The sequence below is a fragment of the Podarcis melisellensis genome (assembly GCF_964234715.1).
Source record: "Podarcis melisellensis genome assembly, chromosome: 8".
Classification (NCBI taxonomy): domain Eukaryota; kingdom Metazoa; phylum Chordata; class Lepidosauria; order Squamata; family Lacertidae; genus Podarcis; species Podarcis melisellensis.
In genome coordinates, this window is record NC_138540.1 from 6,698,922 (window position 1) to 6,842,521 (window position 143,600).

The window sequence follows — 143,600 nt, forward strand, 5'->3', positions numbered from 1 at the left end:
ACTACATGATAAGGACAACTGCGACTTTAAAAAAGAATGGGAACCTTTTACAAAGTACTTAAAGAAACAACAAAATGAATTGGACTCCTTGGCAGGTTTTGAATAAACATTCACAAACTTTTTATTGGTAATATAGATAGAAAGGGACGTGGGTGGTGCTGTGGGTTAAACCACAGAGCCTAGGAGTTGCCGATCAGAAGGTCAGCGGTTCAAATCCCCGCGACGGGGTGAGCTCCCGTTGCTCAGTCCCTGCTCCTGCCAACTTAGCAGTTCGAAAGCACATCAAAGTGCAAGTAGATAAATAGGTACCACTCCGGCGGGAAGGTAAACGGTGTTTCTGTGCGCTGCTCTGGTTTGCCAGAAGCGGCTTAGTCATGCTGGCCACATGACCCAGAAGCTGTACGCTGGCTCCCTCAGCCAGTAAAGCGAGATGAGCGCCGCAACCCCAGAGTTGGCCACGACTGGACCTAATGGTCAGGGGTCCATTTACCTTTACCTTTATAGATAGAAAAATGGGGGGGGGGGAATGAGGATGGTGTGTTCTTGATAAATTGTTATGTTGAAATTCCTAATAAAAAAATTTCAAAAGAAAAAAAAGAAGAATGTCAGATGAGGACCTGCGAGACCCGGGTTCAGATCCCTCCTCAGCCATGAAACTCACTGGGGGACCCTGGACCAGTTGCTGCCTCTCACCCTCATTTGCATCACAGGGTTGTTGTGGTGATTAAATAAGAAGCAGGAAAATAATGCACGCCATCTTGAGCTCATTGGAGGAACAGGTGGGATAAAAAGGACGTGGCTGTGGCAAAGCCCAGATGTGATGGATGGCCCAGATGTTCACCCACTTGCTAAATTGAGTCATCTAGTAGAAGACTAAAATCTTCCATTTTGTAACTAGTAGTTGTGGGTTGGGGGCAGTCAGCCCTGAGTCTCTTCTTGGGGTCCTGTACCCAGTGTAAATCAAAGAGAGGTTAACCCTTCCTGAAGAAACCAGAGGCCTTTCTCCTGGGCATGGTTGGCCAATTGGTGGCAAAGAAGGATAGAACTTTCTTTATGTATGCTACAACAGCAGCAAGAATACTCATTGCAAAGTACTGGAAGACACAGGATCTACCCACTCTGGAAGAATGGCAGATGAAGGTGATGGACTATATGGGATTGGCAGAAATGACTGGCAGAATCCGAGACCAGGGAGAAGAGTGGGCGGAAGAAGATTGGAAGAAATTTAAAGACTATTTACAGAAATATTGCAAAATTAATGAATGTTAGAACGATGTCGGATAGAAATTTAGTGGTTTCCAGCTGTAATGCTTTAAGAGAATATTGAAAAAAAAGGTTTAGAAACAGGTTAAAATTTATTGATAAGGATTTGCTGAACTAACAATTTGAATTGGAATACAAAAAAGGGAGGTACGAGGAGGTCTAGGAAATAAGTTAATGGAAAATAAGTAATGGAAACTGTGTGTTTTTAATTATTTTCATTTTTGTATTTTTGTTATTTTTTCTTTTTTCTTTTTGATTTTTATTGTATTAATATTGAAAACTTTAATAAATATCTTTAAAAAAACAAAAACAAAGAGAGGTTAACCCTAACCCTAACCCAGTTAGAATCAAAGAGAGGATTATATTGCTGAACTAGCCATGCAAGTTTCTTTATAGGACAATGAGCTTGGCCAGCCCGTTGAGGGTTCTCATCAGCATCTCAAAAGAATGTGATTGGTTGTGAGAGCTACAACTAAGTGATGGGGCGCTAGTCCCTCTGCTCTGCCTCTTTGCTCCAGTGTTATGTACTGAGTTGAACAGGATCCAAAATGCAGCAATCTGATTGGTCCTAGAACAATAGGATCCAGAATGCAGCAGTCTGATTGGTCCACAGGAGCCACCCAATCCAGCTCCAGGTGGAAGTGAGTCCGCAACCTGATTGGCCTACAGGAGAATCCTGGAATTAGCCAATCACGTGGGGCCCACTGTGTAAATAATGTATATACGGAAGACATTCTGGGGGAACTTCCATTCCTCCTCACCACTGTGAGCTGAATAAAGAACATGAAATCGACTCTCGACTCCGAGTATATTTCATCCAGGATCAGGTGATTCTCCACCCCTCCCTCCACCAGCTCCAAAGCCCTTTGGCCAGAGTAAAGAAATGTTGACCGGGGAAGATTTAACATTGTTTTCTGACACGAAGCCCAAGTCTGCCCATCCCTTTTCAACAAAGGGAGCTCCTAATCCACTTACATTGTCTCTGCTCCCAGTTGGAACCTTCTTGATTACATCCCCCTAATGGATGGCACACTCATTCCCCTCGGCCGCCCGGGCAGGATCGGGGGCAGGCCTCCCAGGCTTTTAGCGAAACTCAATTTGCTGCCTGGCCTGAGTGAGGCTGAGTGGATGAAAGCAGAGCTGGCCCAGATCAGCACCTTGCTTCCTCCATTCCCCAAAGCCATTTCCACAGGAGCGGCTCTCCAAAGACTCCATCAAATGCCCCCACACTTCCCCCCTTGAGTGCGAGGGGGGCAGAGGCAGAGTTTCCTTGCTCATCCTCAAAGTAAGCCTTTGCCAACCAAATGTGCCCTCTCCAGCTGTTTTGGGCTACTGCAGGGTACCAGGTTGGGGAAGAGGATGCTCAGAAGCAAGAAAGGATTTGAGGGACTTTATATGAAATAAGGAAGGGCAGAGCTGGGGAACTCCCTGCCACCAGAGTGAGGCAGTGTGGTGTAGTGGTTAGAGTTTAAGATCTGGGAGACTGGGTTTCTTGTCAGGCATGTAGCTCACTGGGTGGCCTTGGGCCAGTCACTGTCTTTCAGCCTAACCTACCTCTCAGCGTTGTTGTGAAGATTAGATGAGGACTAAGGCCTGGGAGGAGGGGTGTGGGTGGCGCTGTGGGTTAAACCACAGAGCCTAGGACTTGCCGATCAGAAGGTCAGCAGTTCGAATCCCCGCGATGAGGTAAGCTCCCGTTGCTCGGTCCCTGCTCCTGCCAACCTAGCAGTTTGAAAGCATGTCAAAGTGCAAGTAGATAAATAGGTACCACTCCAGCGGGAAGGTAAATGGCATTTCTGTGCGCTGCTCTGGTTCGCCAAAGCGGCTTAGTCATGCTGGCCACATGACCTGGAAGATGTACACCGGCTCCCTCATCCAATAAAGCGAGATGAGCGCTGCAACCCCAGAGTCGGCCACGACTGGACCTAACGGTCAGGGATCCCTTTACCTTTACCTTTTAAGGCCTGGGAGACCAGGGTTCAAATCCCCCCTCAGACACGGAGCTCACTGAATATAGACAAACAAACACACTTCCTGAACTGTCTTAGAGTGTGAGGGGCATATTTTTAATAGAGGATCCCGAAGGGGAATCTTGTAGACTGCCCTGAGAGCTGTGGGTATAGGTAAAGGTAAAGGGACCCCTGACCAGTAAGTCCAGTCGCGGACGACTCTGGGGTTGCAGCGCTCATCTCGCTTTATTGGCCGAGGGAGCCGACGTCTGTCCGCAGACAGTTTTTCTGGGTCATGTGGCCAACATGATTAAGCCGCTTCTGGCGAACCAGAGCAGCGCACGGAAACGCCGTTTACCTTCCCGCAGGAGTGGTACCTATTTATCTACTTGCACTTCGACATGCTTTCGAACTGCTAGGCTGGTATAGAGAGGTATGTGAATAAAATTAAAAATATATAAGCAAGCCTCCCCCCACCCCCTGGCCGCACTTTCAAAAATCTGAGCATTATTAGGGGTGGGAGATGAAAACAGTACCTGGATTCTTCTGTAACTACGACTCCCCCCCCCCCGTGGCCTTGCTTCAGTGCGCCAGCAAACACTTGGTGTCTAATTATGCAACAACAAATGGGAGCATTTTTGAAAGAGAGAAAGGAAGAGCGGCAGCGAGACATGATAATGGGAAGATGTTTTGCAGGAAAACAAACCAGAAAGAGCAGCTATGGCTTTGTTATGAAGAGGAATGTAAGAACATGAGCCGTTGGCCTGATCCACCAGCAGGCTCTTATGTCCTTTATGGTGATATAAGTAAAGCTCGCCAATTGTTATAAGTAAAAAAACTGCTCCTTTTCCCTTACGGGGACCCAAGAGCCCATATAGAGTCCTTTTGTAGGTTCTCTATCGGTAGGAGAAAATAACAGAGACCAACCAGAGAATATTGAGAAGCAAAGCAGCTAGTAAGCCTGATCTTTATTGATCTCTTGCAACAGGGTGCTCCCCTCACACGCAGGAGAGAGAAGGAGGACCCAGCCCTTATATAGACATTTTAAATTGCCTGCCCTGGAGTCCAAGACCACCCCCAAATACATCATACCTACATCACAGAAAAGGCGGTCTACAACAGAAATCTGAGTGCGTTGTTTATCTCCTGTCTGGCAAGTTACCTGATTGCATTATCTGGGTTTTGGCCACTCTTTTGTTATTATAACTACTTAATTCCTGAATCTAGGTCACAGGTCAAGGTCAAAGGCTCACACCCTGTTCATATCGTGAATGTGCCCTTAAGACAGGATTTGTGAGGAAAGAAACAACGGGGAGGTTTCCCACTTTGACCTTGCAGAGAAATATTTGAGATCAATTTGTTCAGGACCTTTTCTCTTGGGTTTCAGACATGTGGTTTATTTATACAGTTATGGACATTTTATATATACATATGACCTTAAAATTCTTATAACAATGGAAAGCCCAGAAGGGCAGAAGTGTCACGGTCCGGTTTACAGGTGATTTAAGTCCCGGCAGGGGACATCAGGATCGGGGGCAAGATGGCGGGGTGGGAGCAGGAATGGGGGTCCAGAAGCCAGGAGTCAGGAGCCAAAAGTCTGAGGGTCAGAGAGCCGGGAGTCAAGAAGCCAAGGGTCTGAGGGTCAGGAAGCAAGGAGTCACAAAGTCAAGGGGCCAAGGATCAAGAAGCAGGGAGCCAAGAAGCCAGGGGTCCGAGGATGAAGAAGCAAGGAGTCACAAAGTCAGGGGTCCGAGGATCAAGAAGCAAGGAGTCACGAAGTCAGGGGTCCGACGATAAAGAAGCAAGGAGTCACGAAGTCAGGGGTCCGAGGATCAAGAAGCAAGGCAAGGAACATGTTGCTGTGGCAAAGAGCCGAAGGGAAATGCTGACCTTGTATCTCTTCCTGGCTCTTGCCACCAGGTGCTGTGAGTTACCAATCGGCCTCACCTGTGTGGCCACACCTTGCCTCTTCAGAACAAACTTAGGAAGGCCCCAGTCCTGCAAAGTCCTACTGGCCACAGGGCCTGGCTCCTGCACACATTCCTGACAAGAGGGCTCTTGTGCTTGGGTCCTGCTTCTGGGTCTTCCATCATGGACATCTAGTGGGCCACTATGAGAACGGGAGGCTGGACCAGATGGGCCATTGGTCTGATCCAGCAGGCTCTGCTTAAGCTCGGGCAGCCTGAGCCACAAGCTCTGTGTCTGTGAGCCACCTTTCTCAGCCCTACAACCCAAGTGGGTGGGGGGGAGAGGCAGGCAGCTTCTGGGGGAGAAGGTGACGGGAGCCCCAGAGAACAGCGGATGAAGAGCTTTGCTCAATTTCAGAGGCAATCCTGGATTTGGTTGTCCTTCCCCCTCTGCACTTCGCCCCCATCTCCCTTTCTCATTAAGCAAGTCTCCCTAACGCCTCATGAAGCTGCTGGATTGCCGCTGATCAAAATGATAAGCAGGGACCGGAGTCAAACAAATCTGCTCCTTAGGAAGAAAATCCCCAGTCATCTTGCTTCCGAAGCCAGCACTCTTTGCTTAGGTGCCTGAGGGGGCTTAATTAAATGTCAAATATAATTTGGGGCTGTGGAAGCTGATGTGGCCGTGACCAGGACGCCTGACATCTTTCCCCTGCGCGGACCTAATGCAGAGCATTTGGGAGCTAATTGGCCCCTCGTTCAACCGAGGGGTTCGGGGAGAGCAGCTTGCACAGGTGGGCTTGCATCAGAAATGCAAAAGAAAGGAAGGGGCAGCTGGTTCCCAGGGAGGCAGCTTTGTGCAGTTCTGATCAGCCCAGTGGACTCTTCGGCTTGGAGGCATGTTGAATGGCTCTAGGTTCCAGAAAGAGTCCCTTTTGCATGTGCTATGGGCACCTCTGGGGGATGTGGGTGGCGCTGTGGGTTAAACCACAGAGCATAGGACTTGCCAATCAGAAGGTTGGCGGTTCGAATCCCCGCGATGGGGTGAGCGCCTGTTGTTTGGTCCCTGCTCCTGCCAACCTAGCAGTTCGAAAGCACATCATAGTGCAAGTAGATAAATAGGTACCACTCTGGCGGGAAGGTAAACGGCGTTTCCGTGCGCTGCTCTGGTTCGCCAGAAGCGGCTTAGTCATGCTGGCCACATGACCCGGAAGCTGTACGCCGGCTCCCTCGGCCAGTAAAGCAACCCCAGAATCGGCCACAACTGGACCTAATGGTCAGGGGTCCCTTTACCTATGGGCATCTCTAGCCTTCCATTCTACATCATAGTTGCAGCACCCCCTGCAGTGCCCCAGAGGCACCACACCTAGTGCAAACAAACTGGTCACGCTCCCCTAAATCCACCTCTTCTGGGATCATCAGGTGGGTGCCCAGCACTCCTTGGTCCAACCCACACGCAAATTGCTGGAGGAAAGCCTCCAGCTGCCTTATGCCAGTCCAAGATCTAAGCAGCTCGCTCCTTTCCCTGGCAGAGCCCTCTCAGCTTCCTAAAACCCAGGAACTCTGAGACCCATGGCAACCTTGTCAGTTACTCAGAGGGTATAGGCGATCCACACTCCCTGGGTCTCTCCCAGATCTCAGAAGAGCATGCTGGTCTCTTACAGCGCAGATCCTATGCTTCAAGCAGCATGAATTCCAGGTGTCTGGGTTCAACATTGGAGTCTGATGGTGTGAAGAAGGACCTCTGCCTGTCCATCTGAGAGGCATCCCCTGCCAGTCCTCTTCAGAAACAAAAAGGGTACTACCTGGGAAATGTGAGATACCTGATCAGAAAGAGCGAAGTGTGGTGTAGTGGTTAGCAGCGGTGGACTCGTAATCTGGTGAACCGGGTTCATGTCTCTGCTCCTCCACATGCAGCTGCTGGATACTGGAGCCTCCTGCCCTTGCTGGGACTCCTGGATCATGTTGTTGTTGTTGTTTAGTCGTTTAGTCGTGTCTGACTCTTTGTGACCCCATGGACCAGAGTACGCCAGGCACCTCTGTCCTCCACTGCCTCCTGCAGTTTGGCCAAACTCATGCTGGTAGCTTCGAGAGCACTGTCCAACCATCTCATCCTCTGTCGTCCCCTTCTCCTTGTGCCCTCCATCTTTCCCAACATCAGGGTCTTTTCCAGAGAGTCTTCTCTTCTCGTGAGGTGGCCAAAGTATTAGAGCCTCAGCTTCAGGATCTGTCCTTCCAGTGAGCACTCAGGGCTGATTTCCTTCAGAATGGATAGGTTTGATCTTCTTGCAGTCCACGGGACTCTCAAGGGTCTCCTCCAGCACCATAATTCAAAAGCATCAATTCTTTGGCGATCAGCCTTGTTTATGGTCCAGCTCTCATTTCCATACATCACTATACAAATACATACATACATACATACATACATACATACATACATACATACATACATATTTCAAATAAGCACATATATATGAAAAAAGGAACAAAAGAGAAAAAAAGAAGAAAAGAAGAAAAAATAAAGTGAGAAAAAAGAAGAAGAAAACTTAGAAGATATTCTAAAAATATCTCAATATGAAAATAATAATAAAATTTCATTAACTGACTTTCATCGCTTACGCTACACTTCCTATATACATTTTAAGCAAGGTTGCATCTGTTATTCTGTATTTTCCCCCATACAATCCCACACAAATATTCTAATCAATAGGTTTTCTAAATCTCTCATAAATCTATTATCTATATAGACAAGGATTAAATGTAAGGTATTGGTTGTGTTTAGAACAAGACTGACTTTCTATGAAGCTGACCAGCCTTGCTGAGTAAACCAGAACAACCAGTGCAGTGAGTGGATGAGGATTAGCTCAGTTTCAGAGCCACATGGCTCCGTTTTATTTTGTGTTCTGTTTTGACCTTCTGCCTGCCCCCCCCCTTAACTTTTATTCACGACAAAGGTAATTTGACTGCTGAAGTGTGTGTGTTTGCCACCCTCAGGGTTTTGGAATCCCTGCGTGCCCAGGTGCTTGGCATTCACGCTACTGGGAGTTTAGGATTGGAGTTGTAAGAGACCAAGGCAGCCATTTCAGGTCTCTGAGAAAGGGAGGGCTGCCTTTACACACAGCGTGAATCACACGGGTGTGAGTTGAACTGAGCAGTGCTGGGGCACTGACTCTGAACCTTTCTCAGAGTAATTGCCTTAGCGCATCCCAGGTCCACCTGGCTTGCAGAAGTACGTGGGATGGTTAGGGAACAATTACTGGAGAGTAAGACCCAGTGGCAAGGAAAGGGGTTTGAGAGGCTGCTCTTGGACTTCCCCACTTGGTCACAGATGGACCCTGATGGATTTTTGAGACCCTTCTGGGAGTTTCCCATTGGCATGGCTGGCTCACGGGGAACTGTTCAAGGAGCCCTTGATGGAATGCTGTGAAATTGCTAAACAGTTGGAAAGTGACACAGGTGGTGCTGTGGGTTAAACCACAGAGCCTAGGACTTGCTGATCAGAAGGTCGGTGGTTAAAATCCCCGCGATGGGGTGAGCTCCCGTTGCTCCTGCCAACCTAGCAGTTCGAAAGCATGTCAAAGTGCAAGTAGATAAATAGGTACTGCTCTGGCGGGAAGGTAAATGCCGTTTCCGTGAGCTGCTCTGGTTCGCCAGAAGCTGTACGCCGGCTCCCTCGGCCAATAAACGAGATGAGCACCGCAACCCCAGAGTCGGTCATGACTGGACCTAATGGTCAGGGGTCCCTTTACCTTAGACTGGATAATGGTGTAAATACAGAAAAGGGCCGTGGCATAAAATTAATGTGATTACCCTACTGTGGTGCCAACGAGACCACAGGAAAAGGGGGACTGGTATATTCAAATGACCTGGCCCAATTATCATCTCCAATACAGAGCCAATTCTCCCAACCCACAACCGCCGCCTCCCCACGCATAAGGTGCCATGTGCTACAGTTCCCCAAACTGGGGGCTCTGAATCTCCTAATCCCTTTGAAATGTCTCTAGACAGCACTGGTGGAACTGGGGATAGTTTGCCTCCTGGAGGAGACTCTTGAGAGTCCCATGGACTGCAAGAAGATCAAACGTATCCATTCTGAAGGAAATCAGCCCTGAGCGCTCACTGGAAGGACAGATCCTGAAGCTGAGGCTCCAGTACTTTGGCCACCTCATGAGAAGAGAAGCCTCCCTGGAAAAGACCCTGATGTTGGGAAAGATGGAGGGCACAAGGAGAAGAGGACGACAGAGGACTAGATGTTTGGATAGTGTTCTCGAAGCTACCAGCATGAGTTTGACCAAACTGCAGGAAGCAGTGAAAGACAGGAGTGCCTGGCATGCTCTGGTCCAGGGGGTCACGAAGAGTCGGACACAACTAAACGACTAAACAACAACAAATAAAAACAGCTCAGCACTCTTTTAAATCCCTTTCCTTAAAACACAGTCACTACTCAAAGGCCTCTTGGAATAAGGAGGACAGCAAGGAGGGAGCCAGTCTAGTTTCTCTAGAAGAGGCCTCATTGCTCCTGCCCATGCTTCCCCACTTACGTCGCCTGCACACCAGCCAGATTCCGCTCCTGTGGTTCTTGAGCCTCACAAGACAGCGGAGCTATGGAGAGAAGAGGAGGGTGACCTTCGGTGAGTGACGCCTCCTGCCTCGACAGTGAGCAAGTGACAGGTTCCTGCCTTGCATTGCAGAGGCACTGCCTGGCTTTAATTGCCATCTTCCCGAGAGGACACAAAGCAGCAGTGCTCTCTTAATGGGGACTTGTCCCGGTCAGATGTGTCCATGAGCAAATTCCCCAGGCAAGGACGCTGCTGAACTTGCGCACCGCGTTCCCTCCAAAGGAAGCTCTCTGGCTTGACAAACAGAGGTGTATTTATTCAGAGGGGTCACGGCTGTCAGGAGACTCTCTTTCTGCCAGGCCGACGGCTCACCTTCACTTCTGTAATCACAACAAGGCAGCTTCTCTGACAGCAACAATCCCGGAGCCTGTGAGAAGCTTCAATCAGCTGGAGGTGGTTGTGGCTTCCTGAGCAAGGTGACACAGGGGGGAGACCCTGGCAATCAGCCTCTAGGCCTTCATCAGGCTCGCATCAGGATTAATCAGGAGGATGAATACTGCGCCAACCAGGGTCCCCGCTGGGTGATCTAATTTCCCCAGGTGGGAACTTTTCGCATTTTGCTTCTGCCCTGGACTCAAACAATAAAATAAAACCCTGCGCTGCCAACAAAGTGGGCGGAAGAGAAATGCCCATTTCCCCAGAGCTGTGCTGGATCAGGCCAAACACTCATCCAGTCCAGCATCCTGTTTTCACAGTGACCACATGCTCCGGCACTGGGGTGCAGAGAGCAGGTGGGGCTGTGGCTGGCATGCACCCTGCCATGTGTCCTGGGGACATGACGTGCCACCCGCAGGGGCATGGCACCCAGCGTGGGCGGGGGGGCAGCCATGATAGCACCCCACCAGGATCATGCTGCCTGGGCGATGGACTCCCCCCCTGCCCCCTGCCTCTGCCAGTGCCACCCAGATGCCCTACTGGGAAACCTGCAAGCAGGATCAGAGCTGTGCTGGACCTGGGGGTTAACCCAAGCAACGTGGTCCAGGTCTGGACCCAAATACAAGGATTCCACAAGGAGTCAGTCCAACAGGGCCAAGGCAGGAAACCAGGCTAGGTCAGGCACATGGTAACAGGCAGATACCAGCAAGCAGCAATGTTGCTCCCGCAACCTGGGGCAGGGTCCGGTAGCCTTTTATCTCTGATGGGGTAGCGGCTGGTCCTGATCCACCAGTGACTCACCTCCCTGTCTCACCCGAAGGCGAGCACTCCTCCTGCAAGTACTCAGGTCTCTCCTTCTCTCAGACCTGAGTCTCTGCAGCTCGGGAGACGTCGGTGGGTTACTAGACCCAGAGGCCGTCTCTTCCTCTCCTGACCCAACTGGTAGTGGAGCAGCTGTAAGTGATGGTCCAGCTGGAGGCAACGAGGGAGCCAGGGCAGGCTCAGGCCCCTGACTCGGCCCAGCTGGTGCTTGTTGCAGGGGAACGTGTGCAGACTGGGGCTCTTCAGGATCAGGCCCCAGACTAGGTTCAGCTGCCGCCTGAGGCAGAGGACCTGGTGCAGACTGAGTCTCCTCTGGTTCCGAGTCCCAGCCCATCACAAGAGCAAACAAATGCAAGGATTTGAGAAGGGCCTGCTGGATCAGGGCATATCTGATCCCACATCCTGTTCTTATGCCTGTTATGGGAAACTGCAAGCAGGATCTGAGCACAAGAGCCTTCACCCCTCTGGTGGTTTCCAACAACTGGTATTAAGAAGCATTGCTGCTTCCAGTTGTGGAAGCAGAGAAGAGCCACCCTGGCTAATAGCCATCAATAGCACAATTTGTCTACAGTATTCCTCTTTTAAAGCCATCTAGGCTGGTGGCCATCTCTGCCACCTGTGGGAGAAAGTTCCATACTTTAACTATGTGCTGCATGAAGAAGTCCTTTCTTTTGTCTGCCCTGAATCCAGGGCTGGCCCAAGAAATTTTGACGCCTGAGGCAAATGACAAAACGGCACCCCCCTCCCTGCCAGGGAAGAACTGGTGAGTTAAGATCTACATCAGGAAGAAGGGTACATCAGGAACAAGGAATAAAGATCAATGTCCAGATCTGCTGTTCCTGTGGATCCTGCTATCCAAGGCTGTCTCCCCACCTTGCCTCATAGGTGGGCCGGCTCTGCCTGAATCTTCAAGTGTTCAGCTTCATTGGATATCTGTGAGTTCTAATGCAGAAAAACAACCTACAGGGCTGGTCCTCCAGCCAGAGGAGGTAGCATCATCATCATCATCATCATCATCATCAGAGTAACTTAATATTCCCTATCCTGTAGAATGCCTGGAGCTAAAATAATAGAATAATTGAAGGGTAATCTAGTTCAATTCTGCGCAATGTATGAATCGCAGCTATGGTAGCCTTCAGCAGCCTGGCAACCTCCCAAATATTTGAGCTGCAAATCCCCTCAGCCTCAACCAGCATGGGTCTGTCTTGCAGGGTGTGTGTGTTGGGCGCAGAACCATGCTGGCTGGGGTTGATGGGAAGAAGAGTTTGGATTTGATATCCCGCTTTATCACTACCCGAAGGAGTCTCAAAGTGGCTAACATTCTCCTTTCCCTTCCTCCCCCACAACAGACACTCTGTGAGGTGAGTGGGGTTGAGAGACTTCAGAGAAGTATGACTAGCCCAAGGTCACCCAGCAGCTGCAGGTGGAGGAGCGGGGAAGCGAACCCGGTTCACCAGATTACGAGTCCACTGCTCTTAACCACTACACCACACTGGCTCTCTGGCACACTGGAAGACTGGGAGTTGTGCATCAGGTTGCGGAAGGCTGCCTTAAGGAGCGGGGGAAGATAGAAAGCAGCCTGGAGCAGGGAACGAAGCTGGCTGGGTCTGAATGCATGTGTCATCCTGGCAGATTGAGGGGGGTGGGTGTGAGGGATGTGTCATTGACCAAAGTGTTTCTCAACTGTTGCAAGATTGTGCAGAGGCTGTTTGATACAAGGCACCAAATGCTCTCTCGGTATTTGGGGTCAGCGCACAGCACAACGCCTTGCAGGGGTCAGGACGGCCAAATTTGAGGAGGCCAAGAAATGTGGCACCTAGGCGTCAGCCTAAGGTCCAGCAAGGCCCTGCATGACAGAGGCAGACCAAGCACACCTTCTGAAGTTGGTGGCTGAAGAAGCAGGCCTGAGTCCCTGGTGCCATCACCTCCTCCACCCTGGGCTGGCCCTGAATATTTTCAGATCCTCCAAGTGACCCTATTTTCCAGATTTACAGAAGCCTTCCTGGTTTCCGATTTGATCCAGGAACGTCCCACTTTTCCTTAGGATGCCCCCATTTTCATTGGAGAAATGTTGGAGGGTATGGAGTTATCTGACCTTCTGAAGACAGCCCTGTATAGGAAAGGTTTTTTAATGTTTAATGTTTTATTATGTTTCTATATATGTTGGAAGCTGCCAAAAGTGGCTGGGGCAACCTAGTCAGATGGGTGGGGTATAATTAGTAAAATAATAATAATACTGTAATAATAATAATAATAATAATTGAATAAAGGTAAAGGGACCCCTGACCATTATGTCCAGTTGTGGCCGACTCTGGGTTTGCAGTGCTCATCTCGCTTTACTGGCCAAGGGAGCCGGAGTACAGCTTCCGGGTCATGTGGCCAGCATGACTAAGCCACTTCTGGTGAACCAGAGCAGCGCAGGGAAACACCGTTTACCTTCCCGCCGGAGCGGTACCTATTTATCTACTTGCACTTTGATGTGCTTTTGAACTGCTAGGTTGGCAGGAGCAGGGACCGAGCAACGGGAGCTCATCCCATTGCGGGGATTCGAACCGCCGACCTTCTGATCAGCAAGTCCTAGGCTCTGTGCTTTAACCCACAGCGCCACCCGCGTCCCTTAATAATTGAATAGGACGTCCCTATTTTAATCAGAGAAATGTTTAAGTGTGTGTATTTTGTGTCCCGAAAGGACAAAGCTGCTAAAATCCATGCACAGCTTTGTGCTAAGGGCTGGGAGTGCGGTGGCACCAATTCTCTTCCCCAGCACTGCATGGATGAAACTGACCAGGGATGGATGAGTCAGAGCCCTAAGGCATCTCGCCCCAAATTCTCTACTCAGACAGCAGCATCTCTCCTGGGTCTCCTACGGTGGTGGCAAAGGGGCTGTTTCCATCATCACTTCCTTGCTCCTTTTAATGGGACATGCTGGGGCTTGATTCTGTAGTTTTGGGCACAGCAAGCCTTCACTTTGCCACTGAGCTGTAGCACCTCTCCATTTGCCGTCCACAGTCCATCCGTGGGGGGGAAAACACAGATGATGAATCAAATACACCCACACATCTCCAGGTCACCTTCACTAAGGCTATTGCTTTAATGCAAGCTTTTGTATAATCTGCATTTATTCACTTTAATGGTATTTTGATTGTAGAAGATAACAGTCAAGCCTCCCCTCAACAAATTCAGATACAGAAAACTCAAAACATCTGCCTCGCAAACATCCAGAAATGTTTCTCAGCAGGGCTAATTGTTTAATATGAATCCTATTCACGGCAAACCATTGCAGTTCTTTGGTAAGTGGGGAGACCACAACCTTCCCACAGGAGGCCATGATGCCCACAAATTTGGAGGGCTCTAAAAGAGAACTAGACAAATTCATGGAGGAAGAGGAGGCTGCTAGCCATGATGGCTGTGCTTTGCCTTCACTGTTGGAGGCTGGAAACCACAGGAGGGAAGAAGGGCCCTTGTGCTTGCATGAATGCTTCCACAACAGGATGCTAGACTAGATGGGCCCCCATTTGCCTGATCCTGCAGGCTCCTCTCAAGTGCTTATGCTCCTTAAGTCCTCAAAGAGCCAGTGTGGTATAGTGGTAAAGAGCGGTGGACTCGTAATCTGATGAACTGGGTTCGCTTCCCTGCTCCTCCACATGCAGCTGCTGGGTGACCTTGGGCCAGTCACGCTTCTCTGAAGTCTCTCAGCCCCCCTCACCTCACAGAGTGTTTGTTGTGGGGGAGGAAGGGAAAGGATTGTTAGCCGCTTTGAGACGCCTTAGGTAGCGATGAGGACACGGGTTAAACCACAGAGCCTAGGACTTGCCAATCAGAAGGTCGGCAGTTCGAATCCCCGCAACGGGGTGAGCTCCCGTTGCTCGGTCCCTGCTCCTGCCCACCTAGCAGTTTGAAAGCATGTCAAAGTGCAAGTTGATAAATAGGTACCACTCCAGTGTCAGCATCGCCCTTGAGCCAGTGTACCAACTGGACTCATGCACTACAGCCCCGACTGGGCTGGGCGAGCTGGGTAGCACTGCCAGAGACCTCCGTTTCTCACAGGAACTGGTCACAGTGCTGTGGACTCACAGCTTGGAGCTGAGAGCACCGGATTCACTGTCTCAATAATGCAGTCGTTGCGCAGCAGCGTTTTGCAGAGTCTTGCAGAGTATAAACCACTCGGAGAGCAGCTCTGTAAAGTATCTTCTTTTATTCTATAACTACAGCTATAATACAAACTATATACAGAGCTAAGTATTCTGAGCATACATCAATGCTACCCTGAGTGCCTGCAGCTGCTCTTAGCAGCAATCTTATCTCCAAAAACTATCTCTTGCACTCACTCTCCGACAAACTGACTGACTCTCTCTCTCACACACACACACACACAGAGACTCACTCACTTGACTAATTAAGTAGAGAGCAGTACATTGCTCCTCCTCTCTGTAGAGTCAGCAGAGACCTCAGGAGATGATCAGGAGATTCTTGGGTATGGGAGGGGTGAAATCTCCTCATCCAGCAGGAAGGTAAACGGCGTTTCTGTGCACTACTCTGGTTCGCCAGAAGTGGCTTAGTCATGCTGGCCACATGACCCAAAAATTGTATTCCGGCTCCTTCGGCCAATAAAGCGAGATGAGCGCTGCAACCCCAGACTGGACCTAATGGTCAGGGGTCCCTTTACCTTTACTTAGGGTACTGATAAAGTGGGATATCAAATCCAAACTCTTCTTCCCATCAACCCCAGCCAGCATGGTTCTTCTTCAAAGACAAGCTATGGCAAAGCTATGAAATGCACAACTCTTCAGGCCCTTTTCTTACCAAGATCCTGTAGTTGTGAATCAGACACATACATGCCCCACACAGAGCAGCCTGGTCTCCGTTTCCCTTCCTAATCTGGTGCCCAAACTAATCACCATAAATGCAGCTTGCTCCTTTCCCAATTCTGAGCATTGAGGTTCCAGCTCAGATACTGGAGCCTCCCGGCCCTTGCTGGGACTCCTGGATCATGTTGTTTTTGTTGTTTAGTTGTTTAGTCATGTCTGACTCTCTGTGACCCCATGGACCAGAGCACGCCAGGCACTCCTGTCTTCCACTGCCTCCCGCAGTTTGGTCAAACTCATGTTGGTAGCTTTGAGAACACTGTCAAACTATCTCGCCCTCTGTCGTCCCCTTCTCCTTGTGCCCTCCATCTTTCCCAACATCAGGGTCTTTTCCAGGGAGTCTTCTCTTCTGATGAGGTAGCCAAAGTAGTGGAGCCTCAGCTTCAGGATATGTCCTTCCAGTGAGCTCTCAGGGCTGATTTCCTTCAGAATGGAGAGGTTTGATCTTCTTGCAGTCCATGGGACTCTCAAGAGTCTCCTCCAGCACCATAATTCAAAAGCATCCATTCTTCGGCGATCAACCTTCTTTATGGTCCAGCTCTCACTTCCATGCATCACTACTGGGAAAACCATAACTTTAACTATACGGACCTTCGTTGGCAAGGTGATGTCTCTGCTTTTTAAGATGCTGTCTAGCTTTGTCATTGCTGGATCATAGAATCATAGAATGGGGGGGGGGGACAGGGACCCACAAGGATCATCTAGTCCAACCCCCGGCAATGCAGGAATGACAGCTAAGGAATCACTGACAGGTGGGCCAGCTATCCTCTGTTTAAAAACCTCCAGTGAAGGAGAACCTACAGCATTCAGAGGATGGACTTTTCCTCTTGATTTCCACATGCTGAGTCTTGCTAGTGCCTGAACTTTGAAATTGCACTAATATTTGAGACAGATGGAGAATGCTGGCTAATTGCACATTAGCGATTAGCACACAATTAATTAGATGGCCAATGAACAAGTTATCACCCAGGCAAGGCATGCCCAGGATTTTGAGAGTAAAAGATGAGGCAGTTGGTAGGAGCTGGGGGTGAATCTGGTCTTCTGCCCTTCCAGGCTTGAAAAATACTTGGAATTGATCATCAATTTCATGCTCTTTATTCAGCTCTTAGTAGCAATGAATGAAAATTTCCCAAAAACGTCTAGCTATATATACATTATTTACACAATGGGCCCCGCGTGATTGGCTAATTCTGGGCTGCTCCTGTAGGCCAATCAGGTTGCAGATTCACTTCCTCCAGAAATCTGATTGATTGCTCCTGCAGGCAAATCAGGTTGCTGATTCACTTCATCCAGGAGCCTGATTGGCTGCTCCTGCAGGGGCCAATCAGGTCATTGATTCACTTCCACCTGGAGCTGGATTGGGTGGCTCCTGCGGACCAATCAGACTGCTGCATTCTGGATCCTATTGTTCTAGGATTCAGCTCAGTACATAACAAGGCTCCTAACCCACCAGCCAGTCTTCGCTGAGAAAAGCTGAACTGGTTTGCCTTCCTCCTTAGCCCTCTCTGCAAGACCCAAGAAGTCCATAGACATAAGTTTGGAAGGGAGCTCTGTGGTGATAATGCCGCTCTGTGATGTGGGCTCTATGATATGTGAGTTGTGCTGGCTGCCTTACTGTCATTCTCCTGGTCCCTTGGGTGCTCTCCCCGCTGCTTTCTTGACAGCTCTGTGTGATGGCCTGGGACTCGGACTCGGAACCAGAGGAGACGCAGTCTGCGCCAGATTCTTTGCGTCATCTGAACCAAGTCTGGGGCCTGACCCTGAAGAATGCCAGTCTGTACAGGTTCCCCTGCAACAAGCACCAGCTGGGCCGAGTCAGGGGCCTGAGTCTGCCCTGGCTCCAGATGTGGGGATTACCTTGTTGCCTTCAGCTGGGCCATCATTTACAGCTGCTCCACTACTGGTTTGGTCAGGAGAGGCTGAGGCAGCCCCTGGGTCTAGTAACCCACCGACGTCTCCCGAGCTGCAGAGACTAAGGTCAGAGAAGGAGAGACTTGAGTACTCACAGGAAGAGTGCTCACCTTCGGGCAAAACAGAGAGGTGAGTCGCCGGGGGATCAGGACCAGCCGCTACCCCGACAGAGATAAAAGGCTGCTGGACCCCATCCCAGGTTGTGGGAGCAATGTTGCTGTATGCCAAATCCTGCACCTGTCCTTGCCTGGTTTCCTGCCTTGGCCTTGTCAGACTGACTCCCAGTGGAACCTTCAGATTCTGGACTGGTTTCATGGGTTACCCCCAGGCCCAGCACACTAGTGACAAAGCCAAAACTAGGAGGCCCTGGATTTCCTTTGGGAACAGAAGCACATCTGAAAAGCCTGCTGGATCAGGCCAGTGACCCATCTAATCCAGCATCCTGCTCTCACAGGGGCCAAGCTGGTTGGTTGCTTCAGGCACCCATCAGACACACAAATCACACTCTGTGCACAAGGGAAAAAAGTGATGGTGTGTGTTTGTGTGCGAAGGGGTGTATGCTTCTGTCTCCCTGTGCCCCAAAAGACTCCTGCAAAGGCAGACAGAGCCCACTTTGTGGTGTCCAGACAGGATTTCCCTCTTGGGAATCGCGCCGTAATGAGTTATCCATCACTTTAACAACCTTGACGCTGGTTAATGTGGTAATTCTTTCCGAATTAGATTCAGAAAGTGGGAGAAGATCCAGCTTATTCTAATGAAGCTTAAATGGAAAGGAAAATCCTTTCGTCATAATTATCAATTTCGTGCAGATAATGAAGACAACTCTGTTTTGACCCGGTGCTGTGGTGCCCGGTGTGTGTGTGTGTGTGTGTGTTCTTGCTCTGGGATCGGATGTGTACAGAAGAGCTCAGTGTGGAAAATTCAAAAATGGCACCACACTCTTGGATAGGGGCCCTTTCCCTTGATGCCTAAAACCTCACAGGAAAATGAGAGCTTTCTATTTATTTAGAATATTTATATACCACCCTTCATTTTCGAAACCCTTGGTGGTTTACAATATATATTTACAATGGTATCTCAAAACACCAGCAAAATAACCACAATCGCAAAATATTAAAATATGAGGTGGGTTTGTGGGGGGTCAGTCTGGATGTCCCTTCCACTTTTGGGGGTCCTATACGCTGTGGGTTAAACCACAGAGCCTAGGACTTGCAGATCTGATGGCCGGTGGTTTGAATCCCCGCGACGGGGTGAGCTCCCGTTGCTCGGTCCCTGCTCCTGCCAACCTAGCAGTTCGAAAGCAGCTCAAAATGCAAGTAGATAAATAGGTACTGCTCCAGCTGGAAGGTAAATGGTGTTTCCGTGCGCTGCTCTGGTTCGCCAGAAGCGTCTTAGTCATGCTGGCCACATGACCCGGAAGCTGTACATCGGCTCCCTCAGCCAATAAAGCGAGATGAGCACCGCAACCCCAGAGTCGGTCATGACTGGACCTAATGGTCAGGCGTCCCTTTACCTTTACCCAGTGAAGGTTGGCATCTAATACAAGATTCTATTGCTGAACTGGTCGGACAAATTTCTTTATAAGACAATGACGTCATACCCCCCAACATTCCACAGATGAAAACAGGGACATTTCTCACTCCCTCACCAACTGACCCTCCTCAAGTCCTTCATTTCCCATCAGAAGTGTGAGTGCTGCAACTGTTATGTACTGAAGTTCTCACCCTGGGCCAGCAGGGGGATACTGTAGATAGTTATGCAAATGAAGGATCAAAAGTGACGTTCAGTGATTGGATAGTTTTAGAAAGTTGCTACAGTAACGTTGTACTGGAGCTCTATATAAGCAGGCTGACTGAGCCCTTCAGTTCAGTTCTGTTCTGGCCTCTGAATAAACAAGAGCTGTTTGAAGAATCGCTGTGTCGTCTGATATGTTCACCCACAACTTAACAGCCACCCCCATGATACCAACAGGCCACATGCTCTACACCAGGGGCCAGCAAATGTTTTCAGCACAGGGTTGGGAACCAGTGTGAGGGACTGGCTACAGTTTGGATCTCATTCCTGAGAGGCTGGGCTTCAGATCCCCAAGAAGATCACTGGGCAGTGGCGTAGCGTGGGGGGTGCAGGGGGGTCGGCCGCACCAGGTGCAACATCTGGGTGGGGGGGGGGGCGCTCGCACTCACAGCTCTCTGCCCCTAATAAAATCCACGGGTTAGGGGGTGCAAATTACTTGCCTTGCCCTGGGTGCTGACAACCCACGCTACGCCACTGACACTGGGTGATCTTAGGAGTCAACTTTTCTCAGCCTAACCACCCTCACAGGGTTGTTGTGTGAATAAAAAAGGGAGGGGGAGTACAACAACCAGATAAATGTCAAAGTAGGGATAGATACGTGAGCAGCAGTTAATAACACTGGAGATATTGCATAGAATCAAAATGGGTGATATAAATGGATAAACAGCAAAACAAGGAACAAAGCTGAAATGAATGGGTGGATGGGGAAGTCTGGATAAATGAGACGAATGAAGAGAATTGAAGGATGAATTTTGGGAAGTGCATAAATAAAAAATTAAAGGGGGGGGGGAGAGAGAGAGGAAAGCCCCACGTGAAAAAGAGGCTCTTAATTTTTGCTCCAGTGGTAATGAGAAAGGGACCACAGTCAGACCAAAATAACATAAATGGGGAAGATTTGAATGGAAAAGGACAGACTCAGCAATAACGGAAAGATAAGAATAAAGAGAATATATGAATTAATTTATGCATTAATGGAAAACGGGGTGAGAATGTTTAATCATTTTTATTTGCCAAACAGCTACTATGAAAGCAGGCATATTGCTAAGCTCTGGACTGCATCTTCCCCAAACCTCCCCCAGTCAAAACTAGTTAAAAAGCTTACTAGATTCCCAGCCTTACATTAGTTTAGCCTGAAGATTAAATGTGTGTGTGTGTGCAGAATTATACTATCAGTCTCAGCATGAGGAATCCGTGAAACTGGCTTCTGTGGGCTCCAAGGGAAAGTTGAGAAAGAGGAATACAAAATGCAGTATGGTCCAGGTGGGAAGTAAGTTCAAGAAAAATATTTAAAATTGGAATAATGCAGCCTGAGTCTCAGCAGTTAACAAACGGAACAAACAAATCAAAATATGAAGGATCTTAGGGAAAACAAAGCCCCATAAAAATTGCATCTCATAAAAACTATTCATGAGCCAAGTATCCAGGCTTAGAAGGGCTGATTCAGATAAAATAGCCAGAAGGAGGGAGACGTTCAAAGCAAGGAATCTCTTCTCCTCGCAGAGAGAAGGCGAAAAGGCCTGAGAGCAAACAAGGCTCTATTAGCAAAACTTGGCGTGAAGTAAAAATAAAATTAAGCAAAGAAAAAGTGAGCACTAGCACTGAGTGCAAGTCTGTTATCGATTCCTCTGCACCTTCACATTTTCCTGTCTTTTTTCTCTCATCCTGGCTTTTCTCACTAACATTCAGTTATGTATTGGCAAATACAAACCCTCCACGATGATGCCCACCCCCCAGTTCTGGATCAGATGCACAGGCACAATCCTGCAGCCTTTAATTTCTGCTGGTTTCTCTGTCTTGATGCTGTTTACAGGATCACTGTTTGTGGGATCTGCATTACGCTTTATATTGCATTTCTCTGCTTCTCTTTTCATGCTGGTTTATTGTTTAGTTGTACGACATTTTTCATTCTTATGGTTTATTGTCAGGTGGAGTTGCTTTTATTGGAGATTGCAAGCTGTTTTGGTGAGGAAAAGCAGGATTTGAAATTGTAAATAAATAAATGCATGTGCAGAAACACAGAGTTTTCCCTCCACACCCCCAGTGGTGGAGCAAGCCGATTGGGTGCCTGGGGCGGCGTGTGTGCCCTGTGCCCAGGGGGCAGGGCCAGCTGGGGCAGGACGCTCTGTGGGGCCTCCTAGGAGTCTGCCTGTGCTGGTCCCGTGGGTTACCCAAGAGGCAAGGTCCAAGTCCGGTCTGTGGTCAAAGGTGCAACATGGAGGCAGTCCGTAGTAGCTGAAGCTGGGTGTAGGGCAGGGAGTCGGGTGAAGTCAGGAACAGGCTTGCAAGCAGGGAGCCAGGGCGTGTCAGGAGCTCAGGCAGGAAAGCAGGACAGGGTTCAGGCAGGAACAGGCAACCAACAATGTTGCTCCCACAACTTGGGACTGGGGCTGGCCGGCTTTTATCTGCCCCGAGGCATAGGGCGGCCCCGGTCCTCTGCTGACTCGCTTCTCCTGGCCTGGAAGCGAGCCCTCCTCCTGCGGGAACTTAGTTCCCTCCGTCTCTCTGCCCTGAGCCTCTGCAGCTCAGGAGAGGCTGGAGGGTTACTGGACCCAGAGGCAACCTCAGCTTCCCCTGATGGGGCTGAGAGTGGAGCACCTGCAGGCAATGGGTCCTCCATCACCTCAGGAGCCAGAGCAGATTCAGCTGGTGCCTGCACCTGAGGATCCAGCACAGGTGAGGACCCTTCAGGCTCAGGCCCCAGCCCCGGCTCAGCTGGTTCTGGAGGCGGGGACTCCTGTGCAGGTTGGGATCCCTCAGGTTCAGCATCTGAATCCGAATCCCAGGCCATGACATTGCCTGCCTCCTCCCACTCAGCCGGGTGGACCATTTGGGACAGCGCAGAGCCTGCGGGCGCCCAAGCCACCGCGTCACTCCCAGGAGAGGTGTGTGGCTCAGGTGCACTGCAGGCCCCGTGGTGAGTGCCACCTAGCATTTTGTCACCCCCCTCAGTGGTGACACCCTGGGCGATCTGCCCCCACCGCACCCCAATTCCTCCATCCCTGCTCAGCAAGCTTGACATTTGGCACCCACAGCATTGGAACAGGAGATCAGCTCCCCCAAATAGAGCGGGAGGAGAAGAAGGGGTAAGAGCTTTGATGTAACTATCCCCCTTCCAGCACTCTGCTTACCACTACAGTGATGGCAGCCTCACTCACCTCCCCACCACCATAATTCCATCTCTAATCACAGCAGTCACGAAATTAAAAGACGCCTGCTTCTTGGGAGAAAAGCAATGACAAACCTAGACAGCAATTTAAAAAGCAGAGACATCACCTTGCAAACAAAGGTCCGTATAGTTCAAGCTATGGTTTTCCCAATAGTGATGTATGGAAGTGAGAGCTGGACCATAAAGAAGGCTGATCGCCAAAGAATGGATGCTTTTGAATTATGGTGCTGGAGGAGACTCTTGAGAGTCCCAAGAAGATCAACCTATCCATTCTTAGGGAAATCAGCCTTGAGTGTTCACTGGAAGGACAGATCCGGAAGCTGAGGCTCCAATACTTTGGCCACCTCATGAGAAGAGAAGACTCCCTGGAAAAGACCCTGATGTTGGGAAAGATTGAGGGGACAAGGAGAAGGGGACGGCAGAGGACGAGATGGTGGGACAGTGTTCTCAAAGCTACCTGCATGAGTTTGACCAAAGTGCGGGAGGCAGTGGAAGACAGGAGTGCCTGGCGTGCTCTGGTCCAGGGGGCCACGAAGAGTTGGAACACGACTAAATGACTAAACAACAACAAAATCACAGGGATGGGACACAGCCAAAAGAAGAAAGATCCAGCCATCCCAGCCAAAAACCTGGCATGTTGCAAGCACACACCCCTGCCTCTCACCCTTCCTTCTGCCCCTGCTCTCCCCCCATGCAAGCGCCTGCCCCGCCATGCGTTGACACTTGCTTCCTCCTCACGGGTCTAACAAATGATGCTGGATCCCTCCAATGGTGTTTCTCCACCAGACCTGCCTTCCCCACCATTGACCAAGATGTCAGGATACTGAGAACCAGGAGGATCTCCTGAGGTACAAACAGAGATATTTTTAGAAGCAGACAGCTATGAGGTTTTGCACTGTGAGGTGCAAATGCCTTGCACAATAGCACAGTCAGCCTAAACCCAGGCATGCTGTGAGATTTATGCAGATATTGCGGGTAACTTCAGGAGGCAATTTAGACTTTGATGGTGATGCAGCCACGAAACCTCTGAAGTATCATCTGATTATTACCAGTTAAAGGCTTCTGGTGGGATGTCTAGAGCTTTGAGGCATAAGCCAGGCAGACCCGGGTCCAACTCCCTGCCCGTGCTTTATGTTCTCTGTGTAGCTTTGAACCAGCTGCTCACCTACCCCAAAAGGGTGGCTGTGAGAATAAGGTGGGATCAACCACACACGGCACCCTGAGCTCCGTGGGAGCAGGAGGCAGGAAGGTGTGGGATGGGCCAAGTGATTCTCTGGGGCAGTGTTTCTCAACCTGTGGGTCCCCAAATGTTGTTGGACTACAACTCCCATCATTCCTAGCCAGCATGACCAGTGGTCAGGGATGATGGGAGTTGTAGTCCAACAACATCTGGGGACCCACAGGTTGAGAACCGCTGCTCTGGGGCAACCAGCCAGGTGTAACATTCAAAAGGAAGAAGGAAAAGCCCTTCAAATGTGAGCCTCCCTGGTCGTTCAGAGCAAGATCCTCCTAGTCCAGTCTTTGTCAACCAGGTGCCCTCCACTATAACTCCCAGCCGCCCTGTCGTCCTTCAGGAATTGTAGTCCACATGTGGTGCTTCACTGTTTTTGCAGCAGCTCCCTGTCAGAACCCCTGCCAGAAATAATGACATGAGGACATAAGGAGAGCACCTGCTGGATCCGGCCAATGGCCCATCTAGTCCAGCATCCTGTTCTCACAGTGGCCAAGCAGATGCCCCAGTTAGAAGCCGACAAGCAGGATTCAAGCACAAGAACACTCCCCTCTCCTCCTGTGGCTTCCAGCAACTAGCATTGCTGCTTCCAACTGTGGAGGCAGAACATAGCCACCATGGCTTAATGACCATGGATGGGCCTCTCCTCCATGAATATGTCCAACCGTCTTTTAAAGCCATCCAAGTTGGTGGTCATCACTCTCTCCTGTGGCAGGGAGTTCCATAGTTTAACTGTGCTTCATGAAGAAAGACTTTCTTTTAGGTCTCCTGAATAGTCCAACATCCAGCTTCATTTGTTGTTGTTGTTGTTTAGTTGTTTAGCTGTCTCCGACTCTTCGTTCGTGACCCCCTGGACCAGAGCACGCCAGGCACTCTTGTCCTCCACTGCCTCCCGCAGTTTGGTCAAACTCATGCTGGTAGCTTCGAGAACACTGCCCCACCATCTCGTCCTCTGTCGTCCCCTTCTCCTTGTGCCCTCCATCTTTCCCAGCATCAGGGTCTTTTCCAGGGAGTCTTCTCTTCTGATGAGGTGGCCAAAGTATTGGAGCCTCAGCTTCCGGATCTGTCCTTCCAGTGAGCACTCAGGACTGATTTCCTTAAGAATGGATAGGTTTGATCTTCTTGCAGTCCATGGGACTCTCAAGAGTCTCCTCCAGCACCAGAATTCAAAAGAATCAATTCTTCGGCGATCAGCCTTCTTTATGGTCCAGCTCTCACTTCCAGCTTCATTGCATGTCTACAAATTCCGGTGTTATGTGAAGAGCCTGGTAGCTGGATCAGACCGAAGTTGGCCCATCTAGGCCAGCATCTTCTCCATGAACTGGCCAACCAGATGCCCACAAGCAGGTCCCAAGTCTAACAGTACACGGTGCCCAGGAACTGAGATTCAAAGGCCCCCAGCCTTCAGCAGTGGAGGTAGGACCCAAGAGTTATCCCAGCCAGAGCAAGGCTGATAACTCTGTTCTTCAATCATTTCTCTAAACTCATGCATGCCTCCACCCCAGGGAGATGACCATCTCTTTTCTTCGTCTTGCAATTGTACTCAAAACTCATTGCCCATCCTTTCTGGAGTCTGAAGTGGGAAAGGAAGGGATCTTGTGTTCCTTGGAAAATTCCACTGCTAAATGAGAAAACTCGGTCCTTCTACTCTGGCCAGATTCAAACATACTTTGCTTCAGAATAAATCTCAGACACAATGTTTTCCGGTCACACATAAACTAAAAATAGTTATGTTGGCCCACAAGAGGGGAAAAAACAAACCAAAATCCTTATTAAAGTGATGTCTTTATCAGGCCAAAGCGACCCACCAGAGCAGACTCTGTGATAATAGATTTTGAACATTTTTGTCTGTGTTAGTGGAGGAAAGAAATCAGTCCAAGGCTTTTGTTATAATAATGAATAATGGATCTCTCTGCCCCCTGGAGCTTCTGTTGCCTCCCAGCTGGAAGGAAAGGTAAAAATACTGCCTGGAAGCTTTGTGGAGGAGATCCAGGAAAAGAGTTGAGATGCAGGCTGTGTACACATGACTCCAGCATGCTTCCACTCCTGGCTTTTGATTCCTTGTAAGTACATGAGAAAAAGGGACGCGGGTGGTGCTGTGGGTTAAATCACAGAGCCTAGGGCTTGCTGATCAGAAGGTCGGTGGTTCGAATCCTCGCAATGGGGTGAGCTCCCGTTGCTCAGTCCCTGCTCCTGCCAACCTAGCAGTTCGAAAGCATGTCAAAGTAGACAACAACAACAACAACAACAACAACAACAACAACAACAATAATAATAATAATAATAATTTATTATTTATACCCCGCCCATCTGGCTGGGCCTCCCCAGCCACTCTGGGTGGCTTCCATAAAAACCAAAAATACAGTAAAATATCACACGTTAAAAACTTCCCTGAACAGGGCTGCCTTAAGATGTTTTCTGAATGTCAGGTAGTTGTTTATCGCTTTGACATCTGCTGGAAGGGCGTTCCACAGGGTGGGCGCCACTACCGAGAAGGCCCTCTGCCTGGTTCCCTGTAGCTTTGCTTCTCGCAATGAGGGAACCACCAGAAGGCCCTCAGCGCTGGACCTCAGCGTCCGGGCAGAATGATGGGGGTGGAGACGCTCCTTCAGGTATACTGGACCGAGGCCGTTTAGGGCTTTAAAGGTCAGCACCAACACTTTGAATTGTGCTCGGAAACATACTGGGAGCCAATGTAGGTCTTTCAAGACCGGTGTTATATGGTCTCGGCGGCCGCTCACAGTCACCAGTCTAGCTGCCGCATTCTGGATTAGTTGTAGTTTCTGAGTCACCTTCAAAGGTAGCCCCACGTAGAGTGCATTGCAGTAGTCCAAGCGGGAGATAACCAGAGCATGCACCACTCTGGCAAGACAGTCTGCAGGCAGATAGGGTCTCAGCCTACGTACCAGATGGAGCTGGTAAACAGCTGCCCTGGACACAGATTTGACCTGTGCCTCCATGGACAGCTGTGAGTCCAAAATGACTCCCAGGCTGCGCACCTGGTCCTTCAGGGGCACAGTTACCCCATTCAGGACCAGGGAATCCTCCACACCTGCCCGCCTCCTGTCCCCCAGAAACAGTACTTCTGTCTTGTCAGGATTCAACCTCAATCTGTTAGCCGCCATCCATCCTCCAACCGCCTCCAGACACTCACACAGGACCTTCACTGCCCTCACTGGTAAATAGATAAATAGGTACCGCTCCGGTGGGAAGGTAAACGGCGTTTCCGTGCGCTGCTCTGGTTTCTCCAGAAGCGGCTTAGTCATGCTGGCCACATGACCCGGAAGCTGTCTGCGGACAAACGCCGGCTCCCTCGGCCTATAGAGCGAGATGAGCGCGCAATCCCAGAGTCGTCCATGGCTGGACCTAATGGTACCTTTTAGCTTTGGGAAGGATGTGGGAGGGAAGCTTGGGAAGGCAGAATGAAGGCTGGGGGGCATCAAATTTCAGCCTTGCTCCCCACCCCACTGCAAGGCAGCGTGCAACCCACGGGTTCCGTGTCCAAGTGTTCTTTCGGCATACTTGGTGTGAAAATTGGACCGCCCTGTTCTAGATCTTCTCTGCATAAAGAAGGATATCTCAGCAGGCTTCCAAAGGAAGCTCTGGCCCACAGGCAGCAGCAATGGCTTAGCCCACATCAGTTAAAAGCTCCAGGCTGAAGGGGCCTCTTCCAATCTCTCTTTTTTTTCCATGAAGGCCAGGGCCAGGGGAACCACAGCAGAAGCAGCTGCTGCCAAATTAGGACCTTTCCTAATTGGAAAGATGGAAAGGAAAACAAACACTACATTTATTTTTAGTGCTTCCCTTGCAGTTGACCTAATCCAGCACGGCGGTGGGAGGCAGCGTTGATCTCCTGCCTCAACATGCAACCCTGCTGCGTGTGGTTCTGGAATCGTGAGGAGGGAAGTCTGTTCACAATGTTTTAAGCAGGGGAAGAAACCCTGCAATGGGGGGGGGGGAACCGTGCATTTTTGTCCTTGGAGGAGGACAAAAGGAGCGTGCTGCCTTATGGAAAGGGTCAAAGAGGCAAAGGGCTTATCAACTGACAAAGCATCACTGAGGAAAAGCAGGCACGCAGTTTGACACAGGCTGCTTTTTTCCTGCAAAGGGTAAGGTTCCCCAGAGTGCTGTTCCCCAGATGGGGTGGAACAAAAGTAGCAAACAAGAACCTAAGAACATAAGACGACCCTGCTGGATCAGGCCAACGGCTGCTTTAGTCCAACATCCTGTTCTCACTGTGACCAGCAAGAATTGGCCGCATGCTGCCATCACTGATGGCAAGTTCCATAGTTTATGTGTTGCATGAAAATATACTGTCTATTATCTGTCCTGAATCTTCCCACCTTCAGCTTCATTGGAGATCCATGAGTTCTAGTGTTTTGAGAGATGGAAGAAAACTTTTTTCTATCCACTTTCTCCATGTCGGGCATGCTTTTATAAACTTCTATCATGTCACCTCTTACCAGTATTTGCTTTTTTCTCTAAACTGTCCTGTTATGTACTGAGTTGAATAGGATTCTGAATGCAGCAGCAGTGGCGTAGCGTGGGGGGTGCAGGGGGGCCCGGCCGCACCGGGTGCAACATCTGGGGGTTAGGGTTAGGGGGCGCAAATCCACGGGTTAGGGGGGTGCAAATTACTTGCCTTGCCCGGGTGCTGACAACCCACGCTACGCCACTGTGCAGCAGTCTCATTGGTCCTAGAACAATAGGACCCAGAATGCAGCAGTCTGATTGGTCCACAGGAGCCACCCAACCCAGCTCCAGGTGGAAGTGAATCCACAACCTGATTGGCCTACAGGAGAATCCTGGAATTAGCCAATCACGTGGGGCCCATTGTGTAAATCATGTATATAAAGCAGACATTCTGGGGGAACTTCCATTCCTCCTCACCCCTATGAGCTGAATAAAGAGCATGAAATCCACTCTCGACTCTGAGTATATTTCATGTCCCAAACGCCACAGCCTTTTCATTCTTTGTTTTCTTTCTTTTTGTTATCTCCGCACTTTTTTTTGTTCACCAGTTGATGAAAATTAAACAAAAGAAAACAAAAAACGAATTCTGAACCTTTAGTTATATTTCCTCTGCAAAGTAGAGAGAGAAAGAAAAAAGCTCCCTCACTCCATGAGGCTGCAAAAGAAAGAAAGCGCCACATGAAAGAGCAAAATTTGTTTGAATTAAGTTTTTGCAAAACTGTGTTGTGTGTCTTAAGAAGTATCCACCATCATGCTACCTCCAGGACAGTTGAGAAATTTCACCCTGCTGGGAATTCCCTTTGGGGACATGAGGACTTCCTTCCACTATTTCAGCTTTCCAGTGGGTGGCCCCATAAGCCTGCTTGGTCATGTGGGGCTGACTTACTTTGAGCAGGGCTAATTTTAAGGGTGATCCAGTTCTGCCCTCCCTCTATCCCTTTCAGCCAAGCATTGTACCATTGATTCCTTTCCTCCCACACTCCTGACTCCTGACTCCAGAGTGGTGTATGCTCTGGTTATCTCCCACTTGGACTACTGCAACACGCTCTGTGTGGGGCTACCTTTGAAAGTGACCCAGAAACTGCAATTAATCCAGAATGCAGCAGCGAGACTGATGACTGGGAGTGGCCGCCAGGACCATATAACACCGGTCCTGAAAGACCTATACAGTGGTACCTTGGGTTAAGAACTTAATTCGTTCTGGAGGTCTGTTCTAAACCTGAAACTGTTCTTAACCTGAAGCACCACATTAGCTAATGGGGCTTCCCACTGCTGCCGTGCCACCGCCTTGTGATTTCTGTTCTCATCCTGAAGCAAAGTTCTTAACCCGAGGTACTATTTCTGGCTTACTGGAGTCTGTAACCTGAAGCGTCTGTAACCCGAGGTACCACTGTATTGGCTCCCAGTATGTTTCCAAGCACAATTCAAAGTGTTGGTGCTGACCTTTATAGCCCTAAACGGCCTCGGTCCAGTATACCTGAAGGAGAGTCTCCACCCCCATCGTTCAGCCCAAACACTGAGGTCCAGCTCCGAGGGCCTTCTGGCGGTTCCCTCACTGCGAGAAGCGAAGTTACAGGGAACCAGGTAGAGGACCTTCTCCATAGTGGCACCCGTCCTGTGGAACATCCTGCCATCAAATGTCAAGGAAATAAAAAAAACTATCTGACTTTTAGGAGACATCTAGAGGCAACCCTGTTTATGGAAGTTTTAAATGTTTGATGTTTTATCATGCTTTTAATGTTCTGTTGGGAGCTGCCTAGAGTGGCTGGGAAAACCCAGCCAGATGGGCGGGGTATAAACAAACAAGCAAACAAACAAACAAACAAGCAAACAAACAAACAAGCAAACAAGCAAACAAAAACAATTAATCTCCCCCCAACCTCTCTCCCTCCCTCCCTCTCTCTCTCTCTCTCTATCTCTCTCTCTCTCACACACACACACACACACGTACACATAAATGGAATACCTTGTGCTGGGAACATAGGAATCTGTCTTATATGGAGTCAGACAATGGTTCATCTTGCTCAGTATTGTCTACACTGACCACCAGCAGCTCTTCAGGGTCTCAGATTCAGGGGTCTCTTCAAACCCTACCTGGTGATGCCAGGGATTGAACCTGGAACCTTTTGCATGCATGGCAGGTGTCCTGCCCTTCCCCCTCCTCTTCCTGTCCTAGCCAGCTCCAAGAAGGGACAGAGGTCACTTGGAGGGATCTGTGTCTGTCCCATCATCTTGGCACCTGGGCAAGAATTCTCGTGGGAAGTGGGGAGAAAGTCAGCAGGGTCTCCTGCAGGGACGCGGACTTATAAAAAATATTGGGGGGGCCCGGGAAAGCTCATGAATAATAAATAAGCTCATGAATATGCAAATAAAGTGGCGCCGCCTCCTCGTGAGCGAATAGGGGAGAGCGTGCTGCGCCTATTAATCAGCTCCAAAGGAAATTGGGTGGAGCTTTTGCTCGGGAGGGAGGGCAGGAGGCATGCAGCCCGCCCCTCCCTGTGCATTTTGGGCTGGGGGAGGGGCGGCGATGGCGCTCTGCTGGAGGGGCGCCGGAGATTATTGGGGGGGCGGAGCCCCCCCAAACGAATTTTTGAGGGGGCTCGGGCCCCCTCAAGCCCCATGGAGTCGGCGCCTATGGTCTCCTGCAAGATGCAGGGTGCCCCAGGGGCAAAATCAGCCTCAATGTCACACAGGGTGTTATGTACTGAGTTGAATAGGATCCAAAATGCAGCAGTCTGGTTGGTCCACAGGAGCCACCCAATCCAGCTCCAGGTGGAAGGGAATCCGCAACCTGATTGGCCTACAGGAGAATCCCGGAATTATCCAATCACGTGGGGCCCGTTGTGTAAATAATGTATATAAAGCAGACATTCTGGGGGAACATTCATTCCTCCTCACCACCATGAGCTGAATAAAGAGCATGAAATCCACTCTCGACTCCGGGTATATTCCACAGACCCAGGCAGGTTGGGAAAGCAGGAGCAGCAGTGGGAGCTCAGAGCCACCTCCAAGGATGGTGGCTGGGAGACCTATCTAAGAAGCACAGGAGGAAAGAGATGGTGGAGCAAATCTAGCCTCTTTGGTTGTCGCATTCTGTCCCCAGGGATACAGCTGGACTCCTGCATTGCTAGCTGACCTTTGGCGGCCCTTGTAACTCTATCATTCTTTGATTCTAAGGCCTGGAGGAATGAGCCACTCAGAAAGGCCAGGGGGAAAGGCCCAGTGGTTTGCAGGCTGGGCAGAATCATGGCCCTGTCTCAGCGGAGGCCAGTACTGTGGCCAGTAGCAGCTGGCCGCCAGTCTGCTGGGAGACACTCAGGCATCTGTAGGGCTACCTATGCTCAGATTTCTCAGCTAGGGGTGGCAGGTGACTTAGAGGAGGCTGAAAAGGCCTCTCTCAGAACCACCTCCCTACTAGTAGGCCCACTTCTTCCCAAATCTGCCCTCTGTCTCTCTGCCTCTCTCTCTTTAGAGAGAATGGGCAATGGGTCAGATCTAGAAAAGACAAGATCCTCTACCTGGGGCAGGCCAGAGTTCCTTATGAGCTGGTGGAGGCTGCAGTTGTCAGATCCTGCACTGAGATGACCTCCAAGGCACAAAACCAGAAACTAGAGAGTCAGTGCAGCCTAGAGGTTAGAGTGTTGGACTAGGACTTAGGAGAGACCAGGGTTCAAATCCCCACTCAGCCATAAAGAAGCTCACTGGGTGACCTCCGGCCAGTCACTGACCTTCAGCCTAACCTACCTCACAGGGTGGTTGTGAGGATAAAATGGGGAGGCGGAGGAGAACCGGGTGCACCAAACTGAACTCCATGGAGGAAAGGGTGGGATATGAATGGAAAGATAGCATTCCTAAAAATGAACGTGGAGAGCTTTGGAGAGCAGGCTGCGTGAAATCAGCTGGGAGGGAAACGCACTCTGCACGCACACAGAGGCCCTTGGGCGTTCCTTTGCCTGGCACGCTTGTATGCACCTCAGAGATGCCCTCGGGGCGTTTGGCGCCAGCGCGGCAGGACGCTACCGCCAGGCACGATCTGGGTTGGGGGCGGCAGCTCCACGTCCCCGGAGACGTCCCGGGGAGGTGGGGTGGGAGGTCAGGTAGGTCCTGCGAAAGCGAGGCTCGACGGCGCGCGATCCGACTCCTCCTCGCCGCGCTGCATGCGCCTCTCGCCGCCTCCCTTGCGCCGCTACTCGGAGAGGAGGCATCGCCGCCGCCGCCGCTGCTGGGGCAGAAGGTAGCGGCATCCCGGGCGGCGCGTCTTCAGGGCCAAGTTGGACGGCGCGCCCGGGCGAGGCTGTGCCCCGCCCTCGCTCCCTCCCTGGCGGAGCCACCAAGGGCCTCCCCTCCGCCTCAAAAGGTCCCCGCCCGCCCGCGCCTCCGCCGGGGGAGAGCTCTGCACGTCTGGGCTCCGGCGGGCTGCGGAGAGGCTGCCGAGGAGCGGGCGCGGAGGCCGGGCGAAGCACCGCGGACAGCTCCGCCTCCTCCGCCTCCTGCCGGCCACTTTTGCGGCTGCTTCCCGCGGCCGCCAGAGCGAGCCGAGCGCCGTCCTCGTTGTCGTCGTCGGGCAGGCGGAGAGCGCGGAGAGGCGGCGCGGCATGGAGCCTCCGCTCTGAGCTCCGCTCCGTCGTCGTGGAAGAGACAGGCAGGCAAGATGCTGCCGGCGGAGCGGCGGACGGCGCCTCCGCCTCGCGGGGACTGAGGAGCAGGGCGGCGGCGGCGGCAGGACGGGCGGACGGAGCCGTGAGAGCGCACGGAACGCGGGAGCTGCTGCCTTGGCGGAGCCGCCGCCGGTCCCGGGGACGATTTGCCTGCCATGATCGCCGCCGGCGTGCTCTGCCTCTTCCTCTGCCTGGGTGAGTGACCGAGCAGGTGCGCCGGGGAAGGTTGGACCCTGGACGGCGAGGCGGAGGGGCGCCCCAGCCTGGACTGAGAGCGGGGTGGGAGAAGACTGGAACGGGGGCGCGCTGGTGGGTCTTCTTGTGTGAAGGGAGGACGGGTGTGTGTTGGAGGGGCGCATCTGCCTGGCAGGGGGCGTCTCAGCTGGTGGGGGGCAGCGCTGCCTTTGCCAGCTGGGAGCGCGGCAGGAAATGGGACATGGCTGGCGGGGGGGATGGGGGGGGGGTCGGCTGCTTCACCGCAGCGCTTCTGATCGGAGCTGCTTCCCCGCCGCCAAGGTCGGCTTGGAGAGCCCCCGCCGAAAGTTTAGTCGAAAGAAGGAGAGCGCGGGGGTGCGGGCGACATTGTCATCTTTGTCTTTCCAGGCCAACCGGAGCTGTGGGGGTGGGAGGGTGGTGTATTTGGCTGGCGGGGGGCGTCCTCTCTTTTTGTCCGGAGGAATCAACCTCCCTGGCTTACGAGCTGAGGGGCATAAAAGTCCGCTTGGCCCGCCTGCTGGAGGGTACTGAGAGGCCAGTCTCCTGGGGTTGCCCCAGGTCGAGTCCTAGGTTGAGGGGCGGGAGGGCGGGGGTGTCTTGAAGGGCGAGTTGGAGAAATAGGCCAGGGCGACGGGGAGGGGGGGTGTCTCCTGCCCGCCCACCCATATATATGAGGGGAGAGAAACAGTATCACCTCCATCTCTCCCCAAATGCTGACACCAGGCTGCGGGTGGCCAGCGCCTCGTGAAGAGACCGCCTTAAGTGCTTGCTGGACTAGAAAATGACCTCAGTGGGAGCTAAGCACTTGCCCACCCCCAGAATGCCAGATGTCTGTGCAGAACCAGAGAGGGGAAGGGAAAGGAAGGGTCTTCCTCCAGAGGAGGTCCAGCCTCGCAAAGGTCCGTGGCAGGAAGACCAGCTGGAACAGCTGCAGGGACCCCAGGAGCCCACTGACCCATCTCTGCCCTCTCTGGGCATCCTGGCTATAACTGGGCATGAGAGAGCAATCCCCCCCACACTGGGGGATGCAGCTCACGCCTGCCCTCCTGCCACAACCTGGCCACTCCCCATTTGCCGCTTGGGCTAGTGACTGGTGCTGTCACAGAGAGAGCCTCAATTCTCAATGGAGGAAGGGTGCGTGTGTCTCATTTCAGGCCTGCTGAGACCCCCAGCCTTTCCCCACCTCTGCCTCTTCTCTTTCCACTGCCCTTGCCAAATGCAATGCTTTCGGAGGCTGAGACTGACCCCAGTCGTCATGTTGTCTTTCTCTGCACAAATGTGTGTGTATGCAGACAACACAGTGTAAGGAGATGGTGGCCAGGATTGGGCCGTTGGCAACAGCAATGAGCAGCAGGGCTGATGACGAGGTCCAGGGTCCACTGGACCCCCCCAACTGGCTCTAGACTGCCCACCTCCTTCCTTTCACCTGGAATACTCTCCAACAACCTGCTGCCCTCCTGCTGTGTTGGGGAAGGGCTGTAGCTCAGTGGTAGAACATCTGTCTTGCATGTGGAAGGGCCTGGGTTCAATACTTGACAGCATCTCCAGAAGGGGCTGGGGGAGATCCCCTGCTGGAAATCCTGGAGAGCAGCTGCCAGTTGGTGTAGACAATACTGAGCAAAATGGACCAATGGTCTGACTCACTATAAGGCAGCTTTCTGTGTTCCTATGCAACTTACTTTGGTGTCCTAACAAACCTACAGCTGTGTGATGCTTCAACGAATGGGAGAGTCACTGCGCTGGCTGGGGTGGTGCTGGTGGTGAGAGTTGTGGTCCTAAACATCTGGAAGGTGTCAGCCAGGTTGGTGAATAAAGCTGCTCTCATGTGGTGCTGATTCTGGGAGTTGAAGTTGAGTTGCAAAGCCGCAGCTGGCTCGCCCTACCTTTCAAGAGCGGCGTGCAACTGAAACCGTTTCCTTATTGTACGATAAGGAAAGCTGGAACTTGTCAGCAGAACCAACAGCCCAGCTCCACAAATCTGCTGTCCTCTGTGTGTGTTGCCTCACACATGACTTTTAAAGAAAAAGACCTGCTGTTTGTGAATGTGTTGTGGGTTTGGGGGAGAGCGTACAGCCTTGACTAGCTGGCAGCGAGCATTTCTGGCTTTCTTTGTTGGGGGGGGGATATTCTGTCTTCTGGAGGCGTGTGTGAGATATCTTCTTCTCTTGATACAGCAGCAAAGTGTGGGCTGGCACTAGGACAGGTGATCCAGGCAGGGGGCAAACCAATTACAAATGCAACCTTTGGAACAGGAGTTTGGCACCCAGACAAACTGCATGATTAGATTTCCAGATCTGCTTTCCGTTTGCTGGCTGACCACAGACATCAATAGGTGCCTGGGATAACTTGGGTGTCCAGAAGATTTGGCAGGGAAAGGCATTCGTTTTTCGTTGTTTTTCGCACAAGCCGGGTCCTGGATCACCAATGCAGAGCAGGTCCAAAATCCATGGAGAGTGTCTCGTTGTGAACTGACAGGGCATCAATTCCATGGATGTCTTTAGGCTGGCTTCTGAACAGGGTCACAAAATGAGGAAGAAGCTGATCTTTTTAAAGTGGGATGGGCTGAGGCATCATGTGAAAGGCAAGAGATCCCAGTGGGAATGGGAAAGTTGTCCTTCTCTTCCTGGTTTTTTTTTTTGGGGGGGGGAATGTGGTTTTCAGGCCCCTGTTTTTGATGCAGGGTGTGGGATTTAGGGGTTAGGTCTCCTGGAAACAACCCTTTGGGGATTCCTATAGCACTGTGAGCTTTGTGTCCATGGCTTGGATAAAATTATCCCTGAATGGAAGCGTATTCTGGAAACAGAGAAACTGAAACAGGACAGATGGATCACCGAGTCTTAACCAAGTGGAGTATCTTGAGTTGGGCGCTCTTGATTGCAGTTGCACTAGAGTAAATACGGTTCCTGCTGTTTTGTTGCTAGATTTAGTTCTCTCTTGATACCTTGGGATATAGTGGTCTCATCTGGGCTGGATTATCGTGAGTGGGACCTGTGGCAGTTTGGTGGGTGACCATCCTGGGTGGGTGACTTTTTCCATCCCTCTCATGGATGATTCTGTTAACGATCAAGGTTGATGCTGCTTGCTGAAGCTGCTTCCTTGCTTTGTGGATCCCAAACCTAGAGGGAGGACTGCTTTGTTTCCTTACTGAGCTTGGTGTCTGCTCCTTCTTAAGAGTGTTGTTTTGTGGTGATAAAGTCAATGCAACAAGTGTGGTGGAGTGGTTAGAGTGTCGGACTAGGGCCTGGGAGATCAGGGTTCAAATCCCCACTCAGAAATGGAAACAGGAGGAACTACCGGCGATTGAAGAATGGAGAATGAAACTGACAGACTATGCAGAATTGGACAAATTAACTGGGAAGATTAGATATCTTCAAGACCAAAAGTTCTTTGAGGACTGGGGGAAATTTGTAGAATATCTGAAAAGCTTAAGCGATGGACAGATAACGCTAGTGGGGTTTCAAGAAGCACTGTGAAAATTGAGAAGTATTGTTAAAAAGAAATGGAAGTAGGAGGGTATATTAATGACAATATAAAATTTAGGGAATGCGTAACTAAAGATTATGGATTATGGATGATTAACAGAGAAGCTGAAGGAAGCTCAAAAAGAGATATTCTGTGAAAACTTGGATATGGAATTTTTGTACATTTGTATTGGAAATCAATAAAAAATATTATAAAAAAACAACAAATCCCCACTCAGATATGAAGCTTCCTGGGTGATCTTGGGCCAATAATTCACTCTCAGCCTAACCTGCCTCACAGTGGTCTTGGAGGAAAAGGCGGGATATCAATGCAACCAACCAACCAACCAACAAACAAACAAATAATATTCTGCCACCATTTGCCATTGCAACTTTTCCATGCTGCCTTGCATAAGTGTCTGGTGAAAAACTGCCTAACCTCATAGTTAGACAAGCACACAGTGCTGCCATATTGGCCTCTAGGGCCGAAGTGGCTTCTGAATTCTGTCTTGGCCTTCCGCTGACAGTCACACAAGGAAAGGAACAGGTACTACATGGGATGAAATTGTCTCTCAGCACGTGTCCCCTGGGCGCTGGGCTCCACTCCTTTCCAGCAACTTGATCAGAGATGCATTGTCTGGTTATGCAAGACAGTCTGCTATGCTCAAGGGGGGGCTTTTCCAGATGAGGGATGAGCTGCGCTAGACAAGGGTACCAAAGTTGCCTAAAGGGGGAGGGAAGACCATTGCTGAACACCATTCAGATAATGGCTCTCTTCCAAGTGCTGTGTGTGTGTGTGTGTGTGTGTGTTGTTGTTGGGGGGCAGGGAAGGAAGGAGCAGGGGAAATCACATTTCTCCTGCACACAACAAAAATGAATGGCAACAGCCACTTCTTCACACAGCACATGGTTAAACTACAGAACTCCCTCCCACAGAACAGGAGGCAGTGATGGCCTCCACCTTGGATGGGTTTAAAAGAAGATTAGACAACTTCATGGCAAAGAAGGCTCCTAGCCACAATGGCTATGCTGTGGAGGCAGCAATGCTTCTGAATACAGTGATACCTCGGGTTACATACACTTCAGGTTACATACCCTTTAGGTCGCAGACTCCGCTAACCCAGAAATAGTGCTTCAGGTTAAGAACTTTGCTTCAGGATAAGAACAGAAATCGTGCTCTGGTGGCGCGGCAGCAGCAGGAGGCCCCATTAGCTAAAGTGGTGCTTCAGGTTAAGAACAGTTTCAGGTTAAGAACGGACCTCCGGAACAAATTAAGTACTTAACCTGAGGTACCACTGTACCATTTGCTGGAAACCACTGGAGGGGAGAGTACAGTGGTACCTCTGGTTAAGAACTTAATTCGTTCCGGAGGTCCGTTCTTAACCTGAAACTGTTCTTAACCTGAAGCACCACTTTAGCTCATGGGGCCTCCCACTGCCGCTGCACCACTGCCACACAATTTCTGTTCTCATCCTGAAGCAAAGTTCTTAACCCGAGGTACTATTTCTGGGCTAGTGGAGTCTGTAACCTGAAGCGTCTGTAACCCGAGGTACCACTGTATTTGTGTGCTCGAATCCTGCTTGCGGGTTTCCCTTTGGGGCATCTGGTCAGGCACTGTGGGAACAGAATGCTGCCCTAGACGGGCCCCTATGGGCCTGATCCAGCAAACTCTTCTTATGTGCTTATGATCTTGCTGTACCAGGTGACTCCACCTGTTGGTATAGAAGTGCCAGTGGTGGGCTGTTGATTGGTGGTCATGGAGGCAGCGAGGTCAAAGGTCTCAAGCTCCTCTTGCAGAAACAATACGCAGCCAATTTTGGGACTCTTTCCTGAAATAGCTGGTGTTTAAAACTGAGCACCCCAATTCCCCAATGTAGAGCTTCTCACCCAACACCCTGCCCAATGACTGTTGTCCACACAAAATCATTTCACAAATCTTTCCAATATTTTATTGAATTTATAGCCCACCTTTTTCTGCAAGGAGATCAAGGTGACATAGATGGCTCTCCCCAAAGGTCATCCAGTGAACTTCATGGCTGAGTGGGAATTCAAATCCTGCTTTCCCAGGTCCTAGTCCAGGCATAGGCAAACTTGGCCCTCCAGATGTTTTGGGACTACAACTCCCATCATTCTTAGCTCACAGGACCAGTGGTCAGGGATGATGGGAATTGTAGTCTCAAAACATCTGGAGGGCCGAGTTTGGCCATGCCTGTCCTAGTCCAGCACTCTAACCAGTACACCACACTGTATCTCAGTGTACACTGCCCCCTCCCCCGCTGTGTCCAATGTCTGCTTCTTTGCAACAGGTTTGTTTGTTTACACAACATCTTTACTGCATGCACACCACAAAATGGTGTGCACAAAAATATTAAAACAAAAAGCACCAATTAAAATGATGCAATAAAGCCACAGGGTGTGTGGGAGGGGAACAGCTGGAACGTGAGAGCTCTCCTTCCTTCAGGACGAGATGCGGATGGAGTAGTTCTGCAGTGGTGAATTTTGCCAGGAACCGTTGTTTGAGTACAGGAAAAATGTTAATACTTCTGCTCTTCCTGCCCCACCAAACAGAAAGGCTGCCCCCTCCCCTCTAGAGGTGGGAAAGGACTTATTTTTTTCTGTCTGGAAATGCTCTGAGACTCAAGTCACTGAACTTGAGAGTGACTACTGTCATAGGCCGATGGCATTGCAGGTTTAAGAGAGAATTGGACAAATTCATGAAGGAGAGACCTATCAAGGTGTGCTGGCCACGGTAGCTATGCAGTCATGCTTCTGACTCTCAGGGCTTACCTTTCCTCCCCTCTTTCCAGTGCTAAAACCAAGGGGGGGGGATTGCAACACCTTCTATTTTCCCTTATCAACAGGCACAGCCTGCGATTTAAAGCTCCGTGTCTGAGTGCCCACCCTCTTTTTGCTCTAGAGCTTTCCCCGCGAACACCCACCCTTTAAATCTCATTCAGAGCAAGCGTCAATCCGCTGAAAAGCCAAATTGATGTTTTCTCCGATTCAGCTTTAAAGAATGGGTATTTGCAGGGGAAGTTTGAGGGAAAAACAAACAAACCCTGCTCTGACACAGACCTCTGCCTGGAAATAGGGGTGTGTGGGAGATTTAAGTAAGAATAATCCTCCAGTTGTTCAGCATCGCAAGTGGGGAGAGAGTTGCTGTTATGTTCAGCTCCTTTTTGCAACATTCCCTTTAGGGCATCTGGTTGGGCAATGTAAGAACAGGATGTTGGACTAGATAGCCCATTGGCTTGGTCCATCAGGCTCTTATATTCTTGTGGAACCTCCAGGTCCAGAATCTTAAGTTCTTAGGAGTATTTGGCCACTGTGAAAATGGGATAATGGGTTAGATGAAACTCCTTTTCGCCTGACCCAGCAGCCAGACCCTTCATACATTATTTCAACTGCTCCAACTTTGTCTCATTTACTGAGAGCCAGTATGGTGTAGTGGTTTAGAGTGGTAGACTCGTAATCTGGTGAACCGGGTTCGATTCCCCGCTCCTCCACATGCAGCTGCTGGGTGACCTTGGGCCAGTCACACTTCTCTGAAGTCTCTCAGCCCCACTCACCTCACAGAGCATTTGTTGTGGGGGAGGAAGGGAAAGGAGAATGTTAGCTGCTTTGAGACTCCTTCGGGTAGTTACAAAGCGGGATATCAACTCCAAACTCTTCTCTGAGGAAGGATAGGCCAGGACATGACCAGGGCCACACAAACAGCCATTCAACCCAGACCTTTCCATATTGCCTACCTCTCAGAGCGCTCTGCTTTTGGCCTCCTTCTGGCCCCAGCTGTTTGGCCCTCCTGCCTCTGCCCAGGCAGCTCCACCCTGGACCCCCTGAGCCTCTGTGTGCTGTATAACCAGGTCATGAGGGACTGGGGCCTTGATCAGAAGGCCTCTCTGAGGCAGCTGCACCTCCCTTTCAGGTGGCAGTCACCATGCAAGGCTTCAAGGCCAGTGTCCAGGGTCTCCCATAAGCCTCTGGGATGGAGAGGCCGTGTGCTGGCTAGTGCCAGGTACCAGGTGCTCGCCTTCAGAGGGCCTTGCAATGGAGCAGGCAGGCTCCGGTTGGAACACAATGCTGGAAAGTATCTGGAGGAGCAACCCTTCGAACTGCCCCATCTGTGTGTTGCCTTGGGAAGCACTGAATGGGCAGAGCCCCCACCTGCCTGTAGGTGTCGCTGCTGCCTCATTTCCTAGGGGCTCTGCCTGGTGCCTTTTCTATGTATGGTGGTGGCATCAGTGGGCTGGGGTGGGCAAAGGCTCTATGGGCCCAGAATACAAGCCAGTGCCAGGCTGTGTGTGCTTGGAGGCAGGGGGCCTTGGAGAGGCAGCCCTTTTGATCCCCCTCCCCACTGTCTTTCAGCCAAGAAGCTGTTGGGAAGCCTTCCCAGCCACTTGACAAAGGGGCGGGGGGGGGGGGGAGGCGTTGCCTGAACCAAGCAGGGGGAAAGCTGAGTTTTCCCATTCAATGGGACGTTCCTGCCAGACCAAGCCAAACAAAGTACAAAAGAAGCGAAATTCCCTCCTGGGGGAGCAGGGTGGAGAGCTGCAGCCCTGAAATGCTGAGCTTATTTACGCTGGATTAAGTGGATCAGTTCGGGGTGGGGGTGTGGAGGAGAAGGAAGATGGGGAGAGACAGAGAGACTCACTCTTGCGAAGAGAGGAGGTGATTGTGTTTTCTGGCCTGCTGGGCTCCATGGATGTGGGGCAGAGCCTTCCCTGCCTCCCTTCCAACATAAGAGCAGCAGCCTGCTGCGTCAGGCAAATGGACCATCTCGTCCGGCATCCTGTTCTCACACTGGGGAGCTTGCAAGCTGGACATGAGCACATGAGCACTCTGCCCACTTGCAGTTCCTGGCAGCTGCTTTTCTGAGGCATTGTGGCTAGCAACCATTGATAGCTGTATCCTCATCCCATGGTGGTCCAATCCTTTTTCAAAGCTTCGGAGTACAATTTCCATCAGCCCCAGCCAGTGCATTCTTAAAAGTTCAGCATCTGTTATGCTGTCTGGGGCTGATGGGAATTGTAGTTCGGAGCATATGGGGGTAGGAAAATGCCATGCACCCAGCAGGGATGGGCAATGCTCTAATAAACCCCCCAAGGCAGGCCATCCTTTCCCTGAGCTGGGATCTACAAAGCCTTAAAACTTGACTGACGCACTTCAAAGAGCAACTGGGCCAGGAACAAAGTCTTGGGAGAAGATGCCCTTTGAAGGCTCAAGTTTTGATCTCTGCTGGCGGCAGCTGGATCCTGTTCCTTGGGTTTCTTAGCAGTTTCTTCTCACCTACTTCTAAAGGGTTGTCCTGCCATGGCTCACACCCAGGCCTGCTTCTCCCTCTGGATTGGGGGGTGGTGGTGGTGGAGAGAGCATGCCCCAAATCCCAGAGTGCCCCTGTCAGCCCCTGTCGACAGTGCTGAGCTATATGGACCAATGGTCTGATGCTGGATGAACCAGCTTCCTGGCTTCCCAAACGTTGCTGTTGCTTGTTTTCCTGTGTCAAATTACTTTAGGCAACTGGTCATTTCATGTTTCCATTGTATCTTCTTGTGCTGCCATTGACAGGCCTCCTCCTTCCCCCTCCCTCCTTTTCCTTTAGCCTTGTTCTTGGCTTTGACTCAAAGGGTTGACACCACCTTGGCAACCAGCTTCCTAGGTTGCCTGCAACTCTTGGCCTTACCTTGGACAACCCGTTCTGCCTCAATCTGTGCAGTGCTGGTCTCTGTGGCTCATACGGCACTCAGAGCAGGTGCCCAAAGCTGAGCAACCACAGCTTTGGCCGAGTATGGATGTCAGGATTGAGCAGCTCAAGATGCAGCCTTTGTTGGCTCTTGTTGGAGGTTCCCAGGAAGTTAAATCAAGGGAAGTATAGTACTGGTCTGTTTTGTTTTGTTCTGCCTTGGTCCGACTCCGCTTGGAGTCTTGTGACCAGTTCTGGTCAACACAGTTTAAGGAGGAGATTGACAAGCTGAAGGTGTGGAAAACAGGATGGCCAAACTGATCAAGAATTATGAGAAATGGTGGAGAGAGTTGGGTACATTTAACCTGGAGAAGAGACGACTGAGAGGTGACACAACAGCCATCTTCAAATATCTAAATGGTTGACCCATGGAAAATGGAACAAGCTTGTTTTCTGCTGATTCAAAGGGGAGGACCCAAACCAATGGATTCCAGTGACAATAAAGGAGATCCTGGCTCAACATCAGGAAGTTGAATGGATTACCTGAGAAGATGGTGAGCTTTCCTTCACCGGAGGTTTTTAAACAGAAGGTTGATGGCTATCTGTCAAGAATTCTTCAGCTGTGATTCCTGCACTGCGGGGCATTGGGCTAGGTGACTTTTGGGGTCCCTTCCAGCTCTACAAGCCTATGAAATCAGAACACACCAACTTATTCACCGCTCCCAAATTCCCTCCTCTCCTGAGTCTGCGTGACTTTAATCCTGTAAAGCAGATGAAGGCATCAAATCTTGTCATGCTTTCTCTCTCAGCGCATCATGCAGTTTTAATGAAAACAACATGTCCCAGGCATGGAACTGGGTGAACTTAGGTGAACCCTGAGAGGGTGCTGAATTCAAAGGAATGCGTGAACTGTGACTCTCGTGTCACCTTGTGCTAACCTCCGCGCAGCACCCACATGTCTGACACATGATGGAGCCCAACCCCTCTGCATTTGGAAGAGGGGCTGCTCTGCTTCAAGGCTGCTGGGATAACCCCTTCAAGGGCTTTCCAGACTTTCAGCATCTAATTCCTGCAGACAGCAGCCTGAGACCGAGGTCATTTCACAGATGGCAGCTTAGAAGAGGAAGCAGCAATTCCCTCTCCACTTTCTCACAGGACCCTCCTGAGACGGCATGACTGGAGGGCCAGTGAAATGCAGAAGACCCCCAGGCTGGGGACAGTGGAAGCCAGCCTCCGCCAACATGGTGCCCTAGCAGCCATCCATAGCCTTGTTCTCCATTCATATTTCTAATCTTCCACCAAGTTGGTGACGGTCACAGCTTCCTGTGCAAGTGAGTTACATAGCTGAAGACATGTGTCTGTCCAAAATCATCCAACATTCGGGGCTCATCCACACCCACCCTGCCCTTTCTAGGCACAAGTTGGCACTTTCCTGGTCTGTGCCCAAGTGCTGCTTCCCTCCCCTTCCCCACCGAAAACCTGCTCTTTGCTGCTGAATTGGAGCAAACAACAGTTCAGGTCAGGCATCCCCGAACTTGGCCCTCCAGATGTTTTGGGACTACAACTCCCATCATCCCTAGCTAACAGGACCAGTGGTCAGGGATGATGGGAATTGTAGTCCCAGAACATCTGGAGGGCTGAGTTTGGGAGATGCCTGATTCAGGTTTTCTGCAGACTTATGTTTGCTCCAGTTCAGTGGTAAATAATAGGTTTTTACACCTTGAACAGTATCCTTTTTGAGGCGCTATAGAGCGAGATGAGCGTGCAACCCCAGAGTTGTCCGCGACTGGACCTAACGGTCAGGGGTACCTTTACTTTTTAAGCAGAACTGTTCACAGTATTCCAAGTACAGCCACACCATAGAATTATATAATGCCATTCTGATATTGGCAGTTTTATTTTCAGTTTCATTTCCTAATGATCCCTAGCACAGAATTCACTTTTTTCAAGACTCCCACACACTGGGATTGAATCCACCTTTGCCCCAAAATCTTGTTCCTGGTCAGTCCTGCCAATCTGAACCCTGTTAGAATATATGTTAAGTTAGGAATTTTTGCCCAAATTTAGAGCTTTGAAGACTGGATGGGGGCGGACTGGAGAAAGGGGAGAAAACAGGTATTTCCCCACTTCTTCAAAGCCCTTTTTCTCCCATTCTGTCCTTCCTGTCCCCCCTCCCCCATGGACATTTTGAAAGGTTTTTGGATTAAGAAATATTTTCTTTTAGAATGATAAACAAAATGTTTAAGACCAAGTTTTCATGTATTTATGCCCTCCAAATGATTTCTAAAACTGTGTAACAGTAACACATTTGTGTAAGATCATGTACTGTATTAGGAATGTGGGTGGCACTGTGGGTTAAACCACAGAGCCTAAGGCTTGCTGATCAGAAGGTCAGCGGTTCGAATCCCCACAATGGGGTGAGCTCCCATTCTTCGGTCCCTGCTCCTGCCAACCTAGCAGTTTGAAAGCACATCAAGTGCATGTAGATAAATAGGTACTGCTCCGGCAGGAAGGTAAACGGCATTTCCATGCGCTGCTCTGGTTCACCAGAAGCGGCTTAGTCATGCTGGCCACATGACCCGGAAGCTGTACGCTGGCTCCCTCAGCCAATAAAGCGAGATGAGTGCCGCAACCTCAGAGTCACTCATGGCTGGACCTAATGGTCAGGGGTCCCTTTACCTTTAGCTATGTACTGGATCACTACAATTCCTGTACCCCAAGGACAAGCAAACCCTGAGAGTACAGCTCAAATGCAAGTGTGAGATACATTTCTGCCCTTTGGGGGGCCTTGCCATTGTGACAAGGGAAGGAAGAAGGATTCAATGCTTTCTTTGTTTGTAGTCTTCCTCTTCTTGGCATAGTTGGTGGATCTCTTTCTGCCTTCTAGATGAAACCTCAAAGGACTGGGCTTGGGAGAAAGAACAGAGCAGCATAATTTTGTTGCCATCTGATTCATGCTCCTGAAAATCTGTCGGATCAAAGATTCAAAGCCAGGAATGTAAGTGATGACAGCACAGTTTCTTCATTTGACTGGACTACAAAACAGGCAACACATTGCAGTCTGGATGTTGGGCATGTACTTTTTAAGTGTTGCAGAGTACAGATCATCTTCATGTATTTGGTTAAGGGATCCAGTCTGGGATTCTGCCAAGCATATCCCTCCTGCAAGACGGTGGCAAGGCCTTTGCGCAGCACAACCCCTGGCTCCTCTTGCTTCTTAGCTACTTCTGATTCCTCCGTCTTCTGCAGCACATGAAAGAATCGCCATTGTCCTCCTCTTGTCTTGCAGTAAGGTTTGATGGATGTTTTAGGAGGCTCTCGGAGTCTGCCGGGATGTTTCTTTGGTGCCTGAAAATAAAAAGGCAACCGGATTCTTTAGAAAGGGCTGACTTTGTAGGACAGCTGTGCAGGAGATGAGTTCTTCAAATCCCAAGAATGACTAAAGCCCCAGCATTTCAATGGAATATTCTTGGCTATGGAGAAGAAACAGCAGACCTCTCTCTCTCCGCCTTTCTCTTTAAAAGTGGTGTTTGGAAGCTGTCCTTCAATGAAGAACACTGAGCTTGCTGTGCCCTTATTGCTCCTCTTGGCTCCACCCAGCTTGAACAGTGAGGAGAGTTGTGATACATGAAAAATGAAAAGTGAACTGTGTATGTGATAAAGGGGAACCATACCGCGGTAAAGGCGTCTTCTTCTGTTTGTCCCTGTGCCAGTTTCAGTTTACAGTGGGTTACATATGCTTCAGGTTACATACGCTTCAGGTTATATACTCTGCTAACCCAGAAATAGTGCTTCAGGTTAAGAACTTTGCTTCAGGATGAGAACAGAAATTGTGCTCCGGCGGTGCAGCAGCTGCAGGAGGCTCCATTAGCTAAAGTGGTGCTTCAGGTTAAGAACAGTTTCAGGTTAAGTTACGTACCTCCAGAACGAATTAAGTACTTAACCTGAGGTACCACTGTATTGGTTAATTTTTGTAGTAGGGCTGTTTCCCATACTATTTGGTACCATTGGTCCATGCTTACTTCTGACAGGTCTCTCCAATGTCTGGTTATGGTGTTTCACCCACGCACCCCACTCACACACGGAAACAAAGATCACCACAGCCAGTCACAAACAACCACACCCTAGGCCAACTCCAACCTCTCTTACCACCAAAAAACCACAAATGAACAGCAGAGAACCTGCATGGGCAACGCTGACACCAAACCCTACATACATTAAGCAAAATAGATACATCGCCACCCAACCCCCCCCTCTCCCCCCCAATGTCTCAACAAATGAAACTGATTTGTAAAAATGTTAAATGGAAAAATTACGAGAGACATTACAAATACTTCTGTAAAACAAGAAAATCTTTAATAAAAAACAACAACAAAAATATGAAAAGTAAGGCTTGGCAGTGCTGGGCAGTCTGCCTCCTCACTGTGCCCCCAGAACTGTCGTTCCAGTAACACTTTCATTTGACATTCAGTTGTGACCTTCCTGCCAAAGTCATGCTGGCAGCTGGGTGTTTTAAAGTGACAAAAAGAAAGAGAAGAAAGCGCTTTACCTGCAAAAGAGCTGCCCAGGTGCTTCTGTTGCTGCTGAGACAGGTGTTGCCATCTGCCAGGGCAGGCGATATGGGATAAACGAGCCTCATACAACCAACATGCTTAACCCTAATTAATGCACGAAAGGGTTAAGACCATAGTGTAAGCTGTTCTGCCAGACTTAGATAGGTCACACCCCCTCACCTTGAGAGGAAGGTTAGCAAATGCTTTGTTTTCTCACTTCCACCATGTGAACCCTACCCGTAAAGGTAAAGGGACCCTTGACCATTAGGTCCAGTCGGTGCTCATCTCACTTTATTGGCCGAGGGAGCCAGCGTACAGCTTCTGGGTCATGTGGCCAGCATGACTAAGCTGCTTCTGGCGAACCAGAGCAGCACATGGAAATGCTGTTTACCTTCCAGCCGGAGCAGTACCTATTTATCTACTTGCACTTTGACGTGCTTTTGAACTGCTAGGTTGGCAGGAGCTGGGACCGAGCAAGGGGAGCTGACCCCGTCGCGGGGATTCGAACCGCCAACCTTCTAATCGGCAAGTCCTAAGCTCTGTGGTTTAACCCACAGTGCCACCTGCGTCCCAACCCTACATGAAAGGAGGGCTAAGTTAGATACTTGGACTGCATGGCTTAAGCAAGCCACTTTTATGTTTCTATACAAATAATTTAGACATAATTTAGTGCCCTAGTTTAATGTGAAGAAAAACTTGCTTCCATTTGTCCTAAATATTCTCTCTCTGTGTGTGCTTTTCCTGTTGTGTGTGGGCAAGGAGGTTCTTGAGTAACACCCAGTTTTTCTTACACATTTTGTGGTGCCCAGGGCGTTTCTTCAGATCTCCAGATGTGCACCTGGTCCCTCAATGGTTGTCGACTCCTGGCTGGCAGGAGCACACCTGGTTTCTCTCTGCATATGATGAGACACAAGAAGCTTGGATTTTCTCGTGGCTCTTGGTCCATGTGTGGTCCATGCATTTGATTGCTAGATGCCTTCTCTGCCTTTTGCCCGAACAAATGCTTCAAGGCAGTTTCCAGCAAATATATGAAGTATTCAGGAAAGCACCCTTGGGTGCTGCGCGATGGCAGGTTCTGGGTGGTGCGCACTTCACTTCTTCTGGGGCTAGTCTGGGAAAAGATGGTGGGTGGCCTCCTTGTGCTAACACTCACCAGCTGTGAGGCCTTGAAGGTCTGGTGATCCTGCTGAGCTGAAGGAGAGGCAGCCTTTCAGGTGGGGCAGGAGGAGCTTGGGGCTACTATTTTAATACTTAGATCCTCTCATTGCCATTCCTGGTAACACAGAAATGTTAAAACATCAGAACTAAAGAACATTTTGGGTCTGTTCTTGAGGGACAGGGGGCGGGCTGGTGTGGAGGACTTCCTGGTTCTGAATAGGGTAACTGTGCCTCTGAAGGACCAGGTGCACAGCCTGGGAGTCATTTTGGAGTCACAGCTGTCCATGGAGGCGCAGGTCAATTGTGTATCCAGGACAGCTGTCTACCAGCTCCATTAGGTATGCAGGCTGAGATCCTACTGTGACGTTAACATATGAGAGAGTGCTGGAGGTGAAATAGTTAAACAGGTTGCCCAGTCAGGACCCAGGGGGGTGGAGTCAGTGGGACTATAAAACCAGCTCAGGGAGGAGTTTGGGGGGGAGTGCGTTGGAAAGTTCGTTGGGTGGTTCTTTGGAGTGGGAGTGAATTGGGCTAGAGTTGTGGGTAGATTGTGTTAGTGTAACAAAATAGGCTGAGTCAGGAACAGTTAGGAGCTAGGCAGACAAGTGAATATCTGAGAGGTGGTTTAGTGAGTTAGAGCAGGTAGCAGAAGTTATAGGTCGGGATAGGCACCCCATGAATGCAATGGACTGATACGGTTTATGAAACCACATGCTTGTTAAACTGCAATAAATAAACAAAAGTTTGTAGTTTAATTTAACCCTGACTGGACTCAGTATTGTACCAGGTAAGGCCTGGGTGGTGGCAGCGAGAAATAAAGTGGTGGCACAGGGATCAATAGACAGTGAAACATCCTGGGACCCTGTGTGATCGCCACAGAAAAGTGTCCTGACTGGGCAACCTGTTTAACTATTTCATCTCCAGCACTCTCTCATATGTTAACGTCACACCTACCTGCCCGCAGACTATCTCGCCAGAGTAGTGCATGCTCTGGTTATTTCCCGCTTGGACTGCTGCAATGCTCTCTACGTGGGGCGACCTTTGAAGGTGACCCGGAAACTCCAACAAATTTAGAATGCGGCAGCTAGACTGGTGACAGCTGCCGAGACCACATAACACCTGTCTTGAAAGACCTACATTGGCTCCCAGTATGTTTCCGAGCACAATTCAAAGTGTTGGTGTTGACCTTTAAAACCCTAAACGGCCTTGGCCCATTATACCTGAAAGAGCGTCTCCACCCCCATTGTTCTACCTGGACACTGAGGTCCAGCTCCAAGGGCCTTCCGGCAGTTCCATCTCTGTGAGAAGTGAGGTTACAGGGAACCAGGCAGAGGGCATCTCGGTAGTGGCGCTTGCCTGTGGAATGCCCTCCCATCAGATGTCAAGGAAACAAACAACTATCTGACTTTTAGAAGACATCTGAAGGCAGCCTTGTTCAGGGAAGTTTTTAATGTGTGACATTTTAATGTATTTTTTAATCTCTGTTGGAAGCCTCCGAGAGTGGCTGGGGAGCCCCAGCCTGATGGGCAGGGTACAAATATTATTATTACTATCAGACCAGGGCCCCAGCTAGATACCCACAAGCAGTTCTTAATGTTACGAGAGAGGGAGAATAACTTCTCTCAATCACTTGCAACCAGGTGAAGATGCCTGGGGGCCAGGATGACACCTGACATCTCCACCATCTGGGGACCGTTGGATCGGTGCAGTTTTCACAGACTAATCCTGCAGAATTCTATCAATTATATTTTATCTGCACAGCTGGAATGAATTTCTGTAGCCCAAATGCTTTTTCTGTGCAGCGTGATTCATGATTAAGAGAAAGAGGTCAGAACAGGACTGTTGGACTGTCCTTGGATCAAGTGACTTTTCTTCTTTAAGTTCTCCATGCTCTTAACCTAGCTCAAGATTGTGCTCTGAACTAGCGAGATGTTTAACTGAGAATCAATCATGGTCAGTCCATCATTTGAAAAAAAAGATTCTAGAGCTGTCTTGCCTCCTAGACATTCCGTTTTGGCGACTGCAAATTTGGTTTAAGGAGCCATTTGGCGCCTTGCTTATAAATCTGAGTTTCTTGGACTACATGGAACTGGCGGAAATGAGTGGCAGAATCCGAGACCAGGGAGAAGAGTCAGTGGAGGAAGATTGGAAGAAATTTAAAGACTATTTACAGAAACATTGTAAAATTAATGAATGTTAGAAGGATGTTGGAATGAAGTTATGTGGTTTTAGCAGAAATGTTATAAAGGATTAGGAAAAAACAGACTGTTAATTGGTGAAAGGAGGGGAAGTAAAGTTACATTATATTAAGATAAATTACAGGACAAAAATTGGGAAAGAGGGAAAGGATTTGCTGAAATAGTTAACCGAACTAGAATACAAAAAAGGGAGGTGTGAGGAGGTCAAGGAAACAAGCAAATGAAAGATAAGTTATGGGAAGATTCGCTGTGTTTTTTTTTAATGGATTTTATTTTTTCTGTTTTCTTTTTTTCTTTTTCTTTTTTTTCTTATTGTGATGTGTTGTTTTGTTTTTGTTTAATATGGTGTTTTTACTTTTTCTTTTTGTAACCTTTAAAACTTTAATAAATATTATTTTAAAATATATATCTATCTATCTGAGTTTCTAACACTGAGTTTTTAACATCTTTATGTGCCCCCTCACCCAGCTTGTCCGGAGTTTTGGGCTGGGCTGCCATCAGTATGCTGATGACACCCAACTCTATCTGTTGATGGATGGCCATCCTGACTCGGCCCCAGACACACTGATCAGATGCTTGGAAGCTGTGGCTGGATGGTTACGTGGGAGCCGGTTGAAGCTAAATCCTTCGAAGACAGAGGTCCTTTGGCTGGGAAGGGACGATATGGGATTGGGGGGGGGGCAACTCCCATCTCTTGCGGGGATGCAATTAGTGCCAGCACCGTCCGTTAAGAGTTTGGGTGTAATCTTTGACACCTCCCTTTCCATGGAGGCGCAGATTGCAGCTATAACAAAGGCGGCATTTTTTCATCTCCACCAAGCTAAGCAGTTGGCTCCTTACCTCTCTCGCCCTGACCCAGCCACTGTGATTCATGTGATGGTCACTTCCAGACTGGATTATTGTAACTCGCTCTACGTGGGGCTGCCCTTGAGACTGACCCAGAAACTCCAGCGGGTGCAGAATGCCGCGGCGAGACTCCTTACGGGGTCCTCGCTGCGAGATCACACCCACCCGGTGCTATACCAGCTGCACTGGCTCCTAGTGGAGTACAGGGTCAGGTTTAAGGTGCTGGTTTTAACCTTTAAAGCCTCATACGGCTTAGGACCCTCCTACCTACGGGACCGCCTCTCCTGGTATGTCCCACAGAGGACCTTACGGTCTTCAAACAAAAACATCTTGAAGGTCCCGGGCCACAGAGAGGTTAGGCTGGCCTCAATTAGAGCCAGGGCTTTTTCGGCTGTGGCTCCAATCTGGTGGAACGCTCCGTCACAAGAGACTAGGGCCCTGCAGGACCTGACATCTTTCCGCAGGGCCTGCAAGACGGAGCTGTTCCACCAGGCCTTTGGCCAAGGCACAGTCTGACCCCCTCCTTTGGTAATCCTCAGAGAACTCTAGCCCAATGGTTGCCATCAATCTGATTTGAATTAATTTTATAATGAAATGATTTTAGAATGTTTTATCATTTTACTGTTGTTAGGCGCTCTGAGCCCGGCTTCGGCTGGGAAGGGCGGGATATAAATAAATTATTATTATTATTATTATTATTATTATTATTATTATTATTACCCAGGCTTTGTGGACGTGTGCCCTGTGTCTTTGCTCTCTGCCTCTCTGAGCCGCTTCTCTATGTTCTCCTCCTTGCCTGCAGACAAGATGTTGCACACCTGGGCTGCTTCTTCCTCGCTGACCACCCAGGACTTCCACACCTGGCGGATCCCTGTGGACTGTGTCCGCGCCAACGAGCTGTGTGCGGCCGAGCCCAGCTGCAGCTCCCGTTACCGCACGCTGCGCCAGTGTGTGGCTGGGCGTGACCGCAACACCATGCTGGCCAACAAGGAGTGCCAGGCAGCGCTGGAGGTGCTACAGGAGAGCCCCCTCTACGACTGCCACTGCAAGCGCGGGATGAAGAAGGAGCTCCTGTGCCTTCAGATCTACTGGAGTATCCACCTTGGCTTGACAGGGGGTAAGTAGCTTCCTGGCTAGCAGGGGTGAGTTGATCTTTGAGAACTGGGCTGGATTGCTGCAATGCGCTCTACGTGAGGCCACCCTTGTGCTTTGTCTAGATCAGGCTTCCCCAAACTCGGCCCTTCAGATGTTTCGGGATTACAACTCCCATCATCCCTAGCTAACAGGACCAGGGGTCAGGGATGATGGGATTAGTAGTCCCAAAAAACATCTGGAGGGCTGAGTTTGGGGATGCCTGATCTAGATGCTGCAGCATGACCGCTGGCAGGAGTGAGGCCCTTCACCAGATGGAATACAGTGGTACCTTTAGATGCGAACAGGATCCGTTCCGGAGCCCCATTCGCATCTCGAAGCGAACATAACCCGTGTGCGGGTCACGTTTTGGCGCTTCTGCGCATGCGCGTGGCATCATTTTGAGCGTCTGTGCATGCGCAAGCGACGAAACCCGGAAGTAACGCGCTCCGTTACTTCCGGGTTGCCGAAGAGCGCAACTCGAACACGCTCATCCCGAAGCACATTCAACCCAAGGTATGACTGTACACAGGACATGAAAAAATAATTACCTTTTGCTTTAAGAGATTATTTTTTAAAAAACAAAACGGAAAGAAATCAGTGCCTAAAATGGCTAGTAAGCCTCTCCTTGTAAGCAGGTGAAGGAATAATTCAGGGAGTACGGTTTCCAACAGTTACGGACAACTTAGCCACAGTAGTTCATGCACCAGTTATTTCATGGATGAGACTGCATTGCACTCTATGTAGGGCTTCTGTTGCGCTTGATCTGGAAGCTGCAGTTAGTGCTCAGAGATCTGTACTGGTTGCCAGCTTGCTACTGGGCCAAGTTCAAGGTGTTGCTATTAGTATATAAAGCCCTTAACAACCTGGGACCGGTTCACTTGCGAGATCGCCTCACCCTTGTCTGCCGACATGACCGCTTCAATTGGCAGCACTGGCACTGTGAAAAGTACATTGAAGTCTGATTTCAAGAGGCGGGGAGTTCCAAAGAACCAAACAATTTGAGTTCTTATAAATGCATAACGGATATTACATGGCACCTGTACCAGTGCTGGTTGTGCAAGTCTGCATCTCATTCTCTGATGGGAGAATCCCAGGGAAGCCTAGACCATGCTTCTTTTGAAGAGATGCTGGATAAGGTTTACTGCTGTGTGGACTTGGTTAAGATTGTAGGCTTTTCAAGCACATCCTCCAAGCCACATGACCTTTCTGACTGCTCTTGAAGCTGCTGCTCTTGCAGACCAGGTGTGCTCCCTTTCCCATGCCTTCTTTCCCTGGCCAGCTGTTAGACACCTCTTCCCCTTCCCCACCCAGTGGAGAACAAACCCTGCAAGGAAACCACATTAAAAGGGGCTTGCTTCTGTGTTGCTGCAGGCAGTGAGGGGTATGAAAAAGGAAGGGGACAAAATACAGTTCGCTATCCCCCTAACGGGCTGCCCAAGGCACATGTCCCCTTTGGCACTCCCTGCAATCCAGACTTGCAATGCCATGGCAAATTCTGAAGTGCAAGAGCTCATCAGGAGAGCCCCCCGTAGCCTTGCTCCCCACAGCGTGTCCAGGAATGCAGGTAATGGTGTTGATCCATTACGATGCACACATATCAGCAATCTAACTGGGGGTAAGATCCATGGAACTCTGTGCAGTTACAGGGAACCAGACAGAGGGCCTTCTCGGTAGTGGTGCCCGCCCCGTGGAACACCCTCCCTTCAGATGTGAAGGAAATAAGCAGCTATCTTCTCTTTTAATGACATCTGAAGGCAGCCCTGTTTAGGGAAGTTTTTAATATTTAATGCTGTATTGTTTTTAAGACTTGATTGGAAGCTGCCCAGAGTGGCTGGGGAAACTCAGCCAGATGGGCGGGGTATAAATAAATTATCATTATCATTATTATTATTTTATTCCTGACTGCAGAGTTTCAATGTGCAAAACACATCGACATTTCACAAAAGATCTCCAGCCAGCTGAAATGCAGCCTTTGGCCTTTCACTGGAAATGCAAATAATTTTGCAAAGCTTTCTGCACTGGAGAAGGTTGGACCAGATGATCCGGGGAGAGGGGATACCTTTCGGCTCTTACAATTCTGTGATTCTAAATGTTACCATTTAAACTTTTAGCATGAAGTAGGGACCCTGCCAATGAAAAAAAAGGCAGTACCCAGCCTCTGTGTGACATTTACCTCATTATCTCAGTTTTTCTATGTTAATCTGTCACAAAAAAAAACTAGCCTAGGAAGGTGCAGCAGCTGTAAGTAAACTGGCAGGAGGAGGGAGGAAAAATGGGGGTGCTCTATTGATGGATGCACCCCATATTACACATACAAGATCTGTGGCACAAGATCTGTGGCACACATACAAGATCTGTGGCACAGTTTCCTGCCTCCAGCAAATGCAAGTCTCTGGGCATATTTCTCTGCACCTACAGGCAAAGGACAGTTTGCAAATAGCAAAATCTGCCCACCTGTCCAAAGTGTTGCCCCTGACCATCTGCCCAAAGGTCCTCTTTCCTCCTGGAAGGAGCCTAGCTGAGCTCCCCCCCAACCAAGGCTGCTCCCCTTCCACCTTGGTGCTTCCCCCCAGAGGCTATTTCTGCCTCCTCCAGATCAGGGGAAGCCCACTGCCCTTTTGATGCAAGGCAATTTTCCTAGCAAGGGGCAAAGTTTTTCAGATACCTAATTACTTATGGCCCTGGCGAAGCGATATAGAAAAAGAAGCAGCTGAGGCACCTGAATTGCGAATGTGTGATTTGTCATTGCAAGCCCAGCGAGGGGGAATTGCAAAGCTGTGGCCTGTCAGAGCTGCCCATGGAGAGACAAAGCTTTGATTCCATGCCAGCAATTCTCCAGCTTCATGGAGGCAGAAGCAAGGCTAGCCACTTAATCGATTTCATAGAATTGCTGAGTTGGAAGGGACCCCAAGAGTCATCCAGCCCAACCCCTCTGAGGTCCAGGAATCTCATTTAAAGTTTCCCTAGCAGATGGCTATTCCACCTCAGTTTAAAAACCTCAAAGGAAGGAGAGTCTGCCATATCTCGTGGGAGTCTGTTCCACTGCTGAACGGCTCTTACCACTGAATCAGACCAAACAGCAACTGACTTTTCCATGGATTGCTGTTTGTTCCAATTCTACAGCAAAGAGCATTCTTCCAGGGGAGCTGTGGGGCAAATGCAAAACCGTTTGGACCTGTGCCTAGAAAGCATGGGAGAAGTGGAAAACCACTTGGACCTGAGCTTTTTAAGCATGGGACAAGCGGGGGTGTGGACAAGCCCTGACTGGCAGCAGCGCTCCAGGATTTCAGGGAGGAGATCTCTCCCAACCCTTCCTGGACATTCCAGGGATTGAACCTGGAACCTTCTACATGCAAGGCAGCTGCTCTGCCACTGAGCTATGGCTGACAGACACCAGGACTTTCCTCACTTGCTCCCCCTTTGCACACGTAGATGGAAGTCAGAGCCTCTTTAAAGGTAAAGGGACCCCTGACCATTAGGTCCAGTCACGGACGATTCTGGGGTTGCGGCGCTCATCTCGCTTTACTGGCCAAGGGAGCCAGCGTACAGCTTCCAGGTCATGTGGCCAGCATGACTAAGCCGCTTCTGGTGAACCAGAGCAGTGCACAGAAACGCCGTTTACCTTCCCGCTGCAGTGGTACCTATTTATCTACTTGCACTTTGACGTGCTTTCGAACTGCTAGGTTGGCAGGAGCAGGGACTGAGCAACGGGAGCTCACCCCATTGCGGGGATTCAAACCGCCGACCTTCTGATTGGCAAGCCCTAGGCTCAGTGGTTTAGACCACAGTGCCACCCGCGTCCCCAGAGTCTCTTTGGGCACATTCAAAAGACCGCTTCCTCTGCATCCAGTGCACTCCCACTGCTAAATTTAGAAGCCACGTTCACACGATGTTAGCCACGATCCGTTTCGTTCCTGCTGTTCCTTGACAAATGCTGCTGTTTCTGAAGCCAACTTCAATCCTATTAGGAAACTGGGTGCAGAGTCAGTGGTTGCGCGAATGTCTGGCCATCACACGTATGCAGACAACAGCTTCGTAAATAGGAATTGTCATGGATGGAAACTGAAAAGGTCCCAAGATAGATAGATAGATAATTTATTACGGTCAGAGACCAGCTTATAAAACACACTTGGGGGTACAATCCCAGAAGGAAAACAAACATTTAAAACAATGTACAACAATAAATTTAAAAATTATAAATGTGATAAGCCTATAAACACTTAAAACTTTAAGATAAGCTACTGCAGAGAGTTGATCCAGAGTCACCCATGGAACAGAGTATGGGGATTTTCTTAACGAACTAGTTTGGGTCATGGGTTGGTCTGTGCCTACAGATCTATACACAGAATCTGGCGACCATCGTTCAGGCATCCCAACCCTTTCTGATGGGAATGATCCTTTGTAAATGCATCTTGGAACTCTGTGGGCGGCTGGGAAACGACCTTGCTGCGTTTCAAGTCGGATTGCAGGGGGTTGGGCTCGATGACGCCTCTACGACTCTAGGATTTCCATGTGAACCTCCCCTTAAGGCTCTGTCTTTCCCTTCCCGGGCTCCCGTTCCCTATTGCGAAAGGAGAGAAGCAGCCTGTGTGAGAAGCGTGCCCTTGAGAAGCAGCCTCTGTACACGGGGGCAGCTGAGCTCGCCTGGCAATGGGGAACAACCCCCAGTACTGTAATGAAATGCATTTGTAACTGTCCAGCGAGGAGCTCCCATGGTGGGGGCTGACCCTTCCTGGAGTGCTCCTGGCTTGCTAATAACCTTGTGTTTGAGCAGCTGAGCTTCATAATTACAAGAGAAGAGGGGGGCAGCTGCCACCTCCTCCTCCTCCTGCAGGCTGAGAATATCTTCTGTGAGTAAGCAGCCCAGGAGGAACCTGGGAGGGAGGTCTCCTCCTCCTCCACCAGAGTCTCTCCATCCTTTGAGCTTGTTTTGCAACTCCTGATCGCAAAGGGTGGAACAAGTAAATCAGGGGTTGGCAACCTAAGGCCCATAGGCCACAAGCAGCCCGCGGAGGTCATTTAACCGGCCCACGAGCCGCCGCCGAACTGAGCTGCCCGCTCAGTGAGTCCCCACGTGCTGCGCTAAACCGGTGTGGCGCAGGGACTAACTTCTGTATTGCTGGAAATTGTGTCTGCATGCGTGTGCACTCAAATGCATGCGCAATACGGCCTACAGAGGGATCTTTGCTGGAGTGAACCGGCCCAGGTGAGGTAAACCTTGCCGACCCCTGAAGTAAATGATCAAGGGTCTGGAAACGAAGCCTTAGGAGGTTGAGGGAGTTATTTAGCCTGGAGAAGGGAGACTGACAGGTGACATGATAGACATCTACAGATACCTGTCATATGCAGGATGGAGCAATCTTGTTTTCTGCTGCTCCAGAGGGGAGGACCTGAACCACCCCCATCATTCTACCCAGACACTGAGGTCCAGCTCCGAGGGCCTTCTGGCAGTTCCCTCACTGCGAGAAGCCAAATTACAGGGAAACAGGCAGAGGGCCTTCTTGGTAGTGGCACCCGCCCTGTGGAACGCCCTCCCACCAGATGTCAAAGAGAACAACAACTACCAGACTTTTAGAAGGCATCTGAAGGCAGCCCTGTTCAGGGAAGCTTTTAATGTTTGATGCATTACTGTATTTTAATATTTTGTTGGAAGCCGCCCAGAGTGGCTGGGGAACAAATAGGCAGGGTACAAATAATAATAATAATAATAATAATAATAATAATAATAATAATAATAATAATAATTTATTTATTTATTATTATTGGAGTTATTTAGCCTGGAGAAGGGAAGGCTGACAGGTGACATGATAGCCATCTCCAGATACCTGTCATATGCAGGATGGAATAATCTTGTTTTCTGCTGCTCCAGAGGGCAGGACCTGAACCAATGGGTCCAATTTTAGGGGAAGGAGAGTCCGTCTAAACAATAGGAAGAACTTTTCAGTGGCAAGAGCTGTTTGCCTGTGGAACAGACTACTTTAGAAGGTGGCGGACTCTCTGTTGTAGGGTGCTCGCTTTGGCAGCACATATACTGAGAGTTAAACCACAGAGTCTAGGACTTGCCGATCAAAAGGTCGGCGGTTCGAATCCCTGCGACGGGGTGAGCTTCCGTTGCTCGGTCCCTGCTCCTGCCAACCTAGCAGTTCGAAAGCACATCAAAGTGCAAGTAGATCAATAGGTACCACTCCGGCGGGAAGGTAAACGGCGTTTCCGTGTGCTGTTGTGGTTCGCCAGAAGCGGCTTAGTCCTGCTGGCCACACGACCCAGAAGCTGTACGCCGGCTCCCTCGGCCAATAAAGCGAGATGAGCGCCACAACCCCAGAGTCGGCCACGACTGGACCTAATGGTCAGGGGTCCCTTTACCTTTACCTTTATACTAAAATTGGAACGATACAGAGAAGACTCTCCTTTGTAGGAGGCTTTTAAACAGACAGTGGATGGCCAGGGATTCTTTAGCTTTGATTCTTGCATTGCAGAGTTTTGGACTAGATGGCCTTTGGGGTTCCTTCCAACTCTAAAATTCTATGGTTTAAAGTGGCATTGGGACTAAGAGCTGCTGAAATCCATGGTTTAAACTGGGGCCCTCACACCAGGGCTTCAGAGGCAAATTGGGAATGCAAGGGCTCCCAGATGCATCTGAAATGCCTTGCCTGAGCAGCTCCAGGGGCCGTTCAATCAAGCTACGTAGGCTCTTGATGCTTAGAACTGTCCGTGTTAAAATAGCCTTTGCCTCTTTCATGCTTGCAAGAACCCTGTGAGGCTGCCAGTCCTGTTTCATAGGTCAGATATCAAGAAAAAAGGGGGCAAGAGAGCTTTATCTGGAGAAAAGTGTTTGTGAGCTGAATCTGATTTCACAGATCAGCTAAGGCCAGCCCATGATAGCTGCTGAGCCACATCACCCTCTTATCCAATCAGTGGAGGTGGTGGTGTTATAGGTACCATGCAATACCCATTCCACATTTGCAAGAGGTTGGTATTTTAGTGTGGCAGAACCTACACTCTGGAACTCCCTGCCTATTGACATCAGACAGGCGTCTTCACTGTCCTCTTTTTGGTGCCTGTAAAAAACATCCTTGTTTAGACAAACCTGCCTGGATCTTTAGAAAGTTGGTGTGAGTTTTAATCTTAGTCTATTGTCATTTTAAATTCTCCAAAACCTTAAATAGTTGTTGTTAATTTTTCTGATTAACAATGCTATTGATTCAGGTTTTTGGTCAACTGCTTTGCGTTTGTTTTCACAAGAAAGAAATCGCAGATTAACAGGGATCCAGGGATCTGTGGCTCTCTGCCCCCACCCCGCGCAGAAGCAAAAGGACATTATGAGTTTCTAAGAGTCTCCCTTTCTCCTCCTTCTCATTCCAGGAGAAGAGTTTTATGAAGCTTCCCCCTACGAACCAGTCACCTCTCGTCTCACTGATATATTCAGACTCGCTTCAATTGTCTCAGGTAAGAGAGGCCAAGGGAAAAAGGCTTCTTGGTCATTTCCGTTTGCTGTTTTCTATCCAGGAGAACCAACATCTTCTTGCTCCTCTCTCGTGGGAGTTCAGGGCTGTCTGTGTATGTACACATGGCACTTTAAAGCGGATCTGGCTCATCCCATCAGGGCCAGCCCTACAATGAGGCAGAATGAAGCAGCTGCCTCAGGCGGCAGATGCTGAGGTGGGGCAGGGAGTGAACAGAGCTGCGATTGCCACATGACCTGCCCTGTAGCCCCCAGGCTAGCCTTTTGCCCTTGAGGGTAGCCGTTTCACCAGTATTAAAGTAGGATTCAACTACCAGTCCAGTTGGCTTCAGGACGGGCCTTGGAGGAGGGCGCCATCTTGTTTTTCGCCTCAGGCAGCAAAATGTCTTTTCCTTAGCTACTGTTTTGTGCATATCTGGTATATTGGAAATTGGTATCTTGAAAATGATTTAGAAATTGGCTGGGTGCACAGTGGGCCTCGAGTTTCCAGAACTCAGGGCAGGTGGGGAGACCCACAGGCAGTGCAAAGACATCCCATCCTGAGAAACATGGAGATGTTCAACGGAGAGCGTTATGTGTCAGCAAACGTTCACAAGAGATATTGGATGTGTGCAGCTTTTGAATATGCTGTGTGCCTGGGACAGAGCAGGGCATGCCTTTGGCTCTGCGGGCCAGTTTTTGACCAGGATAGGCCTTTTGGGCCAAGCTGCATGATTGACTGGTGGGTTGTCTCACAAACTCCCTTGAGAAAGGTTTTTACTCCCTCTCTTGTAACACTAGAACTCTTGGACATCTAATGAGGCTGACTGTTGGAAGATTCAGGACAGATAAAAGGAAGTCCTTCTTCATGTAACACATAGATAAACTATGGAACTCATTGCCACAGGAGGCAGTGATGGCCACCAACTTGGATGGCTTTAAAAGATGGTTGGACATATTCATGGAGGAGAGGGCCATCAATGGGGATTAGACTAAGGTTACCAGATTTTTTCCAAAGTATCCAGGGACACTTTTTTAAAAAAGAGAAAAAAATAGTTATTAAAAAACAGGGTTGTTTTTTTTAAAAGAAGTAATATCTTCTCTTCTGTGGTCTCCTCTGTCACGCGACCTTCCTCTGGGCTCCAGCCTGCTCTCCTGGAGCGCTAGCCGCTGTGGAGTAGGCTCAGGTTGGGCCTGGGCTCAGCCACGTGTCCTTGCCCTTCCAGTGCTCTCCTACATCTCTTCCTTAGTGGCAGTGGCCCGGCAAGCTCGGGGCTCCCCTTTTCCCCCTCCTTCCTTTTTCTCTCTCTTCCTTCTCCTTCTCCTCTCCTCCTTCTCCCTGCGGCAGTTCCAGGGTTTTCCTGGCCCTGGAGCACCACTGGACAGTCGGCAAGGTGCTCTTGCTCCCGGCTCGATTTGGGTCACGGCGGGGGGAGTCAGCGGTTCCCCCAGTTGAGGCACCGGGCACCCCCAGTTTCCCCTCAGCAGTGGCAGTGGCAGCGGCAGTCTCAGCAGCCCAGAGCCAGCCTGGTAGTGCAGTTGGCTCTGGCTGGCTTCAGGAGCTGCTCGCTGCCATGGCGCCCACCATTTTGCCTCGCCGGAAGTCCCCATATGATGTGTCTTGTGCCGTTGAACCAATCACGCAACATTCATTCCCTACTAATAAATCTACAAGGGATGCGGGTGGCGCTGTGGGTTAAACCACAGAGCCTAGGACTTGCCGATCAGAAGGTCGGTGGTTCGAATCCCCGCGACGGGGTGAGCTCCCGTTGATTGGTCCCTGCTCCTGCCAACCTAGCAGTTTGAAAGCACATCAAAGTGCAAGTAGATAAATAGGTACTGCTCTGGTGGGAAGGTAAACTGTGTTTCTGTGCGCTGCTCTGGTTCTCCAGAAGCAGCTTAGTCATGCTGGCCACATGACCTGGAAGCTGTCTGCGGACAAACGCTGGCTCCCTCGGCCAATAAAGCGAGATGAGCGCCGCAATCCCAGAGTTGGCCACGACTGGACCTAATGGTCAGGGGTCCCTTTACCTTTACCTAATAAATCTACAACACTTAAAATATAAATCCGGGGAAATTCCAGGGACAGATATGAAAATCTGGGGGCTGTCCCTGGGAAACGGGGATGTCTGGGAACCATAGATTACAGTGGTGCCTCGCAAGACGAAAAGAATCCATTCCGTGAGTCTCTTCGTCTAGCGGTTTTTTCGTCTTGCGAAGCAAGCCCATTTGACGGCTTAGCGGATTAGCTCTATTAGCGCTATTAGCGGCTTATCAGCTTATCAGCTTATCGGATAAGCGGCTTAGCGGCTTAGAAAAAGGGGGGGGGAGGAAAAAACCCCCGCAGGAACTCGCAAGAAATTTTCGTCTTGCGAAGCAAGCCCATAGGAAATTCGTTTTGCAAAGCACCTCCAAAACGGAAAACTCTTTTGTCTAGTGAGTTTTCCGTCTTGCGAGGCGTTCGTCTTGCGGGGCACCACTGTAGACACCATGGCTCAGCTCTGCCATCGCAGTTGGAGGCAGCAGTGCTTCTGAATCTCAGCTTCTGGAAACCCCAGGAGGGGAGAGGGCTCTTGTAATTAGGTCCTGCTTGCAGGTTTCCCCCAGGCATCTGGTTGTCCACTGCAAGAAGTGGATGCAGGGCTAGATTGGCTATTGGTCTAATCCAGCAGCCTCTTCTAATGTGTGTGACCTGCCTTGGTTTTCCTCCTATGACATCCAGTCGTCCCTCAAAACAAGTTTGTTGAATGGGTGAGCATTGACGTTATACATCTGTTAACACCTGATCCTGCATTAATAATAATAATAATAATAATAATAAGTTTTATTTATACCCCGCCCTCCCCAGCCAAGACCGGGGCTCAGGGTGGCTAACACCAGATACAAAAACAATTGATTGAAATACAACTTAAAAAAACAAGATTAAAATACAACATTAAAATACAGCCTCCTTTCAGTAGAAACTCAAATCAAAGACTTTTTGGGGGATGAAAACGCCAAGTCTTCACCAAGGCTAACTATCCAGACTGGTCCTACGTGGGCCAGAAAAAAGCCAGGGAAGTCACCAAATAGGAGTTCCATCACAGAAGGAGAAAGGAACAAAAGAAAGAGGGGGAGGGGATCAAATGAATTCCAAGCCAAAGGCCAGGCGGAACAACTCTGTCTTACAGGCCCTGCGGAAAGAAATCAGATCCCGCAGGGCCCTGGTCTCATGAGGCAGAGCGTTCCACCAGGCTGGAGCCAGTGTTGAAAAGGCCCTGGCTCTGGTTGAGGCTAATCTAACTCTAGGGTGTTGCTATTTATGGACCTTAAGGTCGTCCCTGGGGCATACTGGCAGAGGCGGTCCCGTAGGTACAAGGGTCCTAGACTGTGAAGTGCTTTAAAGGTCAAAACCAGCACCTTAAATCTGACCCTGTACTCCACTTAAGGCTCTTGCAGCCATCTTCTGCATCAGCTTCTGGACCATAGCTGTCAACCGTCCTTTATTTGGTGGGAAAGTCCCTTATCCCAGCGCCATGTCCCGCTGCTGTCCCTTATTGATGATGTCCCTTAAATTCCCCAGGTTTCAAACGAAGCAGCTCCTCTCCCTCCCTCCCTGCCCTGTGTTGCTTGGCTGCGTTGCTCACCCAATAAGGAGTCTAAGAACGACTGGGGGGGTGGAGCTTGCATGCCTTGTGCCGATCAAATTGCCCGCGTTGCCTGGGGACTCGCCTTTGCTCAGCGCTTCCCAGCGGAGAGGTGATGGTGGTTTTCCTTGCTGCATCCCCTTTGCCGGGTTGCTGCGCTGTGGGAACCACCGCTTGAGGCTTCGTTTGGCTGCTGGTTGACCAAAATCCCTTATTTTGGCTGCTGATCCCTTATTTTCGAGGCTGCTGGTCCCTTATTTTCAAATCTGTAAATTGACAGCGATGTTCTGGACCACTTCATATATTACTCACCACGGCAACGCAGCCTGGACATAACTAGAGCATGGATCTCTCGGTGGTCTGGTCATCCCTTTCCAGGAATCGAGAGCAGGCGAAAGGCACCTTGTGTCAGCAAAGTGGGGCAAAACAACCCTTCCTCCACCCCATCCCAGTTCAGGAGCAGATTCTTTGCTTCTCAGACTCAACGTCAAGCCACTGAGTCAGCATTGAATGGTCTTGGCCAGGAAGGATTCCAGAAAGAGGACTTTCCCCCTCCCCTTCCAAGGAGGCAGGGTGGCATCCAGCTGACTTCATTTGCATTTTTCTGGAAGGCCTGGAAGGGGGGGGGGACTCGTCTCCTAGTGGAGTGGTCAAATCCACCCTCCTTCTCTCACCAGGTGCATTTAAATCCTACTCACTCCAGGCATTGATGGAGACAGTCTTTCCTTTGATCGTTCTGTCATGATACTAAGTAGCCTGGGTAAATACAGAAGCTGTTTTTAATTATGATATGTGGAATGTTTAGAGCAGAGGCTTACATTTGACATGGAAACAGAATATCCAGATACGGCAGCAATAAAGGCATGTAAATATTTGAGAGAAGAATAACCTCAAATAAACTCCCAGCAGCCAGCCTGACCAGTTGCCAGGGGTAATGGGAATTGTAGTCCCACAGCAACCTTGTGGGTCGTTTCTGCTTTTGGTGGCAATGTTGCTGTGCTGTTTATCCCTTTATTCGTTGCCAAATTATTTTATTAAAGCTTCTGCTAGTTGCTTGCTTTAAATTTGGGCAATGCTGTGGACATTTTGGCTGAACAGTAGCAGATAAATGCTTCAAAGCAATAAATAAATGCTGAACATGATTCTGTAAACGAGGTTGCAAAGATTATGAGCTGACGACAGCTGATGGCAACCCAGAGAGGCAGAATAATAAATATAGCCAATGACTAATACTTGATCTTAGAGGGAAAGTCAGTTTCCATCGTCACGTGGGTGCATGCTCGTGGCATTTTAATGTCATAAGAACATAAGAAGAGCCTGCTAGATCAGGCCAGGGGCCTATCTAGTCCAGCATCCTGCTTTCAAAGTGACCAACTAGATCCCCTGTGAGAATCCCGCAAGCAGAATTCAAGAATGAGAGCCCTCTCCCCTCTTGTGGCTTCCCGTGACTGATATTCAGAAGTACTGCCACCTCTGTCTGTGGAGGCAGAGCAGAGTCATCATGGCTTGGTAGCCACCGAAAGCCCTCTTCTCAATGCCTTTGTCCAATCCTCTTCTAAAGCCATCCAGGTTGGTGGCCATTCCTGACTCCTGTGGAACTGGGTTCCATAGTTTAACTCAGGGGTCCCCAAACTAAGGCCCGTGGGCTGGATAAGGCCCGAGAGACTTGTTTATCCGGCCCGCAGTGACCCCCACCACCTGCTGCCACCGCCCGCTCTAACCAGCACTGCACTGCGCTGCCCGGCTGCCCACTTTTGGGTCGGAGGAGCACCGGAAATAGCTTGTGTGCATGCTCATGCGTTATTTGCGCATGCACAAGCATTTATTTCTGGTGCACATCCGGGTCGGAGGAGACCCGTGCACATGCACACAAGCTATTTCTGGTGCTCCTCTGACCCAGAAAGTGTGCCGGAAATAGCATGTGTGCACACGTATGGGCATGCGCTCTCCCACCCTCTGGCCCGCTACGCGATCAGCGCTGGAAACACCGGCCCAAGGCGCAGTAAGTTTGCTGACCCATGGTTTAACTGCACGGTGCATGAAGAACTATATTTTATCTGTTCTAAATCTTCCAGCAATCAGCTTCCCTGGGTGACCTTGAGTTCTAGTGTGGTGTAGTGGTTAACAGCGGTAGTCTCGTAATCTGGTGAACCGCGTTCGCTTCCCCGCTCCTCCACATGCAGCTGCTGGGTGACCTTGGGCCAGTCACACTTCTCCGAAGCCTCTCAGCCCCACTCACCTCACAGAGTGTTTGTTGTGGGGGAGGAAGGGAAAGGAGAATGTTAGCTGCTTTGAGACTCTTTGGGGTAGTAATAAAGCAGAATATCAAATCCAAACTCTTCTTCTTATGAGAGAGGGAGACAAAATTTTTCCCTGCCCACTTCCTCCATGCCATGTATAATTGTATGCATGTCCAAGCAGACCTTTGGGAAATTCCTTCAAGAAAGCTGTGGCTCAGGAGGGCAGCCATGCAGCCCCATTGATTGCCCTGTGGTTTGTGTGGGCTCTTTCCTCTCTTTCCTATAGGTGCTGGGGTTGGGGGCAGCCAAGGAACCCGCTGTGTGCGTGTGTGTGTGTGTGTGTTGTGCTGGGCAGTGAGAACTGGATGTGCTCAGACAATGCCCCATACACAGAGTTGCCCCGAAGGGCTGCCGGGCCGCTTTGGTCCTCCCCTTCCCCTCCTAATTCTGTGGGCAGGAAATATGAATTGACATTCAGGAGGAAATCTGCAAAACTCCCTTCCAAGAAATGCAGCGCTTAGATTCCAGTCGACAATACTTTTCTTTTTTTCCGCTCTGAAGCAAATCCCCATCAATAAACTATTTAGCTGGTGGAAAATAAGGAACGGGCCGTGTTTGGCATCAAGAAGCATTAGCGCTTGGATGTATTTATTCTGGATCTCATCGCCGAAAATATTTTCAGGAAGCGTGTATGCGTGTGGGTGGGGGGGCGGGGGCTGAGAGCTGGGGATGGGTTTGTCCTTGCAGAAGGAAAGAAGAAGCTAAATGTTGGGGAGCGTCGCTTTTCCAGCTGCACGGGGATGTAAAACGATTACCCTCAGGTTGGATCCAAAGGCAGATGTGGAAAACATGCTATTTAAATTTCAAAACCTCCCACCTCCTCGCCCGGCGGCTGTCAAACCTGCTAAGTCTCACCACAAAGCAGGTTAGCAACGGAGCTCAGCCTATCAAAGCTTTCTTTTGCAAAACCAAGGAGCCCCTTGGGACATGCTGGGGATGGCAGCTGGACTGGCAGGGGGGGCATGGCATGTTCTATGGGCAGGGCCACAAGGTCCCCTTACCTGCTGAACATAGGCCAAGTGCCTGGAAGCCCAGGAATGACTGCAGCATCATCTGCAAAGCATGGGATGTCGAAGCATCCGAATAAGAACGACAATTTATTTATATCCTGCCTTTTCCCCAGACCAAGGCTCAAGACCATGGGTAGGCAAACTAAGGCCTGGGGGCCGGATTCGGCCCAATCGCCTTCTAAATCCGGCCCACGGACAGTCTGGGAATCAGCGTGTTTTTAAACGAGTAGAATGTGCCATAATAATAATAATAATAATAGTAATAATAATTTATTATTTATACCCCACCTATCTGGCTGAGTTTCCCCAGCCACTCTGGGCAGCTCCCAATCGAGTGTTAAAAACAATACAGCATTAAATATTAAAAACTTCCCTAAACAGGGCTGCCTTCAGATGCCTTTTAAAGATAGGATAGCTGCTTATTTCCTTCACATCTGAAGGGAGGGCGTTCCACAGGGTGGGCGCCACTACCAAGAAGGCCCTCTGTCTGGTTCCCTGTAACTTGGCTTCTTGCAGTGAGGGAACCGCCAGAAGGCCCTCGGCACTGGATCTCAGTGTCCGGGCTGGGTTATTTGTGGGGCCTGTCTGGTGTTTTTACATGAGTAGAATGTGTCCTTTTATTTAAAATGCATCTCTGGGATATTTGTGGGGCATAGGAATTCGTTCATCCCCCCCCCCAAAAATAGTACGGCCCCCACAAGGTCTGAGGGACAGTGGACTGGCCCCCTGCTGAAAAAGTTTGCTGGCCCCTGCTCAAGACAGCTCCCAGTTTAAAATACAAAAACACAGGTAAAACAGAAGAAGCTAAGAACATAGAAAGGATAATCATTAAAAACAACAACAATTAAACAGTAAAAGAATTAAAATAATATTTAAAAATCTATTAAAGGTATAAAAGCTTCATAGTACCATCCCTTTCCTTTAAAAAAGTCAGCAGCTGAAGGCACAGGTTCGATTCCCATATGGTACAGCTACATATTCCTGCTTTTAAGGGGGTTTGACTAGATCATCGTCAGGGTCCCTTCCTGTGCTACAATTCTATGCTTCTATGCCTTTTGGAATAGAAAGGTCTTTCTTCACCTGCTGGCAAAGGGACAACAAGGAGGGAGAAAGTCTAGCTGCTCTAGGGAGGGAGTTCCAAATTGTATCAGCCTTTCCAAAGGCTTGTTGCCTTTGATTCCTTCTCTGCTGTCACAAGCACAGAGCTTTTCCGAGTGGTGAACGGCCTTCTGTCGTCTAGCTAAGCAGGTCAGCCCCCGCTGAGTTGCGTGCCAAGGCACTGTGACCCCATCACCCCTAATATAGTAAAAATAAACAGGCAGACAAAGAATGTAAAGGTAAAGGGACCCCTGACAGTTAAGTCCAGTCGTGGCCGTCTCTGGGGTTGCGGTGCTCATCTCGCTTTATCGGCCGAGGGAGCCGGCGTACAGCTTCTGGGTCATGTGGCCAGCATGACTAAGCCGCTTCTGGCGAACCAGAGCAGTGCACGGAAACGCCGTTTACCTTCCCGCAGGAGCGGTACCTATTTATCTACTTGCACTTTGATGTGCTTTCGAACTGCTAGATTGCCAGAAGCAGGGACCGAGCAACGGGAGCTCACCCCATTGCGGGGATTTGAACTGCTAATCTTCTGATCAGCAAGCCCTAGGCGCCGTGGTTTAACCCACAGCACCACCCGTGTCAAATAGGCCACATCTTTCTTGATTACAGATGTAAAAGGGGTGGCATAGGCACTGGGTATACCTTTTCGCACTCCAGCCCTTCTGCTTGGGGTGTTCCCAGGGCCAGCACAACTCTGGGGAGACCTTCATCAAATAGGGGTACCCCCAGAGGGGTCCCCATTGGGGAGTGCTCTGGCCCTAGCACCCACCTGGGTACCTGGACAAATGCGACTCCTTGCAGATCCCATTAACAGGATATCATTTTTCATGAAGGGGCAGGCAGAGGCTACGACCTCCCCTGCAACTGAGACTAAGGCCCATTAGTCCAGAGTCTTGTACCTGGGTCCTGTCTTGCAGTCTCCCAGAATGGTCATCTGGTCAGCCACCGTGAGATGCTGGACTAGATGGGCAGGCTCTCCTTAGGTTCTTAATTTTATTTGTCCCTAGTGTTTTCTGGCGAGCCCTGGAGATGCAGGAGGCCAAAGGGAAAACATGCCTTTCCTTTCTGAGCGTGGAATAAAGGATCTTGGGTATTCGAGGCCTTTGAGGCAGGAGAGGCAGCAGATGTCTCTTTGGTCCCCGAGAACAAATGGGGTCAGCGATGCTCAGCTCCCCCTCCGAAAGGCCCGGCTCCAGCCTCCCTTTCTTCTTCTTCATGAAAGTTTAATGCTTGTACCTCATTAATGAGCTCCCCAGAAAGCAAGACTCCTGCAAGCCCTGGATCTATTAAAATGCATCCAGGTCCCTGCCGGTCTCAGGCAGGGCAAGATCAGGGGGGACTCGGGAGGATTAGGCAATCAAGCCTGCTTTACATAGATCCCTGCACTGATGCTCTTGCAAAAGGGCAGCTTGGATTCAGGCTTGAAAGCAGGAGGAGGGGAGATGCGTTCCCTCTGTTCTTTTCTCCTGTGCCAGGTTAAGGATAGGGAGATGGGGAGGGGGGGTGTGGCCCAGGGTTGGCCCAAGACATTTTAGCACCTGAGGCAAACGGTATCCCTCGCCAGGGAAGAAGGAGTGAAGTTCCACATCAGGAACAAGGGGGTGGTGGTTTTGGGAATGTTCAGGGGTGCAGGAGAGGATATATTGTTTGATTATAGCCTTTCCAACTTGTATAAACAAGTTCGCAATTTAGCAGAGTAACATCCCCCTTTTTAAACTCGTAGCGGATGCGTTTGCTCAGTTTCGCTAAAGCCTCTATAATAACTGTTCTGGTATTTTCCCCCTTTTCCCTCATAAAAGATAAGACATGACATAGTCTTCCATAAAAGTATAAAAAGGTTTACTCACATATCATTCTGTTCACAATCGGGTCCCACAAGGCAGACTTAGCATAGAAAAGTAACATACACCTAGAAACTATCTCATAAGAAGATAGTCCCTTTGTCCTCTCTTGGCTGGAGCCAAGAGAGCATCTTTGGCTAAGCAGATGTTGCTTCTTCGATGCATGTGGTGAAAGAGAGAGAGATGGCTGCCCTGTGCTTTTGTTATTACCTGCACAGGTAAGGCCACGCCCACCTCTAGTCACATGCAGAGGAAGTCTGTCCCAGCCCAGAAGGAAAAAGGAAGTTTACCTGCTGGCTGGACAAACATCCCTCCCCATGTGTAAACATGTTCACTCTAGGAATGTTGTACTTGACTGCTCTTGTGTTTCACATACCACAGTGGTGGAATAAAGATGTACCTCGAGAGCAGACCAGTGGATCATTGCGGGGGGCTGCCAAGGGGACAACAGATCCAGCCTCCAAGGAGTGTGTTATGAGAGAGAAACTGCTCCTTTCCCCTTATGGGGTACCCAAGAGCCCATATAGAGTCCTTTTGTAGGTTCTCTATTGGCAGGAGAAAATATTGAGAAGCAAAGCAGCTAGTAAGCCTGATCTTTATTAAAGCTGTTGCAACAGGGTGCTCCCCACACACGCAGGAGGGGAGGAGGGACCCTGAGCCATGTGCACAAGGCCTTATATAGACATTTTAAATTGCCCGCCCTGGAGTCCAAGACCACCCCCAGAAACATCATACATACACCACAGAAGGGGTGTGGCCCAAGACCACCCCCTTAATGCATCAGAGAAGGGGCGAAAATCTGGGTGTGTTGTTTCTTCCTGTCTGCCAGGTTACCTGATTGGATTACCTGGGCATCCTGACCTCTCTTTTGTTATGATAACTACTCAGTTCCTGGATCCAGGTAACAGGTCACAGGCTCACACCCTATTCATATCTTAAATGTTCCCTTAAGAGAGGATTTGTGAAAGAGACAATGGGGAGAGTTCCATTTCCTTTGATCTTGCAAAGGAGTATTTGAGGTCATTTTGGGAGAGAGAAAATGGTTTCAGGACTTTTCTGTGGGTATCAGACATGTGGTTTACATATTTGTATGTGTTTGCTTGGTACATTTATGAACATCTATTATATATACAGTGGACGCTCGGGTTGTGAACGTGATCCGTGCGGGATGCACCATTGCAACCTGCAGTGTTTGCAACCTGCGTCTGCGTGTCTGTGCACGTGCGGGTTGCGATTCGGTGCTTCTGAGCATGTGCAAAGTGCAATTTAGCACTTCTGCGCATGTGTGGCCGCCAAAACCCAGAAGTAACCCTTTCTGGTATTTCTGGGTTTGGGCAGTCTGCAACCCCCAAAAAAGCCACCTGAAGTATCTGTAATCTGAGGTATGACTATATAAGACATTTATAAAACTCTTATAACAAGTGCACCAGTGGCAGCAGCAGCGAGAGATACATTCTCACATCAGCTTGCCTCACGGGTGGGCTGGTGCTGGTGTGACTTGCCATGCAGTGGCGTAGCGTGGGGGGTGCAGGGGGGGCCGGCCGCACCGGGTGCAACATCTGGGGGTTAGGGTTAGGGGGCGCAAATCCACGGGTTAGGGGGTGCAAATTATTTGCCTTGCCCCGGATGCTGACAACCCACGCTACGCCACTGTTGCCACGTTCTCCCTCTTGCAACATTCGACAGAAGAGTCTGCCAATTCAGGCCAATGGGGAACCATCTAGTCCGGCCCCCTCTTCTTACAGCGGCCAACCAGATGCCCCAAAGGGAAACCTACAAGCAGGATCGGTGTACAAGAGCCCTCTCCCGTCCTGCGGTTTCCAGGCATAGCTGCCTCTAGCTGTGGAGACAGAGCAGAGCCTTTGTGGCTAGGAGCCACCAATAGCCCTCTCCTCCATGAATTTGCCTAATCCTCTATTAAAGCCATCCCAGTTAGTGGCCACCCTGCCTCTTGTGGAAGGGAGTTCCACAGTTTAACTATACGCTGCATGGAGAAGGAGACTTTAGTGTTGAGACTCTAGGAGCTCTGCATCCCGCAGCCGTAGAGGGCTGGTGGCAGGGCCAGGATCAGCTTCAGCAAAAGGAACCAAAACGTTACTCCCCTCGCAGAGAAAGCTGGTTTGAATCAAGAGCAGATGGCGGATGAGGACAGGCTTGAGTTCAAGGCAGGCACGTGGGAGGGACGCCCCTTTCACTTGCGTGTCGTCTCATGCTTTTCCTGGTCTGACTTTAATTTTACGCTGTATTAGAACTTGGCACCTGACACATGTTAACTCTATCATGAAGTATCCAAACAAACCCCTGTGTTGCAAAGAGAATGTCAACAATGTCTAGGCAACACAATGACCATATACATATGTAATAGACAATCTTTATAGAATTCCTTCAAACCATAAAGAGTGGGTGGATATAGAATGCTTCAAAAACCCATCTTATTTCGAATGAATGTATGTAAATGGAAATATCAAATGCTGTGTGTAATGGTTATAGGGGTTGCTCGTGCGTAAGTTGCCGCCACTCCTGGCTAGGTTGCCTGGTTAAACCTTTTCTGTCTGGACAGCCCTTCACTTTGTGGCTGTTTCAGTCGCTAGCAGAATCCGTCAGTGGGCGTTTCTTGAGCAAAGAAGTTCTTTGACGCCAAGTCTCCTCCTACTCTCCCTGCGTGGAAGTCTTCTGCGCAGGGTGGGTGTGGGCAGCGGAGGACCCGTGCTCTCCCCGCTGGTCTCCAGCGAGGAGTCCTGGAGCCCCCTCGCCGATTCCCCCATCTGCCCCCTTTATCCCTGGTGTTACGCTGATTTCCTTCCCGAGCCGATGAGATGCCTCTCTCCCTGCTGGGCCCTTCTCCAGCATCACTTGGGAGCCTTGCCTCCGCCTCTGGATCCGATGGCAGTTCCCTTACACTGTTCTCATGTAATAATGTGGTCATTTGAAATAAGATGGGTTTATGAAGCATTCTATATCCACCCACCACGCTGACGAAGAGTTCTGCGAAACAGTAGTCAATATCCAGAATCACTGTTCAGTGTTGGACATCATATTTGTTGAATACACAAAGCTTCACAGCTTGTCTTTCATCGTACAAAGCTTGGTACCTCAAAGATTTTCAGAGACTTTGAGACTGAAGATTTCATTTTGAACTCTTTATGGTTTGAAGGAATTCTATAAAGATTGTCTATTACGTATGTATATGGTCATCATGTTGCCTAAACTCTATCAGGAAATCAGCTAACTGGCTCTGTGCAGTAAAGGAAACTGGCTATTACAGGAGAAGGGAACTGGGGACACCAGCACTTCCCAGTAAGCTCTCTTCCCATTAGGCTCACTGGCTTAGGGTGGGGAGAGCCCAGGCACCATAATAAGACTGGCATGGAATGACTAATGATGAATGTGAATGGAAGCAAGAAGAACTACCGATGAAAGAAGAATGGAGGATGAAGGGACTATGCAGAATTAGATAAATTACCAGGAAGGATTCGAAACTTGCGGGATCAGAGATTCTGAGAAGATTGGAGTAAATATCTGAACTATTTGAAAAGTAATTGTAATGAACAGATTACGCTAGTAGGACTGCAAGAAGTTTTGTAAGGTGGATTATCAGAAATATTACAAGAAAGACTATGATAAGAATTATTAGTTAAGGATAATTAAATGCAATACAGAAATTAAGACATGCAGAATAAGTGAGAAAGAATGGAAAATCATCAGAGGTGTTGACGGAAGTCTAAAATATTGTATAAGATGAGAAGTTATGTTGTATGACTGTTGGAACCGATATGTTAAAAAAAATCAATAAAAATGTATATACACACACACCGGTATATATAAAAGACTAATGATGAATGTTTATTTATTTTATTTATTTAGTTTGGATTTGATATCCCGCCTTTCACTCCCTTTAAGGAGTCTCAAAGCTGCTAACATTCTCCTTTCCCTTCCTCCCCCATAACAAACACTCTGTGAGGTGAGTGAGACTGAGAGACTTCAGAGAAGTGTGAGTGGCCCAAGGTCACCCAGCAGCTGCAGGTGGAGGAGCGGAGACGCGAACCCGGTTCACCAGATTACGAGACTACCGCTCTTAACCACTACACCACACTGGCTCTCAGAATGTGCTCCTACCATAAGAACACATGAAGAGTATGTGCTGGATCAGGCCAGTGGCCCAACTAGCCCAGCCTCCTGTTCTCACAGTGGCCAACCAGATGTCCGTGAGAAACCTGCATGTAGGAATTGATCACAAGAGCAGCTCTCCTTCCTGTGGAATCTAGCCACTAGGATTAAGAAACATTGCTGCATCCAGCTGTGGAGGCAGAGCAGAGCCACCTTGGCTAACAGACTTTGATAACCTTTTCCGACATGAATTTGTTTAAACCTCTTTTAAAGCCATCAAGGTTGGTAGCCATCACTGCCTCCTGTGGGAGCGAGTTCCATAGTTGAACTTTGTACTGCATGAAGAAGGACTACAATATTTTCCCATGTATAAGACGACCCTTTTACTGGTTTACAGTGGTAAGGTAAAGGTAAAGGGACCCCTTAGGTCCAGTTGTGACCGACTCTGGGGTTGTGGAGCTCATCTCGCTTTACTGGCCAAGGGAGCCGGTGTACAGCTTCCAGGTCATGTGGCCAGCATGACTAAGCCGCTTCTGGTGAACCAGAGCAGCGCACAGAAACGCCGTTTACCTTCCCGCCTGAGCGGTACCTATTTATCTACTTGCACTTTGATGTGCTTTTGAACTGCTAGGTTGGCAGGAGCAGGGACTGAACAACAGGAGCTCACCCCGTCGCGGGGATTTGAACCACTGACCTAGGCTCTGTGGTTTAACCCACAGCGCCACCTGCGTCTCTCGGTTTACAGTGGTACCTTGGGTTAAGTACTTAATTCGTTCCGGAGGTCTGTTATTAATCTGAAACTGTTCTTAACCTGAAGCACCACTTTAGCTAATGGGGGCCTCCTGCTGCTTCTGCGCCGCCAGAGCATAATTTCTGTTCTCATCCTGAAGCAAAGTTCTTAACCTGAGGTACTATTTCTGGGTTAGCGGAGTCTGTAACCTGAAGCGTATGTAACCCAAGGTACCACTGTATTTTTTTGGGTGATAAATTGAGGGTCATCTTATACACGGGTTAATATGCTAAGTAAGCGAGGGCTGGTTCTGCGGCCGTAGCAGGGAAATGTCAGAGAGGAGGCTGCTTACCCGCTCTCCCTGGCTTAGGAAGAGAATTTGGTGAGTGCCAGTATGTGGTGTATTACGGCACCAGTTCTATCAGCCAGAGCGGGTGATCATGGAAAAGCCGCTCAACAGCTCAGCGAACTTACAAAAGAAGCTTGAGGGCTCTTATACATGGAAAAATACAGTATTTTTTACCTGTCCTGTTCCCTTTCGCCAGATGCCTGCGAATTCTAGTTTTATGAGAGAGGGAGAAAAATGTTTCTCTATTTACTTTCTCCATCCCAGGCATCATTTTATAAACTTCTGTCAAGTCACCTCTTCCTTGCCTTTTCTCCAAACTGAAATTCCCCCAAAGCCGCAACTTTTCTTTACAGGGGAGTCACTCTGGCCGCTTGACCATCCTGGTTGCGAAAGGCAAGGAAGCTGCTTTGAAGACTCAGGCCAGCTTGTGGCAGACTGAATCAACTTCCCCAATGAACATCTGGAAAGGATCTCTGAGGTCAGAGATCTGTGCGCTGGAGTTTGTGTGAGGCTGTTGCTCAGGGAGGCCTCTTGCCTCAAGCCGGCTTGCTGGTCACCACTGGAGACAGAACATGCTGGGGCGGGGAGCCAGGATTGGTGCATGCTGCTCTGAAAGTCACTGTGGATCTCTTGTTGTTGATGTGTGGCCAGAGGAATGGTGTGTCCCCAAAACTTGCTTGCACAACTCTCATTCAGATTATGTGCATCACTGACCTTTGGTGAAAAATGAGCAGGTTATGGGAAGAGAAATCCATGCTACAACCTGTTGCTCCAACCCCTTGATGCTTTTAGTTGCCTTTTTCTGATGCTTTCCCCCCAAACCACAAGTTGAGCTTGTTAACCAGATCACCTCTATCTATCTTCTTCTTGACAAAGAGCTCCAAGAGGTTCTAATAGGTCCATGAGGTGTGAATGACATGATGGCTGAGGTTCTGGGTGGCTATGGAGCAGACTCAGGGAGCTGGAGAGCCAGTGTGGTGTAGTGGTTAATAGTGGTGGACTCGTAATCTGGTGAACCGGGTTCGATTCCCCGCTCCTCCACATGCAGCTGCTGGGTGACCTTGGGCCAGTCACACTTCTCTGAAGTCTCTCAGCCCCACTCACCTCACAGAGTGTTTGTTGTGGGGGAGGAAGGGAAAGGAGAATGTTAGCTGCTTTGAGACTCCTTCGGGTAGTGATAAAGCGGGATATCAAATCGAAACTCCTCTTCTTTTTCTTCTAGTGGGGGGGGGGCAATTCTTCTTTCAGACAGAAATCCCAGCTTTCATTTTTCCTTGCAACCTCCTCTGTTTATGCCAATATTTGGGGATACAGGGCAGATGCTGAGAATCCAACTGCAGTTGGCAGGAGAGGATTTTCCACTTTGGTGGGTGGGGGGGTCATATTTCTCCACAATAGAACACATACAATAGACCCAGCCCAGCTCAGTGCTGCAGGGTTAATGGCAGCTTCAGACGTGCCTTGTTCCTTTCTTCTGGTGCTTCTGGTGGAGCAAGGCAGTCCACTGGGGGCATGTGGAGTCTCCCTGCTGCCCACCTCTGTTCAATTTCAGCTGCAGTTTACAGGAAAACCCTTGAGAAAATGAGCAGAGGAGCCCCTCCAGGGATGACTGCGAGCTGGAAGAGGCCTTCATTAGGCTCTGCCGCATTTTCTGCTTTTGTCCAGTTCTGCATTTTCAATTGTGATTTCCCCCCTTTCCTTTTAAAAAGTTGATGCTCTGTTATTCTTGTTGTATGCTGGCCTGTGGGACGCAGGCTTGCGGGACACGGGTGGCGCTGTGGGTTAAACCACAGAGCCTAGGACTTGCCGATCAGAAGGTCGGCCATTCGAATCCCCATGACAGGATGAGCTCCTGTTGCTCAGTCCCTGCTCCTGCCAACCTAGCAGTTTGAAAGCACACCAGTGCAAGTAGATCATAGAATCATAGAGTTGGAAGAGACCACAAGGGCCATCGAGTCCAACCCCCTGCCAAGCAGGAAAGAAGATAAATAGGTACCGCTCCGGCGGGAAGGTAAACGATGTTTCCGTGCTGGCCACATGGCCCGGAAGCTGTATGCCGGCTCCCTCGGCCAATAAAGCAAGATGAGTGCCGCAACCCCAGAGTCGGCCACAACTGGACCTAATGGTCAGGGGTCCCTTTACCTTTATGCTGGCCTGCAGGTCTCACTGATGGGCATCCTAAAAAATCTTTTGACTAAGTAGTTTAGGGCTGCAGAATGCTCTGCTGGTGTCAGCCCTTGAGGGTCTCAGTGTTTCCCAAAGTGGGCAGGGGTGCTAAGAGGCAAGGGGGGTGGCAGAGGTGTAAATGACCATCAGACTTTGAATAGCTGGTCTCGCTGGATCAGTTTTGTTGAATCAATTAAATGGAATACTTTTAATTGGCTTTTGAATAACTGCAATTAATTGTTACTGTTTTGAATTTTATTGTGCTATTACCTTCCTTTACGGGTTGTGCAAACTGATGTTCTGAACAATGTTTTTTTGAGAGCCACAGAGTTAGTGGGTCAGTGCTTCTGTGGTTTGGTGAGAGGGAACAGCTGGATGGAGGGGAAGGAAAGGGATGGGGGAGGGCAAGCCCCACAATGATGCTTCTGTGCCAGTCCCTTCTCTCTCGCTTGATTGCCCCTTCTGGGCATTTTAGAGGTACCCATGCCAAATCTCCCAGGTGCACATCCTTCAACTTGGATCAGAGATGCATGTAATCTTGGACCCAGATGCCATGCTTGGGAGTTCTCCTTCTCGAACGGCTGCAACCTGCTGTTCCCAGAGCATAGATAAGAATCCCACCTGCTGCAAAAGCACCCCAGAGAGCAGCTAGAGGAGGGGTGCATGTCTCTCTCGCATGCCCCAAAGCACCAAGGCCACAGATCACACAAAGTGCACATTATAAAGGACCCGTCTGGAAGCGCCCAGAGAACCCTGTGGTGCATGATGGAAGATCTAGGACAGATAAAAAAAGGTCTTCGTCAGACAGTCCATAGGTAAACTATGGAACTCCTTGCCACTGGGGGAAGTGATGGCCACCAACTTGCATGGCTTTAAAAGAAGATTAAACAGATTCATAGAGGAGAGGGCTATTGGGGGCTCCTACCGCCTTCTGTCGGGACGCGGGTGGCGCTTTTTGGGTTAAACCACTGAGCCTACGACTTGCCAATCAGAAGGTCGGCGGTTCAAATCCCCATGACAGGGTGAGCTCCCGTTGCTCTGTCCCTGCTCCTGCCAACCTAGCAGTTCGAAAGCACGTCAAAGTGCAAGTAGATAAATAGGTACCGCTCCGGCGGGAAGGTAAACAGCATTTCTGTGTGCTGCTCTGGTTCGCCAGAAGTGGCTTAGCCATGCTGGCCACATGACCCAGAAGCTGTATGCTGGCTTCCTCAGCCAATAAAGCGAGATGAGCGCCGCAATCCCAGAGTCGGCCACGACGACCTAATGGTCTTTACCTTTACTGCCTTCTGTCAAGAGCTTGGGTGTAACCTTCGACGCCTCCCTTTCCATGGAGGCGCAGGTTGCAGCCACAGCAAAGGTGGCATTTTTCCATCTCCGCCGTATCAAGCAGTTGGTCCCTTACCTTCCTCGCCCTGATCTGGCGCAGTGGCGTAGCATGGGTTGTCAGCACCCAGGGCAAGGCAAGTAATTTGCACCCCCTAACCCGTGGATTTGCGCCCCCTAACCCTAACCCCCAGATGTTGCGCCCGTGTGGCCGGTCCCCCCTGCACCCCCCACGCTACACCACTGATCTGGCCACAGTGATCTACGCGACAGTCACCTCCAGGCTTGATTATTGTAACTCACTCTATGCGGGGCTGCCCTTGAAGCTGACCCAAAAACTCCAGCGGGTGCAGAATGCTGCGGTGAGGCTCCTCACGGGGTTCTTGCTGCGGGATCACATTCATCCAGTGATTTACCAACTGCACTGGCTCCCGGTGGAGTACAGGGTCAGGTTCAAGGTGCTGGTTTTGACCTTTAAAGCCCTATGCGGCCTAGGACCCACGTACCTACGGGACCGCCTCTCCTGGTATGCCCCGCGGAGGACCTTAAGGTCCACAAATAACAACACTTTGGAGGTCCCGAGCCACAAGGTGGTTAGATTGGTCTCAACTAGGGCCAGAGCCTTTTCAGTACTGGCCCCGACTTTGTGGAACGCTCTTGACACAAGAGACCAGGGCCCTGCGGGACTTGACATCTTTCCGCAGGGCCTGCAAGACAGAGCTGTTCTGCCTGGCCATTGGTTTGGACTCCGCCTGACCCTTATGTTTCCCTCTCCTTATGGTCTTGATCTATTGGCTACTTTTAAAATGAGGCTGCATTTTAAATTGCATTTTAACCTGTATTTTAAATTGCCCCCCCCCATTATGTTTTTACTGTGATTTTATTGGTGTTAGCTGCCCTGAGCCTGGCTCTGGCTGGGGAGGGCGGGGTATAGATAAAATTATTATTATTATTATTATTACCCATGATGGCTATGTTGTACCACCACAGTTGAGGGCAGCAATGCCTCTGCATACCTGCTGCTGGAAATCACACAGGGAGGAAAGAGTTCTTGTGCTTGGCCACAGTGAGAAGAGGAGGCTGGACTTGGTGGGTCCTTGGCCTGAAGCATCGGGCTGTTCTTATGCACAGTAACCCCTTTTTCTCTTCTTCCGGGACAGGGATGGATTCGACTGCCAACGCCAAAAGCAACCACTGCCTCGACGCGGCCAAAGCCTGCAACCTGAACGACAATTGCAAGCGCCTCCGCTCGAGCTACATCTCCATCTGCAACAAGGAGATCTCCTCCACAGAGCGCTGCAACCGCCGCAAGTGCCACAAAGCCCTGCGCCAATTCTTTGACCGTGTGCCCCACGAGTACACCTACCGGCTGCTCTTCTGCTCCTGCAGGGACCAGGCGTGTGCCGAGCGACGCCGACAGACCATCGTCCCCCATTGCTCCTACGAAGACAAGGAGAAGCCCAACTGCCTGGAGCTCCGCAGCCTGTGCAGGTCGGACCCCCTCTGCCGGTAAGGACCGCCTCACTGTGAAGCCGGGTTTCCCACTGGCAAAGCCCCTGAGGCTCATGAATGGTCTGTGAAATTTGAGTTTTGTTATGAGCAGAGTTTTCAAACGTGGGAGAAGATACCTAGGAAGGAAGGGCTTGAGCACTGGAGTTTATTTCCAAAGGAAGGTCACTAAGGAAAACGGGCTCAGCAACCTGGGCTCACCAATGAAACGTTGTCATTGTGGTCCATTTGTGGCTCTGAGTTTTGGGTGTGTGTGGTTTTTGATGGAGTCTCCAGCATCTCTGGCGATGGATTGCTTTGACGCAGTGATTTGGGTGCATGCTGCGAGTGTTCTTGGGGAAACCATAGCTGTCAACTCCCCCCCCCTTTTAAAGTAATAGTAATAGTACCACTCTATTCTGTCTTGGTCCAGCTCCACCTGGAGTCCTGTGACTGACAAGCTGGAAAGTGTGTAAAGGAGGGGTACCAAGGTGATCAAGGGTCTGGAAGCAAGAATTGTGAGGAACAGTGGAGGGAGCTGGCAATGTTTAGCCTGGAGAAGAGAAGACTGAGAGGCGATTGGAGAACCGTCTTCAAATATCTGAAGGGGAAGACGGACAAGCTTGTTTTGTGCTGCTTCTGAGGGTAGGAGCCAAATGAAAGGATTCGTGTTACAAGAAAGGAGATTCTGACTAAACACCAGGAAGAAATTTCTGACAGTTAAGAGCTGTTTGACAAGGGAATGAACTTCCTTGAAAGATGTTGTGCTCTTCTTTCTTAGAATTTTTTGAAGAGAGGTCAGGGATTGTTTAGCTGCAATTCTTGACTTGCCAGGAATTGCACTACATGCCCCTTTTGGTTCCTTCCAGCTCGACAGTTCTATTACTCTAACACAGAGGGGGTGCTGTTGGGGAAGGCGACAGGATGTCCATGCTGGTTCATCCCTCATGTCTGCCACTGTGAGACAGGATGGGGATCCTGCCAATCATCTGGCCCCAATGGACCAGGCAACCTGGAGCTGGCTTTGCCAAGAAGACAGGCCTGCTTGGGAATGCAGAGGAAGGGAGCTGGTCTAGGCGTATGTGTCTGCGTGTTTGTGGGGGTGGGAGGGCACGTGATGCTCTGCTAGGGCTGGACACAGGGGCAGGGATGTGTCTCAGAAGATCAAGGAGAAAGAAATTGCAAGTGATGTTGAAAAAGGAGGTGTCAAAGTGCTGGCCAAGGGGGAAACATCATTAGTGCTAGACTTGTCTCCCTGAATTTCGGTCTCTTGCTCTGCCCTGTCTCTCTGGTTTTGTCTCTCTGTCTCTCCAGCTGCCAGAACTCCCCCGGCAGTCTAATCAGCTGCCAGGGCAATATTCTCTTCCAAGGGCCAATGGGCACTGCCAATCCTTGTGTGCCTCCCCTTGCCCCTTGCTAAATGCTGGGTACAAAGGCAGGAGGCGGAGGGAAGAAATTCTGAGCTGCTGGAATGGCTAGTGGATGAACTATGGCACATAGGGACATACAAAGAGCACTGCTGGATCAAGCCAACAGGGCTGATCTAGTCCAGCTGTTCTCCCAGCGAGCAACCAGATGCATCACTGGGAAGCCCACAAGCTAGACTTGAGCACAAGAGCCCTCTCCTCTCCTGTGGCTGATATTCAGAACCATAGTAGCCATCGGTAGCCTTCTCCTCCATGAACTTGTCCAATCCTCTTTGGAAGCCATCCAGATTGGTGGCCATCACTGCCTCCTGCAAGAGTGAGTTCCACAGTTTAACTCTGCACTGCATAAATAAGTCCTTCATAAACATCTGCATTGACCCTTCCAACATTCAGCTTCACTTGATGTCCGTGAGTTCTAGTGTTATGAGAGAGGGAGAAAACATTATTCACTTTCTTCAAGTCATGCATAATTTTATAAACTTCTACCATGTCACCTTTTACTCTCCTAAACTAAATTAAAAAGTCCCAAGCACTGCAATGTCCCTCCCTCCCTCTTGCTCTACTCTTTTCTAAACCGAAAAGGTCATCTTATTTCTCAGGCTCTCCCATGAATTAAGGCCATCATAATGATAATAGATAAAAGGGACGCGGGTGGCGCTGTGAGTTAAACCACAGAGCCTAGGACTTGCCAATCAGAAGGTTGGCGGTTCGAATCCCCACGATGGGGTGAGCTCCCGTTGCTCGCTCCCTGCTCCTGCCAACCTAGCAGTTTGAAAGCACGTCAAAGTGCAAGTAGATAAATAGGTACCACTCCTGCAGGAAGGTAAATGGCTTTTCCGTGTGCTGCTCTGGTTTCACCAGAAGCGGCTTAGTCATGCTGGCCACATGACCCGGAAGCTGTACGCCGGCTCCTTCGGCCAGTAAAGCGAAATGAGCGCCGCACCCCCAGAGTCGGCCACGACTGGACCTAATGGTCAGGGGTCCCTTTACCTTCACCTAATGATAATAGTAGAGAAAGGCCTTTGTGGGCTAGGGAAATGGTGTTTGGAGTGGAACTGGTCCTGGGCCCAACAAGTGCCCAGGAATGGGGAATCCCTGGCAAAGCCTCACCCTGGAAGAGGGATGATTCCTGTACTCAGGGTGGCCAGCCAAATACCTGTGGGAAGCCTGCAAGCACAACCTGAGTGCAAGAGCATAAGAACACCAGAAGGGCCTGCTGGATTGGGCCAATGGCCTATCTAGTCCAGCATCCAGTTCTCATACTGGAAACCCAGATGCCCCAAAGGGAGACCCACAAGCCTATGGGAAACTTGCTCCAGCTTGGCTCTGCCTGCTCAGTAGGAATGTTGGGCAGCCACCTCACCCTCCTGCTGCCCAAGAAAGACTCGCTGGGCATGGCCAGCATCTGATGCTTGGTGTTTGTGCCTCCTCTGCACACTCTTAAGTGGATGCTCGGCTAATCAAGCAACTACAGTGGTACCTCGGGTTACAGACGCTTCAGGTCACAGACTCTGCTAACCCAGAAATAGTGCTTCAGGTTAAGAACTTTGCTTCAAGATGAGAAATTGTGCTCTGGCGGCGCGGCGGCAGTGGGAGGCCCCATTAGCTAAAGTGGTGCTTGAGGTTAAGAACAGTTTCAGATTAAGAATGGACCTCCAGAACAAATTAAGTTCTTAACCCAAGGTATTGGGTTGTCCTGTTAGTTTCTTTCTATACATTATTGTCCTGTATTGTCCTGTTAGTTTCTTTCTATACATTAGAAGAAGAAGAAGAGTTTGGATTTGATATCCCGCTTTATCACTACCCGAAGGAGTCTCAAAGCGGCTAACATTCTCCTTTCCCTTCCTTCCCCACATCAAACACTCTGTGAGGTGAGTGGGGCTGAGAGACTTCAAAGAAGTGTGACTGGCCCAAGGTCACCCAGCAGCTGCATGTGGAGGAGCAGGGAAGCGAACCCAGTTCCCCAGATTATGAGTCCACCGCTCCTAACCACTACACCACACTCGCTCTTGAGGTTAGCTCTGCTGTGGAACTGGGAGCAGTGAATTCTGGGTGGCAAAGGGGACCACTGAAATAGGTTTGGAATCAACCAGGCTATTCTAAAGGGAAATTTGTTTATGGAACATCCAGCATTGATATTAAGGCACCTTTCACATTGTTCCCTCCATTAACAGCCTTTGCACAAGGTTTGTGGGGATGGGGTCCTTCAAAGGTACTTTCATTGTCCCATGTGGAATGCCTTCAAACAGGTTTCCCCTGGCATCTGGTGGGCCACTGTGAAAACAGGGTGCTGGACTAGATGGGCCCCCATTGGCCTGATCCTGCAGAATATTCTGCTCCAGTACAGGATAGTTTGCCGAGTGTCAGGAAATGGGCAGGGGGCTACCTGAGTCTCTTCTGCTTTGAGGGAGGGCCTTCCGTGGCACCTTGGACAGTTCCATGCAGGGCTCTGTCTGAAGGCTCCATAAAAGCCTAGGTGTTGTTTCAGCCTCTGCGCTCCAAGGCTGAGTCCTGAAGAAGAGCTGCAGCTCTCTCTCAGTGGCTTGCTCTGTCTTTGGTGGCAGAAACTTCTTCAATTACAGCAGCCTAGCTGGCTTTAGCAGTTGTTGAGTAGAGCAGGAGAGATGATGGTTTCGCTGGGGCTTCTGAGCTGGAGTCCAAGGAGGACAGCTTGGCCTCTGTGGCTGGAGAGGTCCTGGCACATTGGGATCCTCTTGCCCAAGTGCTTTGGGAAGCTGAAGCTGGTACAGAATGCTACTGCCCATTTATTATCCAGAATGGCAAGACAGGCTCATATTTCATCAACGAAATGACCTGGCCCAGTTTCAGAGGGTTGGTTCCAATGTACAAATCCCTGAATGACTAAGAGCCCAGTACTCAATGGAGCGTCTTGCCCAGTGTTGACCAGCTTGGGCGTTAGGAACTGCAGGGGGGTGGGTTTCTGCTGGTGGCCCCCCATTGAGGATGGTCTGAGGGCGGGGGCTTCTTGGTGGCGGCATCCTGTTTGTGGAATTTATTCTCTCTGCAGGTCAAGTTGGCTCCTCCCCTCCCCAACTTTATTCAGACGCCAGCAAAGAACATTTATGTTCTGGCAGGACTCTGGGACAGGATGCCTGCAGCACTTCGGATTGTGATAGGCTGCTTAATGACATTTTTATGGCTGTATTTTTTAGTCTGTGCTTTCAGGAGTCATTTATTGCTATATTTTATACATTGGTAGCTACTCTGGGCTCTACATGAGGAGCAGCGAGATAAGGAATGAAGGAGAATATGTATGTATATAAATCAGCCCAGAAAAGATGACAGAGGAAGTGGAGGAAAGTGTAAAAGAGGGCAAATCTGGTGGGTATACTGGTATATTAGGATGGGCCGTTGTTTTCTGTGATTGGCAGAGGTTACTGCCAGGAGGGTCAGGGCACAAGGGGACCGAACCCGAAGGCTTGGTGGGAAAGGGGAGGGGCATAGAGGTATAAAGAGGGAACATTGCAAGTCCAAGAGGGCAGCAAGGGGAAAGGGAAATTGGGTGGCTGAAGGCATTGGAGAAAAGCACACAGGTCAGAAGTCAAAAAGCATTAGGAGTGGATTCTACGGAAGCCATCATGGCCTCTAAATAATGCACAGGTGGTCACTGTATGCACCTTGACCCGAAGCAGCAGCTCTAGCTGGAATGGGGGCAAAGAAAGTCCTTCTTCACAAAGCACATAGTGAACCTGTGGAACTCTCTCCCACAGGAGCCAGTGATGGCCACCAATCTAGATGGCTTTTAAAGAGGATTTGGACAAATTCGTGGAGGAGAGGGCTATCGATGGCTACTAGCCAGGATGGCTATGGTGTGCCTCCGCAGTCGGAGGCAGCAATGCTCCTGAATACCTGTTGCTGGAAACCGAGGAGGGGAGAGGGCTCTTGTGCTTGATTCCTGCTTGTGGGGTTCCCAAAGGCATTTGGTTGGCCACTGTGAGAAGCAGGATGCTGGTCTAGATGGGCCATTGGCCGGACCCAGCAGGTGCTCTTCTTATTTTCTTATGAAACATGCAGTGCCAGGTGCAAGAGACCACGTGGAAGGCGCTGCTTGGCTGCTCTTGGGAAAAAATGCCTCCTTGATGCTCATTCCTTCGGCTGGCACTGTGGGTTAAACCACAGAGCCTAGGACTTGCCAGTCAGAAGGTCGGCGGTTTGAATCCCCGCAACGGGGTGATCTCCTGTTGCTCGGTCCCAGCTCCTGCCAAACTAGCAGTTTGAAAGCATGTCAAAGTGCAAGTAAATAGGTAACACTCCAGCGGGAAGGTAAATGGCATTTCCGTGCGCTGCTCTGGTTTGCCAGAAGTGGCTTAGTCATGCTGGCCACATGACCTGGAAGCTGTACGCCGGCTCCCTTGGCCAGTAAAGCAAGATGAGCGCCGCAACCCCAGAGTCGGTCACGACTGGACCTAATGGTCAGGGGTCCCTTTACCTTTAAGTGATGGGTGCTGTGCTGGTGCCGGAGGAGACTCTGGAGAGTCCCGTGGACTGCAAGAAGATCAAACCTCTCCATTCTGAAGGAAATCAGCCCTGAGTGCTCACTGGAAGGACAGATCCTGAAGCTGGGGCTCCAGTACTTTGGCCACCTCATGAGAAGAGAAGACTCCTTGGGAAAGACCCTGATGTTGGGAAAGATGGAGGGCACAAGGAGAAGGGGACGACGGAGGATGAGATGGTTGGACAGTGTTCTCGAAGCCACCAGCATGAGTTTGACCAAACTGCGGGAGGCAGTGGAAGACAGGAGGGCCTGGCGTGCTCTGGTCCAGGGGGTCATGAAGAGGCGGACACAACTAAACGACTAAACAACAACAAAGTGATGGGACTCCAGTCACAAGCAAGAACACCGCACTTACCACCCCAATAACAACCTAGAGACAAGATAAGGTTTCTGTGCTAGCAGGACAGCAGGTAATTAAACCTCCAACCCAAGAGCTAATAGGCAAAAAGATGAGCTGTAATTGGAGAGCCTTTAAAGAGAGTTGTTTTTCCTCCCCCCCCCTTAACTGTTATCTCAAGTGCAGGAGGACATCAGAGGAAAGGAGGCGGGGAGCGGGATGCCCCTTATAGGATTGGGGTCAAACTGCTAATGCAACCAGGGGGGCAGAAATGAAGAATGGGAACGTGGCTAGCAGGGGAATGACTAACAACACCGTCACTCCCTTGTACAAATCTTCGTTGTGTGTGTGTGTGTGTTTTAAAAAAGATACACAGTAGGTTGGATGGCCACCCATCAGGGATTCTTTATTGGGATTCATGCATTGCGAGGAGTTGGACTAGATGACCTTTGGGGGTCCCTTGCCACTCCACAATTCTGTGATTCAGCCTCCCAATGGCCCGCTTTTCATTAAAGCAGCAGCCAGGAAACCACCCTCCCATTTGTATGTCACGTGCAGTTTGCCACCCCTTGGGACCTTGGCTGAGAGTAGGAAAAGCCCCCAGCCCCACCCCAGGGTGCCTGGATCAGGCTCCCTATCCCCTTGGAATGGAAAAAGGTGGTAGGAATAATAGCAGCAGCACCCCCTCCCTCTGCTGGCACCCTCGTTCCCCTCTGTGTGGCTTTTCTTGTCTTCCCCGCAGCTGCGGGGATTTCTGACAGACTCTTTGCACCGCGGCGCTGATTGTACCGGACAGGTTTTAGCTTCAGAATATAAAACCTTTTTCAAAACCATAACCTCAGCTAAGGGGAAAGAGGAGGGGAAGGGATGAAAAGAGCTGATTTCAGCAGCTGCAGTTTGCTGTATTTTTTCATCTTGCATCAGCAAATCAGGACCACAAATAATCTGGTCTTAACATGCTTCACTGAGTGCTGCCTGGGAAGAATTTCCCATCTTCTACAAAGGCTGTGTTTCCACCGTCTCCAGAGGCAAGGAGAGACCTTCATTTTTCATTGGGGTTCTTCCTTCAATTCAGACTCTCTTCTCCTCACCCTCCAACGGAAAACCTCGAAAGAGGAGAAGATGCTCATTAAATGACCTGACTCTGAGAGCATCCGTGCTCCAAGTGGGACGCTTGCTTTTTATTTTATTTTTATTTTTACCTGGACCCAAAGAGCTTCACACCCCCTGCAGCAATGGGCAAAATGTCATTTGGTAATACAGTAGATGCATCTCTGGATAAAACCAACATCCAGAGCGGTTCGGCCTTCTCATTACACTACATAATGAGAAGGGCTTGGAGCAGCTGTTCACAGGTCCAGGTTTTAGCCAGAGAATAGGCAGGGCAGGAGAGGAATCAGAATTGCCTATTAATCTGTGGAGAGGAGGGGTTCAGAAATGCTTCTTAGGGAAAGAGCCATATATTTGTGGTGTTGAGCTCATCATCTGCTCAACAGTCAGTTCTCTCTGTGGGAGTTGAGCCCAATGTGACTGGCCAGATTTTCTAGCGTGTCTAGCAATGCAATGTAATCCTTTCCCTGTTTTGTTTTCTCATGTATAACCAAGGTTGGGGGTTTCATCCAGTCGTAAGGCTTCCCCCGCCTTTACTGCTTGGTAAAATGGTTGTCAGGGACGCGGGTGGCGCTGTGGGTTAAACCACAGAGCCTAGGACTTGCTGATCAGAAGGTCGGCAGTTCGAATCTCTGTGACGGGGTGAGGTCCCATTGCTCGGTCCCTGCTCCTGCCCACATAGCAGTTCAAAAGCACATCAAAGTGCAAGTAGATAAATAGGTACCGCTCCAGCAGGAAGGTAAACGGCATTTCCGTGCACTGCTCTGGTTCACCAGAAGCGGCTTAGTCATGCTGGCCACATGACCTGGAAACTGTACGCCGGCTCCCTCTGCCAATAAAGCGAGATGAACGCCGAAACCCCAAAGCCGGCCACGACTGGACCTAATGGTCAGGGGTCCCTTTACCTTTACCTAATGGTTATCTGGATCAATAAACCATGGCAGGTAACACCTGTTCACGTGCCGCAGGGATCCATGGTTAATGGCTTACCTTGAATGCTTTGCTCTCATAGGAAAACAAAGCTTGAACTCAGGCTAACATTATGTTGGAACTGCAAGTCATAGAAATGACACACCCACACCCATTTATTTCATGACAGAATGACATTCAACTGACTCACACTTCACACAGGACCACAACCTCCCCTGTAATTATATAAATACTGTCCATGTAGTTAGATGGGGAAATGTCAGCTCTCCTTGGTCCCCATCAGGGAGGAATGGAGGGGAGGGGCTGTGCCGAATGGAAAGTTCCACAAGGGGGAGGTGACCCCGAGCCTCCCTCTGATTGGACAGGTCTCATGACATCCATATATACCTCCCCCTGCTTCCCTTGACTTGAGCTTCATTCTTCAAGGTGGTGGGAACACGTTCATCCCTGCAAGCATACTGTTGTGGGTTTTTTTTTGGGGGGGGGGTGAAGGTCAGTCAGGATGATGCCTAAGTTTAGACCCTCTAATTCTTTGGGGCAACAAGGGTCAGAATCTAGTACAGTCATACCTAGGGATAAATACGATTCAAGCGGAGCGCGTTTGGGTTGCGCTCCGTGGTGAACTGGAAGTAATGGAGCGCGTTACTTCTGGGTTTCGCCGCTCGCGCATGCGCATACGGTCAAAATGACGCCCTGCACATGCGCAGAAGCGGCAAAAATGTGATCCACGCATGCGCAGACGCGCTGTCGTGTCTTAGGTTCTGTTCAGGATGTGAACAGGGCTCTGGAATGGATCCCGAGGTACCATCCCGAGGTACCACTGTAAAGGATTCTATTGTTGAATTCGTCAGATAAGTTTCTTGATATGACAAAGACCTTGGGCTGGGCACTTAAGTGTCCTCACCAGCACCCCAAAAGAATGAGCCAGGTTGCAAGAGCTACAACTAAGTGATGGGACCCTCCAAGCTAAGGGATAGGTTGCTCCTCACCTAGCTGCTAGGCAGGAGAACAATAGCCAGAGTAGTTTGTGGGAGCTGAGCTTTTGGACGCAGGCTAGAATCAGGATACACAGAGATTTGCTTGCTCTGTGCTGGAGCCAAAGCTGTGATTAATGGAGAAGAAAGATCTGCTGGGGTATTGATGCTGTGAACCCCTTCATCTTATGCTCAGTATGTCGGTGTAAATAAAACCACATACCCTAAAGATGCAACAGGCTCCACTGACCTTCATTCCAGGGAATCTGAACCCTGGCTAAGCATGCAGGAGCCCTGGAGTCTCTCATCGCTCAGAGACGGGGGTAGCGTGGAACAATACATCTGGGGGAATCGAGGCTCTTCGATTAGCTCTGAAAGTGAAATAAGGCTGGTGACTTTTTGTTAGGGAATCATTGATCTCAGCTGGCTGATATTCAGCTCCAAGGCCTGCTGGGGTCGTGCTTTGATTCGGGAATGTGTGAATGGAAAGATAATAAAATGGAAAGCTGCCTCCTTCTCCCCATCCCCAGCTGTGTCCTCCCCCCCAATCGAAGGAGCTTCTGACGATGGTGAAGATGTGAGAGACCGTCTATCTCTCTCTCTATCTCTCTGAGCCCCAGCTCATTCCGGGGAAAGCCGAAAGAAGCCTTTTCAGTTCTGCGGCTCCCTTTGCTCAAGGCTAACCACCATCTTAACACAATAATAAGTCAATCCTCACTGAATAATTAAACAGAGAACTTTCATAAGTATTGACTTAACGTGACAGCAAGTCTATATCGACTCGGGGCTTGCTTATGTAAACACAATCCTGTGTTCGGCTTAGTTAGCAGTTCAATGGGACAGAACATTCCTTCAATTAAAATCAAATGATGCATGCCCTTAATTCTTCCCTTCCCTCGCTAGGTAATCATGGCCTCTGAGCACAGGTGAGGGGATGCCACGGGGAGGGGGCTACTCTTCAAGTGCATTTAACCGCTGTGAATTAAAAAGAAAACACGGGCTCTTAAGACGAAACAACATCACACCGACAAATACGCAGGTGGGATTTGAAAAGGAAGTTTTGCTAGTGGAACATAAGCCTTTGAGCACAATCCCCCTGGTGGGTGCATTGAAATGTACCAGAGTGATGGAAGATGCTGTCAGGTACCTCCCATTCACTTCAACAAGTCTCGCCGTGCAATGAGATGTTCTCTGTGGCTGGCTGGCTGCTGGTTTCTCTGACCCAGCCCTGGCTGGCCTCCTAAGTGAGATGTTGTTGTTGTTGTTTAGTCGTTTAGTCGTGTCTGACTCTTCGTGACCCCCTGGACCAGAGCATGCCAGGCACTTCTGTCTTCCACTGCCTCCCACAGTTCGGTCAAACTCATGCTGGTAGCTTCGAGAAAACTGTCCAACCATCTCGTCCTCCATCGTCCCCTTCTCCTTGTGCCCTCCATCTTTCCCAACATCAGGGTCTTTTCCAGGAAGTCTTCTCTTCTCTTGAGGTGGAAGTATTGGAGCCTCAGCTTCAGGATCTGTCCTTCCAGTGAGCACTCAGGGCTGATTTCCTTCAGAATGGAGAGGATTGATCTTCTTGCAGTCCATGAGACTCTCAAGAGTCTCCTCTAGCACCATAATTCAAAAGCATCAATTCTTCGGCGATCAGCCTTCTTTATGGTACAGCTCTCACTTCCATACATCATTACTGGGAAAACCATAGCTTTAACTATACGGTCCTTTGTTGGCAAGGTGATGTCTCTGCTTTTTAAGATGCTGTCTAGGTTTGTCATTGCTTTTCTCCCAAGAAGCAGGCGTCTTTTAATTTTGTGGCTGCTGTCACCATCTGCAGTGATCACGAAGCCCAAGAAAGTAATTGAGATAGACACCTACAAATCTCCACCTGCACTCTATGGCCCCACTGCGGTCTGATCCAGCACAGGTGGTCATGCTTTTAAAAAATAAACATATCTACCTGTGCTGGACTAGACCAAGACTGGTCCACAGAGTACAGTCTGGTTCAGCTTTGTAGCCTTCACCTCTATTAGATTATCACTCCCATCAGCCTGTGGTCCACAACTCCCAGAGAGCACTGGGTTGGGGAAGGTAGATCTGGAACCACATACCCTTTGTGTTTGCTGCTGCAGGCACACACTTCCAAAAGATGCAGACGAATCCAAAGTTTCAGGGGACCAGAGGGGAATTAAGACTTCCAGAAGAGAGATGAACAAAAAAGCCAAAGAGCTAGAACTATAGTCTAAGGCAGTGTTTTTCAACTTTTGGGGGGCAAAGGCACACTTGTTTCATGAAAAAAAATCACGAGGCACACCACCATTAGAAAATGTTAAAACATTTAACTCTGTGCCTATATTCACTATATATAAAGTAATTCTCTTGAATAGGAATCAAATAAACACAAAGAAAGTATTTTATAATTACTTTATTATGAAATAGTAAGTAAACAGAAATATGAAAAATTATAAAATACTTTATTTTTAAATCTTTTGAATTTTTCAATTTTTCCCACGGCACACCAGGCAACATCTCGCGGCACACTAGTGTGCCGCGGAACAGTGGTTGAAAAACACTGGTCTAAGGGACAAGGATAAACAGACAAAATAGGTACGTGTCTTTCAAAGGTCAGGGCATTAAGAGAGACACTGTAGTGAACAGAGGGCTACACAGATGACATCTCTGGGAAAGGTTACACTTCTTCATGGCCTACATTCCCCAAAGCAAAGGCTTCTTCTTAGCAAGATATAGAACAAGGTGACTAGAAAGGAGCTTTTTTTGGCAGGAGCTTTTTGTGAAGGAAGGAAGCAAAGGACCAAAGCAATTGTGCCAGTTCAGCAGACTCTCTCTGTCTCTCTCCTCTCTCTGAGTTTTGGAGGCTCCCAAAACATCCGTTTGAACAGTTGGCTCAATTACCTTCCTCTGTACAAAATAAGAAACTCACTTAATGTTGCTTGTAGATTTTATAGTTGTTTTTTATGGGCTGCCATTCTCAATTCTATTTGCCATTTGTGACAGAAAGAAATCCAAATGTTTGGTTCATGGACTTGCATGGGAACAGTCCAGATGATCCCACCTGAAGGTGTGCATTTTAATGCATACATTTTGAGTGTGTGTGTTTTAACACATGCATGCATACATAATTTTATTTGTATGCCACATTTCCATACTTTAAACCAGGCATGGCCAAACCTGGCCCTCCAGATGTTTTGGGACTACAACTCCCATCATCCCTAGCTAACAGGACCAGTGGTCAGGGATGTTGGGAATTGTAGTCCCAAAAACATCTGGAGGGCCAAGTTTGGCCATGCCTGGTTTAAACCATGTTCAAGGTGGCTTACAACATGGAAACGTACATAATTACAACCTAACAAAAGTAAAAGGTAAAGGTAAAGGTACCCCTGCCCGTACGGGCCAGTCGTGTCCGACTCTAGGGTTGTGTGCTCATCTCGCTCAAGAGGCCGGGGGCCAGTGCTGTCTGGAGACACTTCCAGGTCACGTGGCCAGCGTGACGAAGCTGCACTGGCGAGCCAGCACCAGCGCAGCACACGGAAACACTGTTTACCTTCCTGCTATAAAGCGGTACCTATTTATCTACTTGCACTTAGGGGTGCTTTTGAACTGCTAGGTGGGCAGGAGCTGGGACCGAACGATGGGAGCTCACCCCACCGCGGGGATTCGAACCGCCAACCATGCGATCAGCAAGTCCTAGGCACTGAGGTTTTACCCACAGCGCCACCCGCATCCCTCGAAACAAAAGTAGTCATAAACAATTAATCAAACATCAAAAAATACACAACCGGTTTGAACAATTCCCACATAAATCACAGTAAAACCTAAAATAAAGATACAATAATTACCGTAATATCAATTAATTAACAACTACAGTGGTACCTCAGGTTAAGAACTTAATTCGTTCTGGAGGTCCGTACTTAACCTGAAACTGTTCTTACATTGAAGCACCACTTTAGCTAATGTGCCCTCCTGCTGCTGCAGCGCTGCCAGAGCACAATTTCTGTTCTCATCCTGAAGCAAAGTTCTTAACCCGAGGTACTATTTCTGGGTCAGTGGAGTCTGTAACCTGAAGCATCTGTAACCCGAGGTACCACTGTACACAGAACCTTAAGACCAGGGCTACTCCAAATGTTGGTCTCCACTCAGCCAACACTTCTGGAAGAGAGAATCTCTCCAAGTCAGCCTGCAGTTTCCTTAGCCCAAATTTGCCACTCTCCTTCCAGACACTCAGCTCCCCGCAACCCTTTACTTCTGGGGCCTCTGGGGACTCTGCAGATACTTGCAGGCCTTGGAGAAGCGTAAGAACTCTTCAGCATAAGGACATAAGGAGAGCCTGCTGGATCAGGCCGGTGGTCCATCTAGTCCAACCTCCTGTTCTCACAGTGGCTGACCAGATGCCTCCTCTGGGAAACCTGAAATCAGGATTCATGCACAAGAGCCTTCTCCCCTCCTGTGGTTTCCTGCAGTTGAAGCATTGCTGCCTCCAATTGTGGAGGCAGAGCATGTCCACCCTGGCTAGTGGCCTGGCTCTATTAATTTAATAATAATAATAATAATAATAATAATAATAATAATAATAATAATAATAATTTATTATTTCTACCCTGCCCATCTGGCTGGGCTTCCCCAGCCACTCTGGACTCTGGGTGGCTTCCCAATTTTTAAAAAAAAATACTGCAATACATCAAACACTAAAAGCTTCCCTAAACAGGGCTGCCTTCAGATGTCTTCCGAAAGTCTGGTAGTTGTTTTTCTCTTTGGCATCTGGTGAGAGGGTGTTCCACAGGGCGGGTGCCACTACCGAGAAGGCCCTCCGCCTGGTTCCCTGTAACTTTGCTTCTCGCAGGGAGGGAACCTCCTGAAGGCCCTTGGAGCTGGACCTCAGTGTCCGGGCAGAACGATGGAGGTGGAGACGCTCCTTCAGGTATACTGGACGAAGGCCATTTAGGGCTTTAAAGGTCAGCACCAATACTTTGAATTGTGCTCGGAAACGTACTGGTAACCTCTCTTAAAGCCATCTAGGTTGGTGGCCATCACTGCCTCCTGTGGGAGGGAGTTCCAGAGTTTAATGACATGCTGCATGAAGGACTTTTTCATCTGTCCTGAATGTTCTGACACTCAGTTTCATTGGATGCCCACAAGCCATTTACTCCTCCGATTATGGTTAGGTGTTAAGTGGTAAATAGCCAGCACTATGATCCCCAGTATTACTGATTGATTGATTGATTGATTGATTGATTGATTTCACTGATTGATTTTCTCCAAGGAGCTCAAGGTGGTCCTCTTCATCCTCATTTAATGCATCTGCTGCTTATTTCTCCAGATCTTCTCCACCTTGACACCTCCACTCTAGACTTGCTCTTCCATTATTTAATTGCTATACCCAGTTCATTATTTTTACTGTGCACTTGCACATCTATATATCATAGAATCATAGAAGAGTTGGAAGAGACCACAAGGGCCATCGAGTCCAACCCCCTGCCAAGTAAGAAACACCATCAGAGCACTCCTGACATATGGTTGTCCAGCCTCTGCTTAAAGACCTCCAAAGAAGGAGACTCCACCACACTCCTTGGCAGCAAATTCCACTGTTGAACAGCTCTTACTGTCAGGAAGTTCTTCCTAATGTTTAGGTGGAATCTTCTTTCTTGTAGTTTGGATCCATTGCTCCGTGTCCGCTTCTCTGGAGCAGCAGAAAACAACCTTTCTCCCTCCTCTGTGTGACATCCTTTTACAAATTTGAACATGGCTATCATATAACCCCTTAACCTCCTCTTCTCCAGGCTAAACATGCCCAGCTCCCTTAGCCGTTCCTCATAAGGCATCGTTTCCAGGCCTTTGACCATTTTGGTTGCCCTCCTCTGGACACGTTCCAGTTTGTCAGTGTCCTTCTTGAACTGTGGTGCCCAGAACTGGACACAGTACTCCAGGTGAGGTCTGACCAGAGCAGAATACAGTGGCACTATTACTTCCCTTGATCTAGATGCTATACTCCTATTGATGCAGCCCAGAATTGCATTGGCTTTTTTAGCTGCTGCGTCACACTGTTGGCTCATGTCAAGCTTGTGGTCAACCAAGACTCCTAGATCCTTTTCACATGTACTGCTCTCAAGCCAGGTGTCACCCATCTTGTATTTGTGCCTCTCATTTTTTTTGCCAAAGTGCAATACTTTACATTTCTCCCTGTTAAAATTCATCTTGTTTGTTTTGGCCCAGTTCTGTCAAGGTCGTTTTGAAGTGTGATCCTGTCCTCTGGGGTGTTAGCCCTTAAGTCCATCATCCAAGTCATTGATAAAGATGTTGAATGACACCGGGCCCAAGACAGAACCCTGTGGCACCCCACTAGTCACTCTTCTCCAGGATGGAGAGGAACCATTGATGAGCACCCTTTGGTGCTCAGCGCATGCACAGAGCACTTCAAATCCAGGCATGCTTTGAAATACAGGCCTGGGCTGGTTTTACAAAAACTGGACCAGTGGTGTAAGGGATAAGGCATCTGACGATGGACAAGGAGATTGTAGCTTCAACTCCTGTGTGACTCCATGGTTGAGAGCCAGTGTTGTGTAGTGGTTGGACTAGGGAGAGACCAGGGTTCCAATGTCCCCACTCAGCCATGAGGCCCACTGGGTGGCTTAGGGCCTATCAGTACCTCTCAGCCTAGCCTACTTCACAGGGTTGTCTGGGGGATAAAATGTGGAGGGAGAGAAGAAGAGAAGAAGAGTTTGGATTTAATATCCCGTTTTATCTCTACCCTAAGAAGTTAAACCACAGAGCCTAGGACTTGCTGATCAGAAGGTCAGCAGTTCGAATCCCCGTGACGGGGTGAGCTCCTGTTGCTCGGTCCCTGCTCCTGCCAACCTAGCAGTTCGAAAGCACATCAAAGTGCAAGTAGATAAATAGGTACCGCTCCGGCGGGAAGGTAAACGGCGTTTCTGTGCGCTGCTCTGCTTTGCCAGAAGCGGCTTAGTCATGCTGGCCACATGACCCGGAAGCTGTACACCAGCTCCCTCGGCCAATAAAGTGAGATGAGCGCCGCAACCCCAGAGTCGTCCACGACTGGACCTAATGGTCAGGGGTCCCTTTACCTTTAAGGAGTCTCAAAGCAGCTAAAATTCTCCTTTCCCTTCCTCCCCCACAACAAACACTCTGTGAGGTGAGTGAGGCTGAGAGACTTCAGAGAAGTGTGACTAGCCCAAGGTCACCCAGCAGCTGCATGTGGAGGAACGGGGAAGCGAACCCAGTTCACCAGATTATGAGACTACCGCTCTTAACCACTACACCACACTGGCTCCATGTGGGCCATCTTCAGCTTCTTGGCGAAGAAGGTGGGACAGAAATGCAACAAATAAATAAAAATAAATGCCAGGGGAAGCTCAGGAGGGTTCTGCAGTTTAGGCCAGTGCTTGATCATGGCCCTGTCCCATGACAGAGGCCCGGGGATCCAGCCACTTTGAGCGATGTGTGCTCTTTGTTTGCCAGGGATACATTCTCAGTGTGTCCCGGCCAAGTCAAATGGTTCCAGAAGGAAAGTACATTCATGTAATGAGTTCATCAAAGAGGAACAACTGGGAGATTTAATTTTGAAATGGAGCCTTTGGAAGGGAGCCTGCGTTTTTCATCTGTTTTTCTTTATACCTTTCTCAAAAGTATTTCAGGAAAGGAACCCAACCAAGTTCTTGGACTCTTCTCCGGGCCTCCTGGCCTCCCTTCAGCGTTAATCCCGTTTTCCAGAACCTCAGCCAGGTCCCCCTTCAGCTTTGAAGCCTGGACAGGACCACCTGCCTGCCCCAGGAGTGTTTCAGTGGCAGCTTGGCTTGACTTCTCCATGCCACCACACCCAGGGACTTGGCCCAGGGCTCCCGACCGAGCCACTTGAAAGACGGAAACCTGAGAAGCCCTGGAATGGCTCCAGGAAGGTTTATTCCTGGCAGTTAAAATCTCATCCAATAACTGTGAATTCATTGTGCCTAATGGAAAGAGCGACATCTGGCTTGGATATTACGGAAAGATTACCAGCTGGCCTGTCATGTATTGTGCAAAGAATAACATTTGCCTTGGAGGATGCTACAAGCCAGGAGCAGGACCCAGTGGGGTGTGTGTGTGTGTGTGTGTGTGAGACAAATTTATCTCCTTGTTGGCAACGAGCTTGTGACGCTTCCTGGGGCAATTGATGCGACCGACTCTGATCCTGGGATCAGGGATGCAGCAGAACCTGAGCACTGAGATACCCACCCAGGGAATGAATCTGTGAAAATGCAACATGTACTATTTCTCCAGATTTACACCAGAGGGTTGGTTGGTTGGTTGGTTGATTGATTGATTGTACTCCACCTTTCCCCTTGACACAGACCTCAAGGCTGCTTATAGATCAAAATAGGTAAAGGTAAAGGGACCCCTGACCATTAGGTCCAGTCGTGACCGACTCTGGGGTTGCGGCGCACATCTCGCTTTATTGGCCGAGGGAGCTGGCATACAGCTTCCAGGTCATGTGGCCAGCATGACTAAGCCGCTTCTGGTGAAACCAGAGCAGCGCACAGAAATGCCATTTACCTTCCCGCCAGAGTGGTACCTATTTATCTATTTGCACTTTGACGTGCTTTTGAACTGCTAGGTTGGCAGGAGCTGGGACTGAGCAACCGGAGCTTACCCCACTGTGGGGATTCGAACCGCCGACCTTCTGATCTGTGGTTTAACCCACAGTGCCACCCACGTCCCTTTATAGATCAAAATAAGAACAGCTTAAAAGACAGGAGGGAAATCATTAAAAAACAACAACATTTATACAGAGAGAGTCAGAGAGAGAGAGAGAGAGAGAGAGAGAGAGAGAGAGAAGCACAGTGCCATCTCCTTCCTTAAAAGAAGTCAGCTCCCAAATGCCTGTTTGGGAAGTCTTCAGCTGCCGGCAAAAGGACAGCAAGGAGGGAGCCAGTCTGGCTTCTCTAGGGAGGGAGTTCCAAAGTCTGGGAGCAGCCACCGAGAAGGCCCTCTCCTGCATCCCCACCAATTGTGCCTGGGAGAGTGGCAGGAATGAGAGAAGGGACTCTCCCGAAGTTCTCAAAACCCGGGCAGGTTCTTATGAAGGAACAGAGTCTTTCATATAGCCTTGATTTAAGCCATATATAAGGACCAAGCCATATATTCCACCTGAGATATTGCTTATTCTTTGTGTGCTTCCTTTAGCCCGTGGTTAAACAAAGAAATAACGATTCATAATCCAACCCGCCTGCCTGGACAAAGCAGGTCTCAGCCTAGGAGCAAAATAAGGAGAAGCTTCCATAGTATTTAGGTGGCCTTGTCCTATTAAGGCGCTGAGCATCTCTCACAGGCGTGATGCCAGAAATCCTTATACCAACTGCATATGGTAGACTCATATTACAGGCTGATATTTACCTCTCAATGCTTCCCAAGCATTTTATTTCCATAAACTCACCCCTGCTGCCCCTACCCTCTAAAAAGGGTTATCCGGAATAGTAGTATTCACGACCGACTAAGAAAGATAAGCAGTGCTCCCAGTGTCTTGCTGGTGCCCAGCCTGGCCCCACAAAGGGGCTGCAAATGAAATGTTGTTGTTGTTTAGTCGTTTAGTCGTGTCCAACTCTTTGTGACCCCATGGACCAGAGCACACCAGGCACTCCTGTCTTCCACTGCCTCCCGCAGTTTGGTCAAACTCATGCTGGTAGCTTTGAGAACACTGTCCAACCATCTCGTCCTCTGTCATCCCCTTCTCCTTGTGCCCTCCATCCTTTCCAGGGAGTCTTCTCTTCTCATGAGGTGGCCAAAGTCTTGGAGCCTCAGCTTCAGGATCTGTCCTTCCAGTGAGCACTCAGGGCTGATTTCCTTCAGAATGGAGGGCTTTGATCTTCTTGCAGTCCATGGGACTCTCAAGAGTCTCCTCCAACACCATAATTCAAAAGCATCAATTCTTTGGCGATCAGCCTTCTTTATGATCCAGCTCTCACTTCCATACATCACTACTGGGAGAACCATAGCTTTACGGACCTTTGTTTGCAAGGTGATGTCTCTGCTTTTTAAATGCCCCCCCTTTCTCCTGCTGCGGCCACAGCACCTTCCCTGCCCCCACTCTGGAGCCTCCCTCAAAGTGAAGAGGGAGCTTCATTACCTGCCCAGAACATGCCAGCTTTCCAGCAGGAGATGCCTCAAGACACCAGCGCGCCCAGGCTCCAGCGAGAGGCAGAAAGAACATGTCAAACTCAGCAGCACATGCCAGGATTTTAGCATTGCCAGCCTGCCCTGTATCGCTGCGAAAACAATGAAATACCCATGAAATGCCAACAGGCTAAATTGCTGGAAGATTCGGGCAGAAGGAGGTGCTTCTTCACCAAACCACGTAGTTAAACTGCTCACTCCACAATACGCGCCATTACATTTACTGGACACATCAAAAGGGGGTTCAGTGTTATCTGGATTAAATAGGGGTGCAAGTTTCTTTCTTGATGGGATGGAGGAAGAGAGAGCTGTCAGGTCAAAGCCAGCAAAATGAAACGCACATAACTTGCCAGACGCACAGATTAAAAGGCTTCCTCCAGGCAGGTGTGTTGAATTATGAATGGTTATTTATTGGTTCAAAACCAATAGGTTTTAAATGTAAAGTTCTCCACTTAGACAGGAATAGAGAGATCCACAAATAGAATGTAGGGAGGGGAGACACCTGGTTTGACAGCGGTACACGTGAAAAGGATATAGGCGACCGTGTCTAAACACAGTACGTTTCCGAGCACAATTCAAAGTGTTGGTGCTGACCTTTAAAGCCCTAAACGGCCTCGGCCCAGTGTACCTGAAGGAGCGCCTCCACCCCCATCATTCAGGCCAGACACCGAGGTCCAGCTCCAAGGGCCTTCTGGCGGTTCCCTAACTGCAAGAAGTGAGGTTACAGGGAACCAGGCAGAGGGCCTTCTCGGTAGTGGCGCCCGCCCTGTGGAACGCCCTCCCATTAGATGTCAAAGGGATAAACAACTACAGTGGTACCTCAGGTTACATACGCTTCAGGTTACAGACTCCGCTAACCCAGAAATAGTGCTTCAGGTTAAGAACTTTGCTTCAGGATGAGAACAGAAATTGTGCTTTGCTGCGTGGCGGCAGCAGGAGGCCCCATTAGCTAAAGTGGTGCTTCAGGTTAATAACAGTTTCAGGTTAAGAACAGACCTCCGGAACGAATTAAGTACTTAACCCGAGGTACCACTGTACCTGACATTTAGAAGACATCTGAAGGCAGCCCTGTTTAGGGAAGTTTTTAACGTGTGACATCTTTGTTGGAAGCCTCCCAGAGCGGCTGGGGAGGCCCAGCCAGATGGGCAAAGTGCAAATAAATTACTGTATTTTTCACTCTATAAGGCGCACCAGACCACAAGACGCACCTAGTTTTTGGAGGAGGAAAACAAGAAAAAAAATATTCTGAATCTCAGAAGCCAGAACAGCAAGAGGGATCGCTGCACAGTGAAAGCAGCAATCCCTCTTGCTGTTCTGGCTTCTGGGATAGCTGTGCAGCCTGCATTCGCTCCGTAAGATGCACACACATTTCCCCTTACTTTTTAAGAGGGGAAAAGTGAGTCTTATAGAGCAAAAAATACGGTATTCTTATTCTTATTCATATGAAGAACTTCTTGATGGTATGAGCTGTTCTGCAGTGGACTCACTCGCAAGACGGTGACCTCTCCTTCGTTGCAGGTTTATAAAGCTAGGTTGGCTGGCCATCTGTCAGGGATTCCTTAGCTGTGTTTCCTGCACTGCAGGGGGTTGGGCTAGATGCCCTTTGGGGTCCCGTCCAAACCTTGCAGTTCTATGATTCAGTTCTCTGATTCTATGCAGCGAACGAGATGCCACAACGCTGCAAAGCCGATTCAATTTGTCCGCGTGAAGATGTCACTGAGGGTTAACTGGAGAGAAAAGACAGCCAGTTGTCAACGAAGGAAGTGCATAATTTCACAAGAAGGACGTGGGGACCAAATGCTAAGAGTGGCTTTTTTTTTCTTTTTTGCACTGCCAGAAAAATTTATGAAAAGCTGTGAGTCATTTCAGCCCCGCTCTAGTTTCTGTGCTTCCCTGGGTGATGGTCTTCACGCCTCCGTGGTCATCTCGGACATAGATCTTCCTGGCAGCTTTCTCTGGCTTCTCTCGCTCACGGTGTGAGGTCCAGGAAGAGCCACAAAAGGGTTGCGAATATGACTTGTGACATGATGACCACCTCCTGCAGCCGTCCAGACCCTTGACTGCCTTTATTCTTTATTCCATTTTATTGATTTGTGGGCTACAGCCAAAAGTGCAAACGTAACAAAAAGGGCAAAAAGAGAGAAGGACAAAAGTACAAAGATAATAAAATCATAGAATTGTAGAGATGGAAAAAAAGAGTCATCTAATTTGAACCTTGCAAAGCAGGAATCATAGTTAAAGATGCAACATAGCTCCAAAGGGATAATAAAGTATTAACTCACAAAAATATTCCTTTTTAAAAAACAAAAAGATTCATAAAAATAAAAGTATTCTTCATCTGTGAGTTCCATCATTACTGAGAATAAAAGGTGGAATCTACACACGTATAACAAAACACTGTGATCATGCTTTTTTCTAAACAAAGGTTTAGAAAAATGTATTGAATTTTGCATAGCTCACTATCGCCACCTAGTGTCACATTTGTACATTGCTCTTTACAACACATTTTAAATGTTTTATTTGCAGCTGTGTAGATGTGTCCAAAGTTTTGTATATGCTTAAATGAGTCAGACATTTGCGTATGCTGGTGGCACTGAGTGACCATGTGCCTCAATATTTGTATAAGAAATAAAACCATGCCATATGAACGAAATTTCTTATGGTAAGAGCTATTTGAAAGTGGAATGGACTCCCTTGGAAGGTGGTGAACTCTCCTTCATTTCAGATTTTTAATCAGTGGTTGGACATCTGTTAGGGATGCTTTAGCTGTGATTCCTGCATTGCAGGGAACTGGGCTAGACAATATTTGGGGTCCCTTTGAAATATGCAATTCTATGATTCTATTATGGGACGCGGGTGGCACTGTGGGTAAAACCTCAGCGCCTAGGACTTGCTGATCGTATGGTCGGCGGTTCGAATCACCGCGGCAGGGTGAGCTCCCATCTTTCGGTCCCAGCTCCTGCCCACCTAGCAGTTCGAAAGCACCCCTAAGTGCAAGTAGATAAATAGGTACCGCTTTATAGCGGGAACGTAAATGGCGTTTCCGTGTGCGGCGCTGGTGCTGGCTCGCCAAATGCCGCTTAGTCACGCTGGCCACGTGACCCGGAAGTGTCTCCGGACAGCGCTGGCTCCAGGCCTCTTGAGCGAGATGGGCGCACAACCCTAGAGTCGGTCACGACTGGCCCGTATGGGCAGGGGTACCTTTACCTTTACCTATGATTCTATTATATATAGCAAAAAGAAGGCCAGTCAAACCCTGCCCTTTAGATACTTTGTTTATGAGATACCTTTTCAAGAAGGACCATTTTCAAACCCTTGAATACCAGCAATCCAAATTACGGTGGTATCTCGGTTCTCAAACACCTTGGTACTCAAACAACTTGGAACCCAAACACTGCAAACCCGGAAGTAAGTGTTCTGCTTTGCGAACCTTTTTTGGGAGCTGAACGTGCTCCATTTTGAGTGTTACACTGAGGTCTGTCTATTTTTGCTGCTATTTGCGTTTTTGTTTTTGCGGCTCTTTTGTTTTTGTGAGTGTGTGGAACCCAGTTCAGCTACTGACTGATTGATTGTGTGACTGCAGTATGTCGTTTATTGCTTTCATTTTATGGATCAGTGGTCTTGTTATATCATGGGTAGGCAACCCAAGGCGTGTGGGCTGGATCCAGCCAATCGCCTTCTAAATCCGGCCTGCGGATGATCCGGGAATCAGCATGTTTTTACATGAGTAGAATGTGTCCTTTTATTAAAAATGCATCTCTGGGTTATTTGTGGGGCCTGCCTGGTGTTTTTACATGAGTAGAATGTGTGCTTTCATTGAAAATGCGTCTCTGGGTTATTTGTGGGTCATAGGAATTTGTTCATTTCCTCCCCAAAATACAGTCCGGCCCCCCCACAAGGTCTGAGGGACAGTGGACCGGCCCCCAGCTGAAAAAGTTTGCTGCATTAGATAGTAAAATTGACCCCTGCATTAGATAATAAAGTTCATGTTCAATGGCTGTTTTAGGGAATGTTTTTAAAAGTTTGGAATGGATTAATCCATTTTGCCTTACTTTCTATGGGAAAGCGCGCCTTGGTTTTGGAACGGACCTCCAGAACAGATTAAGTTTGACAACCAAGGTACCACTGCAATACCATGGTTCCCTTCATCTCCTCCCTGAATCTCATAAACAACTTGCTACTTCCTGAGTAGGGCAGTATTTTAACTTTCCTTCCCCTTTCCTCCCTTGTCTTTGTCACCAGGTCAAGACTGGCAGATTTCCACACGAATTGCCAAGCCTCTTTCCAGTCACTGACCAGCTGCCCTGGGGACAATTACCAGGCTTGTCTTGGTTCCTACGCAGGCCTAATAGGTGAGTAGCATTAATAGGCTCATCCACACTGAAGCTAATGCTGTGTTGAAACTGCTTCTTGTGTCTTTTATTTTTATTATTGGCAGTATCCACATGACATCCCTTTTGTGATACATAGATAGCAGTCAAGTACAACATTCCTAGTTTTCCTAGAGTGGACATGCAAGGGGATATTTAGTCCAGCCAGTTGGAACTTCCTGTTTCCTCCTGGGCTGGGACAAACTTCCTTTAGCATGTGACTAGAGGTGGGCGTGACCTTACCTGTGCAGGTAACAAAAGCACAGGGCATGCAGCCCCTCTTCTTTCTTCTCTTTGCCTTCTCTGTTGCAAGACCAGCAGTTTTTTTAGCTAGAAATGCTTTGTAGGCTTTTAGCCAACAGAGGACAAAGAGACTATCTCCATATGGGATAGTTCCACATGTATATACTCTGTAACTAAGTTTGCCTTCAGGGATCCATCTGTGAACTGAATGTGTGAGTAAACTTCTTCTATATAGTTTACACAAAATTGTGTCGTGTCTATTCTTTTTAAGAGGAATATAAGGGAAATTACAAGAAATCTTATATTGAGAAGCTTAAACAAGCTTGTAACAAGCTAACGTCTGTGTGTTTAAAAGGGGAATGTAAAACTCTGCTAAGTTACAGAACTTGCTAGCGCAAGTTAGGAAGGGTATTATTAAACAATATATCCTCTCCTGCCTCCCTGAACATTCCCACACCTTCCACGTCTACAGTTGGATTCCTCATTAAAATAGTGGTTTGTACTCTCCCCACCCCACCCCCAAAATCAGATTTTACTCAGCCATGTATAATCTGATACAGGAAGACAATCCAATATAGAAATTGCATGTTACCACATTGTGAATGTACTGAATGGGGCTGGCCCAAGGCATTTTGTCACTTGAGGCAAAACAGAGAAAGGCTTCCATCTGCCTCCCTGCCTCCTACCTGAGGCTACTAGAGGTGGGAAGCCCTGGTACACTGAAGGTGGCAAGGGAGATCCGCTGCCCCACCCCAGCTGTCCTCACCAAGGCTGATGGGCAGCCTGGCACTGGAGCACATTGCGTGGGTGATTTTCCACATGTGGGGTGACGTTTTGTTAGTTGCCGTCCATCGCCACACACGCCAAGCCCAGGGCTAGCACACTGAGAGCCGTAGCAGAGTCTAAAATAAAGTCACAGCTTGTGCAACAGAACAACATTAGGAATGTAGGTTCATGGACCTTTCTTATCCCAGTTAGCTGCACACAGCAGCCGACCTCTTTCTGCCCCTCTTGCAATGAAAAGACCATCTGATGGGATGTGATATAAAAGGTAAAGGTAAAGGTACCCCTGCCCGTACGGGCCAGTCTTGACAGACTCTGGGGTTGTGCGCCCATCTCACTTAAGAGGCCAGGGGCCAGCGCTGTCCGGAGACACTTCCGGGTCACGTGGCCAGCGTGACAAAGCTGCATCTGGCGAGCCAGAGCCGCACACGGAAACGCCGTTTACCTTCCCGCTGGTAACCGGTCCCTATTTATCTACTTGCACCCGGAGGTGCTTTCGAACTGCTAGGTTGGCAGGCGCTGGGACCGAGCAGCGGGAGCACACCCCGCCGCAGGGATTCGAACTGCCGACCTTTCGATCGGCAAGTCCTAGGCGCTGAGGCTTTAACCCACAGCGCCACCTGTGTCCCACTGATGGGATGTGATAGCCATCTTCAAATATCTCAAGGCCTGTCACATGGAAGATGGAGCAAACCTGTTTTCTCCTGCTCTGGAGGGTGGGACACGAACTGATGGGTTCAAGTTACAAGAAGGGAGATTTTGACTGATCATCAGTGTAATGGTTGTGAGGGGTTACTTGTGTGTAAATTGCCTTCGGTTTAGTTAGATTGCTTGCCCAACCATGCTTAGGGTCAGAGCTCGCCCTCCGTGCCAGAGTCAGTCACTTGCAGAATCCGTCAGTGGGCGTTTCTTGAACCTCTTCCAGCATAAAAGCTGTTTGACGCCAACTCTCCTCCTATTTTCCCTGCACGGAACGCGTCTGCGCAAGTAAGGGGAAGGCAGGGGCGTGCCAGCGCTCTCTCCACTAGTTTCGGGTGAAGGGTCTTGGAGCCCTGTCACCAATTCCTCCATCTCCCTCTCTTCTCTATTGGTGTTACGCTGAATTCCTTCCCCCCTGCTGGTCCCCTCTCCGGCCTCGCTCTGGAGCCCTGCCTCCGCCTCTCACTCTGATGTCAGTTCCCTGACAATCAGGAAGAACTTTCTGACAGCAGGAGCTGCTCCACAGGGGAATGGATTCCTCCGGGAGGTGGTGGAATCTTCTTCATTGGGCATTTTAAAGCAGAGCCTGGATGGCCCTCTGCTGAGGATGCTTTAGTTGAGGTTCCTGCGTTGCAGGGGGTTGGACTAGATGACCCTTGGGGTCCCTTCCAGCTCCATGATTCTATGTTAAGTAAGTTTAAAATGCTTTGCTTGCAGTTGCAAGGTCTCAGTAATGCATTGTTCCACGCAAGGATAATACAGGCAAAATAGTCTTGGGTAGAAAATGCAGCCAGAGTCAGACATGTGGTCTAAGTGTAGAGGTAGCTTAAGCAGATGGCAGAAATGAGGAGGAAACAATCTTTGTTTCCTCTTTGGAGAGGGGCATGACTTAACAGAGTCTATCTAGCAATACAACGTAGTCCTTAACCCCTTAATGTACTAACTAGGAGTCATGCGTAGTTCTGTTTGACTGCAATCTCCCACAATATCATGGGGCAGCCCAGAGCTGGGTCTCTGAGATACACACTGATGCTTAAATTGAACCTTGGGGGTCCAGTACCTGATGTGCGCTGGACAAATGGGGCAGGGTTTTGAGAAAGGAATTACAAAGATGATGGCATTTGCCCATCCCTCTGTGTGCGGCAAACTCAAGGTTTACCCCCTTCCTTCTTGGACAGGGTTGGACATGACACCCAACTATGTCGACTCCAGCACTGCCAACCTCGTTGTGTCCCCGTCGTGCTCCTGCCGGGGCAGTGGCAACATGGAGGAAGAGTGTGAGAAGTTCCTGAAGGACTTCATGGAAAACCCCTGCCTGCGTAAGTCATTCTGTGGTCCCCAGAGTGGAAGTTGGCCAGATGGAGGTTAGGGCTGTTCTCAAACACTGTGGAGCCTCATGCATGTGTGTGTGTGTGTGTGTGTGTGTGTGTGTGTGTGTGTGAGAGAGAGAGAGAGAGAGAGAGAGAGAGAGAGAGAGAGAGAGACATGTAATGGTGGAGAGGGCTATTGATGGCTACTAACCTTAATGTGATCAGACCAATGGCCCATCGAGTCCACTGTGAGAGCAGGATGCTGGTCTTGATGGGCCATTGGCCTGATCACATTAAGGTTAGTAGCCATCAATAGCCCTCTCCACCATTACATACCATGTGCCACTTTTGAGAAACTCGCAAGCAGGATCTGAGCACAAGAGTTTCCAGCAAATGGAATTCAGAAGCCTTGCTGCTTCCAGCTGTGGAGGCAGAACTTAGCCTTCATGCATGGCTAATAGCCCTCGCTATCCCCCTCCACCATGAATTTGCCATCCGGTTGGTTGCTGTTACCGTCTCCTGTGGTTACATTCATTATATGGCATTCATGTGTGGCTGCAGAGCACTTGCAGGAAGCAATGGGCAGGTCAGAGAGGGGTGGGTCCCCAACCAGGAAGCCTGACAGGAAAGGGCATGGAGGTGATGTCGAGGAGAAGCTTTCGTTGTTCCTTCAGTAAAGCTGTCTGTTTCCCTCTCCAGGAAATGCTATCCAGGCTTTTGGCAACGGCACGGACCGGCCTCTGCCGCCGATTCAACACATCACCTTGCCGCCCAAGATGGAGACATCAACATATGACGCCAATGACAGCAACACCATCTACGACACAGGTGTGACCACCACTTCAGCCTCCACCCAGGTAAGTCCTTTGAGAAGGCATCCCTGCATCCCTTCATGGCGACTCAAGAGCACAGGTTTGCTTAGCAGGTGTGCTGGTCCTGTGGGTAACCCGAGAGGCGAGGTCCAAGTCCGGTCCATGGTCAAAGGTGCACGTGGAGGCAGTCCATTGTAGCTGAAGCTGGGTGCAGGGCAGGGAGTTGGGTGAAGTCAGGAACAGGCTTGCAAGCAGGGAGCCAGGGCGGGTCAGGAGCTCAGGCAGGAAAGCAGGACAGGGTTCAGGCAGGAACTAGCAACCAACAATGCTGCTCCTGCAACTTGGGACTGGGGCTGACTGGCTTTTATCTGCCCCGAGGCATAGGGCGGCCCCGATCCTCTGGTGACTCGCCTCTCCTGGCCTGGAGGCGAGCACTCCTCCTGCAGGAACTTAGTTCCCTCCGCCTCTCTGCCCTGAGCCTCTGCAGCTCAGGAGAGGCTGGAGGGTTACCGGACCCAGAGGCAACCTCCTCTTCCCTTGATGGGGCTGAGAGTGGAGCACCTGTGGGCAATGGGTCCTCCATCACCTCAGGAGCCAGAGCAGACTCAGCTGATGCCTGCACCTGAGGACCCAGCACAGGTGAGGACCCTTCAGGCTCATGCCCCAGCCCCGGCTCAGCTGGTTCTGGAGGTGGGGAATCCTGTGCAGGCTGGGATCCCTCAGGTTCAGCATCCGAGTCTGAATCACAGGCCACAGAGTCTGAAAGGCCCAGCCTTCCTTCTTCAGAGGATAGGGCATTTGGCCAGTCCCGCCAACTCCACTTTCTATTCATGTTCTTATTGCTTGTGTAAGTTTTAGCTCCAAAGAGCAGCTGATGAGGGGGGTCAGCTCATGGAGGGTGATGGGGGGCACAAGGAGGCAGAGTAGACACACTCATGGTCAGTCCGCCTCCGATGAGGGGTCATTTGAGCAGCTGAAGAAATTGGAGATGTTTAACCTGGAGAAGAGAAGACTGAGTGATGAGATGACAGCCACCTTCAAATATCTCAAGGGCTGCCACATGGAAGATGGAGCAAGCTTGTTTTCTCCTGCTCAAGAGCCTAGGAGCCAAACCAATGGATTCAAAAGAGGTTCTAACTAAACATTAGGAAGAGTTTTCTGAGGGTAAGAGCTGTTCAACTGTGGAACTGACGCTCTCAGAAGGTAGTGGATTCTCCACCATGGAGGTTTTGTTTTTGTTAAAAAAATGATCTTCATTGGGAGGGCGGGTTAAGTTGAGGTTGGATGGCCATCTGTCATGGATGCTTTAGTTGAGATTCCTGCATTGCTGGGAGCTGGACTTGATGACCTTTGGGTCCTTTACAAGCTTATAATTACCGTATATACTCAAGTATAAGCCAACTTTTTCAGCACATTTCTTTAGGCTGAAAAATCCCCCCTTGGCTTATACTCAAGTGAGGTGGGCAGCAGTGGCGGAGGGACGAGCAGCCCCAAAGGGCTGCTTTCGGGCTGCTCGTTCCTCCTCCGCCACTGCCGCCACCACCAGGTTTGTGGTGAACCGGCTTATACTCAAGTAAATAAGTTTTCCCAGTTTTTTGTGCTAAAATTAGGTGCCTCGGCTTATACTCAAGTATCTTGGGAGAAAAGCAATGACAAACCTAGACAGCATCTTAAAAAGCAGAGACATCACCTTGCCAACAAAGGTCCGTATAGTTCAAGCTATGGTTTTCCCAGTAGTGATGTATGGAAGTGAGAGCTGGACCATAAAGAAGGCTGATCGCCGAAGAATGGGTGCTTTTTAATTCTGGGGCTGGAGGAGACTCTTGAGAGTCCCATGGACTGCAAGAAGATCAAACCTCTCCATTCTTAAGGAAATCAGCCCTGAGTGCTCACTGGAAGGACAGATCCTGAAGCTGAGGCTCCAATACTTTGGCCACCTCATGAGAAGAGAAGACTCCCTGGAAAAGACCCTGATGTTGGGAAAGATGGAGGGCACAAGGAGAAGGGGACGGCAGAGGACAAGATGGTTGGACAGTGTTCGCGAAGTTACCAGCATGAGTTTGACTAAACTGCGGGAGGCAGTGGAAGACAGGAGTGCCTGGCGTGCTCTGGTCCATGGGGTCACGAAGAGGCGGACACGACTAAACGACTAAACAACAACAACATACTCAAGTATATACGGTATATGACCTGGGAAGGTGATGGACTCTCCTTCATCAGAGGTTTCTGAATAGATACTGGGTGGGCATCGGTCAGAGTGTCTTTACCTATGATTTCTGCATTGCAAAGGGCTAGACTACATGAACCTTGGGCTCCCTTCCTACATGACAGTTCTGATTCTGTGATTTACCATATTTTTCGCTCTATAAGATGCACCAGACCACAAGACGCACCTAGTTTTTGGAGGAGGAAAACAAGAAAAAAAAATTTCTGAATCTCAGAAGCCAGAACAGCAAGAGGGATCACTGCGCGGTGAAAGCAGCAATCCCTCTTGCTGTTCTGGCTTCTGGGATAGCTGCGCAGCCTGCATTCGCTCCATAAGACGCAAACACATTTCCCCTTACTTTTTAGGAGGGAAAAAGTGAGTCTTATAGAGCAAAAAATACAGTAAGCCACGCTCGCACAAGACTTGAGGGAGCAGCAGGAGGCCTTGCCACATGGCCGGTTCAGTGAACCCTTCGCCAAGGAGCGCATTCCCATGTGCGTGGAGACACAATGCCTGCTTGCAACCCCCCCCCCCAGCCCACCTGCGAGACAACTCTCTGCTGAAGCCCTTCCTCCTCTCCCGGGGGTCTGGTGGCCATTTGGATCCCTTCCTCAGCTCGGCGAGCACATGCAAAAGGCAGCAATGTCACCCTTGGGCAGCCTCTAATTAGATCCGGCATGCCTGAGAAATTACATCTTATGCTTCTCGTTACCGCCGCATGAGACAATCAGCGGCTCAATTTCATGCTAGAGTTGCATCGCATCAGAGGCCCGGTGCTCCGTTCGCGGGCACCTCTACTACTCGCGACAGAACCTCTCTCCCCCCCCCCCCACAGCAAGTGGGGGATAGGACAGAACGTTTCCCTCTCCATTAGCACATCCTCGGCCCCATTGACTGATTCGCTGCCTGCCCTGGAACAAGGGACATTCATTACCCAAGCCTGGGGTCAAATCTGGACAACCTTTGTTACATCTTGTGCAGGCAAAAAAAAAAAAAAAGACTTTTGGTGCGGTAGTTGACAAAGACCAGCTCCAAACTGTACTCTTCCCCCTCCAAACTGTACTCTTCCCCTCTTCCCCCTCCAAAGACCTAGAGTTCCCTAGAGAGCCAGTGTGGTGTAGTGGTTAAGAGCAGTGGACTCGTAATCTGGTGAACCGGGTTCGCGTCTCCGCTCCTCCACCTGCAGCTGCTGGGTGACCTTGGGCTGGCTAGTCACACTTCTCTGAAGTCTCTCAGCCCCACTCACCTCACAGAGTCTTTGTTGTGGGGGAGGAAGGGAAAGGAGAATGTTAGTCGCTTTGAGACTCAGTAGGGTAGTGATAAAGCGGATATCAAATCCAAACTACTACTCCTCCTCCTCTCCTCTCCTCCTCCTCCTCCTTCTTCTTCTTCTTCTTCTTCTTCTTCTTCTTCTTCTTCTTCTTCTTCTTCGTCTTCGTCTTCTTCTACTTCTACTTCTTCTTCCTCCTCTTCCTCTTCCTCTTCTTCTTCTTCTCTAGAATTTGTCTGGAGGTTTAGACTTGGTGGCTCAGTCGGTAGAGCATGAGACTCTTAATCTCAGGGACTACAATTCTAAGGTTCTAGGGTGTGTACCCCATAATATGCACTCAGTGCTGGATGCAGGTGCACTTTTTGGGGTAGCTTAGTGAAATATCCTCAGAGTGGAGAGTGGATTTCATGCTCTTTATTCAGCTCATAGTGGTGAGGAAGAATGGAAGTTCCCCCAGAATGTCTGCCTTATATACATTATTTACACGATGGGCCCCACGTGATTGGCTAATTCCAGGATTCTCCTGTAGGCCAATCAGGTTGTGGATTCACTTCCATCTGAAGCTGGATTGGGTGGCTCCTGTGGACCAATCAGACTGCTGCATTTTGGATCCTATTCAACTCAGTACACAACACTTAGAAGCCTTTGTACACCAATATAGATATCCTCTTTTTATCAGTATACCAGTGAACCAGTTTCCATCCCTTTTCTTCCAAAAACTGTGAATATTTATTTCAAAAAATTTATGCACTGCCTAATTGTTAAAAGAAAAGAAAAAAAACCCACACACCTCAAAATGGTGTACAAAAAAAGCAAAAAAATCATCACTAAGAAAAATAACAAGAATAATTGAAAATTTCAAATGCTACTGGGTCAAGTTCAAGGTGTTCAATTAGTATCCAAAGCTCTTAATAAGTTGGGACCAGTCTACCTGTGAGATCACCTTGCCCATATGCACCCACCTGGCTGCTTCTGTCGGTGGAACACATTACAGGTGTCACATAAGAGCAGTCCTGCTTTCATTAGAATCATAGAATTGTATTGCTGGAGGGGACCACAAGAGCCATCTAGTCCAACCCTCTGCAATACAGGAATCGAACTCGCTCTTTGAGTGTGGCATCTTTTCGGCAAACTGCTTTGAGATTTTTATTTTATTTTATTTTTACAAACCAGTGGTGTATAAACATTAGGAGACAAACAATATGCGAAATAAGCAAATTAATAATATTAAGCATGGGTGCCCTTCCTCAGCTAGATGATTTGCTCCCATACAGTCTTTTTATTCTATCCTAATACCAGCTTCCCAGGGACACGGGTGGTGCTGTGGGTCAAACCCCAGAGCCTAGGGCTTGCCGATCAGAAGGTCGGTGGTTCGAATCCCCACCACGGGGAGAGCTCCCGTTGCTCGGTCCCTGCTCCTGCCAACCTAGCAGTTTGAAAGCACATCAAAGTGCAAGTAGATAAATAGGTACCGCTCCGGCGGGAATGTAAACGGCGTTTCCGTGCGCTGCTCTGGTTCGCCAGAAGCGGCCTAGTCATGCTGGCCACATGACCTAGAAGCCGTACGCCGGCTCCCTCGGCCAATAAAGCAAGATGAGCACCGCAACCCCAGAGTTGGTCACAACTGGACCTAATGGTCAGGGGTCCCTTTACCTTTACCTTTAATACCAGCTTCCCACTCCCAAGACACAGGCAGACTTTGGTAATCTTTTGTAATATGGCGCCCTTGCAAGGCCCAAATTTGGCACCCCCTAATGGTCCTTCTCAGTGATGGATCTTCTCAATTTTGCACCCCTTCGGCTTGGCACGCTGTGTAGCAGAACCGCTGTCCAAGATCTAGACATTTATGAAGAAGCAGCAATGTTGGTGCAATGAAGTCTCTTCTCTTATTCTCTTCTTTCCCCCCTCATTAAAAAAAGGAAAGGGCAGGAGGCTCCCAGGGAGCCTTCTTGTTCCCTCTCCAAATCTCTTCTGGCAGTTGGAGTGTCAAGAGGCAAAATATTTAAGCAAACAGATAGCATCCAAGCCTCCCACCTCCCCAGCTGAGTAATTGCCAGCTTGTGATGAGCATGAGAATTTGTCCATTGCCCTTGGGCTGCTGCCTCACAAGGACATCAAGCCCCGGAGTTCAGCACGCACGGATCCAGGGGGGCCAGGCATGGGTGTCACAGGGTGGCCCCTGTGAGGGTGAGGGGGCAAGCTGAGTCTGCAGGCAGGGCACCCATGGAAGAGCACCATTGCAGACCTTTGAGAAAGGAATGGTCTTTGGGAATCCAGATGTGTTAGATGTGGGAATGTTGTGAGAATACCTCGGGTTACAGATGCTTCGGGTTGTGTGATTTCAGGTTGCGCACAGCGCCGGACCCGGAAGTAGCGGAACGGGTTACTTCTGGGTTTTGGCACTTGTGCATGTGCAGAAGTGCCGAATCGTGGAATGTTAGAGGGATGCTGGAAAGAAGTTATGTGGTTTTAGCAATAATGTTATAAAGGGGTATGTAAAAATGGATTGTTAACAGGTGAAAATGTAAAGTTACAATATATTAAGATAAAATATCAAGATAAAAGCAAAAAGGGTAAGGACTTGCTGAAACAACTACTGAAATAGAATACAAAAAAGGGAGGTTTGAGGAGGTCAGGGAAACAAGCAAATGAAAGACAAGATATGGAAAGACTGAATTGTTTTTTTATTTTTCTGTATTTTCTATTTTTTGGTTTTTTTCTTCTCTTTTCTTCTTTTTATTTTTGTAATTTCTTTTAAACTTTAATAAATATTATTTAAAAAAAACAAACCAGAAGTGCCAAATCGTGACCCGCGCATGCGCAGATGCGGTGCTGCAGGTTGCTAACGTTGCAGGTTGCGAACATGCTTCCCGCACGGATCACGTTCGCAACCCAAGCGTCCACTGTACATATTACCCTTCCTAACTCATGCTAGTGAGTTTATTCATGTAGCAGAGTACATCCCCCCTTTTACACAGCAGGAAACTAGTTGCAGATTCATTAGAGTCTCATAAGTTCTATTATTCCTGGTCAAGATCCCTTTGAATCCTCATAAAAGAATAAAGACACAACAGTCTTGTTCATAAGTAACAAGAAGAAGTTTACTCACGATCGGAGCACAGTGTGGTTCCTGAAGGTAGGCTTTAGGCTTGAAGTTGCAAATAAATAGAAGGAAGAAGAGAAGAGAAGAAGAGTTTGGATTTGATATCCCGCTTTATCCCTACCCGAAGGAGTCTCAAAGCGGCTAACATTCTCCTTTCCCTTCCTCCCCCACAACAAACACTCTGTGAGGTGAGTGGGGCTGAGAGACTTCAGAGAAGTGTGACTGGCCCAAGGTCACCCAGCAGCTGCATGTGGAGGAGCGGAGAAGCGAACCCGGTTCCCCAGATTACGAGACTACCGCTCTTAACCACTACACCACACTGGCTCTCAGTGTGGATCTCTCAGGAGTGGATTTACCCCATCTGGATATATCCCTGTATGGCTGGCTGAGAGCCAGCAGTGCAGTCTAGGAGGGAAAAGGCAAAAGAGTCAAAAAGAGGAAGGTGGCTTCATGACTGGACCTTTTGTAAGGTCTGGAAGGGTCACACCCACCTACCTGGTCACATGCAAAAGGAAGGATGCTCCAGACCAGGTGTAACAGGAAGTTCAACTGGCTGGACCAACATTTCCCTGCATGTTCACTCTAGGCAAACAGGAAATGTTGTACTTGACTGCTCCAGAGGATTACATCCCACATTAGAGATGGACAGGTACCCCCCCCCCAGCTCTGCATACTGGGAATTCTGGGTAGTAAAGGTAAAGTAACCCCTGACCATTAGGTCCAGTCATGGCCGACTCTGAGGTTGCAGCACTCATCTTGCTTTATTGGCTGAGGGAGCCGGCGTACAGCTTCCGGGTCATGGGGCCAGCATGACTAAGCCGCTTCTGGCGAACCAGAGCAGCACACGGAAACGCCATTTACCTTCCTGCAGGAGCGGTACTGATTTATCTACTTGCACTTTGACGTGCTTTTGAACTGCTAGGTTGGCAGGAGCAGGGACCGAGCAATGGGAGCTCACCCCGTTGCGGGGATTCGAACCGCCGACCTTCTGATCGGCAAGTCCTAGGCTCTGTGGTTTAACCCACAGCGCCACCTGCGTCCCTCTGGGACCAGGGTTCAAATCCCCACTTGACCATCATTAGCTCATCATTCATTTGTAATTTTATTTGTATGCCACTTTTCCACTCAAAAAAATCAGGCCAAAGCGGCTTACATGCAAGAACGCATTTCAAAAAAACCAAAGAGTGCAAAAACGTTTCCCTAACATTTCAGTACTATAAATGTAACAAGACCAGAGATTGCCATCTGTCATGGGTGTTTTAGTTGAGATTCCTGCATTGCAGGGGGTTGCTCTAGATGACCCTCCAGAATCCATTCCAACTCTACAATTCTATGAGTACATTAACAAAATCCAACTGCAAAACTAATTTGGGAGCTTGGAGGTTTCACCGTGGTCCTGGGAAAACCCATCCGATGATGTTGCTCACTCATCATGAAGCTCCCTGGGTGACCTTGGGCCAGTCACTGACTCTTGGCCTAACCTAAAAAAGTAGAGACATCACCTTGCCAACAAAGGTCCGTATAGTTAAAGCTATGGTTTTCCCAGTAGAGATGTATGGAAGTGAGAGCTGGACCATAAAGAAGGCAGATCGCCGAAGAATTGATGCTTTTGAATTCTGGTGCTGGAGGAGACTCTTGAGAGTCCCATGGTCTGCAAGAAGATCAAACGTATCCATTCTTAAGGAAATCAGCCCTGAGTGCTCACTGGAAGGACAGATCGTGAAGCTGAGGCTCCAATACTTTGGCCACCTCATGAGAAGAGAGGACTCCCTGGAAAAGACCCTGATGTTGGGAAAGATGGAGGGCATAAGGAGAAGGGGACGACAGAGGACGAGATGGTTGGATAGTGTCTTCGAAGCTACAAACATGAGTCTGACCAAACTGTGGGAGGCAGTGGAAGACAGGAGGGCCTGGCGTGCTCTGGTCCATGGGGTCACAAAGAGTCGGACACGACTAAACGACTAAACAACAACAACAAACCTCACAGGGCTTTTGTGAGGATTACATGAGGACTGAGACTCAAATCCCCACCAGGCCATCATGACACCCACTGGGTGACCTTGAGGCAGTCATGCCTCTCAGCCTGACCTCCCTCCTAGGGTTGTCATGGGGATTAAAGGAGGATGGGGTGAAAGAACCATGTATGCCCCTTCAAGCTCTTTGGAGAAAAAAAAAAGTGGGATAAAAATGTAATCAATAAATAATAATACATAGTAAATCGTGAATGAAGGCCACCGTCCTCTGCTGCTCCCACCTCTCTCAATTGGGCGTTCTGGTATAACTGCCTTCCCCCTGTCGCCCAGGTCAAATTGCACTCCATCAATTCAGAGATGGTTTTTATATGTACAGCAGCATCTCATAAACAAGGTAATTTGCTTGTTCTCTGTGGCTTGAGGAGCTCCTGAAGGAAATCCATCTTGTGGAATTTAATGAGGTCTTTTTTTTGCAGCTGAAGTTATCTCTCTCAAGTTCATGAAGGGAAAGAGACGTGCGTCTTTGATGGTTTCATGCCAACAGATGCTGCTCTGATCCCTGATTCCTCGACTAGCTCCTGGTTTTGAAACATTAGTGGCTCTTTGGTCCTTTCTTGCTCATCCCCGAGAGGAGCATCTTCAAAGCTCACGTCGCCGTTCTTCCTAGGCTCAAGAGATTTCAACTGGAGGGGACAAATACAGAGAAGCCCCCTTTGACATCTATTGAGGCCCCATTTCCCAGAAAGAATCTCTCGTTCGGGGATCAAAAGAGGTGCCGGGGTGCAGATTTGAGGGACCCGTGGACTATGTACTCATTTTAAAGAGTGGGGCCATTCTACCCAGTTGTAATTACCTTGGGGTCTTAATTTCTTTTAAAAAGTAAACAAAATAAGACAAAGAGCATAAAGAACTACTGTGCCACAGCAGGCTCAAAGCAGCAAAAGGCTGGACATTATCATTGAACTTATTGTTCCAAAAGATTATAAAATATACCCCCCTCCACAAACCTGCTAGGCTGGTTTATATGTATTGTTTTGTAATAAGTTAGCTTAATCAAACCAAATTTTCTTCAGTCCATTCAGATTTAGCAGGAGATTTGATTCCCCCACCTCCTAATTATTTGATATTGCAATCTTAGCAGATGTTATAAGTTTGAACACTATTTCTTGATTATTTTGTGTAATTGCAGCTTTTAGATAACCAAGCAGAACTATTTAAGGTTCCAAGGGGTATATTGTATCCGAACATATCAAAGACATTAGCACGAACAGATTTCCATAATATCTCCAGTTGAGAACAATTCCAAAAGATGTTTATGTAATCTGTTTTTATTCAGTCCACCTCTCCAGCATTTATCCAATCCTGATTTATATAGGATAGGGCAAGTTGGGTCTTATTTCTTTTTAACCTTTTGCAAATTCACAGGGTCTTACTTCTAGATAAGTGGGTATAGGATTGCAGACATAGAAAATGAACTTTATTTATTTTGGGGGCCACTTCCCTCATCCCCACTGCCTTAGCTTATAAAAAGGATTATTCGGGAGAGCGGTTTGCATGACCCACTAAGGCAGATCATAGAACACAACAAAATGCAAAACAGCAACAATTAATTGCACATGTATTCAAAATCCAATTCAAACTCTTTTGTTGAATTAATTCAACAGACTTGATCCAGTGATACCAGTTTTTCAAAGTCTGATAGTCACTGACACCTCTAGCACGTGCTCATCTTGCTTTATTGGCTGAGGGAGCCGGCGTACAGCTTCCGGGTCATGTGGCCAGCATGACTAAGCCGCTTCTGGCGAACCAGAACAGCACACGGAAACGCCATTTACCTTTCCGCCAGAGCGGTACCTATTTATCTACTTGCACTTTGCGTGCTTTCAAACTGCTAGGTTGGCAGCCTAGGTTTTTACTAATCTCCCCAGGAGAGCTGTATTGCTTTGCATGCTGACAATGACACTTGCCAATATCCTTGCTTGAAACCAAGAAGTCTGGTTCCTTGGCTTGGAAGGAGAGAAGCAGCTCTTTCAGGAAAAACTCCAGTGCCCTGGGGTGGCTGCTGCTCTGTTGAACTGACCCTCCTTTCTTTTCCTCTCTCTCTCTCCCCCCCCTCCTTTCTCCCTGCAGAAGTCGCTGACCACAGACATGATCCCCGAACAGAAGACGTTTGTGGACACAAATGGATCTGGCATCCGGCCTGCTGTCCCAGGGACCCTCTTTGCTCTCCCTCTCCTCCTTTTGATAGTGGCATTATAGAAGAAAAGAGGGACCGAGTGCTCTGAGGGGGTGGGGGAAGGCGCAGCCCAAACTTTTGCGCATGCAGAGATGGACAAAGACACCTTGAAAACGTTTCCTTCGGCCATTTGGCCTTCCGGAGTCTCTGCTTTCGAAAAGGCACGGCGGCAAGTTTTGCAGGAGCTTTGACAGGACAATTTCCCCCAGGAAATCTGTGCTGAGGGAGCACTTAAACGCCGGGAATTCTGCATACTCAAAGAAGGGGATTTTTTTCGCTTTGTGTTTCTTTTTGGTTTGAAGTGTCTAGAGCAAGAGTCCAAGAGTCTCCCATTGTGTCCAAATACATCCATGTTCGAAAGGGGTCACAAATGGCGTTTCAAAGGAGCGTTTTCTGGACGGAGAGACTGAGCCAGTTGTGGCTTATGTGTCTTAGTTTGCCAAACTGCTTTGCAGGGCAAGAGACAGCTATGTCCCTTTCCCCCTGTCCCCCCAGTCTCCATACCATTCCTTTTTGCTGCTTGGGGAAAAGAAAAAAAACCACACAACTGTCTCCTTCCTCCCCTCAGCCAAGCTTGGCTTCCGTCACCCACAGAAGTGTCTTAACTTTCTCCTCTTGAAGCAGAAGGTGGAGAAGATGTTTGTGCAGCTGGCGGGGGGGCAGGGGGGTCCCTCCAGGAGTGCAAGGAGCACTGTGAGATGAGCAGCAACACCCCATGATTTTCTAGGCCTTCAGGACAGCCTTCCTGATAGCAAACCCAGTCAAGTCTCGTGGTGGAACAAGAAGCGTATCGGACAGGTCCAGAGGAGATACCCCGTTCTGCTGTTTCTTCTGATTCCCTTCCTCTCTCTTTTCTAGGATTTTTGCTGTCCAAGAGGTGAAGCTTCTCCTCTTCTCAAGGTTGCCCCAATGTCACTTTGGGTTCCTAATGGATGGAAGCAGCCATAGCTGGCAACCAGCATTCATTACTCTCCTTTGATCCTAGGCATATCTAGCATATGTATATCAAGAGAGACCTGCTTCTTTATATACCGTATTTTTTGCTCTATAAGACTCACCTTTTCCCTCCTAAAAAGTAAGGGGAAATGTGTGTGCATCTTATGGAGCGAATGCAGGCTGCACAGCTATCCCAGAAGCCAGAACAGCAAGAGGGAATGCTGCTTTCACTGCGCAGCGATCCCTCTTGCTGTTCTGGCTTCTGAGATTCAGATTTTTTTTCTTCTTATTTTCCTCCTCCAAAAACTAGATGCGTCTTGTAGTCTGGTGCGTCTTATAGAGCGAAAAATACGGTACATATGGATATACGTAACCAAACACATAACCTGGATAGGGTTCCTTTAGCTTTCCTCTCTTCTTTTTTAAGGATCAAAACCACAACAAAAATGTATTATTGTAAAGTTTTTGTTTTTTTTAATTATTATTTAACCAATGTCTACAACAGGGAACAAAATATCTCTGCCCTCCGTGTTCAAGATGACCTCCTCCAGAGCCCTGGGGCTGGTGGGGGCGTTGGCAAGAGGAGAGCGGTTGGGAGTGCTTAACCAATATCTAAAATAAACATACCAAGAAGCAAAGTGTGTGCTGTTTGAGTCACTGGCCGTCCACCCCTATCCTACTTCCTCATCCTGCTTGAGGAAGATGAGCGTAAAGCTCAGAGCACCTGCCTTAACTTGCCTTTCTGTAGGTGAATACAGCTGGAAATGCTCAGACCACCATATTTCTAGTCTGTGCCTATTTCATTTATATATTTTTTAAAACTATATGCTTAAAAGGTAAAGGGACCCCTGACCATTAGGTCCAGTCGTGGCCGACTCTGGGCTTGCGGCGCTCATCTCGCTTTACTGGCCAAGGTAGCCGGTGCACAGCTTCCAGGTCATGTGGCCAGCATGACTAAGCCGCTTCTGGTGAACCAGAGCAGCGCACGGAAACGCCGTTTACCTTCCCGCCACAGCGGTACCTAATCTACTTTGATGTGCTTTTGAACTGCTAGGTTGGCAGGAGCAGGGACCAACCAACGAGAGCTCACCCCGTTGCGGGGATTTGAACCGCCGACCTTCTGATCGGCAAGTCCTAGGCTCTGTGGTTTAACCCACAGTACCACCCGTGTCCCATGTGCTTAACCTAGTAAAAAAAAAAATCTCTAAATGGTTAACATAAAAAAAATCAATCATTTAATAGACCAAGCCTTCGATGAACAGTTGAGGGAGTTGGAGGGTGTTTAGCCTTGAGAGCAGACAAGTCAGAAAGTTGAAGATAGCTACCCATCTTCTCCTCTCAAGGCTAAACATCCTCCAACTCCCTCAACTGTTCACATGGAAGGTTCAGGAGGACCTGAACCAATGGATTCAAATGGTAAGACAGGAGATTCTGACTAAACATTCGGAAGAACTTTCTGACGGTGAGAGGTATTAGCCAGTGGAACGGACTCCCTCAGAAGATGGTGGACTCTCCTTCATTGGAGGCTTTGAACCTGTGTTTCCCAGCTCTTTTTGGACTACAATTCCCATCATCCCTGACCACTGGGATGATGGGAGTTGTAGTCCAAGAACGGTTGGAGACCCAAGTTTGGGAAACACTGTTTTCAACTGAGGTTGGATGGCCTGTTGTCTGGGATTTTTCGGCCGTGATTCCTGCATTCCCGCAAACCAGCTTTGACCTGATTTGGAATCATAGAATCTCAGTTGGAAGGGGCCCTGAGGGTAATATCGCCCAACCCTCTGCAATGCAGGAATACACATAAGCCATTTCAAGGCACCTATGCCCCCTCTCCAATCGCTTGTGTGGACAGGTAGTTGGCAATGTGGAAACATCCCCAGCCTTAATGACACACACATGACATTTGAAACAAAGTGGATGAAGGGCAACCTTGGTGTGTTTTAAGATGGTCATGAGTGTAAAGGTAAAGGGACCCCTGACCATTAGGTCCAGTCGCGGATGACTCTGGGGTTGCGGTGCTCATCTCGCTTTACTGGCCGAGGGAGCCGGCATACAGCTTCCGGGTCATGTGGCCAGCATGACTAAGCCGCTTCTGGCGAACCAGAGCAGTGCACGGAAACACCATTTACCTTCCCGCCACAGCGGTACCTATTTATCTACTTGCACTTAGTGCTTTTGAACTGCTAGGTTGGCAGGAGCAGGGACCGAGCAACGGGAGCTCACTCCGTCGCGGGGATTCGAACCGCTGACCTTCTGATCAGCAAGCCCTAGGCTCTATGGTTTAACCCACAGCGCCACCTGCGTCCCTCACTTCCAGCCATACCTGGAGACATTACTGGATGCTGAACTACCATGATGGTTATGCTCTGCCTTCACAGCTGGAAGCAGCAATGCTTTTGAATACCAGTTGCTGGAAACCCCAGGAGACGAGAGGTCACTTGTTTTTTTGGGTACAGCTTGCTGGTTTCCCTCTGGGGCAACTGGTTGGCTGCTGTGAGACCAAAATGCTGGACTAGATGGGCCACTGGCTTGATCCAGCAGCCTCCAGTCATGTTTTTGTGGCTGCAGGGCTCAAATGTGGCCAGGGGGAAGAGATGGTGGGTCTGAATGGCCTCCTTTGCTAAGAGGCAAACGGCCCCTTGTTCAGGTGACTGATCGGAAACCAGCTCAGTGGAAGAACCAGAGCTCTTCTCAGAAATACCCAGGCCCATTATATATGCTCTCAACAGCCGCCTCTCCAAATGGGGAAGAAAATAGATACAATCTCCGGAGGGCAATGAAATTGAAAGATTCTGATGTGCCTCGCAAGCAAACAGAACTCCACGAAATTGCCTATTGCCGCTGCCTTTATGATAATTGCCTTCCACCTGTTCTACCTGCAGGTGGAGATTGGGGGAAAAGGGGTGGGGAGCAGGAGGGAACACATCTTTGCAAGGTATTCCAAGGCAAAAGGAAATCGCTTCTGGGCTGAAGGGAGCCAGGCCAGAAGACACAGTGATGGCCGTGGCTTGAAATTGCCCGTCAGCGGCAAGACTGGGGTTCTGCGCCTCTCCCCCCCAGCTGTTTTTGTTGTGGTTGTTTTTGTCCTTGGGGAATTGATGGTGAGCAAATTACAGTGGTACCCCGGGTTAAGTACTTAATTCATTCCGCAGGTCCGTACTTAACCTGAAACCAGTGGCGTAGCATGGGGGTGCAGGGGGGGCCGGCCACACCGGGCGCAACATCTGGGGGTTAGGGTTAGGGGGCACAAATCCACGGGTTAGGGGGTGCAAATTACTTGCCTTGCCCCGGGGTGCTGACAACCCACACTACGCCACTGCCTGAAACTGTTCTTAACCTGAAGCACCACTTTAGCCAATGAGGCCTCCTACTGCTGCTGCGCCGCTGGAGCACGATTTCTGTTCTCATCCTGAAGCAAAGTTCTTCACCTGAAGCACTATTTCTGGGTTAGCGGAGTCTGTAACCTGAAGCGTGTGTAACCTGAAGCATATGTAACCCGAGGTACCACTGTACAGTGGTGACAAAATGAGAAGGGTGCACCTATCCAGAGACCGCACAATTGCCTTTAAATACGAGTCATAGCTCATTAGTGACACAAGGAGCTTGACAAGCTCAGTTGGTTAGAGCACGATAGTGGTGACATCAAGGTTGCAGGTTCGATCCCTGTGTGGGAAAGCTGCATATTCCTGCATTGCAAAGGGTTGGACTAGATGGTCCTCAGGGTCACTCCCAACTCTACAATTCTGTGATTCTGGCTCACACCATTGGTTCATCTATTGCATGGGTAGGCAAACTGAGGCCCGGGGTCTGGATCTGGCCCAATCACCTACTAAATCCAGCCCGCGGACTGTCCGGGAATCAGCGTGTTTTTACATGAGTAGAATGTGTCCTTTTATTTGAAATGCATCTCTGGGTTATTTGTGGGGCATAGGAATTCGTTCATTTATATTTATTTTTTCAAAATATAGTCCGGGCCCCCACAAGGTCTGAGGGACAGTGGACACGCCCCCTGCTGAAAAAGTTTGCTAACCCCTGATCTATTGTCTACACCAGGGGTCAGCAACCTTTTTCAGCAGGTGGCCGGTTCACCGTCCCTCAGACCATGTGGTGGGCCGGGCTATATTTTGAAAAATATATATGCACGAATTCCTATGCCCCACAAATAACCCAGAGATGCATTTTAAATAAAAGCACACATTCTACTCATGTAAAAACATGTTGATTCCCAGACCATTCGCGGCCGGATTGAGAAGGCAATTTGGCCGCATCTGGCCCCCGCATCTGGCCTTAGGTTGCCTACCCCTGTTTTTTTTTAAATATTTATTAACAGTTTAAAGATTACAAAAGAAAAGAAAAATAATTAAACAATACAATACAAAAACAAAAACACTACATAACACTAACCCTAAAACAATGAATTAACAAAATAAAACAAAAACAATTAAAAACACATCCAATAATTTCAATATCTTATCTTTCATTCCCTTGTTTCAGCGACCTCCTCGCACCTCCCTTTTTGTATTCCACTTCAATTAACTGTTTCAGCAATTCCTTTCCATCTTCCTCTGTTTTCTGTCCTGTAATTTATCTTAACATATTCTAACCTTGTTTTTTCCCTTTAATACATTAACAATCTATCTGTACCTAATTCCTAATAACATTTCTGCTAAAGCCATATAACTTCATTCCAACATTTTTCTAACATTCATTCATTTTACAATATTTCTGTAGATAGTCTTTAAATTTTTTCCAGTCTTCTTCCACCGACTCTTCTCCCTGGTCTCGGATTCTGCCAGTCATTTCCGGCAGTTCCATGTAGTCCATCAACTTCATCTGCCATTCTTCCCGGGTCTTAGGTTGCCTACCCCTGGTCTACACTGACCAGCAGCAGCAACCTGGGGTTTCAGGCAGGAGTCCCTTCCAGCCCTGGATCTGCCACTGGGGAGTGAACCTGGCCTAATCTGCTTCCAAGTCAGATGCTCTAACCACTGAGCCACAGTTCTGTACCATGCCAGTTGGTTACTGAAGTGGACATGGAAGCCTTGCAGAAGGGCAAGGCTGCCCATGGGCCACAGGACTGGCCACACAAAGCAGCTCGTCTCTTTCTTTCAGGGGTGAGACATGGACTTGCCCACAAAGAGTAAAATGTGCCACTTCCACATTTATTTATTTATTTGTGTGTGGGGGGGGGGAATGCATACCGCTGTGTCATAAAAAATACTGAAGTGCTTTACAGCCATAAAAACTATTTTAAAAGTTTAAAACAGACCTCCATTAACCATTATGGAAGTATGCATTCTTCATCACCTGCAGGCATGTAAAAATTGGCAGAGAAAGTGACTGCTAAATCTGCAGATTCAGGTAGGTAGCCGTGTTGGTCTGAAGCAGTCGAAATATCTGACGCAGTCCAGTAGCACCTTAGAGACCAACTAAGTATCTGAAGAAGTGTGCATGCTCACGAAAGCTTACACCAAGAACAAACTTAGTTGGTCTCTAAGGTGCTACTGGACAATTTTTTATTTGCTAAATCTCCAGTTGTAGAGAGTTCCACAGGACTGGGCCAATGGCAGTAAACAGCACTGTTTCTTGATGCTGTCAAATGAATGTCAAAACCTGGGGAATGAGCAACGATGCTCTTGCAGTTGATCTCAGTGACCAAACTGGGATGGAAGGGTTCAGGAGGTCCCTAAGGTTCCCTGGACCTAAGTTGTTCAGAACTTTGTAAATTAATGCAAAGATCTTGAACCTGGTTCAGGAGTACAGTGGTACCTCGGGTTACAGACGCTTCAGTTTACAGACTCCGCTAACCCAGAAATAGTACCTCGGGTTAAGAACTTTGCTTCAGAATGAGAACAGAAATTATGCAGCAGCAGTGGGACGCCCATTAGCTAAAGCGGTGCTTCAGGTTAAGAACAGTTTCAGGTTAAGAACAGACCTCCAGAACAAATTAAGTACTTAACCCGAGGTACCACTGTAAGTGGATAGTCGGTTTGGGCTGTCACCTGAAATCTAAACTGATCCACCAACAAGAACAATAATCAGTGAAGAATTTTCAAAGAGAATAGTTCATTTATTTCTTTTCAGATGCCACCTGCCTGTGCCTGTCTGATGCTAGAGAGAGAGGGAGCCATGTTGCAGTGCTCCGTGTGTGTTTATATGTAAATAAAGTAGATTAGCCAAAATGCTGAGTTGCTGAGGTCTGTCACGCATGATGCGCAAACTCTGCGGATCCCTAAGTGTGCCGGTGTTGGTTGGCATCGCTGTGATGTTCGGGCTGAAGAAAGCTTTTGAAGCTCGTGAACGAATGACCAGGAGGGAGAGAACATGCCAGTCGGGCATGTCTCTCTACCAGGGACCTACTTGAGTGTAGAGTGTAGGCTGAACGCCTGACAGTACTAATGGGTTACTTCAACTTCCCTGAGAACCTAAAAAGAGCTTGCTGCATCAGGCCAAAGAGGTCCACCTAGTCCAGCATCCCGTGGCCGGCCAGATGCCCCAAAAGGGAAAACCAGAAAGCAGGATTTGAACACTCAAGACACCCCTCCCCTAGTTTCCAGCAATTGGTGTTCAGAAGCATTGTTGCCTTCAACCATGGAGGCAGAGCAGAGCCATCAAGGCTAGTAGCCATCAGTAGCCCTCTCTTCCTTGCAGGGGTGCCAACTTGAATAAAATATTTTTGGGTGGGGTGGCGTAAGCCCCGCCCTGCATAATCAATCACATGACACAGGGCATGCGCCCCATTTGAATGGCAATGCTCATCAACTTGGGGGGACGCCCCCTCAAACATGGTCGCTGTGATGTTCGAGCAGAAGAAAGCTTATGAAGCTCCCGAACGATCGACCAGGAGGGAGGGAACATGCCAGTCGGGCATGTGTCTCTGCCAGGGTCCTACTCGAGTGTAGGCTGAACTCCCGACAGCCATACCAGGGGGCGCTTCTTGAGATGGTGCCTCTTCTATCTACGATGGTGCCAATCGTCTTATAAAACAGGACTTCCTATAAACAGCAATGCAAAAGTATTTTGAACGCTGCTGCTTGATTTAGCAGGGGAGATCTTTTTAAGAGAGAAATGCGACCGATCAATTGACTAAATGGTGCGGCCGCACATTTCCCAAGCTCTGCAGTGCTCCTGCAGGAGAATGCTGGCAAAGTGTGGGCTCTGCTTTCTCCCCCCCCAACCCCCGCATTCTGAATTCAGGAAGTCTATAGGCTGAATTGCAGTCACGACGACACCTAATAAAGCATGATGGTGGTGGTGGTGGGGATTGCTGACCAGGGTTCGACAAGATGTCCCCTAAGACCCTTTCTGCAGCAATAATTCCTGCAGTTGCTGGAAGCTCCTCAATGAGCAGGCCTTTGTTAAGAGGCGTGGTATAAATACTCCAAATACAGACTTACATCTAGATGCAGTCTGTGATCATTTTGCATTGGCAGCCGTGGGGAATTGGGAGTTGCCGGCTCTGAAAAAGAAAAATTAAAATCTAAAAGATGTGCTTAAAGGTAAAGGGACCCCTGACCGTTAGGTCCAGTCGTGGATGACTCTGGGGTTGCAGCGCTCATCTCGCTTTACTGGCCAAGGGAGCCGGCATACAGCTTCCGGGTCATGTGGCCAGCATGACTAAGCTGCTTCTGGGGAACCAGAGCAGCGCACAGAAATGCCGTTTACCTTCCCGCCGGAGCGGTACCTATTTATCTACTTGCACTGGTGTGCTTTCGAACTGCTAGGTTGGTAGGAGCTGGGACCAAGCAACGGGAGCTCACCCCGTTGTGGGGATTCAAACCACCGACGTCCTGATTGGCAAGTCCTAGGCTCTGTGGTTTAACCCACAGCGCCATCCGTGTGCTTAACCTCCAAGAATTAGAACATAAAGAAAGCTTGCTGGATCAGGCCAATGGCCCATCTAGTCCAGTATCCTGTTCTCTTAGTGGCTAATGCGATGTCCTAATGGGAAGCCTGCAAGTAAGATCCAAGCACGATAGCAACATTCCTCTGTACTTTCCAGCAACTGGTCTTCAGAAGCATTGGTGCCTCCAACTGTTGAGGCAGAGCATAGCTGTTGTGGCTAATAATAATAATAATAATAATAATAATAATAATAATAATAATTTATTTATACCCCGCCCTTCCGGGTTCAAAAACTGGGCTCAGGGCCGCAAACAACAAATTTAAAGCACTTAATTGATGCAACAAAGAACAGCATAAAAGATAGTATAAAACATGAATAATGATAATTTCAGAATTCAAAAATCAATTTAGTGTTCGGGGGGGGGGGGAACCATCCAATAAACATTAGATGATCACCAGGGCTAGCTGGCTAAATTAGTCCTATTTGGGCCAGCATGGAGACCAGGGCAGAATTCTTATGTCTCCTGTCCCGTCACAGATAAGGAAGGCACACATATGACAGTTTGCTCTTTCTTCGCAAGAGAAACACACACGTAAACATGCTTCTAGCCTCTTAGCAGCTGTCCACTGGTCTAGGCCCCATGAGGAAGTTAAGGCAATAGGAAGCAAGCACACACACGCACACACCAGTGTTCTGGTTTATATTGTGGGATGTAAACACAGGAGCAGTCAATGACAACATTCCTAGACTGTACATGTTAGAACATGGGGAGGGATGTCTTTCTAGCAAGCAGGTAAACTTCCTGGGGACGGACTTCCTCCGCATGTGACCAGAGGTGGGTGTGGCCTCACCTGTGCAGGTAAATGATAAAAGCACAGGGCAGGCAGCCATCTCTCTCTCTGCCATCTTCCTTCCATGAGGAAACATCTAAGGATGCTCTCTTGGCTCCCAGCCAAGAGAGGAGATAAGGACTATCTTGCTACAAGATAGATTCTAAATGTATTTTACCTTTTTAAGCTGTGTGCCTTCTGGGATCATATTGTGAACAGAACGTGAGTGAGTAAACTCTTTTATACTTTTATAAAGACTGTGTCGTGTCTTGTATTTTAAGAGGGAACAAAGGGGAAATTACCAGAGTAATTATTATAGAGGTTCTAGCGAACCTGTGCAAACGTTACCGTCACGAACTTAAAGGGGAATGTCTATAAACTCTGCTGATATTTTGGGAACTTGTTAGCACAAGTTGGATAAGGGTATAATTAGTCAATATATCCTCTCCTGCACCCCAGAACATTCCCACATATATGCCCTCTCCTGGTGGGTTGCACATACAGAACCTGAGATTTCTCTTGCACGGCAGTCACCGCCTCGTGGCCCTCCAGAATCTAGGAGACAGCAGGGCAGCAGAAGGTGCGGAGACTGCAGACCCATCTGTTGGCTGAACAGCCTCGCATTCTGGTGCCACATTTGGCATCCCTTTCTCCACGCAGACTGCCCCGACTCTCCCACTTCCCCCGGCTCCTTACGGGAAGCACCAAGCCCCATCAATCACTTGTCCCCTCTCCTGGGTCACTCTCCTGGTCCCCTGCCTCCATCCCACACTCTTTGGAGTCCTGCCTGCCCTTGACATCATGTTCCTGTGTCCCCCCCCCCCCCAGACTTAACCATGTCTCCTCTATGAATTTGTGCAATCCCCTTTTAAAGCCATCCAGGTTTGTGGCCATCACTGCCTCCTGTGGGTGGGAGTTCCATAGTTTAACGATGTGCTGCAGGAAGAAGGACTTCCTTTTGTTGTTGCTGTTTAGTCGTTTAGCTGTGTCCGACTCTTCGTGACCCCATGGACCAGAGCATGCCAGGCACTCCTGTCTTCCACTGCCTCCCAACTTTGGTCAAACTCATGTTGGTAGCTTCAAGAACACTGTCCAACCATCTTGTCCTCTGTCGTCCCCTTCTCCTTGTGCCCTCCATCTTTCCCAACATCAGGGTCTTTTCCAGGGAGTCTTCTCTTCTCATGAGGTGGCCAAAGTCTTGGAGCCTCAGCTTCACAATCTGTCCTTCCAGTGAGCACTCAGGGCTGATTTCCTTCAGAATGGAGAGGTTTGATCTTCTGGCAGTCCATGGGACTCTCAAGAGTCTCCAGCACCAGAATTCAAAAGCATCAATTCTTCGGCGATCAGCCTTCTTTATGGTCCAGCTGTCACTTCCATACATCACTACTGGGAAAGCCATAGCTTTAACTATACGGGACTTCCTTTTATCTGTCTTAAATCTTTCAACATCCAGCTTCAATGGATGTCCACAAGTTCTAATATTAGGAGGGGCGGGGGGCAAAATTTCTCCATCCACTCTCTGCATGCCAGGCATAATTTTATAAACTTCTATCATAGCATAATGCTATAAACTTCTACTTGCCTTTTCACTAAACTGAAAAGTCCCAAATGCAGTATCCTTCCCTAATAAGGGAGTAAGTCTATCCCAATGTCCAGCTCTTGGGCCAGATATAACCTTTCTCCTTTATTTCCCCTTGCATTGCATTGAGCTAAGAACGTTGTGGCCGTCAGGTCTTGTTCCAGCTGAGCACCGTGTGTTGACACGGTTTGTTCCCTGCCTTCTCCCCACTCAGTGATGTATATGGCGAGGCACACGAGAGGGTGAACTTCGAAGGAGCAGTGCATTCGCCTCCCTATTACTGAAATAAATCAAATTTCCTTCAGCTTAGCAAGGATGGCAAGCAGGCAAAATAAAAGCCGCACTAATTGTCTGGCTGGCATTCCGCTCACATGTTTGTGCAAAGGGAATTACTTGCCTGCTGGAGTGTCGGGGAGAAAAACCTCCTCAGCCGGCACTCAAATATGTTAGAGACTCATAAACAAAGCTGGTTGCTCAAAATGAAAAGGGTGGTGGTGGTTTGCAAAGGACTTGACGTGGGTCATGTTCACCTGCAGTGTTGTTGTTGCTTTACTAGCATGTGATTTCATGGATGTGGCTCCACAATCCTCTGAGCGAGGGCAGGCAGCCCTGCGGCTATTGTCAACCAGTTTTGTTGTTGTTTAGTCGTTTAGTTGTGTCTGACTCTTTGTGACTCCATGGACCAGAGCACGCCAGGCACTTCTGTCTTCCACTGCCTCCCACAGTTTGGTCAAACTCATGTTCGAGAACACTATCCAACCATCTCGTCCTCTGTTGTCCCCTTCTCCTTGTGCCCTCCATCTTTCCCAACATCAGGGTCTTTTCTCAAGAGTCTCCTCCAGCACCATAATTCAAAAGCATCAATGCTTACGATGGCCCTGCACAAGAGCATGGAAAGAGTGCAGTCCTTTTGTACCAAGTTCCACTGCCTCGTTTTTCTTTTGTCACCCTTAGCAGCAGACAAGATTGCAGCTGAGATGCACAGTGAAATATATGCTTTGTGGTAAAACTCCAAAAGCAGCCCCTGTAGAAGTGTTCATCTCAATAATTTCAATATGCTATTTGGTGGCTTCTCTTTCTCCCCGCCCCTTCTTTCCTCTGTATTGTTTTCGTGCTTGGGAGCAAGAATACCTCGTTAATTTATCACAGATCCATGCATTCTATCAAAAGAGAAAGGCAGTGGTTTCCCTAACTTATTTCCAGTAAATTAATTATAGGGATGAAAAATGTTATCATTGCATGCAGAATTACTTTAAGCTGCACATGGTTGGTACAAAAGAGAAGTCCAGGGATGTAGGGGATACTGTCTGCTAAATAATTCAAACTCCATAGATGCTTATGTTTCATTTTAACTCTGCAATTGTTCTGCTAGACCGGGGAACAAAGAGGGTTTTGCTGTTGCCTAATAGCTGTACTTGCAAAATGATTGATGATGTGCAGTGAATATTTACTTTTATTTGCTTTAGTCGAAAAAAAAAACAAACCCCAGAAAGATTTGCTTATTAATTTTTTTGATTCTAATCTCCTCCCAATCTTACTTGGAATTACCAGCTGTGAATGCCTGTTTTCACACCACCCCAATCACCAAGCAGTGAGAGGCTTCAGAGATCCCAGCTACTTCCTCAGGTTTTGGTTTCCTAGGAATAAAACTCAGCAGAGACTATGGCGTCATTAGGATATATGGTTTATTTATACATGGACGCAACCTAAACATAAGATGGAGGGGCCCATGGCATTAACATCCAAACAGATCCTACTTCGCCATTGGTGGCAAATTTGGATCCAGCATGGAGCAGGCAGGTCTGTGTGTCTCCATCTTCCAGCCTGAGTTCAGCTCAGCTCTCACACACAACCTTGGCTATTGTTCTTCATCCTAGCAGCTAAGCTGGAATTCTTGGAACTTTGCTCATTCCTTTGGGATGCTGATGAGAGCACTTAAGTGGCCATCTAACATCATTATTTTAAAAGAGGGGTCTAAGACAGCGGTAGGCAACCTAAGGCCCGGGGGCCGGATGCAGCCCAATCGCCTTCTCAATCCGGCCCGTGGACGGTCTGGGAATCAGCGTGTTTTTACATGAGTAGAATGTGTGCTTTTATTTAAAATGCATCTCTGGGTTATTTGTGGGGCATAGGAATTCGTGCATATATTTTTTTTCAAAATATAGCCCGGCCCACCACATCCTTTTTATTAGACCTCCCCTAAAACTATAACGGTTGCCCTTGCAGGAAAGTTCTCCTTCTGAAAAATGTGGAGTTGGTGGTGACGATTGTTCTCCAGTGTGGTGTAGTGGTTAGAGAGGTGGACTCATAATCTGGTGAACCGGGTTCGATTCCCCGCTCCTCCACATGCAGCTGCTGGGTGACCTTGGGCTAGTCACATTTCTCTGAAGTCTCTCAGCCCCACTCACCTCACAGTGTTTGTTATGGAGGAGGAAGGGAAAGGAAAATGTTAGCCGCTTTGAGACTCCTTAGGGTAGTGATAAAGCAGGATATCAAATCCAAACTCTTCTTCTTATTCTGCCTGGCCATGCAGTGAGTGTCTAGGAAACAGAGAAGGGTGCTGCTGGATTTCTCAAGAGATCAAAGGATATTTTCCCCGCATGGGGTGGGAGTGTAGGAAGGCAGCAAAGCAGAGGAGTGATTAGGAGTGAGATATTTCAGATAAATTTGACACTGAATCCATTCAAGTTTTCATTGAGTTATAGGTGGCATATGGTTCCTGGTCTTCTGAAGAACACAAACCCTCCAGGTGGGCAGGGGATGGAGGTTTCAAACACTACGCACCACTGACCTACATTTATGATGCTCAAGTCCTCAAACATTAACCTTCTGGCAAGAAATGCTCGATATAATAAAGGATGTAATGCAGGTGATATGGCATTCTCAGGAAGCCGAAGCAGTGGCGTAGCGTGGGTTGTCAGCACCCGGGGCAAGGCAAGATAGTCCCTCTCTCTCTCTCCGCACTACACCACACGCCTGGCACCCCCACACACACAGTGGGCAGTGACCTGGCAGCTTGGATCGGATTTGCACAGCCAGCACTGCAGTGAGAGTGAGTGAGCCAGGTAGGGGCAGAGAGTTGCGAGTGCGAGCGCCCCCCCCGATGTTGCGCCCGGTGCGGCCGGCCCCCCCCTGCACCCCCCACGCTACGCCACTGCCTGGAAGGAACTTTTAACAAAGCTGCAAGCTTACAAAAACCCTGCTAACAGATGTTAGGCAGGTGATTGCCACTAACTGTAAATCCTGTAAATCATTTGACAGACCACAAAGAGCCTGTTCAACAAAGCTTGCTAACTATCAAAAGCAATGACAGATGGGCATCTAACAAATTAATAGTGAGGCTGGGGCCTTGATCACACCTGGGAGCTGGTTCTCATTTGGAATCCACATTGTCTCCCTTCCCGTTTGACCTTATTAGTTCACACATGCACAGATGCATTTACAGTTGAAGCTGAAGGTCAAGCTGCTTTTCCCAACCCATAACAGGAAGTGTTTCCTTTCTTGTCTCTGCCTTCCACCTTTTTTTATTCAAATGTATTAATTTTGCAGAAACAGAGCATGCACACAGGAATCAGTTGAGCAGTGCATGCAAACCGCCCTACCCAGAATTGCAGAATAGAATTGCATTTCCCCTTCATGCAATGCAAACTTACCTGCACAGACTTTGTTTTATACACAATCCAAAAATGGGATTTCCCCAACAACGAGAAGCAGGATTAAGATGTGGAGATATGCTTCAGAGATCCAGACCGTGGGGAGCCCCAAGAAATTAATAAATATAATTTGGACTATAATTTGATCTTTTTTATTTTAGTTTTTTTAATTGAAGTATTATGATTGGATATTTAATTGGATGTTTTTAATGGAAAATCAATAAAAATGATTAACAAAAAACAAAAATGGGATTTCCCATTCCAAGACAGGAAAATGGCTGTTTGATACCATTACATTGCACCCTAATCTCTGAGAAGTGAGAGACTCCAGGGGTTCCAAGCATTTGTCTAGGGTTTGGTTTCCTTGGAATGAAGGTCAGTGGAGACTGTGGTGTCTTTAGGAAATATGATTTCATTTACACATCTATATATGCTAAGCATAGGAGGGAGGGGCTCACGGCATCGGCACCCCAACAGAGATTGCTTCTTCCTTAGTAACAGCTATGGATCCAGCACAGAGCAAGCAGATCTCTGTGTATCCAGCTACCAGTCTGCTTAAGGATGCTCGAGACAGTGGTACCTCAGGTTACAGATGCTTCAGGTTACAGACTCCACTAACCCAGAAATAGTACCTTGGGTTAAGAACTTTGCTTCAGGATGAGAACAGAAATCGTGCAGTGGCAGCGGCAGTGGGAGGCCCCATTAGCTAAAGTGGTACCTCGGGTTCAGAACAGTTTCAGGTTAAGAACGGACCTCCAGAACGAATTAAGTTCTTAACCAGAGGTACCACTTTATATACATACACAAACACAAGGGGAAATGCCTCTGCTGTCTCAAAAGCAGCAGTTTGGAGTTGCATTTTTCAAAACTTACTGGATGATCCCTGGATCAGGGAAACCCAAATTTACAGGGGAAAACCAACTGGGTAGGAGCAGTTTGAGGGAGATGTCATGTGGAAGAGTTTCAAATACACATTTAGATCCATCTAGATCAAGGGAAGTAATAGTGCCACTGTATTCTGCTCTGGTCAGACCTCACCTGGAGTACTGTGTCCAGTTCTGGGCACCACAGTTCAAGAAGGACACTGACAAACTGGAACGTGTCCAAAGGAGGGCAACCAAAATGGTCAAAGGCCTGGAAACGATGCCTTATGAGGAACGGCTAAGGGAGCTGGGCATGTTTAGCCTGGAGAAGAGGAGGTTAAGGGGTGATATGATAGTCATGTTCAAATATATAAAAGGATGTCAAATAGAGGAGGGAGAAAGGTTGTTTTCTGCTGCTCCAGAGAAGCGGACACGGAGCAATGGATCCAAACTACAAGGAAGAAGATTCCACCTAAACATTAGGAAGAACTTCCTGACAGTAAGAGCTGTTCGACAGTGGAATTTGCTGCCCAGGAGTGTGGTGGAGTCTCCTTCTTTGGAGGTCTTGAAGCAGAGGCTTGACAACCATATGTCAGGAGTGCTCTGATGGTGTTTCCTGCTTGGCAGGGGGTTGGACTCGAGGGCCCTTGTGGTCTCTTCCAGTTCTATGATTCTATGATTCTACATTCAACAGCATTTGACAGTCAGTCTGGTGTTGTGGCTAGAGGGTCATACAAGGGCCTGGGAGAGACCAGGGTTGAAATCTTCACTTGGCCAGGAAGTGAGGGATTGCATGAGCTCCATAGAGAAAAAGTTGGAATACAAAGACAATCCATCAATCAAATAACTTCAACTCAAGTTGTGAACAGTCCTGGAGCCACTTGCTATACAAACCCCCAGGATAATACTCAGCTTTGTGTGTTACTGTGTGATTGTGTCTATTAATAATTGTTTTGTGATTATCAGAGGTGAACGGGATCTGGGAGCCTTAGGAGAACAAGAGCTGAGCATGAGTCAACAGTGTGATGCAGCAGCAAAAACAAGCTAATGCAATTCTAGGCTACACTAACAGAAGTCTAGTGTTCAGTAATAGTAGCCCTCTGTTCTGTCTTGGGGAGTCCAGCGGGCCAGACAGAGCCTTGGACAGCCATATTTGACTCCTGGGTGCCCCGATCTAGAAGACAGGAAAAGGGATTCTAACCTCAGAGGAAAAGGTAAAATGCAATATTCAGAATTAAATACACATTTTTTAAAAACGGTGCAACTGTTTTCCAAATTATTCCACCATAACCCCCACCCCTCAAAACATTTTGCTTTCATCAGCACTGCCCATACTTTTTTCTGACTGATTTGGGGTGGGGGTGGGCGAAATTCAGCCAGCCCTTAAAAACATTTCACATCCCATCCGAAGCCCAAATGTCAGGGAATTTCACAGAACGTTAAAAGCCAACAAGGCTTTGTGCATTTCCGCTGGCTTTTCAATTGAATCGCAATGATTTAATCTGGTGAAACACACCCTTTGCAGCTTCATTTTTCCTCTGCACTCTAAACTGAAACATTTCATCCTAATTGACATTTTCCAGGGGAATCTCGCAGAGGGATCATATCATCTGGCAGGGAAATTGGCGGTGTGAAAATTCCCACCCATTCTTGACAAAGCAAGACCATTTATCACGGTCCGGTTCACAGGCGATCGAAGTCCCAGCTGGGGACGTCAGGACCGGGGGCAAGATGGCGGGGTGGGAGCAGGAATGGGAGTTCAGAAGCCAGGAAGCCCAGAGTCCGAGGGTCAGAGAGCCGGGAGTCAAGAAGCCAAGCGGCCCGAGGGGCAGGAAACGAGTCACGAAGTGAGGGGTCCGAGGATCAAGAAGCAAGGAGTCATGAAGTCAGGGGTCTGAGGATCAAGAAGCAAGGAGTCACAAAGTCAGGGGTCCGAGGATCAAGAAGGAGTCACGAAGTCAGGGGTCCGAGGATCAAGAAGCAAGGAGTCCAGAAGCCAAGGGTCTGAGGGTCAGGAAGTAAGGAGTCCAGAAGCCAAGGGGCCAAGGGTCAGGAAGCAAGGAGTCATGAAGTCAAGGGGCCAAGGATCAAGAAGCAAGGAGTCACGAAGTCAAGGGGCCAAGGATCAAGAAGCAAGGAGTCACGAAGTCAGGGGTCCGAGGATCAAGAAGCAAGGAGTCACGAAGTCAGGGGTCCGAGGATCAAGAAGCAAAGAGTCAAGGGTCTGAAGATCAAGAAGCAAGGCAGGGAACGTGTTGCTGTGGCAAAGAGCCGAAGGGAAATGCTGACCTTATATCCCTTCCCAGCTCTTGCCACCAGGTGCTGTGAGTTACCAATCGGCCTCACCTGTGTGGTCGTGCCTTGCCTCTTCAGAACAACCTTAGGAAGGCCCCCGTCCTGCAAAGTCCTATTGGTCGCAGGGCCTGGCTCCTGCACGCACACCTGACACCATTCCCTTGGCCGGCCCTCATGGTTGGGCTTTGTGGGGAAACAATTCAGAACGGGATATGGCACAGAACAAGGGGAAGCTGGCAAATGGCCTGTGGCCTGAAAACGGGGTTATCCTTTTCTGATCTGGATCAGGCCAATGGTCCATCTAGTCCAGCCTCCTATTCTCAGTGGCCAATCAGATGTCCCCAAGGGAAATCTGCAAGCACGACCTGAGTGCTTCCCTGTGGATTCTAGCAAGTGGTGTTCAGAGGCATTCCTGCCTGTGGCCACATACACCTAGCGATGCCCGGGAAGCTTGCCAGAGAGATCAGCCAGTGAACATTGCTGTGTACATAGGTGCGCTGGAGACGAGGACTGAATAGCTGCAGCAAGGAGGGCTATCCCTCCCTTCCTCCTTTCCTTCCTCAAATAGATGGCCTTTGGGGGAGTCAGAGTGGAGAATCATGGTCTTCCTTTTGTCATTTACATAATGGCAAAGTGTCCCCACTTTGCAATTACTGGCCTTGATGCACCTTGATTTAAAAATAGACACAATGCAGCTTGCAGACAGATTGAAGAGAAAGGCAGAAACACAGGAGAGCAGTTTATTTGTTGCGCAATTGACAGCAGCCCAAAAATCTCCCAGTTGGGGCATGTATGTGTGTGTGTGTGTGTGCGCGCGCGCATGATTTCGTTGAATTATAGACCTGTAAAGTTGGAAGGAACCCCAAGGTGCACAGCTCCAACAGGCTGATCATGTTGTTGTTGTTTAGTCGTTTAGTCGTGTCCGCCTCTTCGTGACCCCATGGACCAGAACACGCCAGGCACTCCTGTCTTCCACTGCCTCCCGCAGTTTGGTCAAACTCATGCTGGTAGCTTCGAGAACACTGTCCAACCATCTCAAGAGTCTCCTCCAGCACCGTAATTCAAAAGCATCAATTCTTCGGCGATCAGCCTTCTTTATGGTCCAGCTCTCACTTCCATACATCACTACTGGGAAAACCATAGCTTTAAGTATACGGACCTTTGTCGGCAAGGTGATGTCTCTGCTTTTTAAGATGCTGTCTATGTTTGTCATCGCTTTTCTTCCAAAAAGCAGGCGTCTTTTAATTTCGTGGCTGCTGTCACCATCTGCAGTGATCATGGAGCCCAAGAAAGTAAAATCTCTCACTGCCTCCATTTCTTCCCCTTCTATTTGTCAGGAGGTGATGGGACCAGTGGCCATGATCTTCGTTTTTTTGATGTTGAGCTTCAGGCCATATTTTGCGCTCTCCTCTTTCACCCTCATTAAAAGGGTATTTAATTCCTCCTCACTTTCTGCCATCAAGGTTGTGTCATCTGCATATCTGAGGTTGTTGATATTTCTTCTGGCAATCTTAATTCCAGTTTGGGATTCATCCAGTCTAGCCTTTCGCATGATGAATTCTGCATATAAGTTAAATAAGCAGAGAGACAATATACAGCCATATCAGTTGTTCCATATCCAGTTTTACCTGTAGCTTTTAGGCTGATCATAGAATCCTAGAATCCTAGAGCTGAAAGGGACCAAAGGATCATGTCGTCCACCCCCATCTAGTCCAACCCTTTGCAATGCAGGAATATGCAGCTGTCCGACACAGGGATCAAACCTGCAACCTTGATGTCACCACTATCATGCTCTAACCAACTGAGCTTGTCAAGCTCCTTGTGTCACTAATGAGCTATGGCTCGTATTTAAAGGCAATTGTGCGGTCTCTGGATAGGTGCACCCTTCTCATTTTGTCACCACTGTACTGTGGTACCTCGGGTTACATATGCTTCAGGTTACAGACGCTTCAGGTTACAGACTCCGCTAACCCAGAAATAGTGCTTCAGGTTAAGAACTTTGCTTCAGGATGAGAACAGAAATCGTGCTCCAGCGGCGCAGCAGCAGTAGGAGGCCTCATTGGCTAAAGTGGTGCTTCAGGTTAAGAACAGTTTCAGGCAGTGGCGTAGCGTGGGTTGTCAGCACCCGGGGCAAGGCAAGTAATTTGCGCCCCCTAACCCGTGGATTTGCGCCCCCTAACCCTAACCCCCAGATGTTGCGCCCGGTGTGGCCGGCCCCCCCTGCACCCCCACGCTACGCCACTGCCCCCCCCCCAATGCAAGAATCTCAGCTAAAGCATTCATGACAGATGACCATCCAACCTCCGCTTGAAAATCTCTTCTCAACAGCTCTTGATGTCAGAAAGCTTTTTTTGAATTCCCCTCCCTCCCAAATGGAGAGCAACAAAGCAGGGCAGGACATCAGCTAAGACAATCGCAACACCCAAACCCACACTCACCTTTGTACATAGGAAACACAGAAGCATGAAGGGAGGAGTAGAAAAACATGCTAATGCTCATATAAAACAGCCGCATCCCACCTTCTCGTCATGCTGATGTAAACACTCTGCCTGTTCCAGCAAGAACGGATTTACAATTCACTCCCTGGGCTGGGATACGGAAGGGATCGTTCAATTAGCAGCAAGAGGCAGCCTGTGTGTTAATTTGGGCCGCATGAGTTGCTGCCCTCACATTCCAGTTGCTATAACAACTTTAATTTGTTTTGAAGTCTTTGCTGATGGCTTATGGGCAGGGGCAGCTGTTTGTTTATATCCGTCTCCTGCAGCACATTCCCTGCTATTCTGCACAACTAGCCTATCAAGATTCTGCAACCTGGACAGACTTTGCTAACTGGGGGTAAATGGGCCCAGTTCCTGATGTTTTCTGCAGTCAGAGCTTGTTGTTTAGTCGTTTAGTCGTGTCCGACTCTTTGTGACCCCCTGGACCAGAGCACGCCAGGTATTCCTGTCTTTCACTGCCTCCCACAGCTTGGTCAAACTCATGTTGGTAGCTTCGAGAACACTGTCCACCCATCGCGTCCTCTGTCATCCCCTTCTCCTTGTGCCCTCCATCTTTCCCAACATCAGGATCTTTTCCAGGGAGTCTTCTCTTCTCATGAGGTGGCCAAAGTACTGGAGCCTCAGCTTCAGGATCTGTCCTTCCAGTGAGCACTCAGGGCTGATTTCCTTCAGAATGGATAGGTTTGATCTTCTTGCAGTCCATGGGACTCTCTCTCTCTCTCTTTTTTAGTCAGTCTCTCTTTTTTAAAAAATAAATTTTTATTAAATTTTCTTTTACAAATTAATCAGCACAATCCTGTTCTCAAATTTCCAGTTTTTTGTACTTCCACCAGCTCCTCCACCAATCATCCATATTTTCTATTCATTACACATTTTCCATGTCTTATATTGCCATTAATACTAACTTATCGTCTCTCTCTTTTTTTTTACAATACATCTTTAGCAATCACAAAGCCTCTTTAAAACCGACTAACGTTGTCTGTACATCACATATGTTTTTCAGATAATCCGTAAACTTTCCCCAGTCCTCGATGAATTTGTGATCCTTTTGATATCTAATTTTCCCAGTCATTTTGTCCAGTTCTGCGTAGTCCATAAGTTTCATTCTCCACTCTTCAAGTGTCGGTAGTTCCTCTTGTTTCCATTTTTGGGCCATTAATATTCTTGCCGCTGTTACTGCATATTGAAAGAGTTTATAGTCCCTTCTATTAATCTCTCTTCCTGTTATTCCTAACAAAAAGGCTTCTGGTTTCTTTACAAATGTATATTTAAACATCTTTTTCAACTCATTATATATCATTTCCCAGAAACCCTTAACCTTCTTACATTCCCACCACATATGAAAGAATGATCCTTCTTTTTCTTTACATTTCCAACACTTATTACATGTCTTGTACATTTTTGCTAACTTAACCGGTGTAATGTACCATCTATATACCATTTTCATGATATTTTCCTTTATCGCCGAGCATGCAGTAAATTTCACATTTTCATTCCATACTTTTCCCCAATCAACCAGTTGTATGTTATAACCAAAATCTCTGGCCCAATGAGTCCATGGGACTCTCAAGAGTCTCCTCCAGCACCATAATTCCAAAGCAGCAGTCAGAGCTACTTGGCATCATTCTGGTTTTGGAAGCCAGGAGGGAGGGCAGAAAGCTCTCAATACAACCCAGGTATTTAAGAAAGCCCAATAGAGACTCCGTCTCCTCAGAGTATTGTGAAAGAACAGTGTCAATCAACATTTGATGATCTCCTTCTACGGGTCTACAATAGAAAGTGTCCTTTCACACTGCATCACGGTGTGGTACGCTAGTTTGGCATCAACTTATAGGAAGTGCCTACAGAGGGTGGTGAATACAGCACAAGATATTATGGGCTGTCCCGTGAATCCACTGGATGACATCGTGGAAGAACGCTGACTCAGCAAAGTGAGGAAAATTCTCAGGGATGATTCACACCCTGGCCGGCACTTTCTTGCCCTCAGGCAGAAGATATAGAAGCATGATTAGTCGCACCAACAGGGTAAAGAACAGCTTCTATCCGTGGTCTGTTAGGCTGCTGAATGAAAAGATAACAACAGGGCAACTGACTTTCGGGTTTGGTGGGTGTGCGTCAGTAAACGAGGGGAATTAAGACTAAGAGAGCTGATGGGGGGGGGGTGTGCTCGTGTAATCTCACTGTATACAAGTTGTACAAAGGACAATAAAGTATTTCAAAAATAAATAAATAAATAAATAAATAAATAAATAAATAAGTCCCTTCCAATACTGAGAGGTTGGTTTAGCCCTTTTCTGGAAATTTCTCTCCCACCTTAAGTAAAATCCTACCCATTTTTAAGCAATAAGCTACCCAAGAAAATGAATACTATCTGAGAAGCACCAGCTCTGTTTCTTTTGCACACCTGTGGAGCCATGGTGCATGCAGACAGGTGTGCCTGCACGGACAGATAGAGGTGGAATCTACACACTTTTTTTAAAAAAAAACACCCCACTGTGAAATTTAAAAAGTTTTTAAAAATACTTCGAATTTTGCATAGCTCACTCTCGCCACCTAGTATCATATTTGTATATTGCACTTTGCAACAAATTTAAAACATTTTAGTTGCAGCTGTATAGCTGAGTCATAGACAGCCCACCCTATGATGTCATGCCTGTCAATGGTTTGAAATGTGATTCATGAAGTAGGACCACAAATATTCAGCTTCAAATCCGGTCACAAAGCTCACTAGATGATCTAAGGTTAGGGGTTGGGTGGTGGTAACAGCCTTACCCAGCGCACTGAAATGACAAATAAAAATTAACAAACCATGATACAGATTATAATACTGCAAATAATATAATACTGCAAATAATAATAATAATAGAAAAACAATAAAGCTCTCTGAAGTTCTCATTGAAAAAAAATCACTTGCTAAATATAATCCATGGGGCCAAATTATAGAGAGAGAGTCTGGAGGCATCCTCAGAGAATTTGGACCTCACTCTTGGGCCAAGAAGGACTCCCAGGGAACAGTTATGGACTACAGGTATGAAATTTACGGTATGGAATGCCTTCAGAGAGAATTTAATGAAAATGATTTACAGGTTGTACATGACACCAGTCAAGCTTGCACGAATTTATAATTTACCTGACAATAAATGCTGGAAATGTAATGAGACTGAAGGTACATTCTTTCACCTTTGGTGGACGTGCCCAAGGATTAAGACATTCTGGGAGATGATTTATAACGAAATGAAAAAGGTATTTAAATATACCTTCCTGAAGAAACCAGAGGCCTTTCTCCTGGGCATGGTCGGCCAATTGGTGCCAAAGAAGGACAGAACTTTCTTTATGTATGCAACAACAGCAGCAAGAATACTCATCGCAAAGTATTGGAAGACACAAGATTTACCCACCCGGGAAGAATGGCAGATGAAGTTGATGGACTACATGGAATTGGCTGAAATGACTGGCAGAATCTGAGACCAGGGAGAAGAGTCGATGGAAGAAGATTGGAAGAAATTTAAAGATTATCTACAGAAATATTGTAAAATTAATGAATGTTAGAAAGATGTTGGAATGAAGTTACATGGCTTTAGCAGAAATGCTATAAAGAATTAAGTACAATAGATGGTAAATGGATTAAAGGGAAAAATAAGGTTAGAATGTGTTAAGATAAATTATAGGACAGAAAATTGAGGAAGATGGAAAGGATTTGCTGAAACAATCAATTGAAGTGGAATACAAAAAAGGGAGGTGCGAGGAGGTCGCTGAAACAAGTAAATGAAAGATAATAATATTGAAAGTATTGGATGTGTTTTTAATTGTTTTTGTCTTGTTTTGTTATGTATATGAAGTCTTTTTGTTTTTGTATTGTATTGTATTGTTATCTTTAATTCTTTTTCTTTTCTTCTTTGCTTTTTTTTCTTTTTGTAATTCTTAAATTCTTAATAAATATATATATATTTTTAAAAAAGAAGGACTCCCAGGGTGGCTTAAATACAAGCAATTCAAGCAAGGCAGTCTAAAAGCCACAACACACAAAGGGACAGAGGGGCAGGAGGGGTAAAACACACTCAGGCGCCAGTTATTGAAGTTAGAAAGTTGTTCTTTATCATTTGCCCAATAATAAATGCTGGAAACGTAATGAGACTGAAGGAACCTTTTATCACCTTTGGTGGACTTGCCCGAAGATTAAGGCCTTCTGGGAAATGATTTATAATGAAATTAAGAAGGTACTTAAATGTACTTTTCATAAGAAACCAGAGGCATTTCTCCTGGGTATGGTCGGCCAATTGGTGTCAAAGAAGGATAGAACGTTTTTTATGTACGCCACCACAGCAGCAAGGATCCTGCTAGCAAAGTATTGGAAGACACAAGAACTACCCACACTGGAAGAATGGCAGACAAAGGTGATTGACTATATGGGACTGGCGGAGATGACTGGCAGAATCCGTGACCAAGAAAAAGAGACGGCGGAAGAAGATTGGAAGAAATTCAAAGTATATCTTTAAAACTGTTGTAAAATTGAGGAGTGCTAAATTGTTAAGGGAAAGGAAAATATAGAATTACAGCTGTAACTGATTAAGTATGGGAAGAAGCTTAAAAAGAAAATAAGCAACTAATTAATTGGTGTGAAGGGTTGCTGAAGAAATTTTAAAACAGGGATGCAAAAAAGGGGAGGTAAGGGGAAGACCGAGAAATAAGGTTTAAGAAAAAGAGGTATGGAAATTATACATGTTTATATGTTTTTTTTTTGTGTGTGTGTGTGTTGTTTTGTTTTTAATTTGTGTTGGAAAACCAATAAAAAATTAATAATAATAATAAAAAGAAGTTAGAAAGTTGTTCTTCTAATGACCAGCTGGGAACGATTCAGGAGCAGGAGATAGAA

The 143,600-nt window shown here is 48.7% G+C and overlaps 1 protein-coding gene across 1 annotated transcript; it reads left to right on the top strand.

Moving 5' to 3' along the window:
* Positions 1-33,100: 33,100 nt before the first annotated feature.
* Positions 33,101-118,614, top strand: GFRA2 (GDNF family receptor alpha 2). The gene is made up of 8 exons (XM_081922985.1): positions 33,101-33,228; positions 51,948-52,262; positions 59,642-59,725; positions 79,434-79,782; positions 103,465-103,574; positions 106,496-106,636; positions 107,327-107,484; positions 118,122-118,614. Exons 1-8 carry the CDS (start codon positions 33,189-33,191, stop codon positions 118,248-118,250), a joined length of 1,326 nt encoding a protein of 441 aa, XP_081779111.1. The 5' UTR covers positions 33,101-33,188; the 3' UTR covers positions 118,251-118,614.
* The last annotated feature ends 24,986 nt before the right edge of the window (positions 118,615-143,600 follow it).

Bases quoted from the DNA above. Each gene is read 5' to 3' on its own strand.
- GFRA2 (XM_081922985.1), top strand. From the start codon at position 33,189: ATGATCGCCGCCGGCGTGCTCTGCCTCTTCCTCTGCCTGG. The intron at 106,637-107,326 runs GTAAGTCATTCT...TTCCCTCTCCAG, and splicing joins CATGGAAAACCCCTGCCTGC to GAAATGCTATCCAGGCTTTT. The intron at 107,485-118,121 runs GTAAGTCCTTTG...TTCTCCCTGCAG, and splicing joins CCACTTCAGCCTCCACCCAG to AAGTCGCTGACCACAGACAT.